Here is a 144,179-nt window from a genome sequence, read left to right as displayed (position 1 = left end):
AGTTTTATATCCCAATCAAGTAGGGTCCTGTACCTTCACTTTTTTTTATTACTAAATTGCTCAAATGAAAGAGAGTATATATGGTAATTATTTCCATGAAAGTCTATAATTCTCTAAAAAAATCCATCAAGGTGATTGTGCATTGTTTTTACATCGCTATCGATAGTGCCAACTGTTGCTATAAAGGTTCAAAGCCCTGAATGCCAATGATTTTTAATAAGATTGTATCTGAGGCGATCACATTTTTCCCCCACCCCTAGCTATCCGTTTGCAGCTCTAAGTTCAATTGGCTGATATATGCTATTGCTGTAGCCTGTTTTCTGTCGCTATGCGAGATCTTCCCTATTTTTTGATCAATTTCCTTGATTTTTTAGGCTTATTGCGCAGGGTAATGGCGAAAAAGAGACCCGCAGTTAAAAAACAGTTTCTGTTAAAAAAACCTGTTTAAAAGCACCAGGCTGAGTTTTGCCGTCAAATTCATAAATTTAACTTGCGCTATGACCTACAATTTAGATCAATTTCTTGGGGTAAGGATCATGTGAAAAACGAGTCTGTTTATTATTCACATATGGGTCATTCTCTAGTATGCTGTCAAGTTTTCTGAAAGTTTGATAAACCAAGACGAAAAACTCTGCATGTTATAATCCTAAACAAGCGAACAAAATTGATACTTATATCTTCCTGAATATAAATGATACTTCATAAAAATCTTTAAAAACTATTGTCAGTAGTATGAAAACTAAATGCTGAAATTTACTGCTTATTCTTTGGTCTTTACAATAAAAAATGATCCAAAACCATTTTTGGTTTCATCACTTTGTTGCTGGTCCCTTAAATGCATGGGTGACACAATTTTTTGTAAAACTTGTCTGCTAATGCATACCATTTATGTGACAGAAGTTACAACACTTGGTCTCTTAATTCTCAAGACATTTGTCAAAAGGAATTTTTGCAAGTGGTGCAGTTTTTTTTATCTATTCACTGTATGTTTTTCCATGAGTTTACTATTCATTATGTTTTAACAGATACATTAGTAAAAGATTTTGTATGTAAATTCTTGAACTAACTTAGTATTTCTTAAGAACAGGAGTTTTTGTTGTTGGTGCAAAAAGAACTGCATTTGGAACATTTGGTGGAAAAGCTAAGGATTTGACTGCCACACATCTAGGAGCCATTGCAAGTAAAGCTGCATTAGAAAGTGCAAATGTGAAACCTGAGCTTGTGAATTCTGTAAATTTTGGCTGCGTTATTCAGGTATATTTTTCCCAGATTTATTGTTTAATAAATTATTACACCAAAAGATGATTTTTTAAACAAAAAATACTGTATATACTGCAAGGTGTATAGGATAGCAGTATTTTAACGACCCTACTTTGAAGTTCTCTCCAAACTTAGCTTTTTCTCAGAACTTGATAAAATTTCTTTAGAGCATAGTGAAAGCATGGAAATTTGTTTGAGAAATTAGAAAAAATAATTATAAATTTTACCACTAGAGGGTGTTTTCAAATGAAGTTCACATTTACAACTCCTGTAGTTTTGATTATTTAGATTCACTATTTGTTTCATCACCTTCAGATAAAGCTCCTTCACTCTTTAACCTTTGTGTTGAGAACATTCTTAAAAATCTCATCAGCAGCCAATTTCATAATCTGTTACCTCCCTGATCCTCAGTCCCTGTGAATTTTGGCTTTAGGAGTATTTGAACATGTCTTATGTCATGAAAATCCAAGAACTTAACGTTATCTTACAAACAGCATTTTGATGTGTTAGTAGCATTTTCCAGTCCATACTGCAGTCAATTGTAGAGTGTATGTAAGATTCTAGATGGTAGCTGAAAATGATGGCTTTCAATGTAGGACAAGTTTTATTGCAAGTAATTTCTTAAACAATTGTGAATGAACGTTATTAAATGAATGTATAAGGCATATATGGTTCATTTGAAGAAGAGAAAATTTGAAACATTTTTTTTAAATTGTTCAAACAAACTCCAATTGTGAACTACGCAAAATTTCGACAATTTCTGAGCAATAGTTTTGTTTATAGACAGCTTTAAACTAGGGTCATTTAATTACACTTATCCTGTGTTTGTAATCACATTTATTATAGGGTAGTTCTCAAAAGGTAAGAGCAAAAAAAGTTAATTCTGAGCAATTTTTAAAAATTTTCAAATTTGACATCAATTTTCTTTTTGTTGAATAGTATATACACCTAGAACATCATATATAAACATAAAAGACAGCAGGTATTCATAAAAATTATTAATATAAATAAAATTATAAAAGTTTAATAAAAACTGAAGATCTTCCCTTTTTTTAAAACGTTGAAACTACAGGCCTATCTGATCTATTAAAGGAAGTCAGTAATTATTAATCTGGTGCAATGTAGTTCTGTTTCTTTGGGAGTTTATAACTTCCAAAATAAAATGGCTACAATTCAGCCCTAAATTATATTGCACCTATTCATGCAAATTATTTTTTTAGAGCTAAAAAGTTTCCACCAGACTCATGGAATTTATTTATTTTTTAGCAAAGCATATCATTTTGGTGGCAAAATGACTATGTGTCTTGATGAAAGCATGTCGCAATATAACTCCTTAAAACTCATTTTATAGTATGAAACTATTACTTCCTGTCTTGACAAAAACACGTCACTATCAACTAAAATAGATAAGCCTTGTTTTAAGTGTTAAATCAACTAAAAATGTAGAATTATAATTAAGAACTAAAATGGCAGCATTGCAAATTATGGGGGGGGGGGATGTTTTTTCCTTACTTAAAATTCTTATAACTTTATTTCCTTGTTAAGTAATCTCCTCCGTCCTTTTTTTTACCGTAGGTAGAAAATGTTCCAAAGATGTATTTTTTTCCGTTCTTTCGAATGAAACAAAAATCTTTTGGCTACGAGAATTATTTTGTGTAAAAAGAGCCATTTTGGGTCCAAATCATAAATTTTTAATTTAAAAAATATTCATCGAATTTTTCTCGAATTTGTCTATAAACCTTCCAATCACTAATCTAAACAAAGTGAAAATTTCAATGACATTGGTTTGATAGAATCTGAGTTTACCCCGGACTTAGAAATTTGGAGTTTGTGTTTTATTTATATGAAGATATATATGACCAAAGTATTGATGACCTAAAGTATTTGGACACTTTTAAAAGTTCACATTTTTAAGGATTTCTCTCGAAATAAGAGATCAATTGCTTTAACTTTTATCACATAAAAGGTATGTTCCAGATGTGATTTTCTAATAAAAGTTACATCACCCTTGTGCTTCGCGGATCAGTAACAAATGGAGGAAAACAAAAATGTTTTTGATCATCATTCATGGTAAATAGCTGAAAATAAGCTGTAAATTTCAGAAATTGATTGTACAATGTACAATTATTTTACATACTTTCGAGAAAGAATCCCTGATATTCACGAAGATGTAAGCATTTCCTTTAAAACCATGAATTTCATTTTAAGGTTTTTGGCTCATAACATGCAAAGTTTTCGATCAAGGCTTACCAAACGTTCAGAAAACTTGACAGCATACAAGAGAAGTATAATACTGAAATTTAAAATTATTATGTTGAAAAATTGATGAAATATGGACATTTGAAGCAATTGATTTTTTTTTCTGTATGCGCCAAAGATAGAAATTTATAACTTTCATGATCTAAAACCCTACTAGATTTCTCACTCATGATAAAATTCCAGTTAGATAACTTAAAATTCAGAAGGTTATCAGCAATCTGATGAGAAGAATTAGAATAACTCTTGGCTAGGCGACAAATCCAAAGGGGTCGTTCCCCAGTTTGAAACATTTGCTTGCAATTGTTCAGTATGATTTATATTAAAACCAGATTATTTGTGAACAATCCCTCACAAATTTTCACCTATCCAATACTTTTGGTCATATACTACATATATATATATATAGAGCCACACATTATATATAATAAAATACTTTTGTGTTTTTTACAAATTTCAAAATCACCCTGAACCATGTGTTTTCTCCAATTGGTTTAATTAAATCTATCTTTTTTATGAAAAAACTAAAATTTGTTTTATTGGTTTTCTATTAGGCTAGTTCCAAAGATGGACCATATATCTCACGCCACATTGCATTGCGATGTGGTGTCCCAAACTCTGTTCCTTGTTTGACTGTTAATCGTTTGTGTGGTTCTGGATTCCAAGCTGTTGTCACAGGATCTCAAGTAACCATAATTTTTTATTATTATTTTGTGATTTTCAATGCTGTTAATGGTGGCGACACTATCTCAATTCAGTAAAATCTAGTGACTAGATTAATTCTAGTAACAAATGAAACCACTCCCTACAGTTTTTATAGATTATACAGTGCTCTCTGCTTGATGTGATCACAGTTTATGTTATCCGTCACTTATTGTTGTCGAAATTACTCATTCCCAAGTTTCGCAGATCATTTTGTTAAAATTATCGCTTATAAGATCATTACATTGTTTCGTATTATCAGTTTCTGAATCGGAGATTGAGTGGTTTCTGTTAATATGATCAAAAACTGCTTTTTATACTCAAGATTTTCCAAAACAGTAGATCTGTAAACTAAAAAATGGTTGCAATGGCTTCAAATATGCCATCTCAAGAGTTCCAAGTTATAGGTTGTAATTTATCAAATTATCAATGAAGCTTCCACCTTAACACAGTCAGAGAAGTTGCTAGATAATTGTAGAGAAACAGACATACTCGAACTGATCAGCGAGATGAAGGTGAGATGACCTACAAATGCTAAAATGATGAATGCATTGAAAGTGTTCTAACATTCAGTGTAACACTACTCTGATGAATTTTAAAAACATTCATTTTTGGCAATTAATTAATTTATTTATTTATCAAAATGACAGGCTTTAACACTTAAATTGCTTTCTGGGTTCCTTATATTTCTGTACGAGTCAATATATTAACTACATTTTGAGGTTCTATAATTACATAAGTTACATGCTTATGAGTCTTTTAGTTCTATTTTTAAAAGATGGGCATTGAAGCAGTCATTTCCGGTTGGAAGCCGGAAAGTAGAAACAGCTTAACTTAGTGGAAAGTTCGGAACAGACAAGCCATTGCTACAGAGACATTCCCTGACCTTCTCTTAGCTAAAATAGAAATATCCTGTTCAAATCTATTCTCAAATTACTAGCAGCCCTGTGACAGATTTTACATAATCCAGGATGCATCACTAGGAGACCTGTCACACTTCAACTCATTCATAAATGAGTTTCTGAAAAACTTCTGAAGACAATTAGCACTTTTTTTTTAATTTGTGAATACTTGTTATATTTTTTTTTATTAGTAATGTACAGTATATATTTTGAAGCACAGTGTGTGTCGATTAAATTGGTAATGTATCTAATTTGTTTATTGGTATCAATGAATTTTAGTTATCAAAATCATTTTCTTCCAAAGTTTAAGTCATCAAGAAAAGACTATTGTATTCTAAACAAATATTACTGAAAACAATAATATAAAATAAATACATAATGTTATAATATTTAGTTGTGTAAATATTTTATTTTTTGACCTTTTGATTCATGTCTTTTCTTTCCAAAAAAAACCATCTCTTTGCATTAAAAGGCAGTTTCTTGCTACCCTGAAACAGTTGTCTGTAACGTTGATGCTTTTTGTTCTTCTTAAATGTGGTTTCAATGTTTAAAATATAATTTTATTGCTCATATTATAAACAGTGGGCTCGCATTAAAAGGCAGTTCCTTGCAACACTGAAACACATGTCTGCAAATTTGTTGTTATTTGTTCTTTTTAATTTTTGCTTTAATTTCTAAAATATAATTATATTGCTCATACAATCAACTGTGTGCCCTTTTGATTTCTCATTTTTCTTTACTAAACTATGCAGTTAAGTTTTGAAGAAAAAAAATTCAGGTTTTAAAATATTGATCAATTGTTTTGGTACATTAAAAATATAAGTTACCTCACACCCATTTTAAAAGAAACATGTGTATCAGTTGTGAAGTGAATCAGTAAAATCTTCTTCCTTCAAAACAAAAAAAAAGGGGGGGGGGACCAATCAAAATCTTTAGAAAACTGAATGTAAATCTACACAGTTTGAAAAATAAAATAAATGCATTGTAAAATTGTTTTTTGCACTGTTCACTGAGAAGCTGATGCACAATATAAAATAAGTAAAACATAGAAATTGATTTGTTTTTTAGTTTCTTTTTGGCCTTTTAAATTAAGATCATGAACCAAAGAACTGGCCTTTTTTTTAATGTTCAGTATGATTTTAACTTTTCTAGTTTTCTTATGTAATAATAGAAAACATTGATTTTTAATTTTTAAATTATCTCTCACTTTTATACCCTGTGCGAAAGAACTTTTCTTAAATGTTCAGAAGTTTAATATTACAAACCTTTTCAGAAAAGATTTATTCTCCTAAAACTGGAATTTGCTTTTGTTGATTCATATGCTAAAACATTCAGATTAAACTATAGATAATCAATTAAAATTATTGGTAAATAACTAATATTAACATTGTAAGAGTTGATGAAGAAGCTGCTTTGGTTTAAAGTGAATTCATATGCAAAAATATTATCATTATAGCAATGAATCACGTTTGTACAATTTCTAGCACAAAAAATCTTTTCAGAAATAAAGTATTCTTTAAAATGTTCTTGCTTCTCTTTGCATTCTTTTAAAAGTTGCAATTGGAATAGTTTACTTACAAAGACAGATAAACTTTTTAGTTTGTTCTACTGTGAATCGTATTCATTATGATGCATAATTTTATTCGTTTGTTCCTTTGTTTACCTTATTAACTTTGTCTTGCTTTTATTCACCTGCCTGGTTTACTTAATTAATTTTAGATTGTGAAAGAAGAGAAACCTAGTGGTAAACTAGCACATTTATCATGATTCATTTGAACAATTTAATATAACTTAAAATCTTTTTAGAAAATTTAATTTTGTGCCTAAAATTTAAGCATTTTTTTATACATTATAAGTAATTTGTTTATTCATTAATGATTCTTCATTTCTTTTTTTTTTTTTTTTTTTGCAATAAATATAGGTTTTAAAATGGAGTTTTTTAGGTTATTATTCATTTCAGGAAATCTGCTTACGTGAAGCTGAGATTGTATTAGCTGGTGGTGCAGAAAACATGAGCCAAGCTCCTTATGCAGTTAGAGATATGAGATTTGGAACAAAATTTGGCACAGACTATAAGGTACTCTATTTAACAGTTATTTTTGTCAATGGGGTAATTTTTATCAACTTTTAGAAAAGTTAATTTTCTCTGAATACTCTTCATATTGGGTTGGGGAATAAGTTCGTAGAGTTTTTATCAAAGACCAATTTCTTGGTGCCGTTCCCCCAAAATTCGCCCAGTTTGGCGTTGAAGAAGTTCTTGACCCAGTTTTTAAGGTATGGTTGGTATGGACGCATTCAATTTATACATGTGGGTTTTTTTTTGACAAATGCATTTTATCTTAATTTTACTGTATAATAGTAAGTTGAAGTACATTTAAACAATTATGCATTTTTTGTTTCTTGTTTATTATTTTTGTTTACTTTTTTACAGCTTGAGGATATGTTATGGAGCTCAGTATATGATACCCACATAGATATGCCTATGGCTATCACTGCTGAAAATTTAGCTGAAAAATACAAAATTTCTCGAGAAGAATGTGATCGGTTTGCACTGTTGTCACAAAACAGATGGAAGGAAGGTGATAAGAAAATAACATTATGCAATACAATATAATTTATAATTTATTTGATTTGATAGAACATTTTAATATATTCATAATCCTTTGTGTTCAGCCATACTCTGATGGCAATTCATTACATTTTATAACTAATAGAACTTAAGAAAACTAATCTAGTATATGAAAAGGGCAGCTGTTGTAGCCTCAATTTTAAGCAACAATTCTGTTTAAAAATTTTCCATTTCCCATGTTTCTTGGCTGGAAGTTTTAGGAATATTATCCTGAACGCAGATCAGGAGGCATTACAATTGGCATTTACTTGTTGAGATTTTTGACTGTGTTACATTCAAAAGGTTCAAAATCGCCTTCCAATTTAAAGAAGTTTGCATCAACCAAGTAATTGATAATTCACTAATAAAAAAAAGTGAAGCAATTGATAAATAGCAGATGAGGGGCAAACACAACCTGTCACTTTTGAAGGAAATAAGATAACTTGTACTAAAGTAAAATAAAATTCCCTCAGAAATAATCGTGATCATTACATCTCAGTACTTGTTGTGCTCTTTCAAAAAAATTCTCTCATTAATTGAATGGAATGCCAAAGAGCCTATTGGCTTACTCGCTCATAGAATTTGTTAATGTTGTGCTATACATGTCGGAGTACTTAGGATTTTAGTGGCTCTGAGTGAATCATATTTTTAGGCTTTTCAAATTTCTTTCCATTCGCTGTGGCAGATATAAAAAAAGGTTACAGCTGCTGAAGGACCCAAACTACTTACTGTTTTTAGTACAATTAGTTTATGTGTTATAAAAGCTGCATTACTTTTATCTACCATACAAAGTTTTTTTAAAGAACTTGATGTATATGGGAAAATATGAAATTTTAAATTTTTCACAATTGAAAATCTAAATTTTGAATATTCATTTGAACATCCGTACAATGAAATACAAGTATACTAGTCATAATGTCACAAAAAAGTGTGTAAGTTTAAATGTGATTGTTAGAAGGCAATTTTGTCTAGCTTTTTAAGCTGTAAAATTATCTTGAAAATTGAATATTTTTAAAAGATGATACATCGTTCTCAGATGTCATTATTTCCAGTGATGAAAGTTTGGTAATCATTACTATCAAAAGTTAAAAATGATTGATCTGCTGTCACAATTGCCACATGAACAGTTGGAAGAATTCTCAAAACTATGACTAAGTTTGGTAATGCAATATTAAGATTGTTTTCATATAAATATTTCATTGTGAATGGTAAGGTTAGTGTGTCCAGAACTGAACCAATGAAAGCTCATTTCTGTACATACATTTGTGTGGAACTTGTATTTACATGCATATTATCAGAGGCGGTGTATAATCCACAGGTCCTAAAATCGACCTGAAGGAGGGAAAAAAGTGCTTCATATAATCCGCGTAAAATAACAAAGTTGTTTTTGTTTTAACATGCAATTTTAACAACTAATTTAAAAAACATGAAGAAGTAATAATTTTAAGGTATAATTAAATTGAATCTAAAAAATAATTATTTCTTCTTGAAATCATCATTATAGTCACTTCTTACTTAAAGACAAAGCCAGAGGCATGCACACGGGGGTCACCAGTGGTGCTGCTGTACCCACATTAGCTCAAAAGAAAAAAAAGACGAGATTCAAAGTCCAGAGCACCATATTGTTTTCCTATAATGTGCAGAGCAGGCAGGGACTCTATCCTGCTTTTCATGACAGAAAAATAAAGATGTTCATGTGATAATTTCAGGTGCTCAGTGGCATACCTATGGAATCTATCTTCCCCCTGGTGAACTTATAATGGCGTCCTTCCCCCATATACCAATTCATAGAAATTCATTAATGAAAATAACATTAGCAATTCATAATGAAGCATTAGAACCTAACCGTAAGTAAAATATTCATGCAGAAGTTGGGGGATCCAAGGATTTCTACCCTTAGGAGAAAGGGATTGTCTCTTTTTTTCTTTCTAACTTGATTGTAACTATCAAAAGTATGTATGTAGGTAATATTGTAACTCTATAACCTAAAGTTAATCATCAAAGTAATATTAACTTTAGGTTAACATTTTTTTCGAATAATCATGGCAAATTACGGCGCCCCCCCCCCCCTACACACACACTCACCATTGGCGAGAGCCACCCCTGTATCACTAAAGGTACCATAATAGTTTAAAATGTTAAACTTTTTTTTACAGAGACCGCAAACGGACGTTTTTCAGACAAATAGAAATATCAGGCTGGAAATTGAAAACTTCATTATTTAAACGTTACTGTAAGCTTTGAATACATTGTTCTTTTTGAAAATTAACCCAGTCAATTGTTTGAATTATAATGTCCTAAGAAGAAATACCTTGCAGAAAAGGTTAACATTGATTCCTTGTACTATTTTTTTGGATATAAAAATTGAAGTTTAACAATCATCATTGTAAAGTTTATGCCATTGGGGGGGGGGGGGGCAGCAGACCCTTTCCCAAATCCACCCTTGGTAAAAAAAAGGGAGGAAGTGAAAAGTTCCCAAAACTTATCCATTCATTTGAAATTATAAAGGTAGCTTAGAAGAGCGTTTTAGGAACTTTGATTTTGATTGTATTCCAGGAGAGAGTTCCCAAGCCCCATCCTTTCAACTTTCTTCATCAGAGACGGTTTACATTTGCATTCTTAGGACGTCAATTCCGAACAGAGCTGGCCTTAGCACATGCGGGGCCTGATTGGAGAAATCTGGCAGGGCCCTTTACAGAATGTTGGTACAAATTGGAGAAGTGCCAACCAATTTTTCTAATTCAGGCCAGGATTCGAAACTGCCGCAATTTTCCGTCTTTCTTCAAACTTCTGCATCACCTTTGATTTTTCCTTTTTTTAATAAGAAATGAATGATTGGCCATAAAAATAAGTAAATTTTAAGAACGTAAGAAAAGTAGCTTTGAGAATATTTATGCCTAATCACATGTGGTTTGTGAACGAAGCAATTGGGGGTTCAAAAGAAGTGTAAGGGCCCTGATGCTGGTTTTTTTCCTATATTTATATTTTTGTAGAATTGGACAATATTTGGTATTTCAACATGACTGATTAAATGACCTCCAAACATTGTGTAATATGGCCTCCAAAACCGGGATAGATGTGCACTGTAAACTTTCCTCTTAAAATTCATAGTTTGATTATCGTGAAATAACATGAGAAAAGTCCATTTAGTTGAAATTTTTAGTTTTTATTTTCGTAGAATAAATCAACCCACCCAGTAAAAAATAATTTTTCTATTGATCAATAATGTGCAACATTGAGAAGTAAGGGGGTTGGAAGTGAGTGAGCAGTTGCCCCCCCCCCCCCTTGAGCCGCCCAAGTGTGCAATTTATAGCTTAGACGTCTGATTTTTGCATGTAGCTTTTAGACTACATGCAAAAAATCAGACATCTTTGGGATATCAGAAGTGGAACGGTATTGCAGGAAAGGTGAGAGCTCTTGGGAAATTTTTAGAAACTGAATCAGTTGAAATCAGTTTCGGTACGGAAATAAGGTTTGCAGGGAGGAGGAGAAAGACGCTAGAGGTCAGGTAAACCACCCACGGTCTCCAGAAGAATCTTCAAAACTGACGTCTAAAATCTCAAATTTGGACAGTTGTGTGTAAAATGAAGGGGAAGGGGAGAGGCAGAGGTTCCCTGCCTACCGAAAATTTTTAAAAACTTAAGATTAGTTTAGATTAATTTTGGTAAGGATAGGGAATGGGGACTCCTCTCAGAAATTTTTTACGAAATTTTTGTCCCAATAAGGTGATGTTTGATGAAAATGGAGAAGAAAGGAATTTCGTGATCTCCTGCAGAAAACTTCCAAAATCGAGGGCTGTAAGGCACAGTTTTAAACTATCATTGGTGACGTTAGGGGATTCAGTGGCTCTTCGAAAATTTTTGATATTGAAGTGTTAAAAACTCGATTTTAGGCTGTGTTTGGTAACGATAGGGGAAAGGAACGAGATTTCTCCTGAAATTCTTTTTGAAACTGAAATCAATTGTATGCTGTCCAGTGGAAGGAAGGGTTTGAGGGTTTTCTTGTGGCAGTATTTTCTAGAAGGAAAATTTTAAGATATTGTGCTAATGCTAAAGAAAGGGGTCATTAGTCAGGAAAAAGGTTTCAGAGACCTTCCCTATGAAATATTTTCAAATTTAAATCTTAAAAACACTATTTTATGCTACCTTTGGAGATGTTAGAGGAGAAGAAAAAAAGGATGGTTGTAAAAATTTATAAATCTTCCTTCCTTGGAAATCCTTTAAAATTTAAAACTGAAGGATGTAATTTTAATCAGTTCAGAAATTTTTTGGCCTCGAAGATTTACAAACCGAATTCCAGGCTATATGTATAAATGTTAGAAGATGAATGGCAGTTTGCTTTCTTTAGAATTGTTATGGAGATGTTTTACGTGTATTAACCCCGCAGTATTTCAAGTTAATCATTTATTTATTTATTTTTCGGAATTGCACCTATGTTGGTGTTAATTGTATATTAAAGAAATTGTCATTGCTGCTGAGTTTTAAGATTTTTTACCAACACAAAAAAAGAAAGTAAAAAAATAAATAAATGAACGTAAATATATGTATGAAATAAATTAAAAAAATAGTTTTGAAAAGTCCAGAAATTTCGAAGTCTCCGGTCAAATTCCGCATTGCCCATGTAATAGTAAGATCCTGGGATAGGGGCCCTTGACCCTTACGTTATTGTGGACTGTACTAATTGCTGATAATCATTAAAAAAATTTACTTTGGTTTCCCACTACCTAGTTCCTTTCTCTTGACCAGAAGTTATAGGGTACAGCAGGTATAGTCTTAGATATAGATTTAAAAATGTTCAACTGGCTATATGTTTTATTTTTTTCTTCTGGATATTTATTTGATACTAGTGGTTTTGTACGTATATTTGCTAAATTTAATAGGGAGACTAACAGCCTCAGGAAACTCTCCCTTACTCCGTTAATTGCACTGAAAGTAGTTCCATACCCCCAGATTAAATATCAGTTAAGAATATTATGATTAATATCAGTTAAGTTCATTTGAGCTTTTTATTTTCCTTACTTTCTTATTTTTGAGAGGAAAAAAATTTTTTTTTAGACGGGACCCCTGGTAGCGCAGGGCCCATTGCGCTCTTTTGCTTTAATTGGCTTAAGGCTGGCTCGGATTCCAAAAAGTCTCAAGGATTAAAAATAACACTCAATTCCCCGAGAAACACTCAATCTAAATCTGCGAGAAATACACATAATTCATTATTAATGATTGTCTAAAAATTTGTTTTTAGGACCTCAATTTATAAAACTTTCCAGGAATCCCCAAACTACCTCTCAACTTGATAATCAACTTGATAAGGTTGTCGAAATTTTCTATTTTAGAGTTTCAATTTCGAAAAATTTTCCATTGGAGCGCAACCAAAACTCCTTGATAAGATCATCTACAATTGCATTTTTAGAATTTTAATTTCAGAAAACACCAAAGGGAAGATCCGTGAACATTTCTGCCAACTAACATTGCCAAAGATTTTTTAAAAACTGCGTTTTAAAAGCTAACTCCGAAATTTTTCCAGAAGAGCATCCCCCTCTAGCCAACATCATTGAAGATCATCTTAAACTTTGTTTTACATTCTGCGATTAATGTCAAAAACTTTGAGGGAGAGTCCGCGAATCTCTCCTCCCCAACATCATCAAAGATCATCCAAAATTGCATTGTTACAGCTACAATTTCGAGAAAATTTCTGGGGGGAGAGTCTCTTAACCTCCCACTTCTCAACATAATCCAATATAACTTCGTTTTTAAATGTTCTGATTTCGAAAATTGGGCGGAGGAAGTGTCCCTGATCCTTTTCTCCCTAACATTATCCAAGAATAGTTTTTAAGGCTACAATTTTGGAAAAATCTGGAGGAAGAAACTCTTGAACCCCATTTTTGAGTGATTTTTTGCTTGCGATTAGGTTCATATTTTTGTAGATCTAGTTTTGACTCCCTGACTGAATTTTAAATCAGAAGCTAAATCCTCTCAATTTTAAAAATGTTTTTTTAAAATAGGTCAGATTCCACCAATAATATGCATCACATACCTAATATTTTGACCTCGCCACGGCAGCCTGACTTGCATAAGAGGAATAGTCATGCAAAATGAACAAAGCTACTAGCAGTGAAGCAGTCTCTATTGGTGCATCCTGTTGTAACTTGAGGTTTAATGCGTTGGCGTTGAAAAAAGAAAAAGCACATATAATCCATGGCAGCCTATAATTCGCAGCTCATTAATTGTACATTTTTTTAACAGGTAAGCTGTGGAAAATACAAGAATAGTGCACAGGATAATATGGTAGTTATATATTAACATTAACTAAGAGAAACGGGAGTCATTAGCAAAAATCTCTAGTAAACAAAAATTGCAGAATAATTTTAAAAATTAACAAAATACATGATTGGAAATAACTTTTAAATGTTCTATTGATACATTATTTTGTTTTCTTTCATAAATGAGTAATCCCCCCCCCCCCTCCCAAATAAAAGTGGTGATTTTCAAGTTATTATCAGTTACTGGAAATCCTCAAAATTCTGAAAAGCATCAACTCCATGACAATTCCCCAATCTCTGCCGATTTGAGAGAACCAACTAGTTTATTCAGAAGCACTAATTCATATTTATGATATTGCTAATATTTTTATTGAATTTTTAGCTCAAGAAAAAGGACAATTTAAATCAGAAATTGTTCCAATTCCTTTAAAAATAAAAGGAAAGGAAGTACTGTTTGATGTAGATGAACATCCCCGAACCCAGTCTACAATGGAAGGACTTGCTAAGTTACAGCCAGTTTTTAAGAAAGGTGGAACTGTTACTGCTGGGAATGCTTCTGTGAGTAGTAATGGATGTAATACCATTTTAAAATGTTTAATTTTGACTGTTTTAATAGAAAATATGAAATATTTGTTATCAGATGTTACATTTTAGCTTTATCCTAGGGTATTTGTGATGGTGCAGCTGCTGTTGTGTTAGCTAGTGAAGATGCAGTCAAAGCAAATAAATTATCGCCTCTTGTAAGGATTGTTGGATATAGCTATGTCGGTAAGTATACTGTTGTATCACAAAATATAGCGATACAGCTAATGTAAATCCCTATTGATAGCGAAAGCTTTAAAGAAGCTGACTTGAGAGAAGTTTAACCTCATAAAAAAAATGGCCCACACCACTATTAAATCTACTACTAAGCTTATTGGATGCTTTGATTTTCCAAAATCATTCTTAGAATTCGAAATTTGATATTTTTTTTATATTTGTGTCAATTTTGAAATCTATGCATTGTTTATGACAATATAACTCTATTGTTGCTCATCAATAATAGTATATACGTCAATGTTTAAACAAAATATTTTGAATTTTAATTACTGTTTCTTTTTTTTTATTTTATTGTGTACTTGATAAAGACTTAAGAAAAAGTATGAATTTCTTTAACAGTACTAGTTTTTTTTCTATAACAGAGTTGATTTTATTTTTAAACATTAGTTTTAATTGTTTTTGTTTTGTTCTATTTTTTAATGTCATAATCAATTTCGCTTTTTTATGACTAACAACCACTTCACAATAATAAATGTTTGACTTGTGTCTAAAACACTTATAAGGACGCTTTTTCCCCAGGGGATCTCCTGTGGATCGGGATCAAGTCTCCTTGTACAAAAGAGACTTGATTCTTACCACCAACTTTTGGTTTTTCTATAAACTATTTTATTCTAATATATGTTTCAATAACAGGATAGCATTTTGGTGGGACAAGGATTGTTCTAAGTATGTAACCATGGGTGCAAGACCTTCCGTCTCAGGACGGATTTCCGTCTTGACAAAATTTCCGAGACGGAGGTCGGGACGGAAAGAAATTCAATGACTTTCTTTTAATTTTTAATGAAAAAAGAAAAATTGAGTGTTTGAAAAATATGCTTTAATATTACTGGACCGTTCCATAACCACGAATTTACATCGACATTCTCTCGGTTTTCCGCCATGTGCTTGTTTTGTTTGCAACGTGCTTTTGGAGGAGTGGCTTTTCGGCTCGCGCCGTTTGACTTTTTTTAGGTATAGCTTTGTTATTTCCAACTCACTGCATTGCAAACCGAGGAGTTGCTCGCTATTCTCCCTGATTTTTCGAAGCAATCGGCTCTAATTGAAAATTTAGCCTTTTCTCATGCTATTTTCGATCATCCTTTCGTTTTTTTTTCATTTGTGGGGTTTTTTTTTTTTTTTTGTAAACTTTACACGCATAAATGAAAATTATGAACGCTCTTAAAATGTCTTAAAAGTTGAATCTGCATCACCGATTGAAAGTGATTGCTGACAAGATGAAATATTTTCACCACAGCAAAAGGCGTCCACATACCAGGTAAAACAGAAACTATCAAGGATTTTGGAGATTTTAATGAAAATGGGAATTTTGGAAATAATCGGGGGGGGGGGGATTTCAAGCTGGTTGGAAGCACAGATGGGCAAACCGTTCCTGCATTTTTGACAGACTTGAGGAATCACTAAATTCTAATGTCATTGAATCGAACACTCGCTAGAATGGAAATACGGGTGGGGGGGGGGGAGAGAGAGAGAGAGAGAAAGGAAAGGAGAAAAATAACGGCAGCACGAGTTTGCGAAAAAACGCTGCTCTTGCAAAGAGGGTAATCTGTCCGCAAATTAACCCACGATACTGAGGTCTTAAAACGTTGATATCTTGGACAATCTAAGGGGGTGGGGGGTACTCACGGGTTACAGTATAAAATATCGAAAAACTGAATTGAAAATATTTTTGAAGCTAGGAGTGGTTCGATATTTCTCCACTGCAAACTCTTAAAAATTTAAAAGTCAAAAAGTTTTAGGCTGTCTCTGATGATGTAATAGTGGGTTTTAAAAAAGAATCGAAGATTGGAGTTTTAAAAACACTAATTTAGGCAATCTTTGGTGAATTTATGAGAGATGGTTTTGGTGTTTTAACATGAAAATGTTTTGTAGCTGATGTATTAAAAACTATTTGAGGCTATACTTAAATGACTTAAGTTAAAGGGCATTTGCGACCCTCTCCCGAAAAGTTTGTAATTGAAGTCTTAAATCTTTTAGGCTGTCTTTGGCAATGTCAAGAGGGAGGCCTCTCTTTAGGCGAAATTCCGAAACTGGAGTCTTAAAAGTGCAACTTTGGACAGTCTTGGGGTTCGGGGTTCTCCTTTCCCAAAAAATATTCTAAGCTGAAGTATTCAGAACTCGGCTTTAGGTAATCTTTGGAAGACTTAAGAAGAGGGAATTCGAAGGCTTTCTCTCAATACGTTTTAAAATTTAAATTCTAAAATCTTCGGTGATGAAAAGGGGAAACCGCAAATTTAAGTAAAATTTAGTGAACTTAGAGGAAAGAGTTTGGGGGGGGGGGGGGTCTCTCTCCCCGAAGTATTGAAATGCTATTTTGGCTATTTTTGAGTGAGTTAAGAGTTAGGGAATTCAAGGGTCTTTCTCGAAACATTTTCGAAATTGAAGTCTTAAAACTTTGGGTTGTCTTTGGCGATGTGTGGAAGGGAGTTGCTCTCTCAATAGAAAAATAAATCTTAAACAAAAACTTACACTGCGTTTAGTAAACACAATGAGAGGGGGGGGGGTATTCCGCACCCCCAGCCCAAAATATTTTAGTTTCTGAAATTTTAAGAGCTTTGGTTTGGGCTATCTTTGGATGACTTAAGGGGGATTGGTGTAGGAAGATTTTTCAAAAAGTTTCCAAAATTAAAGTATTAAAATTTTTAGGCGGTCATAAATCATGTTTATAGGTAAGAGGGGTACTATTCCTACAAAACAATTTAGAAACTGAAGCCTTAAAAATTGAAATTTAGGACATTTGTGGTGAACTCAGAGGAAGGGGTTCGGGAGTTCTCTTCCGAAAATTCTTTGATGCTGAAATATTTAAAGCGCCACTTTAGGCTATATTTGAGTGCCTTAAGAGGGATGTGATTTGGGAACCCTGCCTGGAGTTAGGATTCAGTTCCCCTATTTCTTTTTTTAATTAATGAATGTTGGGAAGGGTACCTTGTTTAAAAAATACATCTACTTCACTGAAGCGATTTTTTATTGCTAATTTCACCACCTGCTATCCTATAAAAGAATTCTTTTTCAAATGAAGACTGTGGGGGAATGGTGACAGTTCATTATCAGTAGTCGGTCTTACCCCTTCCCCCACCTTTCCTTCTTTTCTAGTTTGGTTGCGCTACCTTGGGTAGACTTTCGAATCAGAACTGATTTATGTTGCAAAAGTGAAAATCTTATGTCCTAAGCGATTTTATTGTTACAACAAAAATGTTTAGGATCGGCAAAAAACTAATGGTGGGGTGCTGCAAACACTTTTATCCCTTACAGTATCCAACATCGTCTAAAATGGCGTTTTTGAAACTTCAATTTCGAAATATTGCCGAAGGAGGGTTGCTGAACTCCATCCCTTCAATAGTGCATTCAAAAAGAGTATAAACGTTATGAAATTTAAATTACAATTTCGTTTTTAAATCTTCGATTTCGGGAAAGCCCATAGCATCTCCCCCCCTCTTTCTTTAATATTTTTTGAAGGTTGCCCAATATTGTGATTTTGGGACTATCAGTTTGAAATAATTGATGTAAAAGTCCCTGAACCCCTCCTTTCCCTGAACTTTACCAAAATGGCCTACCACAGCGTTTTTTGGACTTCAATTTGAAAAAATTTCTGGGGGAGAGCCCCCAGAACCCCCCCCCCCCCCTTTATTGCCGGATTTTTTATTTTTTAGAATTATGATGTCAAAACACTTAAATATTACAATTTTAAGGCTTAAAATTTAAATCAAACAGATTCCAAAACTGGCATTGTTAAGATCTGCAACATTTATACATACAAATTTTTCCTTAAGCTCGCATGCGGGCGGGGGGGGGGCTAAAAATATTTTCCATCTTGAACACATCACCAAACTTGCACCCATGTATGTAACCTGCAATCATTGAGTTCCATTGAATCAAATAAAAGTTATAAGCTCCAACAAAAAAAGGATCAAGTGTACCCAGTCTCCCTTATATTTGTCTCCCCAATGAGTTAAGTAGAAGTATCCTAGTGGATATGAAACTTACTGCCAAAATAGAACCTTTGTAATAATTATGGAGCACTGTACATTGTTATTTGGTGGCTCCTAGCTCATTCTTTTTGAAGATTCAAAGTAAAATATATTGTTTTTTATCTGAAGTACTTCAAGTAATTTTTGAAATCATATTTTTATTATTTTATTTTATTCCGGGACACATTTTCTGACATATAAAATTGGGTCGGGGCAAGTTTTCTAATTTGTTTAAATCTTCTATAATAAAGGTAAAATAAACATGGAGTGTAACCTAAAATTTATATTCTATTTCGTTAGTAAGTACAATGAATAAATTCTTAATAACTTATTACATTAAAATGTATTATAGCAATAATCAAAGTTAGAGTCATCTTCCATATCACTGTGACAGTTAATGCAAACAAAAAACAAAGAGTCTTCTTTTCTGACGCACGCTACATGAGCCCATTTCTTGCAACGAGTACACTGGATCCACTTTTCTTTTGGCTTTGAGTTAGAAAAGGTGACAAAGCAATATAGGCAAAAACAGCCTTCATCTTCTTCCTCACGTGGTACATTGGCATATTTAGTTTTATTTTTCTTAAGCCGGCAAAATGTCTTCTTCTCACTTTTTACTTCCTTTTACAAAAAAAGAAATATTGCATTTGCGAAAAAATTTTCACCCAAGAATCAGCCTTAATTTCCATTTTGCTCACCCCCAAATGAGTATTGATTTTTTTTTTCAACCCAACCACACATGGATATGTGCCTAGGGACATACAGACACCCGAAATATCCATTTTGACGATCCCTGAGTTAATTACAATGAGTTTTCTCATGACGTCTGTATGTACATATGTATGTCGCATAACTCAAGAACGGAATGTCCTAGAAAGTTGAAATTTGATACGTAGACTCCTAGTGGGGTCTAGTTGTGCACCTTCCTTTCTGGTTGCATTCGGATGCCTCAAAGGGGTCTTTTGCCCCTTTTTGGGGGGGGAATCATTGTTAATTTCAATGTAAACTCAAGTGGTGTTATAATTTGGCGGACACTTGGCGATATATCGCCAGTCTTTTTGGTCGCCAAGTTTTGTCATCAACTTGGCGACAAATTTGGCGATTTTTTATTTTTTAATATCTGGTTTCAGTTTGGCCACTGTTGGTGATATTTAGAGAGTAAACTATTGAATCATATTAAAAACTGCCAATAATAAGAAAATGACATAAAATTGAAGTAAAAGGAAGTCATGTGATGCACACATCAGCTTATTTCATCAACAAATAGCTGAGGCTTCAGTTTGCTTTCCTTTTTTATTTTTCAAAATGACTGTGTTGGATTTTTTTTTTTTTTTTTTTTGCTTGCACTGTTTGAAGAGCGTTTTTGATAGAAGTGTATATATATATATATATATATATATATCCATTAGATTGGCGGATTTTTGTTTTTTCCTCCCCTTGCCTGTGCCTTTCCTCGGGGAAGCCTTTTCAAATGGTCTGATTCATTCAGGTGATGGAAAATACTGATGAGGCAAAGAACCAGCTTTCGGCGAGCGAGATGGTTGTGGGTAAGGCTCACCTTGGGTGTCCTTAGCTGTAGAAGGAACACCTTCTGGTAGCCCTAATTGTGGTTGACATGGTTCATTGAGAATAATTGAAAAGGAACTGGCTGGACAATTGTCAGAAGTGTTAGTAGTTGGGCATACATTGGTTACTTTGTCTGGAGCCGATCTGTCTGTGAAATAGGAAGGCATAAAGTCTGTATCAGTGAAAATTTCGGGATTTAATGAACATATTCGGCTTGTGGAACTTGGCCTGAGGCACTTTGACTTGAGGTGCTTCAGTTGGAGCCAACTGAACATTAATGAACTTGTGGCGGTAGTTATTTAATGTTCTATTATTTATATTCAAGTCTATAGAAGCTTACCAAACACTACATCCATTTATTATTGCTGCAAGCGCTGCATTTACTTGCGCTTGCGTGTTGTCCTCAGTCTGACTTCTTACGTTAATTTCGGACCATTTTCAGTCCATCTGATAGGTCCATCTTCATACATTGGAGAATGAAATTCAGTTTCAGGTGTGACTTGGTACTATTAAAAGAAGAAAAAAAATCAGATCATTTAAGTAGTTATCCCAAATTTAATTTTAAATATTTATAATTGTGGATTTATGCAGTAATTGTAAACTGTATGGGCTAAAAATATAAAGTTAAACAATAAAAAAAAAACATTCATGGAGAGTCCGGGGCACATTTTCCAACTAGAAAATGTGCTACATGTTGAATTGGAATACGTGCCCCAATGCCATATTTGATTTTTTTTTTTTTTTTTGTAATATTTAACTATGAAAATGAAAACTATTTGCCAAAGCAATCACGCCATCAGAGCCGTAATGAAATATAGTTTAAAGTTAGGTCCTGACAATGAAACAAAAACAGTATCATACATGTTTTTTTCAATGAAAAGTAAATGCTTGCAAAGTTACTCACTAGAGTAAAAACCACAAAAGTTGACATCTCATCAAGACAAAGCCAGCTGATGCACTGAGGATCACGTGAAAGGCATGCGCAGTGCTGCAGTTTCACTTTCCGGTAAACGTCGCTACCTAGTGAAAAACACTTAAACTAGTGTGTGTTGGAATACGTGCCCCTATAGAATACCTGCCCCAGTCTCCCATAATGTGTACAAAACAAGAATAAATAAGTTGATGCTTTCAATTTCATTGCTGGAACTAATTTATAGCATTCCATGAAATACTCTGTTATAATTTGTAGTCATAACTCAAGTTTTAAGTGGAGGTAAGGACGGTACACTTACAAAGACATCTGGAAAATCTTAGGAAAGTCACTTTTCTTACTAGCGGGAATTGTCATGAGATGAAATGTTTCGCATTTCTTGAAGTTAAATTAGTTCTACAGATTCATTTACTAAAATATGCTGATCACCCATATGTGTTCTAAGTAAATTAAAAACTTCATTTAATAACCAACCATTTACTCTCAGATTAAGTAGTGGTCAATTGCTGGAAGTCTAAAGTGCTCTCAATGCCAGTAATTAACCAGAACGCCTAGAACGATACAAAAGTAATGAACCTATGTGGTTTTAAAGTGTTTTTTTTTTAATCAAAGTGATTACGAACATTCTTGTGCTTCAGATAAAATATAATAGATTTTTTATCCCGAAAAAAAACGTATTTTTACCTATAACTGGGGCCCCGCCTATTTAGAGGCTCAGCACTCAGAATTAGGATAGTGTAGATTCGAGAGGATAAGGTTATGGGAAAGGGGCTGGTGCGTTAAAACTAACACGTGCACTACTACTGTTAAAAACTATATACATGAAATACTATTAAATGTTATGTGTATGCACTATATGACCAAAAGTATTTGGACACTTTCAAAAATTCATTTTTATGGATTTTTCGAGAAATAAGAGGCTAATTGCCCTGTATTTTTTTCACATTGAAAGGCATACTTCAGCTGTAATTCCCACTAAAGATTAAATCTACTATTCATTTAGGGGACCAGCAACAAATTTTATTTGAAGGTTTTCGACTCATAAGGCGAAGAGATTTCCATAAAACTCTACTAAACTTTCAGAACAATTGACAGCATACAAGAGAAACGTAATAATAAAATTTGACTTAAAGGATTGAAAATTTAATGAAATATGAATCTTTAAAGCAATTAATTTTTCACTGCACATGCTCAAAAGATAGCCATTTGTAACCTTCATAATCCAAAGCCCAGATAGATCCTGCAACTCATAATAAAATTCCAGCTGTATATCTTTAAAATTAAAAAAGTTATCAGTGATTAAATAAGCCAAATTTCAATAATTCTTTGATGGGCGACGAATCGTAGGGATCATTTGCAAATAGTTGGTTTTTATCATCAGTCATTCTGCACAATAAAAGGAAAGCATGATAATGGGTGTTGCCAGTTTGCTAACGACCCCTTACTATTCGTCACCTATTCAAAAATTATTGAAATTCGGCTCATTAGATCGCTGATAACGTTTTAAATTTCTAAGATATTGAGCTGGAATTTTATTATGAGTTGCAGGTCTACTTTGCTTTGGATTATGAAGGTTATAAATTACTATATTTTGCTCATGGGCAGTGAATATTCAATTGCATTAAACGTTCATATTTCATCAAACTTTCAATATTTTTACTGCAAATTTTATTATGTTTCTCTTGTATGCTGTCAAATATTCTGAAAGTTTAGTAATGATGGGAAACTGCATGTTTTGAGCCAAAAACTTTCAAATGAAATTGTATTTTTGAAAGATATGCTTGAATCTCCAAAGGTATAAGAGATACTTTCTTAGCATACTTTCACGAAAAAATAAAAATAAATTCTACATAGTTCGTTAACTTATTTCTCATATTTATAGCTTATTCCCAGCTATTTAGAATGAAGGATGATCAAAAACCTTTTTTTGTGTTCTTAATTTGTTGCTAGTCCCCTAAATGAATAGTGGACTTTGTTTTTGTTCCAAAATGACAGCTGGAGTGTATTGTTTATGGGAAAAAAATTACAGACCAATTAGTCTCTGATTTCTTGAGAAATCCATCAAACTGTGAATTATTGAAAAGGTCCCAATACTTTTGGTCATATAGTGATATATATATATATATATATATATATATATATATATATATATATATATATATATATAAGTAACAAAAAAAATCAAATCCAAAGCTTAAAAATGTGCAAAAGAAGCAAAACAGTTAAGCCATGTGAAAAGCTTATAAAAGACTTTAAGGTTTAAATAAAATACAATATGAAAGCATAAAATATTAAAGGGAGAACAGAAAAATAATTAATAAATGGAGCCTGTACTCATCGACAGTGGAAACTTCATCTATGGTTGAAAAACCAAAATATTATAAAATAAACTAAGGGAGGAATGTACTAGTTCTGAATATCTACAGAGTATCACGGTACACTGGGCTACATGCACCACCAGCTACAATACAGGCAAATAAAAGGTTGCTTATACCTAAAACTAAGCTGGGGGTTTTGTCTATACCATTAGAAGCCAGATGGCTACAATAATGGTACTCCATTGGACCCATTACCAGCGCATGCAAAAAATAAACAGTATCTTACTTAATTTTCCGAGTAGACAAAACAAATTCAGGCCCACACACATAATGTCCATTTGTCACGTTTATCTTTTAAGTTTGGTTACAGGACAGTTACAGTGAAACGTAGTGTTGATAAAAGGCGATATTTGAAAAAATATTTGATTAGATTAATAGGAAAATTATTATCAATAAGCTTATTTCTAAGCAAAGAAATTTCTTGTTTCAATGCAGGGATTGTATTAAAGAGTCTTTTAATTCTAAGCTCTTGTGAAACAGTAAAAACATTTTTACTTAGACATGAAGAAAAATCGTGCATGCAGTTAACTTTAAACCAAAATTCTCGTCTCTTATCGTAAATCATGGTATCACTTGAGGAGCCAGTTGTAATAGTCAGATCCAAAAAATTAAAAGAACGTAGATTAAAACTATTTGTTTTGAGTGTTAAGAGTTGTGATATATTTTTTTGCCGAGTTCAGAAAAATCAACAAAAATTAATACATAGCAGATCATCAATGTATCTACAGCATAGAGATGCAGAAGTAGGGTTTTTAATGGAAAATTTTATGTTAGGAGAATTATGGTTACTGTAATAAAATTTTGAATTGCAGCACTCACTTTTTTGTGCAAATTGATCTGCATATTGAAAACCTTTGAATGGTGTTGGATCGAGTAGCATGTGACGAAAATTGCAGGCTTAAAGCATTTGCAAAGATGAGAATATTTAGTCCTACTGACAATGTAAGCTGGCGGAATTTTTGACAGTAGTAGAAGTAAAACCAATCACTAAACACCCCATGCAAATCATTGCTTGACAAAAAAGCTTTGAAAATACAGAGTGAAAAGAGTTGCTTGAATTTGGCAACAAGTAAATTTCATCACAACACCAATTCTTCTGCCATTTGGTTTTTCAATATGCTGATCAGTTTGCGTCAAAAAAGTCGGTGTTGTCTTTCGGTCTGTCGGTGTTTTGACAATCCTTCACTGTAACCTTAACTTTGATCACTGCATTGTTTAAAATCATCATAAACTCAAGTGTTATGCCTTAAAATAACTATATCTAAAATTTTTGGCTCACTTGCTTCAACGGTTAGGCTGCTAGGGCTGCATAGATACATAGAGAAGGTTATTCTTTGGCTCCCTTGATTATATTATGAAATATTATATTTTTAATTGTTATTTAATAGTGATGTTTGAATATTTGGTCATTATTCTAGCACTTATGATCTCTAGATTCAAGTTCTGCTGTGGTTCACACAGTAATGTCATATCTGTTTGGAGTCTATAGGCTTGGTTAAGAAACTAAAGAGATATCAATAAGTTGGCATCATTTTAGACAACTCATTTTAGCGTCAAATTTGGAGAAGCATTGTTGAATGTCGCCAAGTTTGATGACATTTTGAGGTTTTCTTTGTCATTATAGCATGTGAAATCATCATGATCAAGGTAATGACTTCTTTGATGTCATCATCTACAAAACAGTCAGAAGTGACCTTCAGGGTAACGTTACGCGCAAACATAAATACAGTTTGGTTTTAATTTAAAATATTTTGGTTTTTACTGTGTTTTAAAAAGTGATCAACTTCTGTTGGACACTAGTTAATTACAAGAGATGAGTGGTCAATTACTGGCAAAATCTCCCATTTTAGCTACTATGGAAAATAATTTGAAAAACAGTATTTGAAACAGAAAAATGACTAGCAATTGTTAATCCTGATAATTTTATTGTCCCATTGAAAGATTTTCAATTTTTTTCGTGCGAAATTAAGTAGAAACTTCCACTAAATGGTCAACTACTGGGAAATCACCCTATATACATTTATGTTAAATATTCTTATGAAAAATATTTATTTTCAAAATGTGAGCTTATATGGCTCTTGATTGCAAACTTTATTTTTAGGTATTCTTATCCTGCATGATATCACATAGCAAGTGTTTTATTTTATTTATTTTTTTTTAATTTTGTAGGTGTTGATCCAACAATAATGGGAATAGGGCCTGCTGATGCCATCAAGAAGCTTTGCGAAAACACTGGAATAAAATTAAATGATGTTGATTTAATTGATGTAAGTTCTGTTACATAACTTTTTTCTATTACGTTCTTTGCTATCGCTTTTAGTTTAAAATATTTATCTACTGGTACCCATTTTTTGTCCATTGTTCTTCAGTTTTAAAGATTTTGCTTGGATTCTTTGTATGGAATTTTATTTAATTCCTTAATGATTTACATGTATTTTGTATCTTACTCATTATTGGAAATGAAAACTATTTTAATGTAAGATATTAGAATAGCTCTCAAAACTAGTTTGCACCCAAAAAAAAAGTCAGTTTTCTTTTTCTCAAATTTGAGAAGAATTTTTCTTTTTTAAAAAATAATTTCTGATTTTGAATTTTCTAGAAAAGAGAACTTTGCTTTTTTTCAAAGATGTTCTGCTTCTTCTATTCCCCTCAAGATTTTTTTTATTATTAACCAATTGGCTTCTTGCAACTGCTTAATTACTGCAAAAGTTGGAGCAGACAAAGTTAGCCTTGTATGTTTGTTGTTTTATAATGGGGCTAATTATTGGTTTCCCACTATTTGTAACCTAGTGTCATTCCTCAAGAGCTGGTATCCATTCTTTCATTTGTTATCTTCACTGCTGTGTTTTTTTCTCTCTATATCAGCAAAGATGTAGAGACCACATCACTCTTTAATTTCTATACATTTGAAAAACCCATATTTTCTTATGTTTTCTATTTATATATTGTATAATTCAACTACTTATATTAACCAGCTGCAGCAATTGGAGATCCTAAAAGTAAGAGCCATTTTAAATATCCCTGACTCTTGTTCAAAAGCCATGTTGATCCTTTTTGTCACTCTTACTTTTTCTGGAAGTGTCCCTTCATTAAATTTCCTGCTTGCTTTTTTTCATTGATCACACAATTCTACTGTTGAGGATCCTATATGTTAGCGTATCGGTTACTCCTTGTACCTTATGCTTGCTGGGATTCTTTCTTTTAAGTGCTACTGGAATGAGCAAGCACTTAAACAATTGTCAATGTTTTATGCGAGTTTATGAGTGCAACTAATGTGTGTGGATTTTTCATTATTGTACTGTAATGAACCATGTTGCTGGAGAATAACAATTTTCTCTGAATATTTGGTTCTTTTCATCTTCCTTGCTATCATAGTTTACATCTTTGTATCAAACATTCTTTATGATTTTACTGAATAATAGTTTACTTTGTCAAATTAAAACTTGGCTTCTCTTCCTTTTTATTTTCCTACCATGAGTTCCAAAGGGTTTTTGGGGTCACTTGGGTTTTTGGGCATAGGAAGGGCCACTTTTGACTTCTCATTGAGTAAAATCTTCACATTTCCGCATATTTCCGTGCCCATTTATACCAATCTCTACTTTTAAATTTGTATGTCACAAAATTTCCGTTAAATGAACTGAAAATTGGTGATTGGAAGAACTATTACTTATTTTTTACACCTTTATAAGCATTGATTTTTCTTTCCACTTGCTATCTATACCATCCAATAATAGAATAAGTGCAGAAATGGACCACTAAAGCATTGGGAATCAATTTTTGATGAATAAAATTTGCACATTGCTGAAAATAACTTCTGAAACTAATTTTTATTGCTCAAATTTTTGACCTTATAGAGATAAGTTTTATGAATTTTTAAAAAAGGTTTATTACTTTCTTTGAATTTTTGTAATTATTCACATGTTAAAGTAAAAAATAGTATTTGAAAACTTGTGGGCATCAAACATACTTTGCCAACAATAGCATTACATTGTTTGCGTTTCATTAATAAAGCAATTAAATAATATATGCTTTCATTCATTTTAATCACTGGTATTACATTTACACAAAGGATATTTCCATGGTGCCTGCAAATGGATTTTTGTTGAGTGGGATTTAGGGGAAAAAATCCTGCATCCAGTGCAAACTCTGAGTTAAACATGTAAATGCTTTAAATCAGGGCTCTCCAGCCTACGGCCCGCGGACCGGATCCAGCCCGCAAACAGATTTTGTCTGGACAGTCTTGTTGGAAAAATAATTGAGACTTTATTTTTAACTAAAAATAATTATTTAAAATCTTTTTACCATTAATTTTAATCGTTTTTTAATCATTTTTTACCATTGACTACAGGTGCAGCACCCATCTCTCTTTTTACACTTTCCGAGAACAAATCTCTTTTCTCCATGTCACATTCTCCCGTTAGTCCCTTGGCATTGGGCATTTCCTGGCCCCAGGGAAAACATGTGCTCACTCCTGTCTTCACCAGAGTTTAATTAGTGGTCAGTTCAGCCTGAAAAGGAGGCTGACACCAGATTTAACTGTTTATTGCCAAACTTTAGAAAATACTTGATAACAGAAATCAAAAGTCTTCCACAAATAGCATTTTTAAGCAGAACATATCAACCATTGTAAATTTCTCTTCTTTTTTCATTTTCATAATTTTGTTCCTTCATGCATGCGTGTCTTTTTATCTAGCTTAGAAATATGGGAAAGTGGATTCTAACCCCTCAAAAAATCTATAAGAGAGGACGGTTTTCGCTCAGGTTGGCTTTATTTTTGCTAATATCACGAAGCGCTTTGGCTCTTTTTCTAAACTTTTATATGTCAACCCTGGTGTAGGTAGATTGATAATTCACATGCCTCACGAAGTGCGTAGCGTTCATGGACAGTTTCTCTTATTTTTATAGTGTTATTTAGTATTGTAATGACTTCTTTTAAAAAACGGAAAGTTGATTTTGAGTGATGTATTTTTAACAGTGTACACACTATTTTATAATCAACAACAATAATAAAGCATTGTGTCTTATTTGCAACAATACTGTCGCTGTTCTGAAAGAATTTATTGTCCGTAGACATTATGATACAAAACACAAGCAAATTTTGCAATTTAACTGGTAAACTAAGAGAGGATAAAATTGCTTCTTTGAAAAATTCCCTTTCAACTCAGAAACAAATCCTTACAAAGCAATCTCAACAAAATTAAACTGCTGTAAAAGCCAGTTTCAAAGTGAGCCAAATTCTGGCTAAAGCTGGGAAACCTTTTACGAACGGTCAATTGGTGAAAGATTGCATCTTGGTGACTGAAAGAAATCTGCCCTGATGAACTTTCGTTGTTCAATGCTTTAAGTTTGTCAGTGAACACAGTAACCCGCCGTATGGAAGATATTGGAAATAATGTTGTTTATCAGCTGAAAGACGCATGCAAGGATTTCGAATGGTTTTCAATCGCTCTGGATGAATCAACTGATGTTACTGATTCGACTCAAGTTCTTTTATTTGTTCATGGTGTGAACAGTGAATTTAAAATCACAGAAGAATTGGCTGATGTTCACTCCATGGAGAGTAATGTGGCTGGAGACAACATTTTTGGGAAAATACATGAAACCCTTTCTAATCGTGGGCTTGATTTTAAACACCTGAAAGGTGTTACTACAGATGGTGGAAAAATGTGTGATCCTAAAAATGGAGTAGTTGAAAACATTTCTAATTTTATAAAAACAGTTGAAGGTGTTCAACCCATGTTTTTTTGCTGCATTATCCATCAACAAGCCTTATGTGGCAAACATTTGAAAATAGCTGAAGTAATGAACGCAGTTGTCAAAACAGTTAACTTCATTAGATCAAGTTTCCTCAAACACCGTCAATTCAAAAATTTTCTTGCTGAAATTGACAGCATTTACTCAGATGTTCCGTACCATTGTGAAGTTCGCTGGCTGAGCAGAGGCAAAGTATTGCAGCGGTTTTTTGAACTTCGAGAAGCTATTGACATTTTTATGACTGAACAGTGTCGTCCTGTACCTGAACTTTCTGACAGTGTATTTGTATGGAAATTGGCTTATCTTGTTGATCTCACGACGCATATTAATTTCCTGAATTTAAAACTGCAAGGTGAAAACTCTTCAGTTTGTGACTTGTACTCCGATGTCAAAGCTTTCAGACAAAAACTCATACTTTTCAAAAAGCATTTAGGATCTACAAACTTTGACCACTTTGAAACATGTAAGCACTTAAGTGCACTATGCACTGCTACCTTTCCTAAGGATTATGTTTTAGAAGTCATGTCTCAGCTATGACATGAGTTTGAAAACCACTTTGAAGACTTTGACCATGCATCAGACGAAATTCAACTCTTTCAAAACCCTTTTAAGTATGATATTGACAAGGTGCCTTCTGAAATGCAACTGGAAGTCATTGAGTTAATGACTAATGACTTACTCAAAACAGCTTTCAGGAATGCCACAAGGAAGGTAACCTACTGCCATTTTATGGTTCTCTACCAGAAAAAGACTTCAAGAACTTAAAAAATCATGCTAGAGCTATGTTTTCTCTTTTTGCATCCACTTACAAATATGAACAGACTTTTTCAAAATTGCAGTGTATTAAGTCTAAGTATTGATCTTCTTTATCAGACGAACATTTAAAATCTCTCTTAATGATCGGAACTATGAAGTTTGTCCCTGAATGAACTGAAATTTTAAGTGGTAAACAAATGCAATCTTCTCATTAATTTTTTGACTTTTAAAAATATTTTAAAATCTTCATACCTGTTGTGTTCTCATTTTTCCAAGTTTTCAATCATCATTAATTCAATAAAATAAATTTGTAGTACATTGCATTAATTTTGTCTTGTATTATTCACTCATTAGCCTTTTTTTTTTAAATAACTTCACTTTATTTTGTAACACAGAATGCTTTTTATTTCGGTTTTCTGTACTATTCTAAATTTTTTACAAGATTCCCTATCGTTATACTATTAGAGATTTACAGACACTTAAAATACAATTTAATTTAGGAAATTTAGCAACGTAGAAGCAAGTCCAAAAATTTTTAAAAACCACCACTGAGAGCTTAACAAAAAAATATGTGTATATATTGGCGTTTTACGGGTATGTGGGGGGGGGGGGCTAGCTCTAAATAGACCATCTGAGCTAAAATATTGTTGGACTGGACCGCCTCGTCTCCAAAAATTTACAAAGGCCCGCGAGTGAAAAAGGTTGTCCCTGCTTTAACTAAAATATTTGGAAGGTAGAAAATAATGATATTCAAAGTACCTCTAGGCAATGTATGCTTTCAGTTCAAAACTAATAATAAGAGTACTGAAAATATGCTACATGTAATGATCTCCAAAGCTTCTCTTGGCAATGTACACTTTTAGTTCAAAATCAAGTAATAACAGAACTTTCAATAGGCTACATATCCTCAAATAATTCCCAATGATAATCTATTTTTAGATCAATGAAGCTTTTGCTGCTCAATTTTTAGCCGTACAAAAGGAATTAAATTTGGATCCTTCTAAAATCAATGTAAATGGGGGAGCAATAGCACTTGGCCATCCTGTTGGAGCATCTGGAGCACGCATAGTTGGAAATCTGGCATATGAATTGCAGTAAGTTGATTTTTGCATTCCGTTTAAACATAACATCAATTCAAAATGAATCTTGTATAAATATTTAATATTAATGTATAGATACATATGATCTGTGTTTGTGGTGTGTATCTCAGGAAACTGGAAGGTCTATAAACATGAGAACTGATTACGTGCCTGAACCAAAAATGTATGTTGAATGCTAAAAATACTTAACATAGTACAAACCCTTTAGTTGACTTATTTCGTTATTTATTTAGTTGAATTGTTTTATTATAAATTTTATGTCCCATATTTAAGAACATATTTATTTTATTCAGTAAGTTACCGCCCTATAGCCAGGGCTAAGGCAGAAATACATGAAATACACCACCAGCTCAGTCAGCAGAAATACATGAAATACACCACCAGCTCAGTCAATGGCTGGCAGTGTATTTCATACATTTATTTTAGTTCTGCATTTTCGGTCGTTTTCCCTTTTTTTTCAAATTCAAACATCTGCCTCTGTTTATGCAAGAATGCATGTTAGCTGCTGATTAATTTTAACTAAAACTAATTTAATATTTGCTTTTGTATCATAGTTTATGATAACAGGAGCTGAAAGTGATAGTATTTTTAAATGATAAATGGATGCTGTAGAAAGAATGTTTTCATTTTTGACAGAACAAATCTTTAACAAAAATGGTTTTATTGAACAGGAGTTTAATTATTATTATTGCTTTTTTTTTTTGCAATCGCTATATTGCATTTTATTCTTTCACACTTAAAAATTTTATTACTGTATTGGTGAAAGGTGTTTCTTTGTTTAGATTTTATTTTCATTATTTTTGTAATTAATATCTTTGTTTCCACCAGTTTATTTTTCATACTAATGATTGTCAGTCGTCTTCATGTGTGTATAGTCCTATCTCTTCCTACTTTTTTAAGTGATTTTTTTCCTACTTTTCCTACTTTTTAAATTTTTGATTCCTTATTTCCTACTTTTCCCCCTCAAAAAACCACTTCGGGGTCTGAGTGTGCATCCTTAGACAAAGTCATGTCTTTTATTGTGCTTTGAGTAAACTACACATCTCCTTCCAAGTATTTTGCCACCTTTTTCAGTGCACAATTATGGAAAGCAACTCAATAATTTATAGCTGTTTCACGGTCGACACCAGAAAGATCCATAGATGGACCATTCATAACTTTAATTTTTTCTTCCTCAGAAATATGTGATGTTTTAATCATAGCTACATACATGGATCTAAAAGTAAAACCCATGCTAGAATATTACCCATAAAATCCCATTCTAAAACAGAATCAAAACTATAAATAACCACTTCAAAATGATTACATGTTTCCCTTTTCAATAATTTAAATGTGTTTATGTTTATATTCACAAAAATCCAATTAATCATAAACACTTGACGGACCCCATTCTGACATCAGAGAAAGAAATATTAATGTGTGAGAGTCATTTTTTGAATGAAACATGGATAAGTGACGCCATCTGATAGTCAATATATTTTTTCAAAAACGCTCAAATGAGCATCAGTCTGACCTCTGAGTAGGATTCGCCCTAAGGCAAGTTAGCGTCGTTCCGATTGGAAGAGCATCTCAATCTGACGCATATTTGCGTCCTTCTTCCTGAACAGCTGATGTCGAAGCTCTTATGAAAGTTTTGTTTTTATTTCATTTGCGAAAATCCAGCAAAAAACATATGAAAAAGAATTCTTTTTACATGGTGCTTTGCTTTATGAGTTTACATGAGAGAGGAATTCATTCACAAAATACTATAGTGCAACTTAACGGTCTTTCTCCCCCGCCCCACACACACACACATCTATTTTAGTGAGACGAGCGTCAGCGCCATGTCTTTTCCTCTAGCCCTTGATTAGGAATCGCTGCAGTATTGCCAGATAAAATAAAAAGTAGCCAATGACATTGTCTCCTCGGGCTATTTTCTTAACATTTTGGGTTTTTACTACCCTGAAAATATGGCAACCCTGCTTGGCCATTTCCAAAGCAGACAACAGGATTGAGATTTGGTAGTGTGATGTAAATTTAAAATGATGTCAAAATGAAAATTAAATATGCTTAGCTTGAGACAAAAAGTCTATTCATTAAAAAACTGAATGATTTCTTAAGTGCGATTTAAAAAAAAATGTAAGCAGACGAAAACATCTTCCTTTGTGAAAATACGCAATGTGTATAAAGTACAAATAAAGTATTAAAATAAAGTTAAAAACTCAGCAAACAGTTGTTTCAGGGCAGTCAAATGCAAGCCCCTTCATCAGTGCATAAAAAAAGAACAAAAAGCCCACACAATATAGAGCAAACGGAAGGAAGCAAAGTAAATGGACATGGAAACCGGAAACATTATGTCACAGAACAGCAACGACACCTATAGTGTGGAAAAACGTCACAAACAGAAAAAAGTTTTTAAAGATAAGATTTCCAAACACCAGGGAAAATGGGGGTACTCGACAAATCATTAACTTTTAAAGCAAAATTTTTCCAAATGTAATAGGATTCCCAAAAATCTAAATCAAAGAACACTCATGAATAACCTTGGCAGAAGAAAAATTGAAAATATAATTAAAAGACCAACAGTATTGTGCAATAGAGGAATGTTTCAAATCTTGTTTCTTGACATAATTTTCATGTTTTTTAATACGGAATTTAAGAGAAAGTCAAGTCTGTCCTATGCATGTCATTGACATTGACAAGAAACATTATAAATGCGTCATGTCAAGTTCCTGAACCGGGCATTTTAACTGCAAAAATTTAAGTTTGTTGACAGGGGAAAATGCAACCAAAAAATTAAACTTTTTTTAAAAAATTTTCAATTTGAAGATTGATTCTTGGAAAAAAGAGCAAAATACAACTAAATTAGAATAATTCATCTTAGCCAGTGCTTGGTTTTTATTAGTTGAATTGATAAGTTTCCTGTGTGTGGTGTCAATGATGTCAATTGTAAACCCCCGATCCAATGCAACACTTTTTAAATTATTCAATTCTGAAGCAAATAAATTGGAATTAGAACAAATTGTTAAAGCCCGGAAAACAAAAGATCTAATGCCGCTAATTTTTGTTGAGGGGGATGAACAGATAATTTATGTGGGGGAATAGTGATCGCAAACAGTTTAGGGAAAACAGTAGTGATAAAAATATTGTCTGAACATGTGATGGAAACATCCAAGGAAGAGAGATGATTGTTCGACTCCATTTCAATGATGAATTGAATATGTGGATTAATACAGTTTAAGACCGACAAAAGACTATCATGGTCACGAAAAGACGAGTCCAAAATGACAAAAATATCATCAAGAAAACCATTGTTTTAATGTTTGAGTATTTTGACTCTCTTAACTTGGAACCATTGATCAAATATTATTGATGCAAGCATTAAATTCTTCATATTTTAGGTCAAGGAAGGCCAAATATGGAATTGGATCAGCTTGTATTGGAGGTGGTCAAGGCATAGCAGTCATGCTGGAAAACATTAACTTATGAACTGTATGATGTGACAGAAAGTGCCTTTTTTTGTAATTTGTTACACTTCCACTTAGTGAAAACATTTCCCACTGTAAGAAAAGTCTACTAATAACCTTCAAGTTAACTATCTGAATCAAATATTTTTCGGAGACTTTATAAATGATTTGTGTTGTGTAATAAATTTTTTACTTTTGTTAAAAAATCATTTTGGTTTAATATGGCTAAAAATCCATAAGCTAATTCTGAAAAATAATAGATACAATCTTCAGTTCTTACAATGACTTAGGCTATTTATTTATATATATATAAAGTATAACAATGATACATGAATTGGAAAACAATATTTACAGTTACATTACTGTAATTCGATGCTTAATAAAATGTTTACAAAATGAAACACTTATTTTAAGGTCAAAAAATATTTCAAAACGTCAATATTGAATTTTGTTCTTCGAATATTAAAAACCTGTGTGAATTTAAAAGTGTTTAAGTATATTGCTTTAGGTTATGTTGTTCATTTCATGCACATGTATTTAGTTATTACGATGGTATCTTTCCCAATTAAAATAATTATAACTCTAAAGTGAAAAACTATCTATGTATAATAGGGTGTTTCAAAAAAACTTTTCTTTTGATTTCATTTTTCTCAATAAATTGTTTTCCACTATTCATATTGATCAGGGGTCAGGCCAGAGAAAATTTGGGTCCTTTAACAAACTCCTCAAAAAAATCTGATCAACCGAAACGGACCTTTCACAAAATCCCAATCAACCACAACGGACCTTTCACAAAAATCTGATAAATGAATAGATGCTTCACAAATTGTTTACTGAAAGAGCAAATCTGAAATCAAAATAATGCATATTTCTGTGCATAAACCAGTAATATTTGGAACCTTTTTCAAGTTTAATAAGAGGGATCAGGGTATACAGGATGTTCTGTTTTTGCAGAAAAAAAAATGGCACGCTTGTGATGCACCTGCAAGCGATAAGTAACTAATACTGTCAAATAAATATAATGCTTGTTGTTTGTTTTATCATTGCTGTTTTGCAGTGGTGTAGTTATAATCTTCTCTGAAAAGGCAGCATAAGCACTTTTCTTCCTGCTCATGATGTAAACAACAATAATAAAAATAATAATATATAACAGCAAATTGAACTTAGAACTGCAAACAGATGGGGGGGGGATGTGACTGCTTCAGATAGGGATACCAGCTTTAAAAGTATCACCATTCAGCATCTCGCTTTAAACCTTTATACAACGTAAATTCAAAAAAATTGAATATCAGTACTGTTTAAACAAAACTTGCCAGTGAATCGGGTAAAATGAATGAATGCATGCTATTTAAACAAAGTAAAACATGTTATTAATTGATGGGTAAAACAGTTAACCTTAAAGGTATTATTTTAACAATTTGAGGGTCGTTAACACTTTTGAAAATTATGTTGATTTTCTATATGGGTCAAAAAATTAGAATAAACAATTCATTCAATGTGAATTTGAAAAGTAGCAAAAATATTTGCATACTTGTTAACTGCTTAGGTTGCGACACGTATAAAGCTTGGCGCCCAGAAAGATTTAAGTTAATTTTTTGATAAAAATGGGTCATCAACGTGATAAAATTGGAAACAAGGAAGTTGCTTATAGAATCATACTTTAAAGTTCAAAAAAAAAAAAACTATTAATCTAGAGTTAAGAGCAGGGCTGTCGGATTTTAGCCGGGCCAAAAAAAGCCGGCCGGCTTTTTTTGGTTTAAACCACTTTAAAAAGGCCGGCTTTTATTAAAAAAGCCGGCTTTTTTAGAAAAAATACTTTTTGGTATTTTTAGTGTGATTTAATCAAAATGAAAATTATATATCGTTAATGCAATTACTACTCTTTTAATAAAATGGTTAAAAATTAGACAGTTAGATAACAATGTGCAGTACAAAAAAAAAAAAAAAAACATAACAAAACAAACTATTGCTCTATATTATGAAATTATTGAATGGAATTTAAATGATTAGAAATTATTTTCAGTTCAAGTATTCAAAAGATCACAAAACACTGCTGCTTTTAGTACCAGTCATTTGGTTCAGTTTTTAAATAACAGTATACTCTTACCTTTTTTTCTGCTTTTGTTTAATCACCCAAACAGTAAACCACCAACACATTAAAATTTTGCTACATCACAAAAATAGAGAAAAAAAACTTATTTATTAGGGACATGATCCTTTTTGATACAATTTAAATTATTATAAAGGAATGTTTCACTATGTATATAAAAGATCACATACGACTGCTGCTGTATTAAATAAATTACCAATCATTTGGTTGAGCCTTTAAATATCGGTACACTTTCACTAATTTTTCGGCTTTTTCTGCACCTAAGCTGTTTCTGACTTTGCTCCAAATAAAGCCATAATTTGAGAAAATCCTCTCAATGGATGCAGAAGATGGAGGACAACTATGTAATTTTATAAAAAAATCACAAAAATCATCAGATATTGAACTCTTGGTTTTTGAAGCCTTGATTTTTACTAAATTCCACCATTTTCTTGCTGGAAATTGTTCGATAACGTTTTCAGAAAAAAGTAATGGTGAATAGGTTTCGGAATCTTTTATCTTGAATTTTAGTACACCGGGTAGAAATTGAGGGTACTTTTCTGCAAGCCACATTTCCGCTTCATTTTCCTGTAGATTTGTCAATCGCTTGCCAAAGTATTTGGGATCTGTCATGTGAGCTAGCAGATGAAACGGCTCAATGTGTTGATTAAATCTTTTTCTAATTTTTGCTTCATGGCTTTCTAAAGATGAGTCTCCTATAACATTCAACCATGTCTCCACTGCTTTCGACAAAGTAGCGTTGTCGCTTTGAAGTTCATTGATTGCTTTTGAAATAATTTCAAGCTGCTTACGTAGGTAAACAACTTGAGTATAGATACCAACATTTGTCAGTATACTTCCAATCTGCTGATCAAACTCATCCAAGTGCTCTAATCTGATTTCATTATACTTGTGAAAATTAATGATGAAAGTTCTTAGACATTCATCTTGTGAATTCCATCTAGTGTCATTGGGTATCTGAGGCATTAAGCCATTTTTCTCCTTTAGCCACCCATGAGCATTGTGCTTATTCCTGAAATATTTTTGCACTTCTAAGACATGTTTAATTAAACTATTTGGTATGATGTCTTTAACACAAAGATTTAGCATGTGTGCTGAGCATCCATAAATCAAAAGTGACTGGTGAGTTTCCTGAATTTGATTTCCCATAGCAGTCATCTTATTTTCATTATCTGTACAAATAGCGAACACTTTCTTATTATACTTGATCTCGACTTCCTCTAGTGTTTCCTTCGCAAAATTAGCACAAAACTCTGCTGTTTTCTTTTCCGAACCACAGTCCATAGCCTTGAAAAGGTAAGATTTAACTCCGGTATGAATACTGCAGGCAAAAATTGGGTCATTTTTTACACTTGACCATCCATCAAGGATTAAAGTTAGAGCTGCTTCATCGACAAGTTCTTTCTTTAAGCAGTTTTCAATATCATCGCAAGCTTCATCAAGTAATTTCCCCGAAAGTTGATGCCTGTTAGGAGGAACGTAACCAGGTCTTAAATCTTCAACCATTTTTTTAAATTCTACATTGCTTGAAACATTGAAAGCTATGTTGTTTGCATAAAAAAATCTAGCAACAGATTTATCCAAATTTTGTTTCTGAGATGCTGTTGTAACTACACCGTAAGAAAATATGGATTTCTGCTTTTGTTCTTTGCTTGAAGAAGGAACTTCTGCACAGTCATTATTGCACTCTTCAACTCTGGGCACTTTAGTAGGAGGCTCAATCTCTGCAATATCAGTTTCTTCAATAGTCCTAGAGGCAATATTCCTTTTGCACTTTTTTAAATGTTCTTTTATTCTTACAGCTCTTTTGCTAACAACAGTTTCGCAATGTTTGCACTTCACTTTTGTGCCAAATTCAGTAAACTCATTCCATTCTGAAGCTTGTTTTCTCCCACATCCTGAAGCCATTATAACTTTGGGAAAATAATAGTGATCACTAAAAATTTGAACTGAGCTACTCAAAGGTTCAAAATGGTTTTAAAGCAGAAAAGAATTGTGATACCATTTTCAATCTGCAATTCCATTCTTTTAAGAGGTGCTATTTTATTGGTTATTGGAACTAGATCAGTAACCAATAGTTGTCAGATAAATTTTTTATTCCCCCAGACTTGGATGGGAGGGTGACCTGTCTGCCCTTCCATTCCTGAAAGGTACCCTTCTTCCCCTTTTATTTGTGAAATGGTTCTGTTCTTGCCTGTTTGATGAGAAACCAGAACCCTGTTGATTTGAACACAAAAGTGAATAAAATGCAGCAGTACCTTCCTCACTCTATTTCTGCAATCTTTCTCTCCTCCCCTCCCCCCCCCCTCCTACTCAACTAGGATTGTCATTGACTATTGCTCATTCACCAGCTCCCCAATTCTGGAACAAGGAAGGAACATTCTTTCAGGATAATAATACTCTGCCACCTGTTTTTATCTTTAGTTGCACCTTTAATACTTTTGTATGTCACTGCTCCTGTCACTCAAACTAGAGGATCATTCCCATTGATATCCACTCTTTCTTTCTGACTAGCCTCTGCTGAATTCTGAGTAATTGTAAGTTTCTAGAATTGCCTTGAAACCACTAAAGAATACTGGTCATGACCCTCCTTATCACCTTACAAATAGTGCAGAATGGGTTTCTTTGTCCAATTGACATACCTCTGAATGCAATTCCAATGTTTATCTTTTCAGCAGAGTTTAAGTAAAGGGAAGGTGTCTTTTTCCATTTTATAACATTTCATTCAAATTCAAAGCAAGTAATTCAGCAATGATGTATTTTATTTACTATTTATCTACTTGGAAATAAAATAATTAAATTCATTTGAAATAAATTATTTTTTAAACTTTAGAATATAAAAAAAGTAAGAGTTCTGCATTTTAGCAGTGACCTGTTTTTAAGATCAGCTGACCTGTATCTGTTCCCTTCCCCCAGGCGCGCTTTTGATATGAAGTCCTGGAATTATTCAGCTAATATATGATAGCACTTAATTTTGAAGCTAATAAATTAGTAATATTTCAAGCATCAGTTCTTTTCTTCTACTAATCTTGGTTTTTTGCTAAATTCAGAAGGGTGCCATTTGATTATTTTGTAGTATATGTTTTTTTTAAAACATAGAATAGTCTTTAAAAAAATAAATACTGTACACACAAAAAATACTATGCAGATGTTGTTTTAAGCTGTAACACAATCATTCAAAAGAAACAATTTGACAAAAAATGAGAAATTTTTATCACATTTCAATGAAGCATTTTTTTTTTTTTTTTTCACTGTCTTCCTAAGAAAACTGATTTTTTTTAAGTTTAAATTTTCCCAGTTTGTTCTGAGTCACTATACTACATACTTTCTTGTATTGTAATCAAAGATAAACATGTTTAAAGTCATATTGTCCTCTCTGAGCAACAGTAGGATATCATATTGTTATTTCTGGGATTAGATGTCTTACTGTTGCTCTGAGGCGACAATATGGAAGCACTTTTCCATGCTGAAGGTGGAAGAGTAAGCAACAAAAGCGTAAGGATTCTCTCAGACATTTGAAATCATTTGCAGTTTTTGTTTGTATATTCTTTTTATCACCATATTTTCAGCATAAGCATTGCTTTATTACTTGAATTAACATTGGTTATCCTATTAAAATGTAAGGAGGGCATTAGTATAAGTAGTAAAGTATGTAATGCAAAAAAGCCAAAAAAGACCGGCTTTTTTTAAAAAAGGCCAAATAAAGCCGGCTTTTTTAATAAAAGCCGGCCGGTCTGGCTTTTTTTAAAAAAAGCCGGCTTTTTTACAGCCCTGGTTAAGAGAACGATCTACTTTCTCGAAGATTTTAAAAGAATGTAGAAGGACTGACCAATTGGAAAATAACCGAAGTAAATGAGGTTGAAAGCTTGTAACAACTGGTACAGATGAACGCAAATAAAAGTGAATCTTCCAAAATATTAGTTTAAGAAATGCTTCTTACACCCATAAGTGTTGGAAAGAATCTGTAGTAATTACATTCAAGCCACTTGAACAATTGCATAAACTGCAGTTGCAATGTTGAGGGCCCTTGAAGTAAAACCTACCATGAACATGAAGCAGAGACATGTTCAATTCTTCCAGAACCTAAAGAGAAGCTCATTTAGGTGCAACAAGATGGAGAAAGTAGTGATGAATTCAGTGATGAATCCTTATTTGAAATATGTGTTGAAGAAAGGTGTTCGGGTTTGCATTAGAAAAGTGAAGCGCTTAAGAAATCTTGTGCAGGACATTCTCTCAAACTGAGACATCCTTTATGGTATGGGGATGCATGAGAGTTGCTGGAACTGGGCAGTTGTATGTATCTTAAAACAATGAACTCCGCTGTTTATCAAGATATACTGGATTACTGCGTGATATTCTTTTCTGAGGCACAGCAGGTACACATTCAGTGACACATTTATTTTTCAACAAGAATCCCCTTTATGTCACATCTCTAAATCTGCTCGTAGATTTTAAGCAGAAAGGGGGATTTCGGTATTAAACTGGCCAAGCAACTCTGCCGATCTCAATACCATCAAAAATTTGTGGCATCGTTCAATCTAAAGAAAAAGGTGCAAGACTTAGGGCCAGCTAACAAAATTGAACTCTTTGCATTGAAACAGAATCAGTAGCCTTGAATGTAAACAGCTGGTGGAATTTATATTTGAAAGGATTAAAGATGAGATTCTTTCAAAAAATGACGCGACAAAATATTGTTTAGTTTGAAAATGTTTTTTCGCATTTTAATTTTAATATTCTATTTTTTTGACTCAATGTAATGTATCGTCACTATAACTTTGGGATAATTCTGCCTAATATAATTTTTAATTAAGTTTATATGAAATATTATGTACACTTTAGTCTATAAGAAAGACGGCTTGTTCATTTAAAAACCTACTTTGCTCTTATATTTAGTTAAATAAGCTTTTTCCCCAAAAAATAAGTTTTTTTATAATTTGTGTTGTAGTAACTTGATTAGAAAATACTCCCATAAATTTTACCAGCTTGGCAACATTTGCGTTTTTATGGTGCAATGTTTGATCGTTAATTTGGGAGAAAACAATATGGGTTTGAATTTTCGATGCTAATATAAGGATGATTAACTTTAATAAACTTTTTTATGTCTTGTTTTTATACTTTTGATGCCTTCATTTAAAAAAAATTTATACGATTCTCATATCGGATGTAAATAGATTTTATTCTTTTTCAAGCTTACTTTGCCTAGGATGCAGATAAATGAGAACTATTTCTGTTACATCGCTTATTTCAAATTTTTTAAGCGAAATTCAATTTTCTTTTATTAGACAAAAATTAAAATGCTGAATCTATGGTTTAATTTTATTTTGCTTTAACTGTGTCGATAGATGTCAATGAGCTTTTAGAAGCATCATGAAGGATTACTACTAACAGCCTATTTTGTTTCTGTGCTTTGAGTATGCATATCTAACTACAACAGGAAAAAAATTAGCTTCCTATTGCAAGTCCATCATCAAGGTTTTTCAGCTCGAAATGACGAAAACTACTTTTTCAACCATGATTAGACCCCCGAGAATTTCTAATTAGATTAACTTACCAAACAGCATGACCTTGAGGGTCATAGATCTGGACAAAATTCTGGATTTAGGTCCTTTCACTTTAGATGTGAAACCATGTAAAGCGGTTTGACTGCATATGCCGTAGTTCGGCTGCAATGGGGGTCCAAAGTTACCAGTTGAGTCCAAAAAAGCAATGGATTTTCATTTTAAATTAAAACTTTTTTTGCCCTTTTCTTGCATTGCAGTATGAACCAACTGAATGCATTCAGAACATAGAATAAATCCCCCATTACGTTGCCCTGACAAGAGATGCTAAATTTGTTGAGGGGGAGGGAGTCAAATATTTTGTCAGTTTCAAATTCCAACAAAAACACCATTACAATTTGAATCCTGTAGACTTTTTCAGACAGCAAAATCTTCAGGGTATTGAATCCAGAAGTGTTTCTTCGAATATCTCGAAAACTAAACTTGTACAGATGCCGCTGTTAGTACATGCCACAGTAGAGAATATAGGTGAAAGATTTTACCTATTCAACTCGTCCACAAAGATGGCAAAAGCAAACAATGCATTTTAAAAATCCTTTAGCCACCTTTGATAGCACCGTGGGATGGAAATTTGCCTTAGAAAAACAAAGGATCAGCTATCAGTAATACTATCGGAACCAAACCATGAACAATGGTCAAGCGATTATTACCGTCAGACACTGGAATTGCTATGGCAAATGCCAGTTCAGAACCAGACACATGGGCCCTTACTAAGCTTGTATGGAGTATGTTTCACATTGGTAGAAAACGTTGGAAAACAACTTCCGTATTTACTCGCCGATACCATATTCTAGAAATTATATGTTCTGTTGTATTCACGCAATGCACGAGACCATCAACGTCTAGTGTACTTACTATATAGTGCAGCTCTGGTTAGTTGATCTATGACCTTGACTATGTTTACCTGTTTTCGGGGAGTTTAGTGAAAAATAGATGTGTTATTGGCTCGGATTTTAGTTGGAATATTTTTGAAAAACTACTGAGAAAGTTTCTCAACTTAGTGCCAATTACCCCTCCCTATTTTCCGAAACAGAGATAAGCCTTGTCAGAGTCGCAGCTCAACTTCTCAGAGCCGCACTATACTGCTGACAGTCATTAAGAGGGAAATACAATCAGGGATGGAATTTCTGCAAGCCAACTGCTGATGTTCTATGCAAGAGAAGGTTATTACAAATGAAAGACGTTTTTATTGTGTATGATTTCCGGTTTCAGGAGCTATCCATCATGCTAGGTGGATGCTGAAGATTCCTTATAGCTGTGAATGTTTTGTAATTTGTTCAAACTTGCAGCAATAGAAAAAAACAAGGTCATTTGTAACACCTAAATCCTCAATATGAACAAAAATCTGAGAGTTTGGTTTACAGCACTTCTTCCTGTGCAGGCAGAATTATGAATGATTTGAAATTTCTTAAAAGTTACCAGCCCACAGTAGAGAATATAGGTGAAAGAAGATTTTACCTATTCACTTGTCCATAAAGACGGCAAAGGCAAACAACGCATTTTGAAAATCCTCTAGCCACCTTTGATAGCACCGTGGGATAGACATAAAGACGAGAACACAAAAATATCCATTGTGGATGCAGACAAACTTTTTGGTATCTTAGGCGAGTATATTGCAACACTAGCCATGTTTGATTCAGATATTATGGTGGAGGAAAATGCGAAAGATAGTAAATGCTAGTCATGAAAGAGATGATGAAGTTGAATCACTGAAGCTCACAAGACTGCAAAAGGAGGAAGGAGATTGACGTATTGATGAATAAACATATATATGTACACTGCCTCGACATTGAAAATGCAACACCAAGAAGAAGTGGTCAGAAAGTGATGAAATTTGGATAAAAGACAGAGACAGCAAGGAATAATAAATGATCTTAATTTCAAAATGATAGGCAGAATACAGAGCGAGAACGGCGTCGGCTCAGTAGGATGTAGGGACCACCGCGAACAGCGATACACGAAGAAACCGATAGAATTAGCGCTACTGTCACTCCTCTTTACTTATCATTTATTTAACTTAGTTTACATTCTGTTAAAACGCCGCTCTGTTGCATCACATGACGTTGTCTGCAATCCCACTCTTTTCGCTCGTTAGAGGGCGACACCAGTATTAGACTATTATGCAGATTAGCACACCTGCTTAGCCATGATTGGTTGCAGTGTTCTGCATGCGTAGGGGAAGCATCTGACAATTTTCATGTCCCATCATGCATCAATATGTTAATTTGGTTTTCAGATGTAAGCAGATGTTCCTTTACTGAGCACTCACTCTCTGATTCACTTTTCTCACGGGAGCGGGGTGGCGACAGATCAGGGAAAAGTCAGGGAACTTTATTAATCAGGGAAAAGTCAGGGAAATATCAGGGAATTTTGAAAAAATAACAAAAAATCAGGGAAAATTGATTTTTTGAAGAAAAAAATTTTTTTTTTTTTGCTTTACAAAATTAAGTACTCTTAATTCCCTACGCATTTTCTGCCAATTATCTGTTCAAGAAAAAAAAATAATAAAAATAAAATTAATGAGGTGCGATTATACACTGCCGCATATTTGTGCATCTTTTTTCCTCAACGTCAAAGTATTGAATCTTACTTATTAACCGCAGGATGAACTTCTTAAGATTGCTTTTGTGTCTGTTAGGTTGTTTATTTTACCTAGCTCGAAATATCTTTTTACGCTTTCAATGCTACGTAAAATAAACAACCATACAGGCAAAGAGGAAGCCTTCAATTATGCCTTAGCTCCTTTGCCTTTATTCCATTATCTCGAAGTAATTAGCGTACTATAATCACGATTTCAAGAAGAAATCTTTGGTTTTTGAATTAATACTATAAAAGCTTAAAAGTTATTACTTCTTCGCGTTTTTAATTTAATTGCTAAAATTGAACTTTCAATTAAAAAAACTTTGTTTTTTGCCATTATACTATTTGTTGTCACCGCAGATTATAAAGGTTTTCTTTTCTTCAGACTTTAGTGATTCTTTAATTTTATAACCAAGTTGTATTCTTCTTTTATATATTTTGAAATTAACTAATTGCTTTTTTTTTCCCCCCTTGCATTTCAAAGTTGTTTGTTACAAAAGCAATCTAAGATTTTTTCTCGTTACATACTGAAATCATTTGAAATAGAGTTAACTTGTGTACTTAAGAAAATATCTTTATTTTTTTATTGTTAAAAATGCTGTATTCATTCATTAAAACCTATGTCCTTGATTAGAGAAAAGCTCCCTATGAATGGTTGTCAAATGGTTTCATCTGTTTTGCATAAATATGTCAATTAGTTATATAAGAATAATTACATTAATTCTATTCTTTCACTATTACTTGTTATTCTTGCAACAATTATTATACTGTTTGAAAACTTAGAACTAAAAAGTAATTGAAATTATTTTGAACTATCATAAATACACATGTTTTTAAAAGTAATTTTAATAGTTTCTTAAATTCTTATGCTAAGTAGTTTCTGGAAGTAAAGTTTTTTTTTTTTTTGTAATTTTCTCTTTAGTTCTACAACTTTACGTAACTTAAAACATTTAAAACACTGCATTTTATACAAACATACAAGGGATTTCAAGTAAAGCAAAGAAAGAAAACCATTATCATTGGTAACGTAAATCAGGGAAATTTGGTGAACTTAATCAGGGAAATCAGGGAAAAGTCAGGGAACTTTTTTTCACAGTTCCTGTCACCACCCTGGGGAGGTATCGAGATGCTACTCACTACCGGTTAGGCTGCTTAGCCATTTTTTACAAAGCTAGAGCATGTGCTAGTTAGCCACGTTAGATTTAAGTCGGCCATATTAGATTTGAGCTCGGTCTTGTCAGTTATCAGGTGAGCAGCCATGTTTAAATAATCCGGTGGTCTATATACATATTTTTGTTTTTAAGTTGTTTTTAGTGTTCTAGTTTGAAATAAATGTTATTGTTTTAAAAAGGTGGTATGGAATTGTATGCAATTGCGCCCCAAACCCTTATGCCACGTTGTTGTGCGGTGGGACGTTCCACAGTTACTGCCGGATTAGATTTGTCTCCACGTCGACGGCAACTATCACTGGATAAACAGAAGCGGGATTCATCTGAGAACACGACATTTTGCCATTCTGTCATCCGTGTAGCTCTGGTCCGGCACCATACTAAACGTTGCTGTTTATGTTGTGGGGACAATGGCAGTCTTCTTAGGGAACGCCATGATTGCAGACTAAGTGCGACCAAACGATGGGAGAAGGTTCTGGTTGACACGGGAACATTCAGGGTATCTTACACCTGCAGCAGAATCAAGGAAGTGACTTGTGGGTCTGCTACAGCTTGTCGGTGGATGCGTCGATCCACGCGTTCTGATGTCACTGTGGCTGCCCCTGCACCCCTTAATCTTGCCACATTTCGTTGTTCCAACCATCTTCGGCACAGCCGATGCACCGTGTTCGCATCCATGTGGGTATCAGCTACGATTTGACATACGGACCAACCTCCCCTTCCCAGTCCAATCACCATACCCCTCGTAAAATCGTCTATCTGCTGGAAGTGCCTTCGTTGATGGTGGGCAGGTATTCTCTCGTGTTACACGTATCCTCCAAGACGAAAACAAAATTTCTTCGATAATTCTCCAGTCAGAAATAAAGACACGAATATTGCCCATTCTGCAAGTTCCTTCCCTTGTATCTTACTTCACGTGCGTCGGAGAGCTGCGCATTTCATATCATTTACATAACTCAGTGATGAACGTCTACTCTAAAATTTGCATAAATTTCTGAGCACTCCTTCTTGGTGTTGCATTTTCAATGTCGAGCAGTGTATGTATATATATAACTTTACATTGATCCTGAGTGCTGGGGGCAAGAAGGCTACCTGCGAGGCTTCGAAAAAGAAAAAACTTATGGATGACAACATAGCAAATGCTTTCATTAAGGGTCATGCTACAGTCTGCATAAGACTTTTGCCAAAGACGAAGAACATAAAATGTCTTCTTCAAGTGGTCCAGGAACATCGATTTAGATACCAAAGTTGCAAGAAATCTTTCCAACCTAATGAGTAAGTTATAATACATTTTGTATATGTCATTTCTTTTCCTACCTGTACTTGGTTTATTCTTCATATTTTTTGTTTCACATGTATAAAAAGATTAATAAATAACTTGACCAGTAGTCGTGCATATTCTGCATTTTTGTCATGGAGTTTTAATGCAGTCTGTGCAAAATCTCTAAATATAAATATAGTTTACCAAAATTTCACCCAAATTATTGTATATTGGGGCATGAAAAAACAGGGTGAGGATTTTTTTTTTTTGCATTGATTTCGGAAGCACCCTAAATTTAAAGTTTATTCACATCGAACATAAGCTATGTTGTCCCCTAGCTCAATAATGAAGCTCTTTGTTTTTTGATTGATAACATGCTACACCATAGTTAAGTTATGAAATGAATGAAGTTCAAACAAGTAATTAAGATTATGGAATGAAACTGGAAAAACATTTTATTTTGTTTTTTGAAAACATATATACAAAAAGTGGGCTCGCGTTCAGATTTATAAATGGTAGTTCTCTAACAGACAAGAAAGCTAAAAGATTAAAAGTGAAATATGCACCATTGAAATAACAAAATTCAAATTTGTCTAAATGTTTTACTATACATTAATGTGTGATTTAATATAAAAAATATCGGCTTATAAGTATTATAGAAAAATATTTAATCATACTTTAGTAAAAATATTTAGCTATTCTTCTGATTTCATTTTTAAAGAATAACATTTTAAACAAAAAAAGTAAATATGAAATACAATCATAAATCAGCATTTAAATAAAAACAAAGGATTGTTTTGCGTTAACAATTCAAATTTATAAATTCTAATATAAAAATTGCAGAAGAATTTTTTGGTTAAATATTTTGGCTGATGTTTCATAACGTGGAACAGCTAACACAGTTCAAGAAATGCACACATGTTTTGCATAACTTCAACATCATATTTTATTGTAAAAACAATAAAACCAGTGTCAAACTTATTATCATATAAACAATTAAAACATTTGGATATTTGCATCAGTTACCAAATAGTTTATTATAAATTTGAATGGCTACTTATATCATGGGGATTACAAAGCTTTTATGCATTTCAATAAATGTGTATGAACATAGATGTTTAATTTCGCTGTAAACTTAAAATTTTAGTGCAGTCAGTTTTACTAATGTTAGATACAATTTGTAAACTTTGTTTTAACTGAATATGTTTAATAAACTGTTCTTATTTAAAACCTTCAATCTGGCAATTTATCAATATGATGCTAAAACTCAACATGCCATTGTGCATTTTTTATGAAGTAAAAAAATTCTGCTTAGACATAAAACATCAGAATGGAAATTGCCGAGAACTTTTAGAAAAAACATCTTACACATTATAAAAACAATTTTGAAATTTTTTTTTCTACTATTTTCATTCAAAAAAGTAAAGGAAAACTAAACTTCAGAATCTTTCTATTTTGTAACAGAAAGTTATATTTAAAATTGTCAATGCTATAATGTTTTACAATATTTGTTTTAAGCACACATCATGTGTAAAGCTACAATCCATAGTCAGAGCTGAAGCAGAATGGCAAGCAAATACCCACAGGAAGCTGTATGGTGTTTGCTCACACATGTGTGTCAAAAGTAAATGGAAAACAAGTTTTTACATCATTCAGAATGACACTGAAAAATTGGAGGCATTTTCATATTGCATAGATTTAAGATTGCTTACTGACGGTATCTGTAATTGCTCAGTATCTGAAGCATTGCTAAATTCTTCAAATCAAAATGTTACACATTTTAAATTAAATTTTTGACACCAAAAAAATAATAAACCCAAAAGTATTGATATCACACAATTATGAACTAATTACAGTAAAACCTCTCTTTAATGGACATCTTTTTGACTGATAAATTATTTGGGACTAATGCACAGCAATTAGTGTGTTGGAAACCTTTCTTTTCTCATCTTTTCACAATGGCGACAACTTACAAAATTTTGTTAGTTACTTGCTAATACAGGCCTGTTTATAAAACTCACAGAAGATGCAGAGAAGAGTATTTTTATACAGAGCTAATTTATGTTATACAACAATTGGGAATTTTTCAGCAGAATAAACAAAAAGAAATTTTGAGAATTTGCTAACTAGGTAGGAAACAAGGTTTTGCCTCTGATCACCCCCCCCCCCTTTTTGTTTAAATGTGTAATCTGAATTAAACAGCCCTATAGTGAGTTGTTCATACATGAAATTGTTATTCTCTCTTCACTTTCATTCTTCAATTTAAACATGCTGTAATTTTAAAGTTATTACATTTGTAAAAAAAAATTCTTCATTAAAACACTTCTACTCATGTGACTAGATCTTATAGAAGTGCTCATTGACTTTCGTGAAAGAAAGTTTGTTATGAGCTTTGTTTGGAAAAATAATATTTACGAAAACCTAAAAAAAAATTTCAATTCATTATGCTTTTTTTTTAAATTTTGGTAAAAAATTAAAGATAAAGAAATAGTTTCACCCTGAATGACTTGAAAGGATTTTTAAATCCCAATTTTAAACTTAAAAACACAAAAAACAAATTTGTATGAGGTGTTTCTTACCTTATACTTGTTTCTCAAATTACCTTTGTCATGTCTCAATTTTGAACTTAAAATGAAATTTAATAAGTTTTTTCATGAAAGGAGTTTCATTAAATGAGTTTCAAACTCTCATTAAGAATTTCAAGAAATTAGAATGAACTGGGAGGAAAATTATTTATAAAGTCATTGATCAATCACTTTTTTAAGGAATAAGCTCTGGCAGTTTCCAACAAATAACTTAGTTCCAAAAGATAGTGAATAATTAAAACTTAATTCTAAAAGAGTGAATGATTAAAAGTGAAGAAAAAATAGTTCAAAAACTGTGGCACAGTCGGGAAAAAATGAAAAATGTGCTTTTGAATATTTTTTAACATTTTAAATATCAAAAGTGCATTCAGTGTTGGATTTTTTTTTCAAATTGAACCATACACAAATATTACTGAGATAATTTAGATTTAAAAAGATGTCCTTTCCTTATTATCTTAAGGCAATGTTGTTGTCCATTAATAAGTGGTTTCACTATACATGTTTTTAAATAAACATAAAACCTAGGGTAGACCAGGGTGAGTAACGCTATCAAGTTAGGCTCAATAATAACACAGAGAGAAATGTACATTTCTAATAAGAAAAAAAAACTATCATTATTACACAAGTCATTATAAAAAAAACATTTATACACATGTTTCTCTGTACATATTTAAAACAAGTCTACTTTTGAATTCTAACAAGGTTGAATTTAACATAATAAAATTAACTTTTAAGTATGCTTTTCAGTTTATACAACAGAACAGTTCACAAAAAACAGAGGCAGACCAAGGACACAGTTTGGAAGAATTAATGCCTACATAAAAAGAGCATCTCATCAAAATCTTGTGCAATGTTATTCAAACATTACATACATAATTTTTCCAATTCTATAGAACAAATATAGTGTAATATTTTCAAAAACAAAAATAATAAATAAATTTGCATCTAGAACTGAATCAACCTTCTTTTTATATAAATCAACATTCTAGTACCAGATCAATCTCAATTGGCTTCAACTACAAATTAATTTAAATATATATTTTAAACTGATTTTTAAAAACATATCACTTATGTGCACACACACATGAAAACTGATTAATGTAAAGCTGATATCAAATTCATTTTTATCTCAGCTATCAAATATTTGTACAATAAAATCATTTCAATTTTGAATTAATTTTCCCCTGATTAAAGCAATCTCTAATATACATCAATCTTGATTCTATGGAAAACAGCAGTTTGTTTTTTAGTCAACTTTTTTGTTTTGAAAAAAAGTTGAAAATATATTCAGAATCTCTGCAATTCTTTCCATTTTTGGCTTTGAATTTCAAATACATTCAAATATACATTTTTTAACATTTAAAATTGATTAAAAACAACATATCACTTTTATGTAAAAATAAAGCTTGTTAATTTTAAATATCAAATTCATTCTCATCTTGATAATCATTTATATATACAATAAAATTATTTTTGCTTTGAATTCATTTGACTGTAATCAAATCAATTTCTAATAAGTGTTCATTTGAAAAACTGCAGCTCAGTTTTTATTTATAGCCATTTTGTTTCTGGGGTGAGAAAGCTAAAAATAAACTCAATCTGCATTTTTTTCCATTTTTGGTATAGGCTACAAATTGAAATATACATTTTTAATATTCAACACTGATTTCTAAAAACAAAATATATCTCAGATTGAAAGAAAGGATTGTTAATATAATATTGATATCAAATTCATTCTCATCTTTATAATCATTTATATATACAATAAAATCATTTGTGCTTTGATGTGACTTTACTTTGATTAACATGTTATGCTTATCCTGCACCATCGTGTAATGTTAAAATCCTTTCATCAAAAATTTTATGTATGATAGGTGCATTTGATATTAACATGTAGCCAATTTGGTAGCAGCAATAGTGTTAAATGAATCAATTTAAATTCTAAAGAATTTTGGAGTTGTTCATAAGAAGTACCATTACAAAGATTCAATCAAAAACTCACCTTTTGAACAAGTTCTGCGCAAAAGTTCATTCAAATAAAGTAAGTCAAGGCATATCCATTTTTAGTTTAGATTTCATATATGCCTTAAATTTTTCCACAGGTTAAGCGACGGATGCACTGACACATTTCCTGATCTCAAAACCCTATTTTCAAAATTTATTTTATAATATTTATTCAATTTACCTAATTTGTTCACTATTTAATAGTTCCCTATTTATAATTCATGTGATCTAGACGACACAAAAATTAATAAATAATCCACTGCAAATAAAAGAAAGCATTTAAATGAAACATTTTACAACTGGATATATCAAACAGCTCTTCGTTAATGAGCATTGGTAAATCAATGCAACAATGAGCATTTTATTGCATAACAGAAGGTCAAAATACAGTTTATGTGCATGTACTGAGCAATCACTTGGATGAAAAACTTTCTGTGACTGATCTAATCCAGAATTGACAAAAGCTTGCATCCTCAAATTTGATTTAAACTCACTGATGCTCACAAATAATCAAGATATTTTTCCTTAAAATAATTATCTAATATAACTCATTAAACAAAATACCAAACTATTTTGATATATAACTTAAAAATTCATTTAAAATAATATAAGTTAGAACTAATTGCACAACATTTATGCATAAAACTAAAATCAGAAATGATACAAGGAGTTCTAAATTTATAGAAACTAGAGAGACTAACTACATAAAGAAAAATCAAAACATGTTATGCAATTCTTGTGTTTCATTAATGTTAAAGGAAATTAATTGCACAGCATTGTAAAAATACCTGTTACTTCATGTCATATTAACCACTTAACAGCTTTGCCTAAAGATGCGACAAGGGTTTTCTCTAATTTATACAAACACTGCTCCAGAGCATTTCTTACAATAATTCCCTAATTTGTCAAGCTTTTATATCTATGTACTTCTTTGCTTTTTATTACTTCAAATAGTTGTCAAGCAATCCAGTAGAAATCAGAATATAAAACCAATTCCAGAGCAAGTTCTATAGCTTGTTGTTTTAGGATGAAAATTAAGAATTACTATTGTTTGCTTTTGTTTAATTTCATACACACTGTCTTTCCACTTCCATTTTGTGCCAAAATAGAAAAATGTGAGACAATGAGTGGCTATCAACAGAATATAATTCTTATATAGAATCTTAAATTTCTCTATGAGTGTTTATCATGAATGCTCATTACAAAATTTCTCTAGTGTCAATGAAATAGAAAGTTCTGATGATTCAACTCGAGTTCAGAACAAGAAAGGGCAGCCAGTAAAATTGCAAATCCCTTTGTGTTGACTAAAAGACAGCTTCATGGTCGTAATGTCCTCCAGTGGAAAGAAACAATGGGGAAATGCATCAGAAAAGAAACATGTTGTTTTTGTATTCTCCTTTATGTCTCAAAATGTGTCATTGCCAAAATGGAATTTAGAAATGAAATAAAAACTTTTATTAAATAAAACATGCTCTTTTCTATATTTATCTTGTAGTTTCCAGTTAAATTTCTACAAAAAAAAAAACTTATGTGAAAATGCCTTTTTTTTTTGGGCCAGAATGAAAAATTCTTAAATTATTGTATAAGATCTAACTTAAGTTGACCTTCTCCCATTTAGTGTCCTAATAATTTATACATAAAACAGTTTATTAAAATATTACAAACACAATGGTGTAGAGTTGACTAAGCTAAAGTAGTTCAATGATAGGGTTGTCGTGATTTAAATTTTCAATCATTGAGTAATTCTGCAGATTTCTTGCAAACGTCTTAAAATTTTGCAGAAATCTGCAAAATTTTGTAAAAGCATCACATAATCTTTTTCTGTCGAAAATGTCCAGCTTTGAGCATCGGTACGCAGGATAATATACTACGAGTCAGTTAGCATTACTTGTGGTAGTAAATAAACAACAAGCACGGGAAATTCATATCTACTTCTAATTTAAAACATAAGCAGAAAATTTGCAGATACCTACGAAATTTTTGCCCTTATCCATCGTGTTTGTAATATTTTCATCAACATTTTAATGAACATTTGTGTCAGTAATATTTTTTATCTACATTTTTATGCATAACTTATGAGGAAACTGGATGAGGGTGGTTCAACCTTAAGTTACATCATAGATCATTACTATATACAACACTAATAAGTTTTGACTGCTGATTTGAATTCCTTGAATAAATATAAAGCTAATTATAAAAATATGTTTTGGTTACAAAATGGTAGAAAAATGAAACTGTTAAGTGGTTAGGGTGCTGACATGTTGTACTGGTTATGTACAGAACTAATTTCTTTCAAAATCAGGAATGAATTCAACAAAAACTGACGTCGCATCAAAATGGTTTCATTAACCACTTCATTTAGAAAACTGCTTAACAGAAAAATTTTGATAAGCACAGAATTTTGTTAAATGCTGAAAACTTCAAAAAAGCAATTTCCTTTACCAAAAACATAAACAAGTGAAAATTTAAAAACTTTTGTATTAGTGACATTTAAAGATCACAACAACAGAAATAAACTACCAACATCATTCTTGAATTCAAAAAGTCTAAAGAGGGAATTCAGTAGTATAAAATGTCAGGTAACAAATAAGTTATTTTCAGAACCATAGTTTCTAATATGAACTACTTTTATAAAATGATATAGTATGGCTAATACTGAATTAAAAATGAACAACTAGAGAGCCTAGCTTGTTTAAAACAAAGAGGCATACTTAAAATATAAAGCAGCTCCCTGGTCTCCCTAAGCAAATAACTTTTTATCTCATTAAATTATAATATCCTTTTATTAAAGGAAGATAAAAACAGAAGAATGAAGTACACTCATTTCATGAGATCCATGATTTTCAAAGATGATCTAATGTATCAAAATGTTCATCATTCTGCAATAAATCATTCAAGATCTTTCTGAAAAAAGAAAGATATTTCAAAAATAATTAATCTAATCTTTAAACTGCACAAAAATGAAAAAAACATTCAAACAGCAAATTAACAAATAATTGTTATAATTCTATATTCTAGTAATAAATTTCTTAAAACATTTCTTTTAACTTTCCAAAACTTAAAATATCAACAGTTATCAAATGAGACAGTGAGAAGCAAAGGGATGTAGTGGAAATTTTCAAGTTTTGAGTACATAGCATTTAAAGATAACATCCTAGGTAGGCTTTCATTGAATTTTTTTTCTAAATCATACTATACTAGTAGCAACTACCAGGGCTACTAGTACCATCTCTTGCCTCAAGACAGAGGAGATGTTTACCTACCATGTGTACTGGTTATCTCCAAATTTTTAATTTTGCCACTTACATCCCTTTGCTTATAACTGCCTCAAATATAAATTAAAATACCAACATTATCATAAAACTGAAATATTATTCTAAAACCAAATTTTAATTCTATAATTATTCTACTGTAGAAGCGAATGAAGTGAAAGTTTTTAATTGATAGGGTTTTTATATGTTCTGGGTAATCTCCGGAACCACTGCACCTATTTGAAAAATTCTTTCACTATATGAAAGTTACATACTTACAGAGTGACATAGGCTATAAATTATGCATATATGTATTTATACTAATTTTTTAAACTAATTGTTTCTCTTTGCTACTAGTTTTTGTTTCATACTGTTTTGTTGTTATATACACAAAAACAAGCACTGTTTGTCCCAGTATTTGTAATCTATACTCTTATTATGAAGAGAGACAGCTAAATTTGTATATTTATATGTTCTGGGTAATCTCTGGAACCACTGCACCTATTTGAAAAATTCTTTCACTATTTGAAAGGTACATTTTTACAGAGTGACAAAGGCTATAAATTATGCACATATATCAGGGTTCATAGTCAACTTTGAAAATTTAAAGTAAGGAGTTTTGCAGAAGTTCATTTTACTTTTTAAGGACTAGTTTCTTGTTTAAAGATGTATTTTTTAAAATGTATTTCAGAAAAAATATGTATAACTCTAATATTATTTATTTTTGCTTTCATACAATACATTGAATTAACAAACATAGTAAATTTATAGTAAAATATGCATTTACTGCTTCTCAGACTTGAGCTGTCTTGGAATAAAATTCAAATTCCGGTGGGGGGGGGGAGGAGTAATAAAGTGCACTAGCCAGAATATTCCAAGAAAACAGCCTCTAAAATTTTACGCGTAGCTTATATACAATAGACCCTCGTTTTGCACGGGTACATTTTAGGCTGTTTCAGATTTGACATCATTTTATTTTATGCGGATGAGTTTTGGTTTTACGGGGATGCGGCAATGCAAACAGATAAAATTTTCCCCTCTTTCAAAATTCAAACTTCTAAAGATTGCAGATTATGCGTAATCAACTATATTTTGGAGTGCAATAATTGAGCTTGGACCACTGGAGACATTTAATGCGATTGGTGTCAGAGCTCCTTCCAGAAGTAAAGTTATTAAACTCACACAGTTCAGAACACACTGGAAGAAAAGCTTTTAGGAGTGACAAAGGAGGCCAAAACGAATGAGGATACAGACGTCAGTGACGCACAACCAAAAATGTTCACATTGAAAATTTTGAGCCATTCTTAGACAATAGAAATGATTTTTCTGATTTGTTAGTGAAGGAAGATTCTATCATGGAAATGACGCAAGTAATCATGGATGCTTTAATGCTCTGCAAAGAATTACAGAGAAAAATTCTTAATGACTGCCAAAAGACCATCGTAGTCAGCTCCTTTTTATAAACAGAACACGAAATTAATTTATGTTTTCTAAATGCATGTTGTGTATAAAAGTCGATATAAGAACACATTAAACTTGTAACACAATTAGTCATCACTAGAATGAAGTATTTTTTTATCTATGGAACCAAACCCCTATTTTAACACTAGTATTGGGTCTCAATTTACGTGGCATTTCCGTGGAACGTAACCCCAGAGTAAAAGGGAGGTCCACTGTACTAGTAGAGATTTTTCACCTACAGCAGCTCGGTGGCTATGTCGTCAGCATACTGAATTCCCGTGCAATTCATCTCGGGTTCGATACCTCTTGACGATTTTTTTTTCACTAAAATGTACCTCACTTGTTCAACCTTGCAACGTCTATTTTTATAGACAGGTAAAGAATCTAATATGGCCTATACAAAATTGTGCATCTTTCGTTAAAAATAATAGAAAAATAAATACCCATGAAGACTATAAAAATACGATCAATAGTCCACCATAAACTGTCATCGCCAATTTTTAATAAAATGATTCAGTATACTTCCAAACTTTCTGACAAAAGAGAAATTTTCATGAATGTTAATAAAGTGTGGTTTCCTATGAATCTTTTACATTTTCCTTTCTACATTGTGCAAGATGCCAAAACAATTTTTTTCTGTGTTTTTGTGATAATTATCATTTTGGTTCATGTATATAAATAAATAATTGATAAATAAAAACTATATTTTTAAATTTTTTACATAAATTAACAAGTCCTACCTTAATTTTATTGCCCTTGTAGTTCAAATTATAATCAATTGAATTTATCTATTTTCTCGATTAAAAATACATTAGGCATATAAAAATAAAATATTATCTTCAATTCAAATTTCAATTAGCTGTAACAGTCGCTTTATAAATTTGTATGAAAATTTTTTTTCAAGAAGTATCGAACTCGGATCGACAGAACGGGAATACAGTTCGCTGACCACACAGCACAGTCACCGAGCTGTTGCTGATGAGTGATCTGGCTGTTTTCTCGGAATGTTCTAGCTAGTGCACTTTATTACTTTACTGTGCAGATATCCTCAAGGGGTACAACTAATCTGCTGAATTTCATCCCCATCTGAATTCCTGAGAACGTAAGGTCTCTTTGTAAGATGCAAAGGGATTGAAATCTGCTGGAAAAATTCAAAACATAAATTTTTACTAAATAAGTTATTTATTAGAAAAATCCATGACTAGAAAAGGGCGCCATCTATTGAAAAGAAAGTGAAACTTTTTGATGATTGATTGAAAAAACTGCAAAAATGAGAGAAAATGGCAAAAAACAGGAAATTGGGAGATGGAAGTAAAAAACAGGAGTCTCCCGTTAAAAACAGTAAAGTTTGCAAGTATGATATGTGATGGAAAAGAATTCACGAAGAAACCGCCAAAAGCTTTCTAGGCATTTAAAGCTGCTGAGGATAAGGTAAATAGCATTCTATAGCTTTTGACATTGCAAAACAAACACAGTCACAGAATATTTATGCTTTAACTTTTACGTAAACAAATTATAACTGATTTTATCTTTGGGCAAATTAGGTTTTGAATTCAAGTAGTGTAGCCAGATAATAATACTCTGTTTCTGAAAGTTGTAATTATGCTTGCATTTCAGGTTATCCTAGGTTACTAGGATAATACAATGTTTATCGCAAAACCAAGAATTTGTCAAAAAAATTTCATGTGGATGTGTGTATAGTTCTTGCCAACAACGCTGTGCATCACATCCACATGAATTCTATAATCCTCAATTTCTCAGGACTTCTCTTAATGCTTTTAAAATTAAAGACAATATTCCAATCGTTTTGTTGTGCAACTTCAATTTGCCTATCTATGTAATGAAATTGAACCTCAATTAAAATTATTTAAATTTAAGTGATTACAATTTCCAATAAAATCTTGTAATGCCATCCCCATAATCAAATCAGAAGTGCAAACGTACAACTATGCATAGTAGTACGAGACATACGGTACATATAGTACATACAGGATGATTGTATCGTTCATAACATTTATTCCAGATAGATCATTTTTAACCCAAACAAGGTCAAAACGAGCTTCTGCTAATAAGAACAAAATTAAACAGTCAAAAAATTCCCCATTTTTCTGAAATATATGTCACAGATAAGAGGTTAACATGCATTTTAGTGCAAATGATATTTTTTGCTTGAGGGGGAGGGTAACATTCAAATCACAAAACAATTTTTACAAGTGAGTGAGGAATGACATATGAAAAGCATGCAGAAGAATGGCATGATATGTTTTGAAAACTCTTTAAATTACAGAATTTCAAGCATAGAAGAACCAATGACTAACCGATACATCATCTTTCTTTCCAGGAACCACCTTTTCATCTCTAGGTTTAGCTTCCCCAAATATGCTAGATCTGTTTGATGTATCAGCTACTGCATTAACAGGATCCTTAACTGACCTGGGAAGCAATTTTAACCTAGGCCTTGCAGCAGCTTCCTCTGAAAAAATAAAGTTAAAATACAGTGAAACAGGAAACTTTCATTGAAACATGTTACTCAAAATATGCATTTAGTATTAAAGCTAATCGGAAGAAATTAGTACAAAAGACCTCTACTTGCTGTGTTTCGTTTAATTGAGTCCCCTTTTCTTTCATTTCATACCGAGGAAATCAACATACACAAAGCATTTAGTTAAAAATTTGTTTTCAGTTATTATTAAAAAAATTGACTTTTAATAAGTGAAGAATATTAAAACATCAAAAAACATGCCTTTAAATCTCCATCAAATTATTGCAGTCACTAAACTTTAGACAATCTAATAATGCAATATACCAGACAGCCTGATTATCACATCCTGAGACTGTGGTTTTGTTCTTATTAGAACTCCTCTGTCAGGAATAGTTAATATCCGAGCTGGAGGTAGATGTCATCTCATTGAAGCTGAGAGTGCCAACAAACTGGTTGATGAAGTGAATTTATCTCACCAGTGGGTGTCCGCAGCAAAGTGTGGTTCAACTTGTGAGTTGAGGGCAAAACTTGGGTATTTAGCAGTAAGTTTCCTCCCCTTAGCCAGGGCTTAGGCAGAACTACATGCAATATACCAGTCAGCTAGGTTATTTGCTATTCCTGACTGAGGAGTTCTAATAAGGACGAAACTCGAGGTCTCAGGATGTGATAACCAGGAAGTCTGGTACATTGCATGTAGTTCTGGCTTGGGGCGGTAACTTAATGCAAAAAACCTAATTATGTTTTTTCTATCTAAAAATAAAAGGAATTCATTTTTGAGTAGATATTTTTAGCAGACCTTGGTATTGAAATAGCATCAATGAGTCTGATAACAAACATACCATATAACATGAACAATTTTGCATTTCATTAAATTAATATTAGTTGCTGACAGATGCTATTTTAACAAAGTACCACCAGAACTTTGTTTGGAAGAAAATGGGTCCTTCACAAAATTCTAAAGACAGAATCCACGGTAATATCCAAAAGTAAAATAATTATACAGTTAATAGAAAAGTCAATTTCCTACAAAAAATTACTTTAATAAGCGCGATATTTCATTATCCAGGATCAAAATGACAAAATACAATAGTTTGATACAGCGAAAAATTATTACATTAAGCAGTACATTTTTAAACTAATATTTCAATAAGCGAGCCAGACTAGATTTTTTTGGTATTTCTTGATTAAATTTTCTTGGATAGTTTTGCTCGGTAGAATATAGAGACTTAGTAATACTAACAAGTAACCCTACACAAGTATGAAACGCTGTGTGTGATTGCTATAAAACTTCGCACATCAATAGAACACTTTAAAATATTGAACCCGTTTTTTTTTTTAATCTGCAACAAATGCCTTTAGCAAGGTGAAATTTACCCCGAACTATTGGATAATTAGTAATTAGAGGGTAAAATATATTCTTTTATTTTCAACTGACTTCAAAAAAGGAGGTTATGATTTCGTACTGCCGCTTTTTATGTATGTTTTTGAATTATTCCAACACTACTGGACCGATTAAATTTTTTTTTGTTTGTTTGAAAGGGTATACTTCCCAAATGGTCCTATTGTAATTTGGTCTGGAGCTGATAAGAAGTCCCGGAGAAATCCAAGAAACTTTAAATTTCATACGTCACGGTCATGTGGTTTTGCTGTGATCGGTGTATTTTCACACTTAAGGTTTTGGCTTTCTCTTGAACGATATTTAATTCTTGCGGCAGGTGGATGATTAATTTTCGTAACGCTGCGCCGCCTGTTAATTTTTTATTATAGGTATTACTAATGTACAGTCGGACCTCCATATATCGAAATTTTCTATATATCGAAATCCTAGCACATTTCCATGTTCATTACATAGAAAATTTGTTTCTATATATCGAAAAAATCTCTATATATCGAAATTTTTCTGGAGACATTCGTAGATTTTTTTTTCCACTTTAGACTGTTTGTCTCATGAAAAATGAAGGTTAGGGAGAAAATTATGCTCACTAAGGTTGCTATGAAACTCATAAGGTATTTGGGGTAGAGGGGTGTGAAGAAAGGTCGTTGTTCCGTTCTGGAGTTCTTAAATTCCGTCAAGTTCATTTCAAATCTTAGTTGTAACCAGTAACACTGTAAAATCAGTTTCAAGTTTGATTATCATTTTTATTAGTCTTTTAGTTTCAGTAAAAATCATTCAGGTTAAGTAGATTGGTTTTTTACTTTTTTGTCGATTACATTGTCAAAACGAAAATACCCTAATGTTGCGGATCAAGTTGAATTGCCGAAGAATGAAGATGTATGAAGGCGCAAAGGTGTAATTTCTGTTATTTTTTTAATTCTTAATTTTCGTTTAATCCGATGCTCAAATAAATTAGAAATTGGGTTTCATATAAGAAAATTAGCTTTAATTTTAATGTTTTAGGAGATTTTTTATGATAAAAACAGGTTGTTTCTATATATCGAAATTTCTATATATCGAATTTTTTCCCGGCAATTTGCTACTTCGATATATGGAGGTCCGACTGTATTTATTACTGCGTAGTAAAGTAGCAGTAAAATATATTTTTCTACTTTAATAGTTGAATCAATTACCTTAATATTTTATTTACTAATAAATAACTTTATTTAGGCACTAAATTGAGGGAGAATTGTATATAGAACACCCCTCCCCCACGATTTAATTTATATTCTTTAATGAAATACATTATAACTGCGTATGATTTCTGAAGTTTGACCAATATTCTAGATTTACTATTTCATGATGCCGCCAATTCAATTTGAAATTAGGGTTATATTAATTAGCAGGCTTCAAAAAAAAGGAGGAGGTTCTGAACTCGTCGGATTTATTTTTCCTTTGTACAATGTTCCATAAATACTCGAAGACACCTGTACCCAGGGGCGTGCACAGGGAGGGGGAAGGGACATCTGTTGGCCCAGGCCCGAGACTGAAGTGGGCCCAATATTTTTATAACTAAGGGTGAAATATAGGGGTAAACAATATGGAGAGGGGCCCGGAAAAGTCATTCCTTAATGGGCTCCAAAATTTCTGTGCACGCCCCTGCCTGTACCGATAAAGAAAATGCTTTTTTTTTAATTTGAAACTTCCTCGGCGGTCTAATGGTAATCAAGTTCAGGTTTGATGAAATTGAGGGAACTCTTCAAATATCATACTCACATTTAAATCAATTTGTACTTTATTAACTTTGTATTTCGTCTCACTTAGTGAACCGGTTTTTATTCTTTTTTTTTGTTTAGTGGTGGTTTTGTTTAGGGGTGGTTTAACTTAGGTTCCAAATCTTTGATTTACCCTATTTTTTCTTTAGGGAAAAGTTAAGGGTAAAACAATAAATTTCATGTAATTTCCCTCACAAACAATTAAATATAAAACCCATTGATAAACAAAGGCCATAAAACAAAGGTATATACTTTCTTTACCTATAGTTAAAGAAAGTACTAAAAAATATATTATTAAGAGTAATGATAATGAAAATTTTGAATTAAGGATCCGCTGAAGCATACATAAAATTCATTCTAGTGGAATTTTTAATCTTCATCTATAGTGAGGCCATGTGAAGAAACATGGGACTTTTATCACGAGTTAAATGACACGTATTGCGAAACATAAATTACAATTTACAATATTACAATTCTAACATTTACAATTTTACAAACTTAAACTTAAAGCGATTTCTTTTTTTTTTTTTTTTTAGTAACTCATGCCTTTGCTTTCAGAAAGCAAACTTTGATAAAGTTGAACTAATGATAAAGACAATTATTTTTGTACATAGTGTTACGTATTTGAAAAAGCCTTTCTTCACAGTCGTTGGAAGTCTCCGAGACGCTAGCCGTGTTATTTACACCACTAAAAAGCAAAAAATAAATTACTTTTAAATTTAAAAAAAAGCGCCTTCAAAAAATATGCAGGAACTAAAAAGCAAAAAATAACTGATACACTTACACGATGAATTATTTTAAATACCTAACTAATTACATACGATCTCTTAGTTTTTAATAACTTTTTGAAGTCGGGGTCTCCTATAAACTACAACCTAATGTAACTGAGTAGGTTTAGTTTTAAAGACTAATCAGGGGACTTTAATTCAGGATTTGGTGGGCTGTCAGTTACGTTAATTAGTTGTCTATAGGAGGTCCCGACTTCAAAAGGTTATTAAAAATTAAGAGACCGTATATAATTAGTTAAGTATTTAAAATAATTCATCATATAGTAATTTAAATCAGTGTTTATTTTATAATTCGGTGTTTAGTTTAGTTGATTTTTGTACTGGAATTGTAAAATAAATTTCATTTCTATGTTTGGGTAAGAAATAGAATGTAAGTGTAATCAGTTATTTTTTGCTTTGTAGTTCCTGGGTATTTTTTGAAGGCAATTTTTTTTTTTTAATTTAAATTAATTTCTCTTCTTCCAAGCCTTTTTTTTTTTTTTTTTTTTTTGAACTGCCATAAATTAGTAGTATATCTCTGCAAGAACTGCCTTACTTTTACTTAATATCTTGCTATTACAGAGCAAAAGTGTCATAGTTGCATTTTCAAGTACAGTCAAACCTCCATATATCGAAGTAGCAAACTGTTGGAATAAAAGTCGATAGATAGAAATTTCGATTTATAGAAACAACCTCGTTTTTCTCAAAATAACTCCAAAAACATTGACATCAAAGCTAATTTCCATGCACGAAACTCCATAACTAGTTCATATGCAAATCATATTTCATGAATGTGGAGAGTTAAAAGATGAATTTATATGACCGATTTATTGAATATTACATACCTTTCAAAAAGCAAAATAGTCCAAACAGCAGTTACAATGATCATATTCCTTTTAAAAAAACTATAAATATCTTGCTGAACAACTTGTTTTGTAGAATGTTCATAAAAAAATTGTTCGCATTTATTTAGTTCACTAAACACTTCATCAGGAACATTTTCTATGAATTGCAGCCCACAATGTATCTTTTTAAATGCTTCTCGCTTCTTGTTTTTTTTTTTTGAATGGCTTGGTTATATTTTCATATTTATTTTCTTCAATTTCCTTTCCAGTGCCAGTAATTGAACTTAATATGTCTTCATCTGTAAGAATAATCAACAACAATCAACCTATCATCGACGGACAAGAAATTATTAAGATGAATACCGTCTGTTACATGACCTTGGGAGTGCAGAGTTCTTCCAAGATTGTTGGATGTGCGGGAACATGTCTTGCTCTTTAAATTCTGGCAAAATATTCAACCCAGCATTTGCGGAACAGTTTCTTATTGTTGATTCCAAAACGTCATTTTCCCATACATAGGCTAATTCTGCCACGCATATCCGCAGATCAATCACTTTATGTAAATTTCTTCCTTTGTTTTCTAATGTCCAGAGGAATCGTCGAAGAATGCGTTTTCAGTAATGAAGTTTCAGGTTTTTTATGACACCCTGGTTCATTGGTTGTAATTTAGAAGTGGTGCACGGAGGAAAAAAGCAAATTTACATTTGACAGTTTTGAAGACACATCAGGACTGCAGGGCAATTGTCTACAAGCAAAACATTTTTTTTATTCTGATCGCGCATTTCGGTCTAATTTTGAAATCCACTCTTCAAAATGTCAATAGTTATCCATGACTTCCTATTGGATCGGTAGTCAACCTCTAAAGAAATTACATTTTTGAATGCTCTTGGATTCTTACTCTTACCTATGATCAATAAACGAAGCTTTTCTTTGTTACTCATGTTAGCAGCAAGAAGTACAGTTATTCTGCCTTTGCTATTTTTGTCATGGTGACAGTAATCGTCTTTTTAAGTTAAGAGTTTTGTTCAGTCAACACTTATGCAAGAGTGATTTAATAGACGTTGAAAATATTATCGGACTGATTTTTCCAGTCATCACAAACTGTGTCATTAACACTTCTGCTTTCTCCAGATACAACCTTTTCTTTGATTGCGTACCTTTTCTTGAATTTGTCAAGTCACCCAGAACTGGCTTGAAATTGATCATATCCAAAATGTTTTGCATATTCCAATGCCTTTTCTTTAGTGAACCAGATATTAATAAATTTTGAGCTTGAATAACCTTGATCCACTTCAAGATAGCCTCGCCCGCTGTTTTATAACTGCATGTTTTTTAACTTTTTCTATTTGGTTCAATGTTTTCTCATGATTTCATTACAGCATTTCTGTTTTTTATGTTAGTTGGATACTGTGCTAGCAGGAATACCAAGTTAAACAGAAATGTCATTTTTTTTCATACCACTATCTATGTCCTTCAACAAATCCCCTTTATCTACAACACTACAGGATTTTCTTTTTGACATTGTAATCGAGAGGGAACACAAAATCAAATAGAATTGGCAAAGCACTAGTTAGAACCTTTTTTCACTGAAACTAAGCAATAAACATGGAGAGGAGAATCACCACCAGACAAAAGGGATAGACAAAGGGATAGTTTTTCAATGTCACAACCAAAATTCGAAAACAAGTAGGTGTGGGTGGGAGCCCTTTAATTTCATAATGGAGAAACAAGATGCTTGTCTACACCAAAGGTCCAACCTTCAACACCAGCTGACTGTGGGGTTTGGGGGGGGGATCTTTTCTGGATTTTCGTTTTTTGTGAGGAAAAATGTCTAACGAGGGAAAAAATTCCAATTATGAAGCAAAAAAAAAAAACTATATGGAGACTTTTTTGATGTATAGAAAGTTTTCCTTTGTTAGGAACATGTAGATTGCTAGTAGTTTGATATATAGAAAATTTGGATGTGCGGAAGATAAATATATGGAGGTTCGACTGGATTTTCAGAATGTTCTTTTCAAGAATGTCACATGTTTGGTTGTGCTTGTTCCACTAGGCATGAAACATCTTTGTCGTTTAGTGAAAGATCATATTATTTATTCCGAAACAGTATTGAACACGAAAAAGAAATTTCCTTCTTTTCTATTTTCTACTTTTTTCTTTTCTGTATTATCGTGTCAAATGAAAAATATGTAGCAATAATGAGCCATCTTCATACTAGTATTTTCGAACAATGATCCATTAAACAATTTCACTCATAATTGGCTCAATGTGCTCTAGCAGATTTTCCAGCCCAATGTCACTATTGATAGAAATTCTGACTCTGATGAGACACAACAATAAATTTGCAGTCATGCTTAGACCTTAAACATGCTGATAATCTGCTGCTGAAACTTAAAATTTATACTAAGATCTCCATGCATTTTTCATTCTATTATAATACAAAAATGTTGATCTAAGCAAGACAGAGTATTAGAGAAAATATCATTATATGCATCTCAATCATTTTGCTAATCATCAACGATAAATCTTTATATTCAGAAATGAACTTCATTTTGCTCCAACTGGCATATTTTTTTTCACATATGGCACTGGCAGCAATCATTTTCTATGTGAAACTTAAAACGTCGACTCTCACTACAACATAATCCCACTTACGCGAAATGGCTATAACACGGTTTTTTCCTCAGTAAAGAATTTTAGATCTAACGCGAATGCCTCGCCCGCAACATGAAAATTTTTGGAAGGGAACTGCGGTGTGTAAGTATCGGCTTTGTTATTGGCTACTTTTTTTTTGCGAATGGACCTTCATCCCTTTAGCATTACTGAGAGCGGAAGTTCCCACATCATACTAGTCTGAACATCGCTTGCACAAATAGTCCTCATTTTCCATTTAAATTTTTTTTAATTTTTGGTGCGAATGTTGATGAAATATAATGACACCTAAGAGCGCCGCTTCATCTCAAGTTTGTGAAAATGAAAGAAAAAGAGAAAGTTTCCGACAATTAAAGGAAAGCTAAAGGTTATGTGCATGAACAACTATAAAATGCGTTGAAGGTAGTACAACAATTAGGTATGAGTGAATCTTCCATATGTACAATTAAAAGTACAGAAAAGGAAATTCGTAAAAGTTCACCGAGTAGTATCTAAGGAAATGCAAAAATAATGAAAATTGAAGCTGCTCTTGTATTGTGAATTTAAGAAGCCAGGAAGTAGGGTGTTACCATAGATGGAAACGTTATAAAAAAAGTAGTGCAGCAACTGTATTGTTTATTTAAAAATATATAAGAGTAACGGTTTGATCAACCAGCATAAATCATCATCTTTACTTTTTTAAGGTAAATGTCATCACTGGATCTATTATACACTACAACTATAGTCTATTTGTTTTTCTTACTACATACTATACGCACCGTACTGGTTTATTTTATGTCTTTATTTCCCATTGATCATTGATTTAGTGCATCGTAGCAGTATTTTGGGTTGAATAAAACGTTTTTTTTTAAATACAAACAAAAATTCAGTTTTTTATGTAAGAAACAGCAACATATAGCTTATAAATGATTTTTAACAGTTTTAGGCGATGTTTACAAGTGTTTAAAATAATAGGGTATATTTTTAAAAGTTTTTACGCACACCCTTCGCCACAACGCGAAATTTCGACTTACGCGAGGGGTCTTGGAATGCATCCCTCGCGTCAGTCGGGATTTGACTGTAACCTCAATTTTATGATATCTTATTTAACGATTTCCTCAATTTCAGGATACATTTCATTGGTCCAGATTTAACTGAATTAAATGTATCCTTATATATTATTTCTGTAGCCTGTTTTTGGTTTCTACGCGAGATTTTCCACAATTCTGGATCGATTTCTTTGATTTACACCTTATTTTAAAGCTTATCATGCAAGCTACTGACGAAAAAAGACCCACAGTCTAAAAATTGTTTCTTCTGTCAAAAAACCTGTTTTAAAGACCCAGAATGAGGTTTTCAGTTAAATTTATAACTTTAACTTGCACTGCTACCGACAGAGCTGAATAGCTTGATCGGCAGAGCGTTCGCCTGGTAACCAGGAGACTGCGTGTTCGGGCCCATGTCCTGACAGTCTGCATCAAAAAAAAAAAAAAAAAAAAAAGAGAGAAATATCGTGCGTTACATGAACGGTTAATAACAAATATGAGGGAATAGATGAGATGGAAATGCTCCTTGCTGATATGGAAACTTGATGCAACATGGAGTTTGATTGATTCTTAATTGTGAGGCTTTTTTGGTTTTTAAAGTTTTGGCTTTGGTAAGAAAATTAAAGCATAATGTAAGCGAAAATATAAGTATCAGGTTTAAGATTTCGGACTACAATGGAATTGTTTTTTGTTCAGAAAAAAATAATAAATCGTATATTGAAATGTAGATTCTTCTAATGCGTTTCTGACTCTCTGTACGAATAAAAAAATTACTACTTTAATTTGAAGGGTAAAATATGTATTTTTTCTTCCTTTTGCAAAAAAACAAGTAGCCTATCACATTTTTACTACATTCAAAAAGCTACGCTTAAAAAAGAACTTAGTTCAAATTATTTTCTATTTTAACGATGCTGTTAAATGATGAACACGTGCTGCCATCTAAGCCATAACGGTTCAAGCAGCCTGCGATAACAAATTGTAAAAATTTTCAAAAATAAAAACATTTCTCTTCAATATCTTATTGTATATATTATTTCAGTGGATTATTTTTCTGTCAGTATGCGAGATCTTTCTTAGCCCTTGAAAAAATTCCCCCCTCATTTTAAAACTTATATGCCGGCTAATAATAGCCGAAAAATAGACTTGCGGTCTAAAAATCAAGTTTTCGGAAACGCCCCTTGAAGCAGCCTGTAGTTCTTATGCAAATTTTTTTTAAAGCAAAGTTCTAATACAATTTTCCAATTGTTTGCGTCGCTTTCAGCAAAGCAATAAATAAATAAATAAATAAATTAAAAAATAAATAAATAAATATAAAATAAAATCAACCTGCGTTTTTTTTTAAGCTTAAAAGCACTGGACTTAATTGTTCTGTTAAATTGATAAGTTTTTTCGGTAGAGCGTTCGGCTATAAACTATCTGAACTTCGGGCAAGCTCGGGCTGTCCGACATAATAGCAAATTTACATTAATATTACATGTTCTCATAACATATAACAGATAACACACATAATAAAATAATGCAGTGGGAATGCTACTTGGTGTTTCGACTCCTTTATGCAGGCTACAGTTATCATTCAGATAAGTTTACTGTTAATCGAAGGGTGTTCTTCCTCTTTTTTAAAGCTTTGACTCTGTCCAGACCACTAAGCATAATGTAAGCATAAAAAAGTATTAGATTTACCTCAAGGGAATCTTTTTTGTGCAGAAAAACATTTTCATTGTATGCTGAAATGTAGATTTTTCTAATAGCAGTGTTCAACCTTTTGTACAAATGAAAAAATACTGCGCCAAAATGAGACTACGAGTTTCACCCAGTAAACCTTTAATTATTTATTCGAATACGATATAAAACATTAAATAATAAAAACTTCATTAGTAAGAAATCATTTACTACTCCTCTGCTTTCGGCTGAAAAAAAAACATTTTGTCTACGTTCGAAAAATTACACTTAAAAAACGGACTCAGTTCAACTGGTTTTGGTTTTGAATTTTAAGTGTTCGATTAAAAGAAAAACATGTTAAAGCAGCCTGCTATGGGAAATTGTTCAATATTCTAAAATAAAAACACTTATTTTCAAACGAATTTATTACTTAAAATTCCATGTTTTACGAATAATTTTAAATCGTATCATGCTGGCTAATGACAAAACATAGACGCATGATCTTATTTTTTTTTCGGCAAAAAGCTTTTTTGCTGTTTTTTTTTCACATTCCTTCAATGAATAGCATTCGAAAAGGAAGGCGCAATCGCTAGGTTTGTTGGAGTGTCGTGCTGTTAATCAGAATGGCGCCAGTTCAGATCGTTGCCAATAAATATCTCTTTAATGTTTCTTTTTTTTTCCGTCAGATGCTCACATGGGCAGGACGGTACTTGCCATAACCTGTTTTTTCACATGCAAAATTATTGCTTTTTCACTTGTCACTCAGCCACACTTTTAATGATATTTATGTTTGCTTTGAAAATACTTTTTTCGGTTCTCCTTCATAATGTTCTTTCTTTGAAATTTTAAAGAGCGAAGTGCGTTATGAAACAATTCGAAGCACAGTGCGGAGTTCCGCCCAGGTCGACTAGTATGCTCCTTGATTTAACAATATCCTCGATTAAACGATAACGTTTTCCAGTCCCTTGATAATCGCTAAATTAAGGTTATAATGTACAACTTTCTCTACCACAATCCTTTTCTTATAAGTCAACTTAGGCAATGTACAGAAAACGACTGGATGAGAAGGACTTCGATTTGATTTTGAAATAAGATTACCACAGATTATGATTTTAAGATCTCCTATTAGGTTCGTTTCCAATTTTTTATGTCTTATTTTCCCTGACACACAAGAAACTATAGCATATAGTTGCACAATTTACAATTATATTTCTCATTAAAACCTTCAGCAAAATTTAATTGAGCCTGAAACAAACGCATGACACATTTATTTAAAACTATGCAAATATTCAGCAATTTTCCTTTTTCTCCCTACCTTTTGTTATCTTATTTTAATTCAAAAAGAAAAATACTAATACATAATTCTGCTATTACACAATTATCACTTCTGTTGTATGAAATATAGTCTAAAAAGCAATACAATTTATTTTCGCATGAAGAAATCAACACCTTTTACTTTTCAAAACTACAAATTTGAAAAATCAACTAATGTAATCCACTCAAACATGTTTTTGTGCGGTCTTTCTTTCTGAAATCCTTTTTATTTATTTATTTTTGTGCAGTATATGAAAATTTCAATGAAATTGGGACTCAAGGGACAAATTTTTGAACTAGTTTACCACAAGAAAATTCACGTGTTGTCAGACTATGAAGGATAGTGGTTATACATTTTGAAAAGGTTTGTATGTAGGACAAAATAAGAACACATGCAGAGTTGGGGGTTTGAACCTGTCCACCTGTCCTGTCCAAAACCAGTTTTGGATGGGACAGGTAGTCTTTACCATCCAAAACTGCAAAAATGTCTTTAACTGCCCAAAAGTAAGTTAAAGCTGTAGGGGTCTAATCTAATAAATGCATATTTACTGCAATATTTGTAATGCATGGATAAAATATTAATAAGTTTGAATCAATAAATATTTGGCAATATTTTTCTCTAAAATGTTCATTTAAAAAGTATTTTACTTTAAAAAAAGGGCCAATGACTATTGCATAAAGACTTCCTTATGTAAGAGTTGGCACTGTTATAAAAAGAAATTCACAACACTACCACAAAAACTTTTTTCAGTTCCAATTATAACTCAAAGGAGTGCTAATAAATGTGTAATATTTAGGTGCACAAAAAAATTTTTCTTTTTTAAAATAATAGATTACAAAACAGTAAATTGATGATCAAATGTTAGTTTATTTTAAAACATTTGCAATTTTTTTTATTTTGTATTTTTAATATAATACATTCTGCAATTATAATAAACTTAAACTATAGTAGCTTGATAATTTTTAGAAACAATTTATTGGAATTTTTCTGAAGTAGAATTGTGGTAATTTAGCTTTAGATCATGAAATGGCACCATAGTCAAAAGAAAGAATCCATATAAAGCTGTAAAAGAGTCTTAAACATATATTTTCCCTTCACTTGAAAAAGTCATTTATCACATTTAAGTCAATTATTACACTATATTTTCAACACTTTCATTTGCCCACATGCATAAACACAGGAAAATTTGGTTGCTATAAGTTTTTTAATAATATTTAGACTCATGCGTACAAACTGAAATTTTTAATGAACAATTTAATTTCCATGTATTTGGTACTATAAGACAAAATATATTTTTTCTAAAATTAGTTTTGGACAGGATGGTAAAATACGTGATTTCTTTTTACTATTGTCTGAAACCTTGCCAATCCTGAATACGATTTTTTTTTTAAATGATTGCATGTATATTTCATAAATCAGATTATAAAAGGTTTGGTGAGATTCCAAGTACCTGTGGTGTCTTGAATTTGTTGAATGAAACCATTCCTAGTTATTTTGTAAGCTTTTGAGATATTTAATATGACTTTTCTTAAGCAGTTTTCTATCCACCACATAAAAAAAATACTTTGAACTGAGTTGCTTAAACTTTTTTTTATAGCTTCTCATGAAGTTTAGAGAGATTTTTTATGAGGTCCCTATTAAATGCACAAAAACAGCTTTGAGTATAATTATTTTTTTCTTTATAATATGGTGCATGTCTCTTCTTTTCCTAGTTAACTGTACATTTGCATATCACCGCATTCGTTTCAAATTATGAACTTTAAACCGTAATATGTATGTCACCTGTCTGTTGAATTTTAAATACAGTAGGATCTCGAAAATCCGAGTCTCAAATGTCCGAGGTTCTGCTAAATCTGAGGTACAAAAGATGTTTTAATCTGAAAATTGAAATATTTTGCTACATAGAGCTTCCCTAACAATATACAAAAAGAAATTGAAAGGTTTATGCCAATAACACTTGCCAAGTGACATGAAATATTCTTTTACTGTTAGAGATGGATTAAGAAATGCCTTCGCGAAAGTAGGTTGACAAAAAATAACTTGAAATGAAAACATTGTTTTGCCTCAACGGACGAACAAACAGCTTTTTTGGAATATCCGATTGCAATTTAAAGGGGAAGTGAAAAACTTGACGCTGTACGAAGCGTATATACAAAATTTTATCCTTCTATGACTAAGCTTTTTGTATTATGTGAGGTACATACATACGCTCACATATAGAAACAAATGTCACGACAAAACTTATTCGAGGACGATCAAAGGGCAGTTTTTAGTTGCCGACAAGTTTACACACAAGTACGTGCAGATATCAAGAAAAAAAACTAATCAAAACTCGTTTAGGGTTAACTAAAACAAAGTTATGTTGATATTTGAGTGATACATTTTTAGAGGAGACAATATTTCTTTTTCAAAGCGTAAGGAAGTAAACAGCGCATATCCTTATGTAGTCGATAGAATTTTTCAGATAATCCAAGTTTTCAGTAATCTGAGGTTGGGTGAGCCCTAATTACCTCGGATTTTCGAGACTCTACTGTATTTAAGCACTGGATTCTCCTGAGAACTACCTGCGGTGACCTCTAATTCGTAGGTCCTAAAATCGATCTTAAGGGGAAAAAATAGTCATAATCTGTGGATAAAACAATGTAAAAAAGTTTTGATTTAACATACAATTTTAGTAACTCAATTAAAAACGTGAAAAAGTAATAACTTTTAAAGGCTTAATCAAAATTAATATAAAAAGAATTTTTAGAACAATAATTTCTTCTTGAAATTATGATTATAGTATGCTAGTTACTTAAAAACACAGAGTCAAGATAAAGGAGTGAATGATATAATCTTATGCAAATGAAGGCTTCTTCCCTGACTGCATGGTTGTCTATTTTACATGGCCTGAATTGCGTAAGTGGAACAATCAAGCTATGTAAAATAACGAACCTACAGGCAGCGAAACAGTCGATTGGTGAATCCTGCTGTAATGCATCTGTTTGGAGGGGGGAAAGCACAGATACTTTAACAGATAATTGGCAGATTATACTCACGAAAATAAGGTATTTCATGCAGATAAAAATGACCCCAAAGATAACACATTAATGAAACATATTTAAACATAATACAAATAAAATTAAACACTTCAATAACTTCAAAATTTCAAACAACATTAAAAATAAATTTTAAATTTAGTTGTTTGCAAAATCTTGCAAAAACATCAATGCCAATTTCAGAAAACAATGTTTTGCTTGTTAAACATATGCTAACTGACCAAATCTTTTAGTAGGAAACGAGTTTACAGGTACATTTAAAAATACAATTTAGATCTTTAAGTACCTGATGTAGGTTCCCTAAATTCAGGTGAAGGCTTGCGTTCTCTAACTGGAGCGGCTCTAAAACTCCTTCCTCCTCTGTCACTTTCTCTTTCATTATAACCACCTCTAAAATTTCCAGCGCCACGACTACTTCTATCTGTACTAAACCTGTTGCGACCTGCTCCACCACCCCTATCAAAGCCTGAAACAGGATATTTAATCATGGAACAAAGCAGATTATAAAACTAGAACAAATAAGAGAATAAATTTAGAAATTTAGCAATACTACAGATTTTTTTTACATTTTTGGCATTGTTATTTACTTTCTTGAAATAAATACATTTTTGTCAGATAGATCCAATAAAAGACTTTTCTTTTAATTTATTCCTTTTTATTTATTAATGTCCCACAGTAACTAGCTGGTATGCTTGGGTTCTACTTGCTTGGATAATGTAACCATCAGGAAATGTTCACTGCTCAAATCCCCTGGCTTTCCCAAGAAAAAAACAATCAAACTAAGGAAAAAACTTGCAAATTCAGTGATACTACCACAGAGCTACCCTTGAGTTCCGCAACCAAAAATAGTTGCTTTAGTAGTCTGTAATATAAAAAAAGGCTCCAAAAGCCAGACGCAAAAAAAAGTTTCTTAAGTAGTCCCCCCCCCCCCCTCCCCACCTTTTCTTTTCTTTGATAGCGTTTCTGTCACAATGCAATGATGCTTAAATAAATACATATCTTGGCAGCAGGGACCATTCAATGTGTGGAGCTAGACCAAACGTTAGGCAAATTTTCCTAAAATTTTTTGTAGAAAACTCTCGGAAGCAAAATTAAATGCATGTTTTCCAGAGTTTTGTCCCAACTCTTTTAAATGCACACTAATTGCACAAGTACTAACATGTTCTGATCCATCCATCCATCCATATATATATATATCAAATTAAAGATAATTTTTAGGAACATTTATTCCTAGGATTATCCTTTTTTTTACATTCATGGGTACAAAAAAAAAAGCTCAAAAATATGAAGGGAAAACTAAAAAATATGCATGAAACAATCAAGAATGTTTTTTAAATACAGTCGACTCCCACTACAACGCGATCCGACTAACGCAAAATGGCTATAACACGAATTTTTCACGAGTAACGAATTTTAGAGTTAACGTGAATTTTTTGCCCACAATCCGAATTTTTTGGAAGGAAGTATCAGTTTCGTTATTGGCGACTAATACCGATTTCGTGAATGTTATTGCATCTCTTTCAGCATCACTGACATCCTACATCAAATAACCACTCAGAATCTTTCATTTATTTATTTTTTCATTTTAAATGTAAAAGTTGTTGTAATATAATGGCACCTTAGTGTCAGCTTCATGTAAAATTTGTGAAGATGGGTAGAAAAAAAAGTTTCTGATTAAAGAAAAAAAAAATCTCGATATGCTTGAACAACTGCAAAACTTCGACGACAATAAGTATGAGTGAATCTCCCGAATGTACAATTAAAATGAATGTACAATTAAAAGTCAAAACTAAAACATATCCGTAAAAGTTCAGAACTTAGTTTCAATATTGAAGCTTGCAGAGCAGTCTTGCAAAGTAAATGTTATGAAAATGGAAGCTGCTCTTGTACTGTGGATTAATAAAGAGATCAGGAAGAGGAGATGATGCTACAAATTGAAACATCATAAAGGCGAAGCAAACGTATTTAAAAATGTACAATTAGATAAGAATAACGTTCTGATCATGGAGCATAAGTCATCACTATCTTCATTTTTTTACTCTTAAATATTGTTACTGTATCTACTGTAATATTATAGCTGTTTATTTTAATTTTACGTCTTTCATTCCCATTGGTCATTCAGTTTGCTCATGTTCAAGTATTTCATGTTGAATAACAGTTTTTTATTTTTTAAATACAGTAAAAGTTTAGTTCTTTATGCAAGAAACTGTAGTGTATAGTTAAAGAATGCTTTAGAGCAGTTTGAGGGGTGTGTTTATAAGTATTTGTTATGCTTTAAAAAAATTGTATGCATATATTTTTCCACAACGCGAAATTTCGACTTACGCTAGGAGTCTTGGAACGCATCCCTCGCATAAGTTGGGACTCGACTGTACATTCACGTAAATTTATGAGAAAGATTCTGAGCTTCAAATATCTTAATAATAACAGTTAGTTTTAAACATTTGTATGAACATTTAAGATTAGTAATGAAGCTATCACACAACATAAGTATCAGTCAGGCTCAAAAGAAATTTTGTTTGGAGGAAAAATTTCATATGCCTGTATTGTTTGCCTGATAATAATGTCATTGGAAGGATCTTGAGAAAACCTACTTTTGAACTCTATAGAAAAACAAAAGCTAAGCATCCTTAAAAAAATTATGCTTAGGATCAATCATTTCTTAATTCCATGTTTGAGAGGTAGTAAAACAAACTTTGTGCAAACAATGAAAGTAAAGAATTTTTGCAGGTTGTTGCAGTCTCTTTAAAAAAATAGAAAATTATCTTTACCAGGTCCACCACCTCTACCTCCTCGAAATCCACTTTTGTCACTTCTTCTACCTTCTGCAACATCTACACGGAGAGGACGTCCCTCAGCCAACTGCAAATTATGAAAACTTAAATTTATGAAGTAAAACTTTTGTTCAAATGCTGCTCTTAATAATATTTGGTGTACAACTAAGTTTTAAAGGATTTTCAAGAGATGGTCTCACTAGTATTAAATTGAAACGGACAAAGCTGCAACTAATTTCATTTTATAACCTCATCATTACGCTTTCATTTTCAGTGTGTGACATTTCGCTGAAGTGGAAATAACATAGTTTTTGTGTGCTCTGACTATGTCAACTATTGTGAGAACAAGACACAATTTGCGGGAAAGTTTACTTATCTGCTTTCATTTGAAGGAAAGTACATCTAAAGGCCATTGAATGATGCTAGAAGCTTATGGGAACATGCTTCATGGATTTCCACATGTGAATTTTGGTGTAGGCATTTTAAAAGTGGGATTTTAATACCAATGGCAAAGAGCCTGATGAACGGCCACAAAAGTTTGAGGATGCCAAATTGGAGGCTATATTGGATGAAGACGAGTGCCAAACAACTTTATCGAACTCAATTGATGCATTTGAGCGGAGCATTGGGGAAAACGGCCACAATATACGGAGAAGTACGACAAGGTAATTTTGCAACATGATAATGCTCGGTCACTAGTCTCACAGCAGGTCAAAACATACTTTGATACACTGAAATGGGAAGTCCTACCCCACCCGCCATATAGCCCAAACATTGCTCCTTCAAACTACTATTTTGTTTTGTCGATGACGCATTCTTTTGAGGATCAATACTTCCGCTCTTTTGACAAAGTCCAAAATTGTATCCATTCTTGGATTGCATCAAAAGACGCATCGTTTTTCCGAGATTCCATCTGAAAATTGCCAGAAAGATGGGGAAAAGTATTGGCCAACGATGGACAATGCTTCGAAGAATGAACATGTGGTCATTTTTTCATAATAAAAAGTGAAACTTGAAAAAAAAAATCCATTAAAACTTTTTTTGTACACCAGATACTTATATGAGAGGAAACAAATTTTTAAAATGGGTTACAACTTTATGCATAAAATTTAGATGCAAATATTTAAAACATGGCTCTGTTTTAAAAAATATTCTCATTTTTTATTTTCAGTGTCTGCAAAAAAAAAAATAAATAAATAAATCTTAAACCTTGTTTTAATACAATATTGAAAGACATGCTAATTTTACAATGGTACATCTGCCAACCTTATGAAAAGAAAAAAAACAGGAGATTGGTTCATGTGTAGTTGTAGGGAGGGGGGGGGGAGTTGAGTGATGTGTTCAAATCTGAAAATATAAAGCTCCCTCCCCCACATGCATACTATAAAGGTTTTTTTTCCTTTTTTTTTCCTCTCTAATTGTTGATTTTAACCATGCTAATTTTACAATTTGTCCTTTTGATTTTTTTTTTTTCTAAACAAAGGGAACCTAGTTTTAAGTGAAGTATTTAAGCATTTTAGTGAGTGGAGAAAAGGGTGTCTCCTCAGCATTTCACCAAATTATAACTCTGAAAATGTAATTTTATATCATGGGTAATACGGTGGGGGTACTCCCTTGTAATTTTTTTCTTTTAATTAAAATCCTAAAAATGCAACTGTAGGCCATTTTTGGAAACGATAGCATACAGAATGGGGTTTATGGAACTCTCTTAGAGCAATTTTCTGAAATTGCAAGTTAAAAAATTGCAATATTAGGTTTATAATATCTCTATGATTACAAAAGGTGGTTTGCAGGGTTCTCCCACAGAAATTTTTTAGAGATTGAAGCCTTAAAAATGAAATTGTAGGTTATCTTTGATGACATTTGTACATATTGCTGAAGGGATTGAGTTTAGGAACTTTTCTACAGCAATATTTTGAAACTGAAGTTCCAAAAATGCAATTTTAGATGATCTATGATGATGTTAGGGGTAGAAGGGTTCAAGGGCTTGCCGCCATTAGCTTTTTGCCAATCATAAACATTTTTATTACATCAATGGAATAAACCGTTGCACATTAGATTTTCATACGTACAATAGAAATCAGCTCAGATCAGAACAATCTAATTAAGGTAGCGCTAACAAACCAAAAAAGAAGGGAAGATTATGAGTGACTAGCATTGTTCCTCCACCCTGTCTTCACCTGAAAAAGAATTCTTACAGGTGGTAACAATAGTAATTAAAAAATAGGTACATTTGCTACCTGGTTTACTTTTCAATACATTATAAAATTTTAGCACAAACATTAACATAAATTCTCATCCTCTTAAGTCACTCAATGATGGTCTAAAATAACATTTTTTTTTCAACATACTTAAGATTTGAAAACAAGGTTCATACTCTTCCAGACAAAATGAATTTCAGGAGTTTTCAGGAGTCAGAAGCAAAAATTTTCAGGAGTAATAACACGAGCGGTTTTTACAAGAAAAATAGTTTCAGTAACACTTAATCTACTTTGCTGTCAAATTTTAAAAATTAAAAAAAAAAATTAAAAATGTATTTTTTTATTCATTAGCAATTTTTTTTTCACACTACTCAATCAAAAAAAAAAAAAAGAATTAAAAATAACAAAGTCCCAATAGATTCAGTATTAACTCCTTACAGAGTTTTTATTTTGGCACTTAATTTATCAATGTCTATTTCAACCTTTTTCAGTTCATCAAATTTTTCATTGGCTTTGCGCCTAAAAGCATTACTTTTACAGATACAGGAAAGGTCATTGTCCTTTTCTGCTTTTTCTGAGTATTCATCTGAAGACTTATTCAGTTCACAAATGTCAATTTCCAGACACTTCCTTTTAACACCACTATTAAACTTCCTCCATGAAACACGCATTTACCGCCCACCATATTATCAATACTAAATATACTACAAAAAACAGTATTTTGGCAATTATTTGGTAAATGTTATTTTTTCATTTTATCACACGTAAGCAAACGAATAAGTACTCAAATTCAGCTCAGAGTTCAAATGGCAGTTATTGTCAAACTAGTATCTGTTTTTACGCATCAGGTAAGTAGCAGGTATATAAATTCTTTCGCCAAGTGGCTAGAAGTTGGCAGTGTTAGTTGCTTGCTTATTGTGGGAGTAATTAGAGACATGGATATCAGCCCTGAAACATGTGCTAAAGTGATTGCACTTAGAGAACACACTTCTAAAACGTTAAAAGAAATAGCCAAAATCCTTTAACCTTCCCAAAAAACATTTCTTAGGTGGCACAGTTCTAATGCTATTTTACATGAATTAAAATTTAGACACAAAAAAAACATTTAAATCCTCATATATACTACAATAATGGATTCAGTGGTCGACTAATGCTTTGACCTCATCAACAATGAAACTCGCGCTATAGCATAATTACATGATATTTTTTTGCTAATGTTTTACATGCAGTGAAATGCTTTATTTTGACAAGACTGAACTGGATACGGTAACTTAACCATTTTATTGGTAAAACTGTAATTTTAGGGAAATGAAGAAATGAAAAAGTGGGTCAACAATTTAAGCTATCTACTGGAGTTTAGAGTTAAAATTTCAACTATCAAAATATCATTAAACAGGCCATTGCTTTTTTTCAAATGTGGAATCAATTTTCACCCCTCATACCTTGACATGTGATTTTCTAGTTCATACAATATTGTTGAAAATGACAAGTAAAATACAGTTGACTCTCTGTTTAATGACTTTCAAGGGACCAGAAAAATAGTCCTTAAGTAGAAATCATCCTTAAATAGAATGCTTTTAACAATATAGTGAGCCATCTGGGACCGTGAGAAGCCGTCATTAAATAGAGAAAGTCGTTAAATAGAGCGTCGTTAAACACAGAGCCAACTGTACTAGGACTTTAAACTTGTTTTTAATTCAGTATTTTAGGAAACGTTGGAAAGCTCCAACCAATAATATGGATTCACTTACTCTGCTTTATATAAGACATTTTTTCTTATTCTGCATAATATATTTTAAAAAATTACGTATAGGTTTTGTGAAAATTTTATTTTTAATATATGTGCAGGTTGCTAAAGCTGGATATCTTAGCTTTTACAATACTAATATCAAATGAACACGGTCAATCGCAAAGCAGAAAAATGTTACTCAAGTTTCAAGGATTTTCGAACGAGAGTGAACGAGGGACGATAGTTCCCCTAAGCTCTTGTATAAAAACAAAGTGTGACCGAGTTTCTTCACCCGAACACAACACAAGATGAATTTGGCTTGGAAAACTCTATTTCTTTACTTTCTTTTGTCAAATGAATTGGAATGTTGAAGCCACTCCATTTAAATATCAGAAAGATTGGTAAGTGATCTATCCTTCAGCACTTAATGAGGCATTTCTCAGAGTGCACAGTTAAAATGATAATTTAATTGAATAAAGTTCAGATATCAACAACATAAAAATATTTAAATTTAAATAACGTCAAAATTTAAAGTCAAATAATAGCATGGTAGGGTATCACACTCTACTTAAGGCAACAGAGTCCCCCCCCCCCCCTACACACACAGGGTTTGTATACATTTTAGTTTCAAAGAAAATTCATAATTTAACCTTAACTGCAGGCTATTAAATGACAGGCAGACAAGGACACTATATGTTCAAGTTAAATCTATATCTCTTTCATTACAATAATCAGATTAGAAATGCACCGTAGGTATTGGTTGGTATTTGGTAAAACTGCATAATTTAGCAGACAAATCGAACATTTCATTTGGCAGAATACTTTAATATTCGGCAACCGAATAGTAAACAAATTTTAATTTTCAACAAATCATGAACGAACATATTTTTTCACCCAATGAATGAAAGTTGTAGTATAGTACCATAGTACAACTAATATTACCACATTCAAAGTGAGTTTTATGTAAGAGAAAGCAATCAGATGTTATATTTAAATTTTATTGCTCTTCAATTTTCCCTAAATCTTATGACAGATTACTTCAACCTTACTATTACAAACTCGCTTGTAAACAAAACTATAAGTAGAGAAAAGAAAGCATCATATTGAGAGTTCATAAATATGTGAAGTTAATTTACTATTTTTAAAAATATACAGTTGGTTCTCTGTTTAACGACGCTCTATTTAACGACGGCTCTTCACGGTCCCAGATGCTCCACTATAATGTTAAAAGTATTCTATTTAAGGACGCTTTCTACTTAAGGACGATTTTTTGTGGTCCCTTGCAAGTCGTTAAACAGAGAGCCAACTGTATATATATGCATAAAGAAAAGCTAAAAATAATTTAATAATTTCACAAATTATTAAAAAGGTGTAACAGTTAAAGGAAACACTTGGATATTTAATTTTGCAGTATTTTAATTTTTGAAGTACTATAACATTTGAAATGTTAAGCATTCTTTTAAAACAACCTACAGTATAACCCCGATTTAATGATTGTCAACGGATTGGAAAAAGTTATCTTCAAATCAAGGAGCATAAACACTCAATGTAGTCAAATCCGGACCAATAAAATGCATCATTAAATTGAGGAAATCGTTAAATCGGGTATCATAATATTGAAGTTATACTGTAATTAAATTAATTGTTTTAATTAAATGTTAATGGCAAATTATGGTGCAACAATATTAGGGTATTAAGAACTCAATAGTGAACTTGGGGAGAATTGATAACGGAACTAAGCAAAGAGGGTTGCCGTTTGGTGCCAACATTTACCACTTTAATGAATTACTCATTGGATTGGTGATTGTTCTCAGGAACGTTTTGCTTATCTGATTGGCATTGTCTTCATCTCATCACCAATCAGACAATGGTTATCACCAAGTATCACACTGCTCCGTTTACTTCCACTATCAGTTCTAGCTAAATTCACTATACAAGATTCTTTGTTTATAACAGCAACTTATGATTATGAGTTATGAAATTATACAGCAGGAAATAAAGTTATCAATTTATGCAGAATTTCTGATTAACATCGACCAAAATAGTCATTTACTTTATTAGCTTTTGGAACGAATTATATCATTATTTATTTTAAATTAATAGTTATACTTTTAAGGTGGATAATTTTTGGACTTTAAACGGAACTGCATTTTAATTTCACATAAGACACACAATAAACTACTTTAAATTGTCATAAAATAAAAATACTAATGTTGGTTTTAAAAAATTAACCAAATATTGGTTATTGGCAAATTATGGTATTTGGTGCATCTCTAAATCTAAAAATTAAGTTCAAGTCGAAATGCAGAAAATAGTTGCTTCATGTTCCCTGGATTGGTGAGCGACAGTAACCAAGGGGCGGTAGCCCAAATTGTATATAAAAGTAAAGTGACCGATTTTCTTTACCCAAATACAAAACAGAATGTACTTGGCGTGGAGAATTCTATTAATTTACTTTCTTTTGTCAAATGAATTGGAATTCAAGAGCCAATCCATTTAAAGATAAGAAAGATATACAACAATGTAAATTTAATATACGAATAACTTATTTGAGTCATTTCGAAGGAAACAAAGATAAAATGATATTTTACATTCATTATAACTTAGAGAAAAGGTTAAAAAAAAGAAGGTAAATCATAGAACATTCAAGATAAAGAACTAAATTAAACCTAAATAATATACCAGAATCTCCAATATCATTGCACTATTCATTGACCTGTATTTAAAGTTCTGCATTATATGGTAAATACTGATAAAAACATTTTTCCAAAAACCAGGGGAAAAAAATTGACTCGCAGGTAGGAAGGGGGGGGGGAGACCAGAACCATGGGTCCAAGTTTGGTAATGTGTTCAAGACGGAAAATATAGTGAGCAACTAACTAATCAATTAGTTGGAAGTAACAGAGCAACCTAAAAAATTCAAAGGGGGAGAGTCAAAGTCATGCTCTTAAAAAAGCAAATTTGATAACAAAGCAAGAGCAAGGCGGAAAGTCGAGAGCTTGCGGGAGAGGCAAGGAAAGATGTTAATGCGGGGTTAGCAAACGGGATAATCATTAAAACTTTTTATTCAAATGCTTGTTTTTCTTGTTTCATTTTTTTTATTTATTGCAAAATAAAATACATTTCATATTTCATACTTCCCTTAAATTAAAAAACTGCAACTTTTTTTCTATGTGTCAATGACAAAATCTAATGTAGTTTTGTGACAAATATCTCTGTGTCATACACCTCCCTCTTTCCCCTTAAACATACATGGTACGATCCAAAAGTAATGAACCTCACGTTATACTGACGCATGCACAAGCTGCACCTCGCTCCACTAGAAAACGACGGTGGTGGAGGTTGTTGGCTTAACACTGCAACGAGCTCAGTTGCCTCCCAGCTTTTGAAGCAATATCATCAGCTTTAACAGTAAGCCCAATACGGTGGTGCACGGGATGGCGATATGGAAAGCTTGTCAGAGCAGCACAAAAAGATTAAATTTGGCTTCCGGTTTCCTTCCCAAATGTTCGTAATGTTTCAACAGGCGTTTGGGACTGAAAGTCTGTTCTTGCAAGTAGAAAAGTGGCACAAGGCCTTTTGCAAGGCCGGGAAGTAGTAACTGACGAACCTTAGTCTGGACAACCATCCTTGGGTGCCAAAACTAAGAATAGGTAACGAATGTGTGAATTCTTGAACACGGACTTGTGTTTGAGTCTTATCAAGTAGCAAAACTCCTGGACTTATCGGAGACAACGTTACAACGCATTGTTGCGGAGAAGTTGCACATGTGGAAAGTCTGTGCGAAACTTGTACCTGACCGAAAAAAGGTCCGAGTCAATGCTCCTGTGGTGCCCTAGCCTTTCTACAGTTCGAGCTTGTGGCCTCCCGACTTCTTCTTGTTGTTTCCACTATTAAAATCAGTGCTTTAAAGGAAACGTTTCGACTCCATCGAGGACATCCAAGCACATGTCAAGGCAGTCCTTGCGTATATCCCGGAACAGGACTTCAGAGATGCCTTTGAGTCATGGAAAAGCCGCCTACAGAAGTAAGATGTTGCAGGAGGTGCCTATTTTTAAAGCTATTAGTTGTACCAATCAGCTCAATAAATCTGAATTTTTTTAAAGAAAGTTCATTACTTTTGGATCGCACCATGTATCTTTGACGAGTTAATATACCCCGAGTTAATACCCGAGTTAATATTGCACGGGAATTCTAAAAAATTGGTACCCACACTTGAAAAAATTTATCATCCATTTGCATGGTAGTCTTTTCTATTTATTTATTTATTTATTTATTTTTTTTTTTTTTGCTTTTTGTACCTTTCACTTACATGTTTGAGCATTATCGAAAAAAAAACTATAGTAAGGGAAAAATTATTGATCTCAATTTCTCCAAACTTAATACATGAACTAAATTGTAAATCAGAAATTGTAATTGTGCAATTAAAAAAAGATTATGTGAAGTTCAAGCCCCAGGTTTCTTCCTTTTTTAAAATTAAAGAGGCACTTAATGGGTATTTCTATCTTACTTATTTGTTGCTTTTTGTACTTTTAGATTTTGGACAGACCAGTTTTAACAAATTAAAAACATGTTGATTAGCACCATTCCAACCTTGATACAGGCCTGTTTACAGATGCAAGCTGAAACACAAGTCCTTTTTTTCTACATTTGTCCATTAACCTTTTCCTAGTTGGGGAACCTTTTCCTAGTAGGTTCAAAAATTAGACCCTCTTTTTTCCCCCAGTTTTCCTTGCATTGAAGGGAGGGGGGGAGTGAATTAATTGAGCGAGTATATGACTTGGTTTTCAGCCTAATAACCTGTAGTTAACAAATCCTTCCTGCATATAGAATTACTTCTTCATTTATTTTAAAAGACATTTTATTATAATATTAATAATAGTATAATTTAAGAGACAAGCTTTTGCAACACTTAATAACACAAAATGCAGGAATAGTTATACAAAACAAATTTCTTTTACTTAAGAAAGCAAAAATATTTTTTACTTACAGCACCATCTAATTCGAGACCACGTTTAAGAGAGTCTATATCATCAAATTCAACATAGCAATACCCTAAAAAAATTGTTTTAATATTAAAATGATTATATGTTCACTTACATAAAGTGCATATCATGAACACTAGTATAGTACATTATTAATATCATTACAAAAATCAAAATCTTTGACAAACATTTAGGTCAGTCAAGAAATACATACAGGGATCAATGTAACTAATTCGCAAAAATTAGGACATATTTTGAAAAAACGTAGGACTAAAAAAAGGGAAAGATTTTAATGTAAACAGCAATTGTCAAACTAAGCATACACAAGAATTATAAAAAAAAATTGCGCAACTGATACACAATAAATTATATATCTTAAGATACCTTTGATTTTTTTTGTCCTCAGAATAAAATTAGTTGAAGCATGTTGTACCAAATAAAAACAATACTAATTGTAATAAAAATAATTTGGAGAAAAAACTTAATACCAATTTCACATTGGAAGTACAGTAGAAAATGTTTAACACGAAGCTTAAAGGAGCGAAGTAATTTTTTATGTTAAAAAAAAGCTTGCAATTTTTAAGTGATCAATTTGCTATATATTATTTTCATAGGGAGTAACGCAAAACAAAACAATACCTTTGAATTTGTCTGTTTCTTTATCTCTGACTAAACGAATACTTGAGACCTGGAAGATAAAATTACATCAGACTATATTTTTATTGTTAGGCAATTATTTTATTAATTTTTAATTTGCTACTTTATTAAGTTCCACATGGAAAAATATGAAGATTTTACTACTTCAATAAAGTTAAACAATGAAAATGTTTATAGCAAAGAAAATCTTTAAATAGCGCTCAAACTGAAATACGACTCTTAACCCTCCCAATTTTCTATAGTGACTAGTTCTTGGAAGCTTTAAAATTTTATCATAAAATTAAAGATCCATTATATCCTCAACGGTACTCTTTTTCTATTTTTACATGCTAACACATTTCATCCCATGTTAATTTAACATATAATGATATTGCTGATGGACTGGATAAGAAGGGATCAATGTCCTGCTGAACCCTTGTCATTCCGTGAAATTTTCTCCAGAAGTAGGGCACTTATTAACACCTCCTAAAAACAACTGTCATCATATCCTTTGTATTGGGCCTCTGGCCTTCGTAGAGATGTGAACTTTGGAGAGGACGGCAGGGAAAGACAGCTTTTTCTCCTTTGGCTTCTGGCCACCTTAAATCTCTCAGAATCTAACATGGCATTAAGACCTTCTTCAGATGTACCAGGTGCAATGAAAGCAAGCTCACTGCGGAGAACTTACTCTGTTGTGTTGCCTTGTCGCATGAGGGCATACTGAACATACCTGGTCTGGAATTGAAGAGATTGAGGGCAAATGGACTCATAGACCTGATCTGATTTAGTGCAAGTCTTAAGGTCGTTTGAAACTTTGTTTCCTTTTTTTTTTTAAACTTATTTAAAAATAGTTCCAGAAATTGCTACAAAATACTTTTTTTTTTGCATTGAAATACTCAATACTCTACTTTTTTTTAAACTTACTACTACTAGTTAAAAATGTTGCTAGTAAAGTACTATCGCTACTTGTAGCGCACTACTTCCAACCACTGATCTGTGCTAAAAGAATTACTTAACTATAATTAATAATCTATATCAATCAATTACAAATATTTATAGGAATTAGGGGTGTATAACCTGCGGCCTGCCGTGTAGTGATGTGTGACCCGCCAGTGTGTTTTGGTTTTTTCTATGAAAAATTTATTTAACTTTTTTTTTTAAGAAAAAATGTTCCAAGAGGAAAAGAAAAAAGAAAAGGACCTTTTCCAGCTGAGATTTTAAATTACACACACCAGATTAAAATGCTCCAAAATTTGTATGAAAGAAGATATCAGGACCATGAAGGGGGGAAAAAAGTAGACCTATCAATTTTAATTTTCGTGCGGCGTTGCACGGGCTACCTAAAAAATTAAAGAGATTTCTAGTTGATGTTTTTGTAGTGCTCTGACATCAGTTTCAAATGCATTAAGTTGATTATGTGAAACTAAAGCATCAAGACTTAACAAATACTATTAAGAATTAATTTAATACGAAGTCATCAGATTCCAATTAAGCTTCAGTTAAAATCATTGAAAGCAATTTTTTTTTCTTTTTATTCAACTCTGTTTTTAACTCTTTGTAGGTCTAAAGAGACCCAAATAATCTTAATTTAACGTTTTCTTTAAATTAAACAGAAAGGAAAGTTAGTATAATTCGAAATCACCCATGTGAAGGGAAAAGTTCAACAAAATAAGCCAACCTAGTCGCACATCTTAAATTTACCCAAATATGAGGCTGGTAATGATAAATTTACATTACAATAAACAAACATAACTAAAGAAATAACTTTCATATGCTGAAAAAAGTTAAAAACGCTGGCTGTAAAAATTAAAAAAGGGCAGATGATAAATTAAGGTTATGTCGGAATAGAGCAACCGATTAACCCGGTTGGTTGTTTTGATAACGTCAATCCCACTGAAACAATTGTTAAAATGTTATTCATTAACAGAAATGTAAAATGGCAACCGAAAGAAATAAAAATCATTGCTTAGGATAAGAGAAACAAAGCTCATTTACAATAAATTTGGAAAACGAAAAAAATGCTTTAAAGAGTAGTTTTAGGATTTATATATCAGCATAAAAGAGAAAGTAAACTAATTTAAAATAAAATTATGGATGGAAATGTTACTTTAAAATTTGGACAGCAGCCAAAAAATCCCTTTTAAAACAATTAGAATTTTATTATTTGCTCACTCATATGCAAAATGGCAACAGGAAAGAAATAAAAATTCCTGAATAACGTAATGTTAATTAACGTTTTAATTAATATCTCCGCTAATTGAAGTTGCACAATTACGAGATTGGTCTTAGCGTTTCCCTTGGAAAATTTCGAATTGATCGATATCTTGTTCGACTCTCGACTTGCAGAGATTCTCCAGAAGATCTATCTTCAGATGGACAGACAGACGGACGCGAACAGATTTTAATAGTACGGATAATTGAATTGATTTTTTCAGAAGTGGCATAAGTCCCACTAATGCAACTTTTCAGGAAGCAACAAAAAAAAAAAAAAAAAAAAGACTTAGACGAGCCACAAGTAGGTTCATTACCTCACCTTATAAATTACGCTTCATTTCGTCACTGTTTTTTTTTAAACTTGTACTTATGCCCTTTCTGCAATAAATATCCTGAAGGGGTAGTTTAGAGTGATGAAAATGTAAATCAAGTGAAACAGGTTTGTTTCAAACTGATTTAGTAAAATAAAAAATAATATAACAAAGTGACAAAAATAATTAGTCAAGTCCCGTATATTACAATTTCAATCAATAATAATATGGAGAATTAACAATCAACAATAAACCCAATCTGTTAGATAAAATTCAGACTAAGCCATCCAATGAATAATTTTTTACTTTATTGCCCTTCATTGAATTTTTAGTTGCATAATGTTGGTAATTTTTGGTATCATGATTACTTTTTTGTTAACTCATGTTTTTGTTTTTATTCTTATACTATCCAGCAAATGGATCTAGAATTTTGTGCTTGCACTATAGCATAGTTGTTAAGAAGTGGTATTAAAATGAGTTTGTGATATTTTTCAGTGAAGTTTGTTTGCGGGAATGTTATTACTTAACTTGTGCACAAGGATGTGACGATTTTTCTAAGTGTTGAATGCCTCTTTTTTCAATTTGCACATTTTTTCAGGTTTTGAACATGTTATTTGTATCAAAGTGAGTATGTATTCTTTTCTCCCAGGCAGATCACTCCACCTCAGTTTCTCAGTTGGTTTAGGCCAAGAAAATTGCTCCTTAAGGTATGATGGGTGAAAATTGCTTCTACATTTGAACGAAGCAATTGCCTGTTTGATGATATTTTTATAGTTGAAGCTTTAACCCTATAACTCCTGTGGATTAACTTTAAACTCCAGTAGAGTCCCCATTCCTCTCCCATTCCATGTCATGATAATTCCGTAATTTACTCGTCCATCTTATAATTTTGCTACGGAAAATGTTCTTAAAATTGAAATAGAAAAGAACAAAATCGAATTTTCGAAAAATCTCTGCAAGGTGCACCCCCCCCCCCCCCCATTCTACACACTAACTTTGTGCCAAATATCGTGAAAATCGGCCGAATGGTCTAGGCGCTATGCGCATCACAGACATATAGACAGAGGGACTTTGAGCATTATTATTAGTAATGATAACTGGAAGCAAAGTGGAGCAAAAAAAAAAACGGTTATTATTGCGGTAAAAATGCAAGTTATTTAACTTTTTCAAAACTGTTTTAGATATTTTTTAAATTATTTTAAATAAGATAGTTTTTTCGTTTGTACCATATGTTATAGTTCGTTGACATTCGTTTAGGCTGTACATTATCAGGGGCCAATCCAGGATTTTTTTCTTGCTACCTATTTTTGTGAAAGTATTGCATCATTCTATTTTTGTGAATATTCTTTTTTATCAGCATTGTTTTTGCGAACTTTTAGAGGCATCCTAATTTTTGTAAAAGAGAAGTAGAACAAGTGAAATTTTAGTTCAAAAAGTGTAAAATGTAATCTAGTATTATTTTTAACACGTTTTGATTTTCGGGTGGGGGGGGTGGGGGAGCTAAAAACCTAAGAAGTATCAAAAATATCATCGTAATTTCAGCTTAATGGGCTATGTAATGTGTACAATATTGGAAATTATGAGAAAAATGGTGCCCCAAAATATGTTAAAAGATTGTGATGATATTGCATAAATACACTTTGACGAGAAACAGCTAAAAATTAGTTAAAATACCACAAAAAGGTTGCTATTTAAGCGATTGTTCATATAAACCTGCTTAGAATTTTATTTTATGAGTAAATTTTGTTTTAAACAGAGAAACAAGTTTTAGATTTTAAAATGCAAATTTTTGTGAAATTTTCGATGTTTTCGTGAAGCTACTGATTTTATTATTTGATTTTTGTGAAAGTACCTATTTCAAAACAATATTTTTGTGAAGGTACCGAAAGACGGTAGCAAAATCAGCCTGTATTGGGCCCTGATTATGGTGATAAAAATTCTTTTCTCTGCACTAAACTACCATGTTAGCAAACAATTACTAATTCATTTTATTTCTTATGATAAAAGCAATACTGTGACATTATAAAACAAGGTTATAGTTGCCTAACTGACTAGTGGGACAATAAAAAAAAGCAAGACAAAGCATTGTAACTTGAGTACAACTAACTGGATGCGTTGTTAACTCTTATGCAATTTCCCCATCTTGAAGTGCATTTTATGAGCCTGCAGCGCCATTGTCCATAGTTATGTCACTTGTTTGTGAAAAGACACACACTATAGTTTGAAATGTAGGCATCAAGTTCTATACTAACCCTCAGTGCACCGAGATACAGGCCACTAAAAAGGACATTTACCATATTTTGATGTTTTTCTTTCACTTTGCTTCTAGTTATCATATTATAAAGTATGCGAGTTAGCATAATAAGTCTATTTGCTAGTTAATAACTCTTTTATGGTAAGTTTTTGATCTTACTAATTTTTTAAATAGTATCTGGAAGTCCCTGGAGGACTTCCCGGATATGCTGACTGAATTGAAAACTGAATAGTTCATTTTACAGTTTTGAAATACATTTTGTGTTTTTGAAGAAAAGAATTTGCCCATAATTGTGACACTTGTTTGTGAAAATACATACTCTAATTTGAAATGCAGGCATCCAGTTCTACGCTGACCCTCAGTGCACTGAGATAAAGGCTTTTGAAAACTGCACTTTTTAGCATTGTTCGATGCAAAAACTGCCATTTTTTGGCAATGCTGAGGGTGAGCCATGCAACTAATAAGGGTATTGAATAATTTATACACATTCTTACACAAATTACGCACAAAAAGAACCTGAATGCAAGGAACCAGAGGGCCTCAAACATGGCATTTCTTCATTCTTTTCGACAAAGTTTGGCGCCCCCTGAAAGGCTGCACTGAAGGTCAGCCACAAAATTTACGATATATTTCAATTTAGGTACTAAATGTCATATTGTCAACACAAGAATTGTTTTTGCTGATGCTTAATACACAGAAATAATCTCATTTTAAAAAACGCTGATTTGGGAAACCTCTACGTCGGGCTCCACTTCACGAATTTTTACAGGTCCCCAAAAAATTTTTTGGAGGAAAAGACAAAATACATGTCTTCTAAAATCTTTAAAAGAATCCACCTTAAAAATTTGAGCAAAATCAAAAATGGTGTATATCCAAACACTCCATTTCTGCCCGGTTCTTATAAAAACTGGCTCTTAAACGATATTTCTAAATTTTTTATGTTTCAAATTGTTGCAAATAAGCAACGTTTAAGGGGTCTTAGAGCTACAATTTCGAAAAATAGGCAGGGGAGCGGCACCGAACCTCTTCTTCCGTAACATTACCAAAGATCCTATAAAATGCGTTTTTAAGACTATAAATCCGAAAATTTTCCGGGGGAGAAGCCCCCGAACCCTCCTTCCTTCAGAGTAAATCTTGCACTTTCAATGAGTTTCATATAGCATATAGCCAATATTTAGATCTATTAACGGCTTCCTCTTAAGGGGTTAAGGACCTTTAACCTTCAAAATTTTTGACTTGTTGGAAAAAATATATGTTATGCATAATTTAATTCTGAACAATTTGAAACCATATTTATTACCATACACAAAAACATTTCAAGTTATTGTACAAATGCGTAACCTTTCCCCATAGAGATTTATGTTAGCAGCAGCTGTTTAAGCCTCATTTTCTCAGGTGCCGGTTTCTTGCTTTGCATGCATGATATGTCAAGAAGTTTCTTATATATTTCCGTAAAACTTTGAATGCATGTTTTTCTGGTTTATTTTTATGATTTGAACCTAAATTTATTTACTTTTTTTAAAATTATTATTAGTTTTTTTTTTTTTTTTGAAATTTTATAAGTTTTTTTTTTAAATATTAACTTTTATTTTTAGTTAAAATTTAGGTTCAGATCATAACAATAAGCCAGACAAACATTAATAAAAAGTTCGATATATGGAATAAGTCTATATATGGTTGTAGATCTTAGCCTTTACCTTAGCCTTACAGCTTTTCACCAAAAGCTGTAAGGCAAAAGCCTTCATTTTATGAGTTCAGCAGCGCCATAGCTTGCGAATGCTCACTGGTGTTCCAAACTAATTTTAGCTACCAATTTGAAGGTAATCTCAGTGTAATCCTCTATGAGAAGATATCTGCCTCCAGCTCAGTTACCATATGAGTTACCATTTGGTTTTAGAATAATATTTCAGTTTTATGATAATGTTGGTATTTTAATTTATATTTGAGGCAGTTAGAAGCAAAGGGATGTAAGTGGCAAAATTAAAAATTTGGAGATAACCAATACACATGGTAGGTGAACCTCTCCTCTGTCTTGGGACAAGAGATGGTACTAGTAGCTCTGGTAGTTGCTGCTATACAGCATGATTCAGAAAAATATTTCAATGAAAGCCTACCTAGGAACTAATCTTTAAACGTGTTTTAGTCAAAACTTGAAAATGCATCCCTTTGCTTCTCACTGCCTCATATATACTCGCATATAAGTCAACCCCCTACTTTTAGGGAAAAAATCGAAAACCCGCGTATAAGTTGAGTCCTTACTTTTGAGAAAAACGAGAGCGTTTTGCTGCTAATTTTGAACTGAAACGTTGTATAAAGGAGGAAAATGAAATGTAATGAACGTTTTTTGTTAAAAAAACATCCGATTTTTATTTTTCTGCACCAAAAGGGCTCACTTTTGTGATCGCGATTTTTGTAAAGGGTTAAATTTTGCTGTTACGATTTTTTTACTCGTTGCTTTTATTTTAATTTTATATCAATAACATTTTATGCTGTAGCCATATTATATTATTTTTAAAAAATAAGCAATAATTCGCAACTATCGGGAAAATTCGCAAATACGGCGATCCCCGCACTTTTCGTGTAGTCGTGTTGGAAATATTTAGATGTTATAGAGTTAATAGCCTACAGCTAAGCTGAAAATTAGGCAACTCATTTCCAACTGAATTTTGAGGGAGTGGTCTGCCCGAAGAAAATAAAACATGAATCACTTTTTAACATTGAAAACATTTATTTAACATGTATTATAAAATAGTTACATTACAATAGTTTAGTCCTCAAAAAATATTAAATTATGCTAGGTCAAAAAGATCTTACAATAAGTCCATGCAAATGTCAAAAGTTCTGTCGGCTTTCCACGGTGAATTCCACACAGGCAGAAGGACGGCATCGCAATTTCCCCATAATTGCACGCAGGTCAGTTCATACCTCAGGCGTCAAATTCACCATATCCAGGAAAATATTGAAGATGGACTCGCTCCTTTTCTTTAGCATTGAAGACCAAACAACCCACTTAAGTTGGACTAGAACTTTTCATTTTTATGAACATCATAATAGCACGCGCTTCCAAAAACTGGGGGCATCAATGACGAATCATTCGAAAAAATCCGACCTCCCCCCTGAGAGGCCAGTAGCAAAAACTTTATGAAGACATGGACGAACACATACACAAACAACACAAAACGAGAAGTCAAGTGAGAGAGAAAGCGATCGAGCTACGGCCGGTCCGAGTATTTATTGCCAGATCCGACCGTGCTCGTAACAATGTGACGTTACCTCATTTGCATCTTGCAAGAACAGCTCAACCCCGGAAAAACACAGCTTGCAGGTTGCACAATTCTTATCTAATTCGACATTCAGCACCCAACACCTCAACAGGTTATCTTATGTGATTGACATGTGCTTTGTCGGAAGTTTACCGACTTCTGCCGAATGGCGGCAACCAATCATAGCGTGCCATAAATTTTTCGAACACTTCCGATTCAAACTTAAACATTTGAGTGTCAGTGGCAGGTGGATGGGATTTCCCGTGCAAGGTTTTTCCCGGAATGGCAAAAGGTAAGTTACAATTTTTTTTTTTTTTTTAAACAATATTGGTGAAATCCTTCAAGAAACAAAAATAAAGGCATTTAGCCCAACAAGTCGGCAGTTTACTGTAATTATTTCTTTTTTAATATTCACAGTCCGACCATGTAAAATCATAGCAGAATGTTTAAGTATTTACTTCTTAAGCACCAACTTAAAAAGGATGAACTAAAATCTAGGAAAATTTCTGGAAATTCGGCCTTGCGTATATGTCGACATACTAACTTTAAACATAATTTTTTGTAATAAATTTCTCGACTTATACATGACTACATATAGTATCAACTATTCCAGACTGATGAGTTCATAACAAGGACAAAACTACCGTCTCTTGGTGTCGTGATAGACATTAATACAATAATGCTTGTAGTTAAACGGGTTAAAACCACCAACTGTTCTGCCTGAAACACTTTAAGTTACACTATTTAAGTCATAATGTTTGAATTCCTGAATTGCAGCAGAAAAATATGGCCTCTGTCAGTACTATCATGGATTAATTATTGCTATGACTAAGCAAAGAACAATATTTATCTTCTGATGCCAAGATTGAAATAATCAAGTCTCCCAACATCAAAAAGCTCTTAATGACCAAGTTAGATGTTTATTGTAATGAAAATTATTAAAAATATTGCAAATTTTACTAAAAATGAAGAATTTTATGCATTGTTATAATTAAAATGGAAAGAGAACAATGCAAAAATGTATTTTTCAAACTCAGTTTTGAAAACCAGTATGCTAAAAGAATAATCCCCCCCCCCCCCAAAAAAAGGTTTAAAAATTATTTCAATGTGGAAAATAAAACATTCATTATCTTATCCTTAACTTTGGGGAAGAAATGCTTAATTACCCCATCAAAAATAATGGAAGAGGAAGGAATGAGACCATGTCTGTTAAGATTTTTTCAGAAAACAGGTAATTTGTTTTTTTTTTTATTTTAACAAGCATGTTTTTATCATTATTATTGAGTGTTAATACACAGCTGTCATAAACTTTACTTACATACTATAAAAATTGAAAACCCAGGTCAAAAAAAGGATAAATCAGTTATCATTTATAAAACAGTCCGATTTAATCAGTGAAAACCAAATAAATTAAAATAACTTTTAATTTGCAGAAATTCTCCTATTACAAACATTTTTTTATTTATCTATTGCAAAAAAAGTCATATCATTTGTACATCTTCTAAGCACAGCTTAAAATACTTGAAGGCTCAATCAAGTATGGCTAATTAATAACAGTTGTGAATATCTTCATACATTTTAAACAGCTAAAATATCATCAAAAAAACTTACATTCATTCCTTGAAATATGTCTTCTATATCACCTTGAACAACACCATTTGGAAGATTGCCTACATATAATGTGTATGGTGGTTCTGTTGGTAACGGGCGAGTTTGTCCATCGTGCCTAAAAGTAAGGTTAAAATAATTGCTTGTCAAAAAAAGATTTTTTTTTCTAAGTTTAATAAAATACTTTTAATGAACAAAAAATTATATCAGGAATGAATAGGAACACACAACCTTCAAAGTACTGGGAAAAAAATGATCACAGAAATTTAAAAAGTGAAACCTTGATAACTGGATATCCCAAGGAAACACCTAAGTATGCTGAGTTAAAGGGTTGTCAACTTGTTTCATAATTTTAAGTTTTAACAGTGTTTCATGCATCACTTATTTACTACTACTTAATAATTAAGAAATGCAAACCAATTTTTTATTTTAAAAAAAAGTTAAAATTTAAATAAAAAAGTAAATAGTATCAACTTGGACTAGGGGCTGGGCAATTTATCTCGATAATAATGGGGTTATTATCCAACACCGATTTAGAATTTCTCTCTAAACTGATACATCAATACCACATAGGCTACAAATCCCAAACACCTATGCATAGGCTACAAATCCAAACACCTATGCACAGACACCAGTGTACGATTGCTACTGTTTTAATCTAACTTTTGACACCAATATTAAATTTGCAGTGTGTCAAGGAATCTGGTTAGTAAGGTCATTGAGAGTTAGTTATAGGAAATGTTGAGATAGACGTTTCCTATAACTAACTATAACCTTAAGATAGTTTTTTATAGAAAAGTTAGTTATAAAGATTGGTAGTCATGAAGAGTTAGGGAACTAATGTCATATTCCCCACCCGTGGCGAATTTTTCCTGTTGGTGCCAAAAAAGCGTAGCCAAGAAAACAATGTATGACAACATATGTCATACATTGTTCTTAGCGATGCTTTTTTAGCGCCAACAGGAAAAATTCAGATAAAAAAACATGATCTAAGCACTTCAGAAGGCAATATATATAAAAACATAAAACCACAGCGAAAAACATTGCAAATATTTACTTTAAAAAATACCAGAAATTAGAAAGTTTTTGTACACAAAGAAAAATTACTAGTAGTAGGTACTTAAAATGCTTAAATTAACAAATTACTATCACAGCTCACCAAAGAAATATATACCAATAGAAATAAAAGCTATTTTCCAACATGCATTTTGTCGAACAAAAACAATTCTCATACTCTACTAAAAAGAGCACAGAGATTCAATGTGCGATGTTTAAAGCAAAAAACATCCCCAAAATATAACTATTTCAGCTAAAAAAATGCTTAGTTATTCAAATTTTGATGTATGAAAAGTAAAAATGTCTCGACAGAACATCCCAAATATAAACAATACAAAAATACCATACATTAATTTGTTATTCAAAAATGCTTTCAAAATACCTACTAAAAATTATCTACTATATTTTACATAAGATAACACCTTCATATTTTTATAAATTCGTAGAGCCAACTTATTTTTAGAAATTCAGTACCTAAAGGAGGCATTACAGAATATACTGGAATAGTTCTTGGCATCGATAAGAATTAACTTTTAGAATAAAATAACTGTACCTTTTTGTAAAATAAATTTACATGCAATAAATATAAAGTTAAAAACTACAAGAAATCCTCAAGATTTTGTAAAAACAAAGAATTTCGGAAGTGAGAGTTTTTTTTTAATTCTAAAATAAAAACTTACGTTTTTGTTCTTTAAATCCTCACACTCAGTCTGAAACACAACATGTGAAACAATGCACCTTACCGAGACACACCTCAGTTTGGATTTTACTCTTAATTAACGGTCAAGTTTTAAGAAACTGGCATTTTCTAATATTTATTCATCAAAACACAACTACTGAATCTAAACCAACACAAAATAAGTTTTCCTATAAGGTACAGGGATGAAAACAGCCCAAAGTCAAAAAAAGAGGAAAAATTGCGCGGCTTACAATTTGGACTTTTTTTTTAAATATTACGTAAAATTATACATATATATTGATAACATGCTGTCTTTTAAATATTAATAAAAAAATTTGTTTTATTCATCAGCCCACAAATTGGGTGAAATTAAAACTATAATGTGACGTCAAATGCTATAAAATTTCCATATAATTATACACTCAATACAACATGATTTAAAAATGACAATATCAGTGTTGCCAACCTTGGAGTAACTATTTGAGGAGCACTTGTGGTGGTTTTGAGATGCATTTTGAAGTTTTGTCGAGCAGCTGGGTATATTGTATACAAATCAGTAAAAAAAAAACGAAAAATTGAATTTTGACATCTTGAATTCAAATTATGTTTTTTGCAATCACGAGTTTGTGTATGAAGGCGTGTGTGTTTGTGTCTGTGTGCAGGCAGGAGTGATGAGTGTGTGTGCATGCATATGTGTATGAAGGCGTGAGTGTTTGTATCTAGACCCTACCCCAGGATTGGGCGGGAGGGCGCCGCGCCCAACTTGCCCTTTGATTCTTAGAACGCGCCCAACTTGCCGTTTTATCGGTAAAACGGCGCCCTAATTGCCTTTTTGTTCATGAACTGGCATCCTTTGGATTTAAGATTTTTACTAGAAAAAGGAAGGAGCCAGTGTCCCTTTCCATTGTTTTCCCACAATGACTTTCTTCTACCTGAAAACAGCGGACATCCGCCCCTCCCCCTCGCCTCTCAACTAGGATTGCCATTGAGCTAAGCATGCCTTCCATTATCAGTTACCACAAGGGATAAAAAGTGGCCTACTGGGCATTCTAGAGACTTAACAATGTTCTTCCAAGGACCTTTCACTTTTGGGAACACTACTGATAAGCCACTGCTGAATTCCCAGAATCACTTCCTTGCTCCTTGCCTCAGGCTTCCCATCGCCCTTTATTCAATAATGGAGGGCTGTAGGGAAGAATACTGGCTGTCATCCTTCCTCCTTATCGCTTCATGACAAGGGAAGTGTTTCTTTGTCCAACTGACATGTATGTTAAGAAAACTCTACTTCTCTTCCAGCCAGATAAACGTTAAGTTAGCCCTGCATTTTATAATCTTCCAATCAAATTCATATTTTTAATAGTGCTATTCCATTTTGAATTAGAATTAAGTAGATGCAATGGAGCGCCACAAATCCACCGACCTAAAATCCGCCAACGTCCAAAATCCGCGCCATTTTTTTTCCGTTTTTTTTCCTGCGCTGCGAATTTAATCTCTTTTTTTTTCCTTAAATTTTATTTCAGTTTAAATTAATCAAAATCACGATTATTTGCTAAAACAGCTGTTTTATCGGATAATATGCTCTGTTTTATTATTATGCTTTATACGCACGCCGATAATTTTTTTATCTGAAAAATACGTTTGTATTTTTGCTCAGTTTCCTTCACATTGTGTACTACTCAAAAAATAATAAGAAATATCGAAAACTGAAAGCAGATGCTAAAAGATTGCTGCAGATTAACAGCAAAACGCTAATATTTCGCGTGACACGTGGCATCAAAGAAACGCACAAATATGACAAAAATAAAAAGAATTCAGCATGTAAAAGTCAAATGTGGATGACTTTTGACATTTCAAATGAAAACAAATGACTTTTAATTATTGAAAATAAATACTAAGTGCTTTGAAACTGGTGCTGTTTATTGGTTTTTGTTTCCTTATGGTGGTGGTTACTCCAAGAGCAATTATTACTTTTGGATTTAAAACCCTACTAGCAAAATTTCTTGCATCAACCTTGACAGATCTTGATATTATACTGACGGCGTCAATATTGACGTGTTTCATACTGCATAAAGCTTGCATAAAGATTAAAAAGCAATATTACAATAACAACACGTATGCAACATTGCATTCATCTTAAAATATCAATATTGATATTATCTTACAATAACAACATTGCATACATGTTGTTGCCGTCAAGATGATATTGATTTCATGCTGTCGCCGTCAAGATGATATTGATTTCATGCTGTCGCCGTCAAGGTAATTAGTACACAATAGAACAGGTGGACCTTCGTTGATACTTGCGCATGCGCACAGTTCTTTCTGCCCAGCGTCCCTCGCTTTGCTGGCACATTCTTCCTGCTTCGACCTCAATCGGTTCAGAGGTGCTGCACGTGGCGTTGCATTCTTTTAGGCTTCGTTAAGTTGGTTGCTTAGTTATTAGTGTGGAATAGTATTGTTTTAGGAAAAACTTATGAATGACTGATAACTATATTTGTTTATTAATATAGTACTAAACAAGTCATATCGCAGACGATGTGCGATCAATATTAGAAATGGCCGAAAATAACTTTTTTCGTCCCTAGACTTTGAAACAAAGGACATGAAGCCCAGAATTTCATATTATCACTTCAATCTCACGTAAGATTAATTTTATTCAAAGGTATTTATTTTATTCTTTAAGATAAATTCATATGTTTTGTCCATGGGATATTTTCAATGCTGACATCCATTTGAGAATGTACTTTATTGTATTTATTTATTTATTTATTATTTTGCTACCTTTACTCTTAAATGTGCTATAAAAACTTCCGCAATTATTCCTAACTAGGCATTTTATGTCTTTATAATACAATTAGAAGCATGAATGTAAAAAATAAGTCAAGTATTACGCAAAACGAAGAAACTTTCATTTTTTAAATTAAATTGCGAGTACTATTAATATCTTTATATGAATTTCCGATCAGATGTCAGCTTTAAGAAAATATTCTCAGGCTAGAAAACTATCTTGAAGAATAACAGAAATAATTAAAGAATGAAATTTAATTCTCGAGTTTGAAGTGAAAATAATACAAATAAATAAATGGATAAAACACCTTGCAAACGTGCTGATTTCATACTGTCATGTCAATGTATCCTGATATTTTCCTGTCATATCAATACGTATGCAATATTACAAAAGCAAGATCATCTTGCCTAGACCTTGATTTCATGCTGTCATGACAACATCTTGATATTATCCTGTCATATCAATACGTATGCAAGATTACAAAAGCAAGATCATCTTGCCTAGACCTTGATTTCATGCTGTCATGACAACATCTTGATATTATCCTGTCATATCAATATGTATGCAATGTTACAAAAGCAGCCTACCTTGATATTTTCCTGATATTATGCTGCATACACCTTGTCAGTCAATATTGTGGCAGCCTGCTGACAGCATAAAGGGAGTAACATAACAACATTGAGGCAGTATTAATGCAAGATGATTTTTCTTGCATGTCAACCTTTATGCAATACTGAGGCAAGATATTTTGCTTACTGGGAAGTCTTAAGTTACAGCTAGTAACAGCTGAAAGAATTAGTTTTCCTCCCCCTCCCCCTTTTATAGTTCATTCTTTGTTTTCCAATTTAGAAATCAAAACTAGAAATTATTTTTAAAAAAAAGCAGAATGCCCAAATTTTCAGATTATAATAATTTGTTTTACTTATGTATATCTGCTTACAAAACATTATTTAGCCACAAGCAGAAACTTTTACTTTATATATTCATTGTTTAGATATTAGTAAATCAATTGTTTTACATAAACAAGCCATTCTTGCTTAATGAAATTGTTACCAAATGTTTGTGACAGCTCAAAGTACTTTCTGGTAACTAATGTAAGTCTAATTCATGTTAAAGTGTGTCGTTGGGGAAAGTTATTATGTACATAATTCATCAAAATCTTAAGAGAAATGTGAGTTAAGCTGTTAGATTTGCATCAATTACCACTCACATGCTCTCAAACTCAGCCTTAGCAAAATTTTGTACTGTTTTCTTTTTTTTTTCTTTCCTTTTTCTTGCAGATGCTAAAAATCCTATGGCTTTTAGTTGCTTTCTTTTTTTAACCTCCCTTTCCCCCCCTCCCTCTTCCCAAATTTTTAGTCCCAATCGCCTCCTTTGAAAATGATTATAAACTATTCAAATGTCCTATGAAGTAATTCATAAATGTTTCAAAGTTTTTTTTGTTGCGACAGTAAGACATTTGAACCCAGGAATAACAGTAATATCCTACGACTATATCCACTGATGCTTTGAAGCTATAATTAACATGCCTTTTTAGTTTCGAAAAAGTGCCCTTTTCTCAAAAAAGTGCCCTTTTTTGAAAAACAGCACCCTGCCCTTTTTTAATCCTGGGGGAAGCTCTGTTGTATCTGTGTGCAGGCATGATTGTGTGGGTATGTGTGTGTAAGTGTATGTATGTATACGTGTGTATAGGATAGGCACGCAACCAGGAGACGGTTTTCGCTAGAGGAGCAGCGGCGGGAGGGGCCGGCGGGTCGACAGTGGTGCTGCAGAGGGAGGCAGGGGGAAAATAAAATCATAAGACATCAAAATCGTCAAGTGAGAACAATAAGCAACCGTGATTGCTCAAAAAAAAAACTAAAATCAATCTACAACTGTTTCTGAGATTTGATGGTCATTTTAAGCATTAGCATAAAAATAATTACTTTAAAATTAATAAAACAGTTTTAAACACTATGTCATGCTTGGAGAGTATAAGCATCTTTTATTTACTATATTTACATGCATGTCATAATAAAATAGCACAATATAATTAAAATAAATTAGAATTCATTAAAATCTCTGGTAAGCATTAAAGCTAAATCTGACAAATGATATTGGCTTGAATGGGCGTGGCAATCTTCGGGAGAAAAATATATATGTAAGAATGGTTGTGCGAAAATAATAGTCTACAAAAAGGTATTAATGTCTAAGCAGCAGAATGGCATAGCAGATAAAAATGAGAGAGTGGAGTGTTAAACAAGCGAATGCAGTCGGATTTCAAAAGCTACATCTAACGATTGCAAAGTACTCTCCTGCATTTCTCCCCCCCCCCTACACACACACAACAAGATACTTCATTCTTTCTACCCAAAGAACGATTACCTTAAGCAAAAATCTTGATGGGAAGGTCGGGGAAGAAGGGAGGTGACTGGGTATTTGCGCAATCGCTTGAAAGTGACTGCGAAATGGGAGTGGCAAAACAATAAGAGTACATGTCTTCAGCAAAAAATAAAATACAAGAAGGGTTGAAAATAATAGTCTACAAAAATTTATAAAGGTCTATAAGTGGTAGGATGGCATAGTAGACAGAAATGAGAGAGTGTTATGGAAGTGGATGCGAAAATGTGTAAACGCTTACGATTGCTACGTCATTCTCAAGCCTTTCCCCCTGCCCACTCAGAGCTCTTCTTTCTACCTTAAAAAGAACACGTGAATCAGCAAAAATCATGGCAGGAAGATCGCAATCGATAACTTGAAAATCCTCGGCCGGGAAATGGAAAAAATACAAAAAGCGGAAAATCGCGAATGCCCAGATTTTTATCCCTGGTACCGACGAAGTAAATGATATTGTGTCGTTATTGTTTAACACCGATATTTTCCTATATCGATTTTGCGGTATTCTGACGATATCGTAAGTACGCACCATTATGACGATTCCCGCTTTTTGTATCGTAAACGACATCGTATTGTCATTGTCCCTATATCGTTGCACGTCGTCTCACCGATGACGCGACCGATATATGCCGCCATTGAAAATTTAAAACCTAAAAACCGCGGAAATAAAAGAAAAAAGACAAAAAGCGGAAAATCGCTGATCCGCGGAAGATTTTCATCCCTGAAGGTTATATTGCACGAAAAAACAATTTATCCAACATGGACTGCTAACAAGTTAACAAGTTTGAACAAGATTGCCTTCAGGTTGCCAAACACTGGTTAGTTTAGCCAGGGATGCCATGCTTAAAAAGTTATTGCCTCATTGGCGAGAAAAATATTTCAATTTTGTGTAAAAAAATCGGATGTCGCCAAATGGGGGGGTATATCACATCTGTACCAGAGTTAGTTATAGGAAACTTTTGATAAAAGTATCATAAGCAAACAAAAACCTTCACTTTTTTGAACACATGCAGGAAATGAAATTTTTTTAACTCATAACAAAAAATATACTCTCATAAAATAAAAATTAAAAAAAAAAAAAACGCAAAGTTAAAAGTGCAAAAAAGTAACTACACTTGCATACATGTATTTTAGTGTTAAAGAACCGATTTTTAAATGCAAGAAGACGTGAGCTTGTAAATAGAATATATGACTTTGCTTCAATGAGCTCACATCTTTTTACATGTATAAGGGAAGGTGAGGGACATTGGTCCGCTTTTTTACTTATCATTTTTTCTCATAAAAAATTCAGCGGATTAGTTCGATTTTCTACAATTAGTATTGCTAAACACTTCTCAACACCACATATTTTTTTGGAAGTGTTGAATTGATAAACTTTTTTTACATTAATTTTTTAACGGAACCATCTAAAGTGGACCAACGTGCCCCACCGTTGGGGCACATTGGTCCACCTGGTGGGGCACATTGGACTGCTTAACTCAAACAACATTTACAAGGTGGCAACAGGAACTATGAAAAAAGTTCCCCGACTTTTCTCTGATTCCCCTTATTAAGTTCACCAAATTTCCCTGATTTATGTTACCAATGATAATGGTTTCATTTCTTTGCTCTACTTAAAATCCATAGTATGTTTCTATAGAATGCAGTATTTTAAACATTTTAAGTTGTTGAAGGAGAGATATATTTTAAAAAGATGCTACTTTTTTAACAAAATGGTAAAAAAACCATCGAGTTAATTTTTTTGGAAAAAAAAAATACTACAAAACAGTATATTAAATTTTTCTACAATGGAGAGATTACAGAAAATTTTTTTTTAATACTTTACTTCCAGAAACCACTTAGCATAAGAATTTTAAAAAACTATTAAAATCACTCTTAAAAACATGTGTGTATTTATGGTAGAACTAAAAAGTAAGTGAAATTATTTTGAACTAAATTTTCAAACAGTATAATAATTGTTGCAAGAATAACAAGTAATAGTGAAAGAATAGAAGTAATGTAGTTATTCTTATATAATTAATTGACATATTTATGCAAAACAGATGAAACCTTTTGACATCCATTCATAAGGGGATATCACACGAGAGAAATTACAGGACATCGCAACCGTCAACGCTATCTGGAACCGGTTTTTCTACTCACTTCCACAAACAATCGATCCAAAATTCTCCTGTGCTATGGAAATTCGCAGTTGCTCGTATAGGGGCAAATTTTTTCCTCCGCTAGAAAAAATTGCCTTTAATTCTGGGCAAGTTACGAAGGAACCAATCTGGGCGCTGGGATTTCGTGACGTCAGGCATCGTCACTGGAAAATACTTTTGCAATTGTGGCGAAAGAAATGTGGGAATTCCTTTTTATTGTTCTATTTATTTTATGTTTCAAAAATTTTCAGTTACACTTTAAAAAACGGATGAGCGACATTTAACCTTTGGTTTTGCATCTGATTTTGAATTTAAGTTGCTACTTATATGTTAGTTAACATCAGTGCGAATTTTATGCATTTCTTAATTTATATTGGTGCTTTTCGTTTCATTGGGTTTTTGAAAATTGTTTTGCACAAATGTTACAATGGGGTCGTTTTCAAAATTTTAAACGTATTTTTTTCTGAAAGAGCATGCTTAAAAACATAGGATCTGACCATTTTTTAAATAATTTGTTTTTGTTTAATATTTTTAAAAAGTTACTTAAATCGTTGCGCTTTCATTGTTTACATTTCTGTCGTCTGACTTCACAAATGATGAAATGCCATTCACAGAGCAAAATATTTAATTGCAGCTCAAATTATGAAAGTTCAGTCTGCAATCCCAGTTATATACATGTAGCATATTTAACTGAAATTTTAATGATTTTATTAATTGACTAAAAGAATGTTTTTAAAAAGTTTCAAAATTGTACATTTTAAATAATACTGGCTTTTTTGCGCTTCATCGTTTTATTACATTTTTTAAAGCGTCATTTTATTTTTAAATGTCCGGAACTATTTTAATAAACTCGGCCAGATTTTCCTGTGTGCAATATGTATCTAGTGGCGTTATATTTGTGTAGGTTAAAGTGTTAGCACATCTCCAATATATTTATGATCTCGAAATTTAAAAAAATAACTATGAAAGGCCTATTGATCAGAGTTTGCTGGCTTTTTTTTTTTTTTTAATTTTTCATGTTGTTTTTAGCTATGAATTTAGGTATAATTTGTTAGAATTAAAATTTCTTCTTACCTGTCAATAAGTGACTAATAATTCCTATCTAAAATTAAGATTTAATTTAGTAGTTATGGGAGAAAATAAGCCTAGAGAAGTCATATATTCTGTATGTCTTCTTTAAATGTAACAAGAGTATCACTTTAAATCAAACATTCAATTAATAGTAATAAAAGTTTTCTGTTTTTCTGAAATATTCACCATAAGTTCTACAAATTAATGTTAAAACTCAAATATGAATTTAACAAGAGGAGCTTTGGAGACTGCATGAAATAATAATTGATGCTCTAGCTCTGAAATCATTGCCTTGATTATTTCCCTTTTTTTTTTTTGCCATCTTTTCACAAACCCACATACAATTAAAGCTGCATTAAGTATTTGATTACTAATTTCATCCATAAGTGTCAAATTAAAGCGACGCAGTGTGACAACCAAATGCGGAATTGACAAAAAGCAATGAACAAGTGCAAGCACATGGATGTAAACTAAAAAATGGTAGCCCCCGTTGTGAACAAATCGAGCAACCGTCCGCGCAACCGGCAGCAACCCTGTAGGCAACTTCCCTTCCGAAAAATCAGTTCCAGATAGCGTTGACGGTTCCTATTGCAGTTGCGATGTCCCGTTATTTCTCTCATGTGATATCCCCTATAGGGAGCTTTTATCTAATCAAGCTCATAGGTTTTAATGAATGAATACAGCATTTTAACAATAAAAAAATAAAAATATTTACTTAAGTACACAAGTTAACTCTATTTCAAATGTGTGCTTTCAGTATGTAACGAAAAAAATCTTAGAGATCTTTTGTAACAAACAACTTTGAAATGCAAGAAAATAAAATATAAAAAAAAAACAATTAGTTAATTTCAAAATATATAAAAGAAGAATACAACTTGGTTATGAAATAAAAGAATCATTTAAGTCTGAAGAAAATAAAACCTTTATAATCTGCGGTGACAGCAAATAGTATAACGGTAAGGTTTTTCTTGATTGAAAGTTCAATTTTAGCAATTAAATTAAAAACGAGAAGAAGTAACTTTTAAGCTTTTATCAGTATTAAATCAAAAACCAAAGATTTCTTCTTGAAATCATGATTACAGTACTCTAATCACTTCGAAACAATGGAATAAAAGGCAAAGGAGATAAGGCATTAATGAAGGCTTCCTCTTTGCCTGTATGGTTGTTTATTTTACGTTACATTGAAAGCGTGAAAGGAAATTTCAAGCTAGGTAAAATAAACAACCTAACAGGCACGGAAGCAATCTTAAGGAGTTTATCCTGTGGTTAATAAGCAAGATCCAATACTTTGAAATTGAGGAAAAAAGATGCACAAATATGCGGCAGTGTATAATCGCACCTCATTAATTTTATTTTATTTTTTTGAACAGATAATTGGCGGAAAATGCGTAGGGAATTAGGATACTTAATTTTGTAAAGCAAAACCATATTCTTCATAAAATCAATATTTCCTGATTGTTTGTTATTTTTTCGAAATTCCCTGATATATCCCTAACTTTTCCCTGGTTAATAAAGTTCCCAGACTTTTCCCTGATCTGTCGCCACCCTGATTTATTATAATTTTAATGATAAATACTATTAAACTTTGTAACTACCTTATTCTCTGTTGTGTGTAGAGGGAAAAATATTAAAGTTAAAGATCAACATATTAAACCCGATTTTTTGATAAATCATTTTTATTTAAAAAGAGCAATAAGCATTCACCATCAGCATGCAATTTGTTTCTTTTTAATCAAAAGAAAAATCATAGAATATTGTTATAATTACTAAGATTTAAGAGGAAAAAAAAGTTTTAAAAAATTTTGTGCAAGGTCATAATTTTTCTTTTTCACAAAAAAATGAAAAAATTGCCAATTATGTCGAACTAAAGGAACTTACTTTAAGAAAGGAGTTCCAATTTTTCCCCTGCAATCTTGATGAAAACCATTAAATAAAATAAAGTTAGTTTTCTCAAAATTACTCAGGACTACTGAAATAACACTTTCTGGAATGAAATTTATTCAATATAACTGTACCATGTGACTTCATTGTAGGACCATATGTGCTATTTGTTGGTCATAAAATAAAATAAAAAACATTGGGTTTTGTTTTCCCTATTTCTTCAATGTTTGTTTTTGTTCTTATAGTTGATGATAGTTACTTATCTAAGTAAATCATTTGAATTGTATCATTCAATTGTGATTGTTCTTCATAACCTTTTTATTATAGCATTGATTATTTGGTGAAACTTTAAACTGCAGGGGGAAAAAACCGTTTCACTCGCTAAAGGCCAGGGTTACGGAAGTGTGGTTTCTTGGGGGGGGGGGGGGGTGCGTTAAGCGACAAACTATGTAGTTGAAGGATTGTTTTGAGTTTTAAAGCTACTGCTAATATTTTTAAGTATTTTAGCAAATAGTTTTAAATTTGAAAGACACTTTAATAGGTCTTTTGAAAAGGTGTGTATGCATTTTAGTTGAAGAAAAATGATCATTTCACATCAGAAGAAGGGCAAGTGGGAGGGGGACGTAGTTTTTGGGTTCAACAGACTTCCTTTAACTTCTTGGCACGATAATCCCCGTGAGGGCACTGCTAGTTGAAAAAATAAAAAATCAATGTCTGCAATAATAATTGCTATCTTGGGCTTTTACAGTTTTTTTTTTTGATAATTATTTGCTGAGGCTAAAATCAATTTGTAAGAATCAGGAATAATACATAACATATTTTTTGCATTGTTCCCCAACTGCCCAATATATTTATACTTAATATGCAAATTTTAGTCGTGTTTATAGAAATTTAAATTTTTGTCATATGTTCTTGTAGATTGAGCGAATATTCGATATGCCAACACACATGCTGTTTTTCTTTTTTTTCCCAGGGGAGGGCTGGGGAGAGCTCTCATCTCTGAAATAAAATTTTAATGCTTTATTCAGACGAGTTTGGTAAAATAATGACTTTCATAAAGTTTTTTAATTGAAATTTTCTTTTGGCAAATAGTTCTATGTTTGGCCAATACGGGAACATTTTCATTTTATGTTAAATAGTAAACTTTAAAAATATTCAATAAGAATGTTAGCCCACAGAGGGTCATAAAGCACAAGAATATTTCCTGCAGACATGCCATGACTGCCCTTATATAAAGGATAGTATTATACTATTGGCAATGAGGCTCAAAACTCTCGAGTTCTGGAAAACATTTACAGTCGAACCTGTCTATCTCGAATTTCAAGGGAAGGGAAAAAAATTAGACATAAAGAGGTTTCGAGATACGAAGGTTTTGAGAAACTTATTGAAATTTGGAATCTGATGATGAAAGTTTGAATTTTATACTACAGACAATACATGCAAAAGATTAAAATTCTTCCGTACTAGTTTTGTTAAGTATTTATTCTACTATTTTATACCAAGTACTTTAGTGCAAGTTAAAAAATCATTTTGACAGTAATGAAATTTTAAGCTTTCCTTTTTCAAGCAAAATAGTTTGTTTTTTGGTGCCTAATTTTTTTGGATTCAACTATGCTCTTGAGGTTGGCAATGGCTGAAAAATCTATCATTGGAAAAATCTTCCATTTTTCTCTGTAGCATTTATCCACTTACTGGAACATGTTGGTACTTGCATTGGAGGAACCATTTTATTTTATTTTATTTTTTTCATTAATAGATTGCCGTTCAAAAATTCTAGAATTTATATTTTTCATCTTTTTTTTCACGGCTTTTAATTTGAATGACCTTTAACCACGAACTTGAAAAGCTCACCCCACATTTCAAATCGGTCAAGTTCACCCCTCACCTCATTGTCCCATTCTCTGCCCTCTGCTCTGCTTCCGAAAAAGTGCTCGAAACGCTTGTCTTTTCATTGGTCTTCCTAGAAAACCAACGTATTCCTGGATGCATTTCTGTCTTTTTTATACTGCCCTCTCTGCCTTTGAGGACATACTACTGTTTCTGTGTTTAAGGGAAGTTGTTGTTAGTTGTTTTGAAGACTACTGGGCTTGGAATCCGAAAATGACCGCATTGCTGGAATTCGAGATATAGAGGTTTTCGGGGGGTTTTTTCGAGATAAACATGGAAAATACATTGAATTTCGGCAGCAAATGCAGGAAAATTAAAAATATTCTAGATATTCAGGTTTTCGAGATAAGCAGGTTCGAGATAAACAGGTTCGACTGTATATGAAAATCTTATTAAAAATGAGAGGGAGAGAAAATGAACGCTTAGTGTTGAAAATTGGACAATAATTAAATGGGAACATTAATGTGAAAGGGGGGGGGGGAATCTTCGAAATGCAGTAGAGCAACCGAGCTCCGACAATGTATACCCCTGATAACAAACATCTGGAAAATGCCTTATGTTTAACAACAATGGGAATTTAAAATTTTACTCATGATTTGCTAAAGAAATTAACGAAAAACCTGTCACATTTCAAGAAGCGGTAAATATACAAAATGCAATTCATCTTGGTTAAATTTACCCGTGAAGCTGAATTCTTTACTTTAAGAGGAAAAAAATTATAACTACAGTAACAAAAGCATAAAAATTAGAATGAATGATTTTTTAGACAAAACTTCATCAAAATTATCCCACAACGTGAACAAGTCGGAAGCGGCATGAAAAGAAAAACCGGTCTTCGCAGATATTATATATAACGGGAGAGACATTCAAAAAATAAACCGTGAGTCAAGAATGCTGATGAAACTTCTCGAAAATATTATAAATAAAAACATATTTGACGCATAAAAGGTTTATCTCTAAATTAACCAAGTGGGCCTGTAAACAATGCGAAAAAACGTGAAGCAGTTAACTGCTTTTCTTTATTTAAGAGCCGTTCAACAATAAAAGACAATTAGTAAATGCTAGCCGAGTAAACCAATCTACAAGCTTAAATAAAAATCATGAACAAATGTAAATATACACTGCTAAAGTTAAGTAATATTTCCAAATACCTATTGCCATGCTCGTATCTTCTAGCCATGATTAATATAAACTTAAACGAATGCTTGTGCGGCGTTGCCAAAAAAGATAAAAAATGTTAGAAATATTAGAGTAGTTAGTCACAAAAACCTTTCCTCCATCACATTCAGGGGTTGCGTTCGACGAAACTCACCGGTCGACCGGTAAGTAACTGGTTACTAACCGAATCGTTCTATGATCAACCGGTTACCACGGCGGTTATCATTCTAAGCAGTTGATTGGTTGATTGGAGCACGTGATTATTAGCTGGCACGTGATTAACTAACCGGTCGCTCCCGGTCGAGCTCGTCTAGCGCAACAATTGATGTAACTCACGGGCGTCGCACAGTGGGACCGAATGGCCAAAAAGTGGAAAAAATTCAATATCTCGAGAACGGGTTAACATAGAAAGCTGGGGCCGGTCTCATTCAAAAAAGAACAAAAAAATACATCAAGTTCAACTGTTTTTATTGACATTTTGAAGTTAATTAAATAACTAATTAGGAAATGAAAGACTATTGGAAATATAAATTTTTTTTTTAAATTTCCGAAACAGGTTGTACTTATAAAAACAAGTTGCAACAAGTATGTTGAGCATATATTTAAATTAAATATTGCCTAAAATGATTCCTTCAAGGAAGCTTAAAGACCTGGAGAGTTTTAATAAAGCTTGAGATTCTTAGTCAATAGTTGTTTAAATTGAAAGAATACATACCAATTCAAATTCAAGGAAATTAGATAAACAGTTCCTTAGCTGCCTCACTGATTTCCAGATGCTTTTTCTTTGGTTCGGGTCTCATGTTCGTGATAAAAGGATCCGAAATCTCCAGTAGCTTGTGGAACACGTCTTCGTTGGTGGATATATACGAGACATTATTTCCGCTAGTTGGTGATCCTGAATGCCTTGTAATCTTTATTCCTACTTTCTTGTGCCTCTTCCGACAATATTCCAACTGGGAGAATTGACTTCTGCACTATTTCAGCACCGTGTAACAAAATCTTGTGTACTGTGGATGGCATGTAGTACCATGAATATTTCTCAATGGCCAGCTCTGCTGTTTCTTTTGAGAATAGTCGGAATTTCTCTGGCAGGCACGTAGCTAGAACTTTGTTAAGGGGAGGGGTCCAAGGTTTCACGAACTTCAAAAGAGGAGGCATGCTAAAGCAAAATTAGTAGCTCATATTTACGTTAAAAAATAAATCCAATTAAAACTAATTATTAAAATATGATAATTAACTAAAATTAATTAAATAATTGAAATTGATAGAGCATTTATTAAAAAATTATTTAACAAAAATTTTACATTAAGTGGCAAAAAAATTATTGTCAGTTTATAAAATTAACATTAAACTAAAAGTTTTCCCATACTAAGTTTTCATACATGGATAGAAAAATTCCATCACATAAGCTTCCTCTGTTCTGATGCTTTGAAAATGAGTGATATAATTCCTATTAATAAAAAGTTCACAATAAAAGAAAATCGGAAAACGAAAACTGTTTTATGGATTACTTGGAAAAGGCAGGTAATAGTTTAATAAAATATTAAAGCTTTGTAATATATTTCAACAAAATATGTACAAGTCATTTTATTTGAAAAAAATAAAGAAATCTATATCTATCGAGTCGAATGTATAACTATGAATGCAATATAACGTAATTCCGCCACCCTGTCTGATTTGAACAAGATTTCTGGCAAAATTCAACCACCCTCTCGACGAAAATATTAGCAAGGTTTCATTTAAAAAGCTTGAACTAGTTCTTTATTTATCTACTTTATAACATTCTTTTGATTATACGAAATTGAATGAAGTTTCTAATTTTATCCGTTTTCTAATTATCATTTCTAACCATCATTTAAAAACTTGAACAAACTATTAACTCTTTGATGGATGGAGACTTCCTTGTTGCAATCATTAAAAAAAAAAAAAAAAAATGCGTATTGCCGTTTTTTTTTTAAATCGTTATTATTATTTTTTTGCAAAACGAATTGGTAAAATAAGCTATCTTAGGATCCATTATGGTTTTTTTTTTTCTTTCTAATGGGGCTTCGTTAGAGGCTTTAGCCTTTTCGGATCTAGTGCGAACCACCGATATGGCATCTAGTCTTTCAAATGCTACCATTAAGGCGCAGATGTGACTGCACAGGAAATTTCGATGCCGAGTTTCCACCAGATGGAGACACTTGAGCTCTCTTCGGTGCGAAACTGCACTAGGGGTTTAATTTTGTCAAGCCAAACGAATACCTGAGAGATCTTTTACCTGTCGAGTAATGGAATGTATGGTGAATGAAATTAAGCATCCACGTATTTTTATTTTAACAACATTTTGGAAAAAATGCAAATGATTGCTTTTTATAAATGTTTTTTATAAGGTCATGAATGATTTAAACATTATTGGCGATTTTCCTCTGATGTTTTCAATTTTATGTTTCATTTAAAAGATCAAGAGAAGGCATCGCACCCACCTATCTCACCACCAAACACGAGTTCAGTTTATTCTGCCAATACAAAAAAAACTTCTGTACAAATCAGTCTTTTTCAAATTAAAAATATAATTGTAAACAACTACAGGGAAAATGGCAATATACTCTATTACGAATTATCGTGTCAATATTTGATTATAACCTGGTTACTTTACTGTCTTTATTAGCAGTAAGCAAGTGTTCGACTCGAAAATTTCATGATTTGGAGTCAAACGTCAAATTTTGATCATTAAGGTAATCTTCGTCCCGTTTGCGATTGCGATAATACAGTAGCATTAAATTAGATACATTTTCAACAATATGTAATATGCATAAAGCTAGCCAATTTTTGAAATCAAAACTTATAGGTTTCTTATAGCCTCAGTTTATAAATTTTTTGCTCAACAGTCATCTGATGTTCAAAAGCCTAAAGACAATCTTTTGTAAAAAAATCTTAAAATGATTGTGGTTAAAAATCCAGTAATGATTTAAATCTACCTTCCAAAATTCATCTAACAATAATAACACTTCTGATTCTTTCATTTTCAAATTGGTATAACTTCCATTCTAGGAGCGATTTTGTAATCATCATGTATTCTCGAAAGCATATCATATTTTATAACGTAGGTATTGACTTTTTTTCTCTTTCTTTTATGTGATGTTAGTAAAAGATATTCTATTGCAAGAAATAGCAAATAATTTTAACTTGAAGAAATTAAGATTAAAAAAAAAAAAATCTAATATAGACGTGAAAAACACAAGAAAATGTACCTCGCATTGACCTTTTTTTAATTATATGCGCAGTAAATAGCAGAAACTTTCACCTAGTAATTTTATAGTTAAATGCACATATCCGTTTTTTGTTACGTTTAATACTACCTCCGCAATTTTCTAATGATGGATGCATAGACGCTTATTAAATAATTCCTCAGTAAAAAAGCGGTAAATACTAATAAGAAAATTTATTCCAATGAAAGAAATACAAATATGCTTTTCTTGAAAAACGGAACCACATCGAAGAAAGATTTTTTTCTTCAGTTAAAAATGACCAGCTGCTCTTCTCTTGGGACCATAGACTCACATTTCAGTAAGATTTAAAAGTACGAATTTCTAATTATTACTTTTAAATTACATGTGTTAATATGGCCGAACTTGCAATTTCATAAACTGATTACAGTAAAATATTCAAGTAATTTTCAATTTCATTCTTCGCTTCATGAAATTTTGATACAGCGAAAAGTAATTTCGTTGCATCAACTTCAAATTTATTTATTCACTTATGTTCAAAAAAAAAAAAAAAAAAAAAAACCCGAACTTTTCAGGATTACAGTTTAAAAGTTGTAAGCTTCCGGGGAGATAAGTAATCTATTATTGTCAAAAATAAACTAAAAGTTTAAATAAGATTATTAATCAAAATATAAAATGAATCTGAAATAAATCATACCAAAAATATAAAGTTCAAAAATAAGATAATAATTAATATTTATTTTTTCTCATCCTCAATCACACGAAATGTGTAGAATTTTTTTTTCGTTGCTGTCGGAACTTAGTTTTTAAATGGGAAAACATATTAACACATAAATTGCTCGTATTGTTAAGAAAACTTTAAAAGGAAACACTACAACTTACCTAGTTTATGTACACTTAATTTTCTTCTGATTACAATTTTGTTCAAGATATGTTTCCTCTAAGCGCGTGGTAGAAAAAAACTGTGTGTTAAAACAGAAGATAATAGGAATTTCAATTACTAATTCACCAGGGATGCACCTCACTCTGGCTGTCCTTCGTGCAGCATGTGTCTAGGAAATCAAGTCCAAACGGGAAAAGAGTCAAAACGAAAAGAAGAAAGAAAGAAAACCACCCCAATGAGACTGGGGAATGTTTGTTTTCAATTAGTTTGCCGATAGCAATTTGGTGGCTGAGGGAGAGGGGCCGAATTTCAAGGGTCACAACCCAGTTGGGTTGAATTGGAAATTCGTCGTTTTCGGACGGATTCTTCGCGACACAGGAAGAGACCGGCGGCAACTGGGAACCCGCAGTTATTTCACGAGGTTCTCGTGTTCTGAATTGACTCGGACGCGGGAAAATTGTCGATAAATGGGAATATTTAAGGGGAAAATACCGGGTTTCATAAAATTTCTCTCTTTGGAAAATTTTTGTTGTCGTGAGGTGCAACAACCGAGAAAAAGCAGACAGTGGTCTTTCGGGAAGGGGGGGTCCGGACCCCATGGACCCCCCCCCCCCTTGGCTACGTCCTTGTCTCTGGGTCAGTCATTGCATTGCTGTTTATGACTTCCAGAATGGTAGCGATCCGGTGGATTAGATTTTCGTCGACTCCCGTTTTTGCACTTGTGACCTTGCAATCATTGAAAAAACGTCTGGATGTGTTGCCATTATTTGAAGATCCGCAACCCTGCTTAACAAAGTCCACTTTGATGCCGACTTTCTCAAGAAACTCTTGTTGAATACGTTTCTTTTCGTTTTCGTGCATATCTCTTGTGTCTTTTGTAGTCCTCCATTTTTCGAATTTTTTGTTGTATGCAATGTGAAGGATGTATTCCATACACTTGATTCTGGCGGGTAATGGAGAGATACCGAATTTGAGAGCATTCACATTAAGAGATTTCTGTTGGATTTTTGCTAAGTCCTTCATTTCCGAAGGTAAAGCATTGCATATGTAGCAGGCACTTGCAGACTTTGTATTTGTGATGGCTTGAGCTACCTTGCCGTCCAACATTGTCATCACCAACGTGTGTCGAATAAGAAATGGGAAGATTGGGCGCCGAAGATTGGGCGCCGACTATTGGGCGCCGCATATTGGGCGCCGAGCATTTTGGGCGCCGGGAACTTTGGGCGCCGAGCATTTTGGGCGCCGGGAACTTTGGGCGCCGGGAATTTTGGGCGCCGAGCATATTGTGCCCAGTATTCCTGGGGCCTAAAATGCTCGGCGCCCAATGTTTCCGGCGTCCAAAATGCTCGGCGCCCAATGTTCCCGGCGGCGAATTTTGAAACGCTCTCAATGCTTACGTTACGGTAGCTACCGGTTAGTTAACCACGTGACAGCTAATGATCACGTGCTCCAATCAACTGCTTAGAACGGTAACCGGTTGATCACAGAACGCTGCGATTAGTAACCGGTCGACCGGTGAGGTTCGTCGAACGCAAGGAATGCTTGCGTTCGACGAGCTCAACTGGTAGCTACCGGTTAATTGATCACGTGACATCTAATGATCACGCAGCGATTAGCAATCGGTTACTCAGTGCTCGACCGGTTAGGATCGCCGAACAAAACCAATTACAGTACATTGGCGAAATGAGAAATAAAAACAAGCGCGTTCTATTAAACAGCATGGTGACCTGGATACATTAAAGCAACCCCGAGTAAAATGTAAACAGAGCCGCCCCTTTAAATTGTGCGGTAGAAATTGCAATGCGAAATATTGTTGTTTAAAGTTTTAGTTCGTTTTAATTTCACGATTTACTGTTTTTTTGTGTTGTGAAATATTTCCGTTTTCGTAGGGTTTCTTCTGAATCCTTGCGTTCGACGAACCTCACCGGTCTACCGGTTACTAACCCCAGCATTCTATGATCAACCGGTTATCATTCTAAGCAGTTGATTGGAGCACGTGATCATTAGCTGTCACGTGGTTAACTAACCGGCAGCTACCGTAACGTAAGCATTGAGAGCGTTTCAAAATTCGCCGCCGGGAACATTGGGCGCCGAGCATTTTGGACGCCGGAAACATTGGGCGCCGAGCATTTTAGGCCCCGGGAATACTGGGGGGATATGCTCGACGCCCAAAGTTCCCGGCGCCCAAAGTTCCCGGCGCCCAAAGTTCCCGGCGCCCAAAATGCTCGGCGCCCAAAATTCCCGGCGCCCAAAATGCTCGGCGCCCAATATGCGGCGCCCAATAGTCGGCGCCCAATCTTCCTATACCGTGTCGAATACGGGTGACATTAATGCCGATCACAACTTGGGTAATTTCCAACTTCTCTATTGCTTCTTCAACCCTTTTTTTTCATCTCGTGCCAAATCAAGTGTCTCTTTCTGGAAACTGTATTTCAAGGGCCTGCAATGTCTTGTTGAAGAAGGTCGGCTGTTTTTCGAAATCGATCCATTTTGATCAACATCGATTGGAATTTTGAGCTTCAGAGGAACTATGAACGTCATGAATAAATTCGAGTCACTTATTTCGTTAGTGCTGATCGAATATTTTTGGGCAAATTCACTTTGACCTGAGGCACCGTCGAATCCCCATTTCGTCGTCAATATTAATTCATGTTCATTTAATTTTTCTAGTTCTTCTAGGGGTTTTGTTTCCAGAATTCGTTTAGCTGTATGGTCAAGCAAATTCTGCAAAGGGACAACTGCAGATGTTTCATTAATTAACATATTATCAGGGTAGCATTGCTTTTTTGAGATGTTTAATTTTTTATAACTTGGAAATACATGGCATCCAAGGACTTTTAGTGTTTGTCGAGTCACCTCGTACTGATATTTTGTCAGATTGGCCTGGAGAAGTATTGCTAATGCTAGATCGGCTGACAAAGCTTTGGGTTTATCGTGCTTTTCATGTGTCGCAGCTGCGTTAATCAAGCTTTGTTGGTACGATGCTTGAAGTTTACGTATTTTATTCTTTTTGCTTCGTTCACCAGAATAATCAATGTCTTTACTTGGTCTCCCAACATATCCTGTAGATTCCTGCTCCGGTATGTTGAAGACGTAATCATTTTCCATCTACTCGCTGAACCTCTCTCGTTCTCGATTTACTTTTTTTTTAAATTATTAAAATGAGGGAAGAAACTCTTGCTAAGAGTTGTCAGCATTAAAGAAATGTTTTCTTTGTCAAGTTCATTGTGATTTTGTCGAAGGAATACGTCGAAATTTGTACCACTCCACAAACACTCACACAAATCACGGTATTTAATTTTGATAGAGCTCATGACTAGACAACATTAGCAACTAGACTGAACTCAAATAAAAAAGGTTTTGACGTGGGGAAATGTTTTGTCTGAGCCAATTCTATCAACAAAATAGTGCAACAAACAAATACGTACTCTAACCCTTTCCTTTCTTTTCTGTGTTATGATCGTATAGGCAGATAAAGGCAGGTGATTTGTGTTCTAATTTTTACTTAAGCACCCCAAGTTTGAAAAATAACCTTCCCCATCGCGGAAGAAGCCGGAGCTTTTTTTGTTATCTTAGCTGTTTTCAATGCTAATTTAAAATTCGTAACTTATAACGTTGTAAAGCGCTCTAATATTTTTTTGCACTGTTTGACTGATAAGTGGTTTAATTGACCATCGTAGAGCAGGGGAAAAAATTGATTATTTTTTTCTAACCCTTTTATACTTTTTTATCACCCATCTTGTGTAGGGTGGAATTTGGTCAAACTTACATAATTCAGACTTTGAGCCTAAATTAATGGGGATACCCTCAATACAGCGGAAAAAATCATGCCGTTCCTTTTATCCTGTATCTTATATAATGTGAGAATCATACACCAGATAATCGAAATAAGCGCTTTCGAAAATCGAATTTTTTCCACTCTGGCACCACTGTGCGTCGTTGGAACGGGGGACACGTCCCCGTTAATATTTCGCAATAGTACCCCCCCCCCCCTCCCCGCAATATTTCCGTTTAATATACTACAACACCGAATAACGGAATGCATGTCACAGCATAATATGGAACTCTTTCCTTGTAGAAAGACATCATATCAGAACTAGCCCAGAACCTGACATTGTAAACAGGAAATGTGACATCCTGTTATCAAAGAGCACATTCGTATTTCTTACAATGCTAACGTTCTGAATTTAGGCCATAGTGATACAAGTCTTGAAAACAGTGGCGGCTCGTGGCTTAATTTAGCGGGTGGGCCCGCTGTTACCAGGGGCGCCCTCATGGAGGTCATTGTGGCCTCCAAAAAGTTTCTTTATTGGGCAAATTTGGAGTCCATATAGCTTTTCAGGTCTAATGTATCTTCTAATTTTGTTTTAGTTTGTATGCATGCTTTATTTATATCATTCCGTAAAGTTCGGGGTTTCATTTTGTAAATTGAGAACTCAACCACTCTCCTCCCAAAAGGTCGGGTTGCCTCTAACGATTGTATAAAGTTTTCCCAAGAAAAAGGAAATCAGATAAAATGAAGAGAACTAAGGCGGGCGCGCCAAATAATAAGGCAATGAACACCAATACGACCCCCCCCCTCCTTGGGGGGGGGTCTTATTGGTCCTATTCATGCATGAGCTGGGGTTCTGCTGCATGAAATGGCGACTGGGATCTTGCAGCAGCATTAACTTTCACTTTAACATGCTTCGTTATTATATGAGATAGTGAGAAGCAAAAAGATGTAAGTGGACATTTTCAAGTTTTGAGTGAAACGCGTTTAAACATAACTTCCTAGGAGGACTTTAATAGATTTTTTTTTCTAAATCATGCTGTAGAGCAGCACTTACCAGGGCTACTAGTGCTATCTCTTGCCCTAAGACAGAGGAGAGGTTCACCTACCATTCATTGGCGTCGTCAGCTGAAATTTATTGGGGGGGGGGGACATTCTGACTCTGTCTTTTTGAAGTTGCATTAAGAAAAATTCGTATATATATATATATATATATATATATATATATATATATATATATATATATATATATATATATATATATATATATATATATATATATATATATATATATATATATATATATATATATATATATATATATATATATATATATCAGCGGTTGGAAAAACTACATTTTTTGGTAGCGAACTACAACTACAACTACTTTTTTCAAAATGTAGCAACTACAAACTACTTTTGAAATGTAGTCGCTACTTTCCAAAAAATAAGTAAATACAAAGCATACACAATAGGTTGTTCCTCAAAAAACGAAAGTCAGTTTTCCAAGTCGCATACACTCTTGTATTTTTCCTCTCGTGTCAAAACAATCGTGAAAAACAATTTCATACAATTTGCACAACGGCAACCCGTGCCGACGTGCACCTGAAAATGTAAAATAAAAAAATTTTGAAAAAATAAAAAATAAAACCGACTTCAAAATTGCTCTAAAAAGTGAAAAATAATTTTATTCTTTAAACACCATCGATAATGCTTTTAAACATAATTTTTGAAGTTGGCGCAAAAACAAAACGTAAAATCCAGTGTAACCATGCTTCGTTCACATTTTATTCAGAAAAGCATCCAAAGTTACGAACGAAACATTTATATCGTTATTCAAATATGTTGTCATCAATGCATAATTTATGTGATAGTGAAGAAGTTCGGCTCTGTATCACTGTATTGCTTTAGAAAAGCCTTTATTCAAAATTATCATTACAATTACTATTAATGTTATATGACACCAAACTTTTATAACAATGAGTTTCATATTGTCGCGTAGATGAAGATAGCGAAGACAATGTGAAAGCCAAATGAAGCGAATACTCTTTAGTATCAACTCGAGATCTTTAAAAGTACTGGAACTTTCCAGACTTGGAAAGATACAGAAATTAATAGAACATTCGAGAAAATACGGGAAACAGTAGAAACGAAATTTTTAGTAAAATTCACTTTGTCCTAGTCGGGATTTGAACCCGGGTCGCTCGTGTGGGAGGCGAGAATTCTACCACTGAGCCACCGTTATCCACGGATGAAATGTGCGAACTTCGCTACAATATGATTTTAATCATTTAATAGGGAAATTGCACAAAATGTACTGTTTTTTGCCCATAACTTTTTTTCTAAAGAACAAATATGGTCAAACAAAGTAATGGGACCTAAGTTGAGCCATCCCCTATCCATTAAAAAAAAAGAATCATCAAAATCGGTTCACTAGGTGAGACGCTATGAGTGGACAAAAAAAAAAAAAAAAAAAAAAACATACATACGGTATGAATTGATAACCGCCTCCTTTTTGAAGTCGGTTAACAATACTTGTATGCTAGGCCAAATCGAAAAAAAAAAAAAAAATTTAATTAATTTGAATTTTGACATCTTGAATTCAAATTATGTTTTTCGCAATCACGAGTGTGTGTGTGTGCAGTGGCGGATCACCGAATAGGCGCATGAGGCGCTAGCTGGGGCCTCCAGCAAAGCAAGGGGCCTCGGAGCCGCGTCACTTCCTCAGGGACGTAACTAGAGGGGGGAAGACGGGGCTCGCGCCCCGGGCGCCAGATTTCAGGGTCGCAAAACTGACGAAGTAAGTGCATAAATATATTTTTACACAAGGAAAAAGTGAAAAAAAGAAACAACTTAGTAGAAATTAAAAATTAAAAAAAAAAAAAAAAAAAACAGGACAGTCACAGGCTGACAGAATGAAAAAGATAGACGGAAAGCAAGTAGGCGCAGTAAATGGCATAAATGTATTTTCTTAGAATGACCAGTTCTTGTTACATCTCATCTATAAATCACCCAAAAGCAGCGGAAATGCTTAAATCTGTTTCATCCACAATAAAACCATAATAAAACTGTCAACGTGATGTCCATCTACTACATAAGAACGAGAGTTAGTCTACCCTACTGGTTTCAGGTAAAATCGTTTTGCAGCGTTCCCTCGGACTTAGCCCCTTTTTAGAAATTGGAGCGAGTTTCCACCCCCACAATCTTGATCCTATAGAATAATTCTCTAAAGAGTTTCTCTGTGGTACGAGCTCTCATACTACATATTTCTCTGATAGCTTTGCCTATTTCATTTTATTATTCCACGGTATGTTTTGCTCATCTTGTGTAGTTTCAGTTCAATTAAAAAATATGGCGAAAAAGAAATCTGGTCAGGGCCTGATTACTGAATAGGCCAACTAGGCCGTGGCCTAGGGCCCCCAAATGGCTGAAATTACTTTAGTCTATGGCTAAAATTGTTTCATCTAACGGCTAAATTTATATAAAGTTTGAATGCAGGGGGCCCCAAAAAAGTATTTGGCATATAGGGCTTAGGACCCATCGATATCTTAATCGGGCCCTGCATCTAGTGCTGAATTTAGGAGGACAGCTAAAGCGAGCATTGAAAAGGAGATCATCAGTCCTTATCTTAGTTATCAGCTTGGTTAAATGTTTAAGACGTTTGGTAAGACATTGTTTATCTAATTTAAAAACTTCGCACTATAATTACTGAGATTCAATGCAAAATTCTGAAGGCTGACAATATTTTTTTTAGAAAACATTCCTTTTCTAGAGAAAAATTGAGCTAAATTGAGATATGTTCTGCTTAGTATGAACATAGTTTTGCCACCCATAATATTTAAAATTTCAGCCAGTTTTCACAGCTCTCAAACTTGAATTTCATTTCGGTACTTTTGATTTATATTTAACACTAGCTGTGCCCGACGCGCGTTGCTACGCCAACAAAAAAAATACATCATTATACTGATTTTCATGACAATCAGTTGAACGGGGCAGAAGTTGCTACTCTGCAGTGCCACCTTGTGGCGAGTGGCTTCAATGAGTATATTATGCACCTTCTCCGTTGAAAAATACATATATATAGCGATTTTCATAATAATCGGTCCAGGTATCAAGTGAAGCCGTGACTATACTCAAATTTTGTACTCACGCAGTTTGCAAGATCAATCAATCGCTAAAAATATCAAATAGAAAAAGTTTTAAATCCCCCCGTTGCATGAAAAGCAATAAAACAATAAAGAAAGAATTTATTTGTTCAAACTCAAGAAAAATGGCAACAGCTAACCTCTTATCAATTCGGAACTCCAGCGCTCGAATCACCACCACACTAGTGACTCTAGTGTGGTGGTGCTCGAATACGCTACCTTGCGGTGATTTACATAACTGTCGAAAAAACTAAAACATGGCGTTCCACGTATGTCTGTTGACGTAAACATTAGGCAGTTTGTCATGAGTATTTATTAACGCATTCGATGTGTCTCGGATTGCTTTCAGCAACAGAAAGTGTTTTGTTCCTTAATGGTATTCTCGAGCTCCTCAAAATAATGTTAGTTTTCATTATTTCCCTCTAAAAAGTGAGTTGACTGTCGTAAATGGAATGTCATAATGTCCTAAACACAAGAAAATTCTGGATTAACAAACTTCACATCTGCAAGTCTATTCGAAGCATTTTTTTTTTTTTTCGAAAAGGATAACGTTATGTCAGTTAATTTTTTTATTGTTTTGTGTGAATTTGAAAGAATATGTTTTTTTTTTTTTTTTTTGAGCAATCACGATTGCTTATTGTTCTCACTTGACCGTTTTTGGCGTCCGTGCCTTTTTCAGCTTGGACCAGGCCTGCAGCACCACCGTCCACCGGCGGCGGCGCGGCTGGTCCTGAGCACTGTCCCCCGAAATCCACTTTTGCTGGGCGGTGGCGTCCATGTCCCACACACACGACACGAACGCCTACACACACACACACACGAACGCCTACACACACACACACACACACGAACGCCTACACACACACACACGAACGCCTACACACACACGAACGCCTACACACACACGAACGCCTACACACACACACACGAACACCTACACGCACACGCACGTACACAACACTCACTCACTCACACACATGCATACATACACTTACGCACCCACACACATGCGCCTACACAAACACACACGCTCGTGATTGCGAAAAAAATAATTTGAATTCAAGATGCCAAAAGTTCAAATTAATTTTTTTTTTTTTTTTAATTTTAAATCTTAAGCTCAAAACAAGAATAGTATGCAAAATATTTTCTTGAATATATTATCGTAGAACAGAATGAAAAATGTTTAACGCTGAGAATTTTCATCGCCAAAATAGTGGTATTTTAGTTTAGGGTTATAGTTTTAGCATTGTACGTGCGGAGAACAATTGGCGAGATTTTGCATGTCAGTTGTAAACCATTTTTATTTTTTATCCTGTGTGGATTAAAATGATAGAAAGATAACAGAATTCGATGACTTTAAAGAAGTGATGGAAGATCAATTAAAAAGAAAACTACCGCTATGTATCCGTGCGAATTTTATTGATGATGCATGACAGAATTAAATCATAATTCAGAAATTAGAAACATACGAAACCGAATGTAAAACAATTAGCGCTATAGCCGAACAAAACAAAGAACTTTCATCTTCCTCTTTTGATAACACTGATAAACAAAGGTTTATTTATATGAAACATTTATAGTGTTCATATGGCTGCAATAAAAATGTAGTTTCATCAAAAATTGTTAAATTTCGAATTCAACATCGTTTAAATGGCTGCTTCAGAACAGCTTACTGTGTGTTCTGCATTAATTTTTTACTTTCGTTAATACCTTTTGATTTCTAATCTCTTTCTACATGGGTCAGAATAACCAAAAGACTTTGAAAAATCTTTTCAAATGAATAAAGAACGAAAAAATCATGCATGCGAACAAAAATTTCTCTCATTTCTTAAGTTTAGAAGCAATTTATACGTTACAGCGTGCGTTTGTTTTAGTTTTTTCATACGCCATTAGACGGTGACTGCAGCGCCCCCTATAGTTCGTTGGAGTTGCGAATGAGATCTTTCACGGGAATTAATTTCTGCAGCCGATAATTTTATTCGTATTTATCCAATGGATTGTGACTTAAATTGGAATAAAAAAGGAACTATCAATCGGATTTTTTTCGAACTGGTCTTTAAACATTCCCAGTACCAAAAATAACAAACGGTGAAAGTTTCAGTCAAATCTGCCGGGCAGTTTTTAAGTTCATGGATGACATACAGACAAACATTCATTTATATATATATATAGATTAAAACATTAAATGGAAGTAACTTGGAAAAAAAGGGTGCTGAAAACATGTAATAATAATATTTTAAATATGCGTTGTTTTTCTTACTGAAAAAAAAAAAGAAAAAAATTGCAGGCACAGATACGTGTTTCCGTGTTGCAAGGAACTCTTTTTTTCAAAAGCTGATTCCTTTATACTGAGAAATGACCCTGCTCTTGTAGCTTGTAGCCCCCAAAATATGTTTTTTTAACAAGTTTTGCGGTATGCTGAAGACAAAATGTTTTCCCATTACTATAAAATGCAGGAATTCTGGTGCAGTAATTTTTGGTGCCTCTCCCCCACTCCGCTCCCTTTTTTTTTTTTTTTTCTTTTCTTTTACTCTTTTATCAGTTCTACGGAAACATGAAGCTCATGCAATTTTAGGTACAACACGCATTTGTTTTTGTGGAGAAACGAAAGTTACTCGTGCATTACAAGATAAGTATTGAAAATTAATTTTGAATGCATTTTATGTAAATTTTACTCTTGATTCATATGTAACTGCATCGTCTGCACAATAGTATATTTATATTTTATAGATAAAATATAGATTAAAATGCTAGGGGTCTGCCGCCATCTGCTCGCTAACTTTTACCTATCCCCTATTATTGCTTTGAAATCTTATTTGGCTCTCGAAGATTTTAATTGTCTGTTGGAAAGAATCAGATTAAAACACGTGTTACAGTTAAAGCAAAATGAAATTCCCGCTGCCCCTTGTGTAGAGAATAGAATTTAAGAGCTCATTATAATTACTAACAACTTAATAGCTCATTATAGTTGGAAAAATAATAAAATCCCGCTCCTACACAACGAAAAAAAGAACTTGGTAAAAATACGAATAATAAAATTTATTTTAAAACAAAAATGCTTCAAAGAACAACCCTACCCCGGGGTTTAAACTAAATTGCACAAACTTTCCCAGCTGTAGGGGCTAAAGGGCTCCTGACCAGTTTTGTACGTTTGAAAAACCGTTTTCAAATTCATCTTCTCCAATACATTTCCCTCTTTAGCTCCGGGCTTGAATTGAGTTTAGCCAATGACTTCAGATGAAATAGAAACTCCTATATTTATTCATTTACTGTTCTAATTAAATGAGAAAATTGGATCAAGCTTCACCTGATACAGAGAAAAACTTTTTTTAGACTGACATAAAAGGGGTTGTGGGGTTGTGAATGACATAAAAGGGCTGTGAGAAATCTTTCATCCTCTTAAAAGTATACATGGGAAGTTTTAGATCAAAAAATGATTTTCAAAAAAGAAAAAAAAAACCCTTAATTCGGAAGAAAAAAAAAAAAAACACCCCGATGTACAAACCATAAGGACCCGAAGTAAATGTGTCCGAAATTTCAAAGATGAGGTGGTTATAGGGTCTCCTGGGCGTGAGACAGCCAAAAACCCAATTTCTTTGACATTATGTTTTTAAAAATACGTATAGAGAGGTTTTGGAGAATTTTTCAGAATGTAAATATTAGTATTTTTATAAAACTGTTAAAAATCCACCATTTGTTTTATCATTGAGATGGGTATCACCCGGGATGAATCCCCCCCCCACCCCCCACCCCCGTCGTAGTGACGCTATCGATAATTATGTATGCATGTGGACGTGTTTTCAGTGGATTTTCTGTGTAATATATATTGAAAGGTCTGATGCTGACATTATCAAAGATTTTTTTTTTCAAGTGGGGGGGGGGCGCCAAAGCGAGGTCTTGCCCCTGTTCGAAAATAACCTAGTTACGTCCCTGCACTTCCTCAAAGATGGAAAGTCAAAATTTTGAGTGGAAAATGCTCAAAACTCCTGGAAATTGACAGTTAGTCATGGATTTTAGGCGCGGATTGATTGCTCCCTATAGGGCCCCCTACGTCTTAAGGGGCCCCAGGCTTCAGCTGTCTTCGTTTGAATTTTTCCGGGAGAAAAAATTTTCTTTTGAGAATTTGCCATGGAAAGTCATAATTTTGAGTGGAAAATGCTCAAAAGTCATGGAAATGGACAGTTAGTCATGGATTTCAGGCGCGGGTTGATTGCTCTCAATAGGGCCCCCCCTGCGTCTGAAGGGGCCCCAGGATTCAGCTGCCTTCGTTTGAATTTTTTTGGGAGAAAAAACTCTCTTTTGAGAATTTGCCGTGGAAAGTCAAAATTTTGAGTGGAAAATGCTCAAAAGTCCTGTAAATTGACCGTTTGTCATGGATTTTAGGCGCGGGCTGATTGCTCCCAATATAGGGCCCCCTGTGTCTAAAGGGCCCCAGGCTTCAGTTGTCTTCGTTTGGATTTTTCTGAAAGAAAAAACTACTTTTTTTTTTTTTTTTTTGTGGATATGCCTTGGAAAATCATAATTTTGAGCGGAAAATGCCCGAAACTCCTGGAAATTGACAGTTAGTCATGGATTTTAGGTGCGGGCTGATTGCTCCCAATAATTCCCCCTGCATCTAAAGGGGCCCCAGGCTTCTGGTGGATTTGTTTGAATTTTTCCAGAAGAGAAATTTTGGACATTTGTTTTTTTTGTATGTGTATAAGGTTTAAAGTTTCAAAATATATATTTGTTTCTTTCCTCCGGAAAACTTCATCTAGCATATTTCGCACTCTACCGTAACTCAGCACTTTTTCCGAGATCGGAGAATTCCCCTTCTTTCTTCAAGGTCGAATTTTGTCCCTGAGGTAGTGGGGTGTTAGATAAGAAGTAACAAAAGGAAAGGCATTTTTATGGCACTAAGACAGGGGGGTTGGGTTGACCTTGGAAAATCGCCGCGAGAACTGTTCTGTCCGGTACATTTCTATCCAATTCAGTAATTCAGTCAGTGAGTGTTGTCTTGTAACAGTGTTCAGAATCTTGCTAGTTTAATGAAAGAAAAAAGCATTTACAAAAATAAAACAGCCCTGGGATTTAGGTGAGCAATCACACTTTTTTTTTTTTCCAATGCGTTTTCCTTTTTGGTCATAAGTTTAAAAACGAAATTGTTTCAAAAGAGTCGGGAAAAGTTCTTTTTGAGGCAATGCTCCTACTCAACATTATTTTTACGATGCTGAATTTTTCCTGCTGCCGAGCAGGGCTGCTGACTAGGAAGGAAAATAGTTGACTCCGACTCCAAGATTTTGAAACATCCGACTCCGACTGCGGCTTTTTTATTTTTTTAAATTTATTTTTTCAAATCCCCCCTTATGGGAAGGGGGAAAACTCTTAAATAGAGATTCAAATATTAATTCCTTTTTATGAAATTTTCGCGTTGTATTTTATTGTAAACCTAAGATGCATACAACGTTAGAAATTCAATATGAAAATCAAATTATCCGGTAGGTGCGATTTCTAAAGTAAGATTACTAAAAAGTCCCATTTTTTAAAAAAATGAAAAAGATTAATTTGCTCCCCTTTAATGTTTAACAGATGCTGATCAAATCATGTGCTTTCAATGTTTGAAAGCACTGAGAAGAGTGAGAGAAAGAGTTTTGAAAGAAAAAAAAAACTTTTTTTTGCTAAGTCAAAAACTTTTCTTGAGAGGTGGCGCCCCTCCCCTCCCTCCCGGGTGGCACTCATCTGGTGGGTGACACCTCAACTTAATTTCAGAGTTTATAAAAATTGAGATTCTTTAATTCTGAAAAAAATCCCCAATAATGAATCTTAAATTTCATCTTAAAAATTTCAACAAAAATATTGCACTATATTGCGGAGAGAGGTCGTGTACATGTACGTCTGGAGCAAATTTTACACAAAATGCGGCGGTATACAGCTTTGTACGAATAGCTTTAACTATATCTACATTTCTTGGTTCAATTTTTAATTTTAATTTTTTAATTGTCGGCTTCAGAATTAACCTTTATATGAAGATTTTAGGATTAATTATAATTACTGAGTGTTGTAAGCAATAAATCATATACTAATTTTATTTTGTACTTTTCAGTGTTAACCAAGCTTTCTTAGATAAATTTTTTAGAATTAAAAAAAAAAAAACATTTAGGGGAATGGTGCCTAAATGGTGCCATAGTAAAAATCAGCATCAAATGAGTAAAATTGACGATTTTGTGAGAGAAAGAGAATTTCATGACTCAAAAGTAGATATTTTCTTCCTTTTCATTTCATTTTCCGTCTTTGTATGTATTTGTAAATTTAGCCAACTGAATTTCATTCTGTTATAAAAGAGAAGTACTTTCAGGGCCGGATTAGCCATAGAGCAGAAGTAGCAAATGCTACGGGCCCCGCGCCGTGAGAAAAAAATCCAGAAAAAAAAAACTACTTTCCTTATTTTAACCCGTTTAAATTTCTCTCTACCATTCTCTTTTTATTTATATTTAGCCTTTCTAAATGCTCAGGTAAATTAAAAATCTTATTTTTTCGATAGATTGCTTTGCAGAAATTTCTTCCAATTGAAGTCTTAAAAACGCAATTTTAGTCTTTCTTAGTTTTAATCTTTCTTAGTGGAAGGAGAAAAAACTCCGTTGGGTCAGAAAAGTTTCAAAACTGACCTAAAAATTACAATTTTAGGAAAAGTTTGGAGAACGGACAATGGGGTTTTCTCTGGATTTTTTGTTTTTTCTTTTTTCAAAATGAAGTCAATTTTAAGGTATCATAGGAAATTTATGGGAGTTAGGGTCCTAAAACTTTCAACTATTCAAGCCTTAAAAAAAAAAAAAAAAAAAAAAAGTTTTGGTTGTTTCATAACAATAGAGGAAAGGGGAAAGGCTTCTTTCCTGAAATTGTGCTCAAAACTGAAGTCAATGTTAGGCTATCTTTGGGAAGAAAGGGTTTGAGGGATCGACCCATGGTATATCTGAAAAAAAATTTCAAGCTATGTGGGAAGTTTAGAGAAAGGGATGAGGGTCTGAACTCCCCGAGAAACAATTTTGACTTCCGCTCTTATTAACCAACGCGAGTAACTCTGGCATCCTAGGGTTACCTGCCCTTCGAAGGGTTGACGTTATTTTTCAAGTTTCAAACCGTGGTTTTAGATTATCACTGAAACGTTATCGGGAGGGGGGGGAGATACGGGTTTGCTTTGCAAAATCTTAGAAACTGAAATCTTCAAGACGCAGGCTATCTTTAGTTCTAACTTTAGGTAAAGAGTGATGCTTTGGAGCCTTTCCCCCCGAATGTTGAGAAGCTAGGGAAGTAGGTGGGTATTCTCCTTTGAATTTTTTTGAAATTTTAAAAAATTTAAGGGCTTTCTCCGGCTCTAAAAACTCAAATTTAAGCAATTTTTGTTGATAGCAGGAGAAGGAGGATGCTGAAATTCTTAAAGCACAAATCCTAAAACCACATTTTTAGACTCTCTTTGGTGATGTTAGACAAGAGAGGGAAAAGGGTTACCATCCAGAAATTGTTTAAAAGTGCTTTCTTCTTAAAGCTTTCGAAATTGGAACTCTGAAAAGATAATTATTAGTCATCCTAAACTCTTTTTGGTTACTTAACTTAATGTCAATTTATCACCCTCAAAATTTTCCGCCCGTGACACGACCCGTAGATCCGGCACTGTAAACAACAATGAGCAAAGTTAAGAGATAATGATAGAAGAAAAGAAAAAGGTTTTGAGACTGCACACTTATGCTGAGCGAAATAAATGAATTGTTAAGAGAATATTATTTTTTGATGAACTAAAATAATTATGTGTAGAAGAAAAACTTTAAATATCGTTTTTAATTTTTTCCTCCGAGTGGGAGGGAACTAAAAAACTGCCACCCATGCCCCGAACCTAACTCCTTTCTTTTGCATCACCAAAGGTAGCCGAAAACTTTTTTTATTCGAACTTGAAATTCAGAAATATTTAGGAAGAAAATTGTTTAACATAATCGAAAACCCGCTAAAACTGCTTTCTGGAACTTCAGTTTCGAAAAATTTCCATGGGTGTAATCTCGAGCCTGATCCCGTCCTATAACGTCTTGTAATAAAGTGGCCTACAAATGCGTATTTTGGACTATAATTTCGAAAAATTTCCCCAATGGGAGTATACCTCTCCCCCTCCAACCCAGCCGTAGGTGGGGTTTGGTCTTTGGGGGACCAGGCCCGTCCCTATGCCGGTCCCAAGCCCGGGTAAATGGGGGGGGGTTTGCGATGGTGTAGCATCCACGCATGTAAAATTACCCCTCTTTACTTACGCTTGAGCAGATCTGTACCTGCCCAGTGGCTATCGAGTGGAACAGTGAGTAGGCAATGGGCACCACCGGAGTCAGGTCCGTACCTGGGTCCACGGTGTCTAGAGTCGTAAGTGGTTTAGTTCTCGTTCCCTTTAATTAAACGCTCGTATTAACCAGCGCGAGTTGAGGAAGAATAACTGCCGAGTAGGTGAACCCAGGGCTAACTCAAACCGCGAGGTTACTCACAGTTGTTATTATCCAACAGCGAGTCACCCAGACCGCTGATTTTTTTCTCCCTAGATGTAAAAGCCCCTCTCATTGGTGGATTTTGGTCATGTGATATTGTTTACAGGAAAGACAAAGCCGACGGTCGGGGGCACGGCTAGCACGGCCTCGTTGTTGATTTTGAAGCACGTTGTTAAGCTGATTTTCGAACGAAAGTGTCTTTTTTCCTTCTATTTATCACTAAAAGATGAATTTCGCTTCCACAAAAACAAATTATACTCCTTTCGAACAGGGCCGATCCTAGCAGGTGTGCAGAGTGTGCGCCGCACAAGGGCGGCCAAAGCAAAGGGGCGGCCGCAGGCCGCATCATATAGTTCTTATAATCAAGCAAAATTTCTCAAGAATTTCTCACAAGATAACTTATAATAAGTAGAATAAATATGTTGAATTTTAAATGTTCAATTATCAAAGTAACTGCCGATTTCCCGACAGCATAGCATAGTTTAAGAAAAATAGAATGTTAGGGAACATGGTATTGGTTCATTGTCCATTAATATCTACTCTTAAAACACTTGCTTCATTTGGTTACAAAGTTTGTGACAGAACCGGTAATCAGGCATGGATACAGGGGAGGGGAAACGCCCCCTTCTGAAGCATGAAATAGTGCCGTCTAAAAGGAGCACTGAGGGCGGCCACTAATGTTTACCCCCCTCCCCAAGCTTTTATAGACCTAAACAATGAAGACATATTTTATTTATTAAAAAAAGAAAAGCTATACTGATTAGATACTCTCGCAAACATTTCAAACAAAAAACTATATGTAACAAACTCTGCGTTTAACAATCGTGGATGCGTGGAGAGAAAGTGGAAAATTGCGACTCCCTTGAGAGTAACATATATGAATGACAAACTACGACAGTTTTTCTGATTAAAATCTTGAATGAACTGCGCGGTTTCAAATCAGGTAGGAGGACAGGGCCCTTGCCCCGGGAAGCAAATTTAAATGTAGCTATAAAATGAAGATCCAAAAGGATGCCATGATCTACTTGACGAAACTAAAGAAGGCTTAAAATTGCGTTTCTATGACTTTACTTTCGGAGAATTTCGCTGGTTGAACCATCGATCTTAAGGACCCAATTAAGTCTCTGATTCACCTCTTCCACCTTAACTTAATCAAACATAGCATAAAAATGTTGGCTTCAAAAACCAAAACGTGTTTTCAGATGACAGCCCTTCTTATCATCAAACGTCATATAAAATTGCTTTGGCATTTTTCGAAATTTTTGCAGTGGAGGACACCGAAATCCATTCGCAAACATTACTACCAAAGACAGTCTCAATTAGCGTCTTTAGAGAAACCCCTAATTCCACCCGCTCTCACTTAACGTATTGAAAAAGAAACTAAAATTGCGTTTTTCAAACATCAAGGAACCGACTATCGCTAGTCCTCCACAAGACTGCATATGAAATGCTTCGTAAAATGCTCCGGATATTGGTTTTCAGTTAGGGTACCAGTTAAAATTCGAATCGCTGTTTTCAGATTTGTTTTATTATTGCATATTTTTTTATATCTAATAATTTGTGAAATGATATTTTTGAACACTTTTCTACTGATACAACTGTGAAAATGAATTAAAGAATACACTTTAAAATCAAAATCCTGACGTTTATCATACAAAGCTATACTGGGAACTTTATTATTCAGTTGAATATTGAGATCAAGGAAATTAACTGACTCATCCTTATTTGTTTGTTTCAGCAGTAGTTCATTTGGGTAAATTTCTTTGTGCAAATTGTGAAAATCATTGTTATTAAAAAAAATAATGTCATCAATATATCTAAATGCTTCTATATTGTTGTTTATTAAAAAAATAGATTCATAAAAATGCAAAAATAGGTTTGCAAATGCACTAGAAAAAGATGTTCCCATCGGTATTCCATTGATCTGTCTGTAGAAATTTGAACCATTGTATAAGTAATTCTCAAAAATACAAAATTTAACAAGGTTAATCCAAGAGTGTTTTTCTAAATTGATGTGTTATTCATATCTGTCGAAAAGTCTATTTGAAACATCGATTATGAGTTTGTGGGGAATGTTAGTGAAAAGATTTTCAAAGTCAAAAGTAATAATACTATGAATATGGTATTTACCACTGTTTATGAAATCCAGAACTTTCTGGTTATTCAGAATTATAAAACTTTTTTCTTCTGCAATTTTGGCCAAGATATTTTTTAAGTTTTCGAAAAAAATGTAACCTGCTTGATTATTGTAGGAGTATGTTCCACTAGTAACGAATCTGAACTTTATTGGATTTTTATGAAACTTAACCGTTATAAAAAGGAAAGGAAAATTGAAATTGAGATGCCGTGTGTTTAGAATTTTATCGAAGGCTAGGATTCTTTTCTTTAAACTGGATTCAGCTTCTGTGACTTTTTTGTATGTATTGATATTCGTATATTCGTATATTTCTTCTGAAGCATAAGTTTATATGTTGATAAGCTCATTTTTATTTAACAATTTAGTGGGAATTGAATAAACTAAACTAATACTTTTCCTTCACTTACCATCAGGGCCGATCCTAGGGTGTCGGCCGCCCGTGTGCAAAGACCTAATGTGCCGCCCCCTCAAGAGTAATTTGCATATTTTGACTTATCTTTAACGTCTATATAAATCTTTCTTTAAATTTCTATGCCAAGTTCGAATTTATAAAAAAGGGGGAGGGGGACAGAAGAATGATCTTATAAAAAGGAAGAAATTTTTTTTGTAAGAAACTCCTTAGGTACAATTTATGTCTTTGAAGAAAGTAATAGATACCAAAATTTACAAGTCGTAAAAACGCATTTTATAGTAAGATAAATAAATACCTTTGTGCTGTTGTAAGGAAACGAAAAGTAACAACGTATAAAAAGCACAAATTCGCAGATTACCATCTGCGAATTTGTGTTTTTTATGCGTCGTTACTTTTCGCATTTTATAGTTTTTCTTCGGTGACATCAGAGCAGGTACTGAGGAAGGGGAAGCAGGGGGGGGGGCGTGTCAGGAGAGGAGGATTGCTCCAAGAAAATTATCGAAATTGGCGTATGAAAAATATTTTTAGTTAATCTTTAGTTGTGTTTGGTTGCAATGACAAAAGAGTCGAGTATAGTCAAGGTGCATGGAGAAATTTTCAAAATTGACGTCAAATATCGCAATTTTAGGAACTTTTTCGAGACTTTAGGTGAAAGTAATGTTGCAGTTCTTTCCTAAAATTCTTTCAAAATTGAAATCAGTTTGAAGCTATTTTTTAAGACTGTAGCTTAGGAAGGATCGGCGTTCTTCCCGAAAAATCTCCAAAACTGAAATTTTAAACCCACAATTTTGGGTTACCTTTGTTGACGTTGCAAGAGGGAGGGAGATTTAATCGTCTCCCATCGAAAGATTTCGAAATATAAGTTTAAAACGCAAATTTAGGCCGTCTTTGGTGATGATAGGGGATCTAGCGGCTGGTAATTTCTCGGCACTATTTTTTCAAAAACCCGTTTTTGGGTAGATTTGAAAACAATAGGGGAAACGTTAAAATATTCCGAACCAAAATACCTTTCGAAATTGTTATCCATTATAGGCTATTTTTGGGAAGGAAGGATTTTGGAGCTCTTAAGCGGATATTTCTAAACTCGCAATCCACTATAATATTAAAATCTGTTCGCGTCCGTCTGTCTGTTTGTCTGAAGATCGATCTCCTCGAGAACCGCTGCGAATCGAGAGTCGAACGAGATACCGATCAATTCGAAATTTTGCAAAGAAAACAATAGAACCAATCTCGTAATTGTACGACTTTAATTAGCGGAGATATTAATTAAAACGTTAATTCACATAACGTTATTCAGGAATTTTTATTTCTTTCCTGTTGCCATTTTGCGTATGAGCAAATAAAATTCTAATAATTGTTTTAAAAGAGATTTTTTTGGCTGCTGTCCAAATCTTAAAACAACGTTTCCATCCAGAATTTCATTTCAAATTAGTTTAAAATTGGTTGTTCTATTCGGATATAGCCTTTATTTTATCGTCTGTCCTTTTTTTATTTTTTACATTCAACGTTCTTAACTCTTTTCCTCATATAAAAGTTGTTTCTTTAGCTATGTTTATTGATTGTAGTGTAAGTTTATCATTCACCGGCCTCATATTTTGATACATTTTGGATGTGCGACTAATTATGTTTATTTTGTTGAACTTTTTCCCGTTACATGGGTGAGTTTTCGAATTGCAATAACTTTCTTTTTCTTTCCTGTTTCTATTTTTGAAATACAGTTTGTATCGTTAAAAGAACATGTTAAATCAAGATTGTTTGGATTTCTTTAAGTGAAACAGAGTTGAACAAAAAAATTGTTTTTAAGGATTTTAACTAAAGCTATCTTGGAATCTGATGACTTGGTATTTAATTAATGCTTATTGGTATTTATTTAGTCTTGGTGCTTTAGTTTCACATAATCAATCAAAATGTGCGTGTCATTTTATGTAAAAAGATGATCGCAATTGTACATAAATATTTCAGATATAGTCTATCAGATTTAATTCAGTTTAAAGTGACCAGAGATTATAGTTGATAATGCATATATTTTCATCTTTTGTGCTAATTGAAAATACTCATAACTTGTATCATTGATAACTATGATTAACGTTAAAGAGAATTTTGACAAAAATATGCTCTACTGGTGTTTTACAAACCTTGCATTACGCGTATTTATTTACTTCTTAGCTCTTTAGAAACTGATGTCAGAGTAATACAAAAACATCAATTGGACATCTCTAGTAGGGTAATAATGCCGGTTCTGCCCCAAGAGGCGGCTCTGCGGCTATGAGCCGCCTCCCAATCCCTCCGCCTCCCTGATGCCGCCGTCCATTGCCCCTCTGACCTCCCCCAGCCGTTCCTTCCCTCCCCCAGCCGTTCCCTCCCTCGCCGCGTGAGTTGAGTTGTCCGTGAAAGATTACGAGGTTTCTGGTTGTCATGACAACCAGAGTTTTGGGATGGCAACACTTCGTAGAAGTTTTCGGATGGCAACACTTGTTTTTCGTAACCTTTTACGAGTTTTGGGATGGCAACACTCAACGTAGAAGTTTCGGATGTGAATATTTTTACGCGAACTTTGAAGATTTTATTTTTGCAATGCTCCTGGCGCCATCTATTGAGAGGTTGATTTTTTATTTCCGAACTTTGAATATTTCTGCGAATGCAATTATTTTTATTTTTACAGAATGTCGCGACCGGGAATCGAACACCCAAACTTTGAGTTAGCAAAAACGTATGCTATCCACTATGCTATATTTTCCATTACTCTTTCAGTCTTAATGTGAATCTGTACCATGACAACGAATATTACAATTAAATTAATTTTAAAACCATCAGTTAATTTACTCTTTAGTACTAATCATGGCATATCATTAACTGAATTTCAGCTCATAATTGAAACTATCGTCATTATTATTATTTTTCATAATAACAAAGTTTTCACTTAAGTAAAGATTTATTTAAATACAACCCATTCGAGATTTTAGATTTATTTCAATGCTTTGTGGGCTTGAAATATATTTTAAACTTTGATTTTCTTTTTCATGCATTTCAAACTTTATCATTTTTATTTTTTCTAACTTGTTAAATTTTCTTAACTAATTACTTTTTTCTTTGTCAAATTTACAAATAATTTTTCTAACTTGTAAAAATTTCGAAGAAATAATTTTCTTAACTAATTTTTTTTTTTTTACTTTCATACAACAAAATATTTTTTCTTATTTGTTAAATTTTCTAAGAAATAATTAACTTAAATATTCTTTCATACATTTTGAACTTTAACGTTTTTTCCTGTCATTTAGCACTTTGATTATTTTTTTTTCACTATTTTAGCGTTTTTCAATTATTTTCAGTCTTCAACTATTTTCTTAGCTTTTTAGTCTTTAACTAATTTCAAGCATTTCAGACTTAAATTATTTTTTCGTGATTTCGATTTTTTTTTTTAGTATATTTTAGAGTTTGATCATTTTCTCGCTTGTTTTTACTTTATCGTTTTTTTCCCGATATTTTTAAACTTAGAAATTTTTCACAATTAGTGACAGGAATCGAAACCTCAAATTTTTCGAAACATTATCAGGTCTACAATTTTCATCCAACTAATTTAATTTAAAAACTTGCAATCAATTTACTCTTAGTAGTAATTAACACTTATCATTAACAAATTTTCACGGATTTTAAAAAAATCAACTTAATTAATTTTTTCCAGTAAGCAAATTTCGCACTCAAGTTACATTCCAACACTGCATATACGTTTCAAGAGTTTCATTGAATTTATCACGTACCATTTAATTAACTCTAATAATTACTTTTTCATTAATACTTAACTTAATCATTTTATCATACATTTATTTTAGTTACAAAATTATGCTTAAAAGTTATTTATTTTTCTTAGCACAAGAGATATTAACATGTTCCTACTAAAATGCTTTTCACTCTAGTTTGAGTTTACTAAAATAGCAACTCATTTACGATTTAGATTCATTTAATCGTCTTTGATTCTTTTTCATTATTATTATTTTACATTATCACATACGTTATTATTTTTATACATTTATCCGTTTAATTTTCCAAAATCTACAATCAATTTACTCTTCGTATTAATTAACACTTATCACTATCAAATATTTTCATGAATTTTAAAAATTATCTTCTTAAATAATTTTTTACTGTAACCAAATTTCCCACTCAAGTTATATTTTATCACTACATATGCTTTTCATGAGTTTCATTTAATTTATCGCATTTCATTTAATTAACTCTAATAATTATTTTTTATCATCGATATTTAAGTTAATCATATTTTCCTTTCTTTATTTTTTTTTCCATGCAAACACTCTTGATGGAATAAAATAAAATTTTCAACTTTCATGAATTAAATCCCCTCTGACTATTTTATTTTACTTTACCATACTTTACTATTTTACTTACTGCGTTTTACTATTTATCATTCATTACAGCTTTTCCAAAATATTACTTTACAACCAACTAATTTCATTAACAGAATTTTCATTACAATTTATAAATTTCACTTTTATTTAATTATTTTTACCTACGGTAAAATAAAACACATCACATAAAAAAGTTAAACATCAATGAAGAACCCGAGAAATGTTAAAATTATAAGTCGAGTATCAAAACTTCATGTCAGCAAATTTTAAAAATAGACTTACCGAAAAATAACTTCTACTGAAATTCATTTCAAAACTTGGAATCAATTTACTCTTAGCATTAATAAACACTTATCATTAAGAAATTTTCATGGATTTTAAAAATCAACTTATTTAATTTTTTCCAGTAAGCAAATTTCGCACTCAAGTTACATTTTATCACTACATATGCTTTTCAAGAGTTTTATTGAATTTATCACATTTTATTTAATTATTTTTTGATTAGTATTAAACTTAGTCATTTTATCGCTTAGTATTTAACTTAATCATTTTCTTGCTTGTTTTTACTTTATCGTTTTTTTCCCGATATTTTTAAACTTAGAAATTTTTCACAATTAGTAACAGGAATCGAACCCACAAATTTTTCGAAACATTATCAGGTCTACAATTTTCATCCAACTAATTTATTTTAAAAACTTGCAATCAATTTACTCTTAGTAGTAATTAACACTTATCATTAATAAATTTTCACGATTTTAAAAAAATCAACTTATTTAATTTTTTTCCAGTAAGCAAATTTCGCACTCAAGTTACATTTCATCACTTTATATGCTTTTCAAGAGTTTCAATTAATTTATCACATTTTATTTAATCAACTCTATTAATTATTTTTTGATTAGTATTTAACTTAGTCATTTTATCGCATAGTGTTTTACTTTATTATTATTATTTTTTTTTTTCATACAAGCACTCTTGTTAGAATAAAACAAAATTTTCAACCTTCATGAATTAGAATCACTTTGACTATTTCATTTTCCCAATAATATTTTACTTTAACAACTAATTTCTTTAACAAAATCGATATCATTTATTTTAGTCTTTATCCTTTTCGAACGATACATTCAAATGGACAGCTATACGTTAAATTAAGAAACTTAATCTAAATTTTGACAAATTAAGTTATAGCTAAATACTGACTAAAATTAAGTACAAAAGACTAACCTTTTTGGGGTGAAATCCCTCAAGTACCAGCTATCGCGAAGTTATTTAAAAACAGTGAATGAAATTGTAATAAGTGGATTGTTAATTATAACTCAATCTCACAAATTACAACTACACGCATGTTTTATTTGAAATCGCTGCATACGGCTGTTTGCCCATCGTCGATTTGCAGAAGGCATGCCGTGAAATCGCAAATCAACGCGGCTGTTGAAAAAAACTACCGTAATCCCAAAGAACTTCGCATCGTCCACACACACCGATGCGAATTGAGAAAATGACTTTATCAATATTGCTATCTACCCCTTTACCGATATCAGATAACAAACCCCACGTGCGAGTATTATTCACCACCTGGCCTACGTCTTTCAAGTGATGTCACTGTTTCTGACCAATTAAAATTAGTTCACGTTTCTCAAATATCAAGCACATAGATCGACAATAGCCTGATGTCAGGTTTTCCAAACAAAATTTTTGATTTTAATTCGTAGTTTCGAATTAATTTCTTTTTCATTTCAAAGTTATATAAAAAATTTCCAGCTTGTAAGAATATTTCTTTCAAAAACAGATTTTTGATTCAAAACAGTATTTTTTCAAACTTGTAATATTTTTCTACTTAGAAAATGAAATCAAAAATTTTTGTTTTCTTTAATCATATAAAATGTTTTTAAGAAATAATTTCTCAAACTTGTAATATTTTTCCACTAATTAAAAAAAATCAATTTTTTTTTTCAATCATATAAAAATAAATTTTTAATCTTACAACAATAAATTTTTCCGCAAAAATATTTTTTTCAAAACAAAATAATAATAATAATAATACTTTTGTAACATTATTTTTTTTTCTCTTCAATCTTTTTTTTTTTTTTCAAAAATTTTCAAACCTACAAAATAAAATTTTTTCAACTGAATCTTCAAACGAAATGATTTAATTAAATTTAAAACTCAATATCACTTTACTCTTAGTATTAATAACCAATAGCACTTAGCCATTTACTCTTTGCACTCTAAGTATTAATTAACACACACGCATTACAAATAATAATAATAATGTTTAAGATACTTACAAATCATCCACTCAAGCTTTCAAATATCCATCTAGCATGTTATTGTTCATTCGTGTGAGGGAACTTGTAATAAAACTTTACTTATCAACCGAAATTATAAGCGAAAATATCGCATTTTTTAGCACTTAATATAATCCTACAATTAACAAATTGGTTTTAACTTTGAATTTAAGAAAAATAAAAACTATTACACACTTAGTAACATATCTATCGATGTATATCATTTCATGACAAATCACAAATAGGTGAGGATCTTTTATCGATCATGTGACCAACTAAGTTAAGAAAGAGAGTTCTTATCTCATATGAGAATTTATAAGTCTTTAATATTTCTCTTTAATGTAAGTGTATTGATACGTACGAGTTTGTGTATGTGAATATAACTGTGTATTGTTTTCAAACCATTGTCATGTTTAAGCTTTACGGTTCTAATTTTGACTTTCCACTTAGCATTATTTGAAGTCCTTCGCATGTATTAAACTATAGAAATATCACAAAAATTATATTTTCATTCAGTCTTAATTACAAAACCATACAATAAGATGAAGACAACACCGATAGTATAAAGATTACTTACAAGAAAGTGCATATAAAAAATATATGTAAGAGTGATTTCAAAGTATAATCCATCAACCATATTCAACAACTCAATAAAAACACAAGTCTCTTTTAAAATGATAAATACAATTTATTCACACACACAGTAAAAGACAATTAAATAAACTTACATCTTTAAGTAAAACTCTTCAAAACTTTCAAGCATATTTTTAACATCGATTGCATCAAATAAATCAGACACATGACATTTTAAACATGGACTATCAACATTCAAAGTAACGAAGTCACGAGTCAAGTTTTCCCAATTAACATTAAAAAGAACCTGTTCGAAAAAAGTGTCGAACTTTCGACCCCTTGTTAATGATTCACATTCATGCACTCTCATGTAAAAAATGAATCCATTTTTACAATCCACACATTCTTTTTAGAAAGGTAGTTTATGTTGCATATGAGCTCATCAAATAGTCACTTACGTAGAGAATCAGCCAGTTTACCAACTTCTTGTGATGTATATGTGCTGATTTTATCACATCGACAATCACAAGGATATTTTTTCTCAATTTCCGAAAGGATGTACTCTTTTAGAGTATAAGTCATAAGTTTGTCTTTGACACTACGTGAGATACAAGGGGACGCGTAACACAATTTGTCAATCTGGCTTTCCAAAAGTAGAACTCTATCAGGCATCAACTGGAACACTTCTCGTTTCAGTTTGAACAATCTTTGCACACTAACACAGATGTTACCATTCGCACTCGACTCTCCTTTTTTATAACAAAAGCGAAATCACGGTCTTCGATTAATTTTTGATTTATATTTTTACGTAGGCTTGAAATAAGTGATCTCCACACATCTGGTTCTAAGGAAATACCATCCATAGTTGGTCGAAGAATACCATCTTTCCCACACGTATATCTTCTAATATGCACGCGTGTACGTTTCCGAAAAGTATTCACCTAAAGTGAAAATACAATCACCCAAGTGTATCATATCATCAGGCTGTGGCGAAGCCTCAATGTTCATTTTCATGTTCGTTGCATCCCATCTGTTCATCTTCAGGCTTCAAAGTTTCAGAATGATTTTCACCAGCGTTAGTCATTCTTAACTCTCATAGGATTAGGAGTCACAATACTAAAACAACTTCCTGTGAACTTAAAAAATAAATCAAACTAGGTTTTAACACTAGCTGGTGAAGAAAAATCCTAAGTACATAGAATAAAATTTCACGATCTCTTTCAAAGCTCAGAATCACCCTGAAAATGATTCTCCAAACATCCACTATAAACCAATGAATATTCACTTTAACCAATGAGAAGTGTACATAAGTCTCTTGCTACTGACGTCATAGAATATCACACGAACTTTTGAGCAGAGTTGAGTTGTTTTCCTCAGTATTCAGATTTTTAGAAAATGCCAACACTTTGACTTCCAACTTCATCCTGACCTACTACGAGTAATTTTAAGATGGTAGCAGGTTTTCACATCACATCGAATGCCGATGACGTTTTCGCATCTCATGCAAATTGACATGATCAATTACACGTGATTGACCATGTCATGTTTTAAATTTAATTAAATCATTTCGTTTGAAGATTCAGTTGAAAAAATTTTATTTTGTAAGTTTGAAAATTTTTGAAAAAAAAAAAAAAGATTGAAGAGAAAAAAAAATAATGTTACAAAAGTATTATTATTATTATTATTTTGTTTTGTAAAAAATATTTTTGCGGAAAAATTTATTGTTGTAAGATTAAAAATTTATTTTTATATGATTGAAAAAAAAATTGATTTTTTTTAATTAGTGGAAAAATATTACAAGTTTGAGAAATTATTTCTTAAAAACATTTTATATGATTAAAGAAAACAAAAATTTTTGATTTCATTTTCTAAGTAGAAAAATATTACAAGTTTGAAAAAATACTGTTTTGAATCAAAAATCTGTTTTTGAAAGAAATATTCTTACAAGCTGGAAATTTTTTATATAAGTTTGAAATGAAAAAGAAATTAATTCGAAACTACGAATTAAAATCTAAAATTTTGTTTGGAAAACCTGACATCAGGCTATTGTCGATCTATGTGCTTGATATTTGAGAAACGTGAACTAATTTTAATTGGTCAGAAACAGTGACATCACTTGAAAGACGTAGGCCAGGTGGTGAATAATACTCGCAAGTGGGGTTTGTTATCTGTTATCGGTAAAGGGGTAGATAGCAATATTGATAAAGTCATTTTCTCAATTCGCATCGGTGTGTGTGGACGATGCGAAGTTCTTTGGGATTACGGTAGTTTTTTTCAACAGCCGCGTTGATTTGCGATTTCACGGCATGCCTTCTGCAAATCGACGATGGGCAAACAGCCGTATGCAGCGATTTCAAATAAAACATGCGTGTAGTTGTAATTTGTGAGATTGAGTTATAATTAACAATCCACTTATTACAATTTCATTCACTGTTTTTAAATAACTTCGCGATAGCTGGTACTTGAGGGATTTCACCCCAAAAAGGTTAGTCTTTTGTACTTAATTTTAGTCAGTATTTAGCTATAACTTAATTTGTCAAAATTTAGATTAAGTTTCTTAATTTAACGTATAGCTGTCCATTTGAATGTATCGTTCGAAAAGGATAAAGACTAAAATAAATGATATCGATTTTGTTAAAGAAATTAGTTGTTAAAGTAAAATATTATTGGGAAAATGAAATAGTCAAAGTGATTCTAATTCATGAAGGTTGAAAATTTTGTTTTATTCTAACAAGAGTGCTTGTATGAAAAAAAAAAAAATAATAATAAAGTAAAACACTATGCGATAAAATGACTAAGTTAAATACTAATCAAAAAATAATTAATAGAGTTGATTAAATAAAATGTGATAAATTAATTGAAACTCTTGAAAAGCATATAAAGTGATGAAATGTAACTTGAGTGCGAAATTTGCTTACTGGAAAAAAATTAAATAAGTTGATTTTTTTAAAATCGTGAAAATTTATTAATGATAAGTGTTAATTACTACTAAGAGTAAATTGATTGCAAGTTTTTAAAATAAATTAGTTGGATGAAAATTGTAGACCTGATAATGTTTCGAAAAATTTGTGGGTTCGATTCCTGTTACTAATTGTGAAAAATTTCTAAGTTTAAAAATATCGGGAAAAAAACGATAAAGTAAAAACAAGCAAGAAAATGATTAAGTTAAATACTAAGCGATAAAATGACTAAGTTTAATACTAATCAAAAAATAATTAAATAAAATGTGATAAATTCAATAAAACTCTTGAAAAGCATATGTAGTGATAAAATGTAACTTG

At 32.8% G+C, this 144,179-nt stretch overlaps 3 protein-coding genes across 3 annotated transcripts in view; 1 reads left to right on the top strand and 2 right to left on the bottom strand.

The window, feature by feature from the left end:
* The window catches only part of LOC129231821 (3-ketoacyl-CoA thiolase, mitochondrial-like), a 40,155-nt gene extending 5,250 nt beyond the window's left edge, over window positions 1-34,905 (top strand). Inside the window, exons 3-11 of the mRNA XM_054866202.1 lie at window positions 1,088-1,254; window positions 4,071-4,202; window positions 7,081-7,197; window positions 7,552-7,699; window positions 14,367-14,542; window positions 14,650-14,752; window positions 25,813-25,910; window positions 31,093-31,247; window positions 34,634-34,905. Coding sequence (XP_054722177.1) covers window positions 1,088-1,254; window positions 4,071-4,202; window positions 7,081-7,197; window positions 7,552-7,699; window positions 14,367-14,542; window positions 14,650-14,752; window positions 25,813-25,910; window positions 31,093-31,247; window positions 34,634-34,721 — 1,184 coding nt within the window. The 3' untranslated portion in view covers window positions 34,722-34,905. The remainder of the gene's footprint in view (window positions 1-1,087; window positions 1,255-4,070; window positions 4,203-7,080; window positions 7,198-7,551; window positions 7,700-14,366; window positions 14,543-14,649; window positions 14,753-25,812; window positions 25,911-31,092; window positions 31,248-34,633) is intronic.
* A 624-nt stretch (window positions 34,906-35,529) lies between these two features.
* LOC129231116 (uncharacterized) lies at window positions 35,530-38,717 on the bottom strand. Its single transcript, XM_054865362.1, has 2 exons — window positions 37,601-38,717; window positions 35,530-35,546 (listed from the first exon to the last, which is right to left on the bottom strand). The coding sequence occupies exons 1-2, from the start codon at window positions 38,715-38,717 to the stop codon at window positions 35,530-35,532; spliced, it is 1,134 nt and encodes a 377-aa protein (XP_054721337.1).
* Window positions 38,718-52,635: 13,918 nt separating this feature from the next.
* Window positions 52,636-110,731, bottom strand: LOC129231301 (eukaryotic translation initiation factor 4H-like). The gene is made up of 8 exons (XM_054865588.1): window positions 110,617-110,731; window positions 95,590-95,704; window positions 85,940-85,988; window positions 85,306-85,370; window positions 76,383-76,473; window positions 73,898-74,077; window positions 58,997-59,151; window positions 52,636-54,870 (listed from the first exon to the last, which is right to left on the bottom strand). The coding sequence occupies exons 1-8, from the start codon at window positions 110,643-110,645 to the stop codon at window positions 54,856-54,858; spliced, it is 699 nt and encodes a 232-aa protein (XP_054721563.1). The 5' UTR covers window positions 110,646-110,731; the 3' UTR covers window positions 52,636-54,855.
* Window positions 110,732-144,179: the final 33,448 nt, after the last annotated feature.

Source organism: Uloborus diversus, chromosome 10 (genome assembly GCF_026930045.1).
Source record: "Uloborus diversus isolate 005 chromosome 10, Udiv.v.3.1, whole genome shotgun sequence".
In the NCBI taxonomy this organism is placed as follows: Eukaryota; Metazoa; Arthropoda; class Arachnida; order Araneae; family Uloboridae; genus Uloborus; species Uloborus diversus.
This window is presented reverse-complemented; position numbering and strand designations above follow the sequence as displayed.

Coding starts and splice junctions, on each gene's coding strand:
- LOC129231301 (XM_054865588.1), bottom strand. CDS start 110,645: ATGGCTAGAAGATACGAGCATGGCAATAG. Junction 85,371..85,939: donor AGAAACAGACAAATTCAAAG/GTATTGTTTTGT, acceptor CAATTTTTTTAG/GGTATTGCTATGTTGAATTT. Junction 59,152..73,897: donor ATTTAGGGAACCTACATCAG/GTACTTAAAGAT, acceptor TTATTTTTTCAG/AGGAAGCTGCTGCAAGGCCT.
- LOC129231116 (XM_054865362.1), bottom strand. CDS start 38,717: ATGGCTTCAGGATGTGGGAGAAAACAAGCTTCAGAATGGAATGAGTTT.